The sequence below is a fragment of the Hesperophylax consimilis genome, chromosome 14, assembly GCF_061612785.1.
Source record: "Hesperophylax consimilis isolate HC1 chromosome 14, BYU_Hcon_1.0, whole genome shotgun sequence".
Taxonomy (NCBI): Eukaryota; Metazoa; Arthropoda; class Insecta; order Trichoptera; family Limnephilidae; genus Hesperophylax; species Hesperophylax consimilis.
This window is the reverse complement of record NC_142849.1, coordinates 14,284,744-14,428,922: the sequence shown is the minus strand read 5'-3', so window position 1 is coordinate 14,428,922 and position 144,179 is coordinate 14,284,744. Positions and strand designations below refer to the sequence as shown.

Sequence of the window (144,179 nt, the reverse complement as noted above, 5' to 3'; positions counted from 1 at the left end):
GTTTTGTAGTAAAGCTAGTTAGATAAATTTAATAATATAGCTCTCTAGGTAGGTAGGTACTTATCAAAGTTGTTTTTAACATTAACAACACCATCTACCGATAGGTACCTAATTAAACACGACATATTTACCCATCCTCGCCAAATGGAAAAGCCCATCAGGCCTTCTTCCCAGCTATTGTTTTGACAGATGACATGACGATGCTCATGTCGATTTGCGCATGCGCCGACAGTTCTGTCAGTTTGTTAGTTTTGACGTGATGACCACGTGACGATGATGCCGGCTAATCGGGTTTTTGCCCTTTCAACGTCAAAATTTGTTACAAATCAATTGGACTAATTTTGCCGTTTTTTGCAGACGCGAAACCGTAACATAAATGTTTCCAAAAAGATGTAGAAAGTTCTCTCGCATATTGAGATAGGGCTTTTATGTAGACTTTTTTGGGATTAAATTTTTTTCGTTAGACCCAATATTTTAGGGTATGTACAATTTTAGGGGTACCTGTACGAAACTTGTTGCTTTCTTGGTGTATCTATCAAATGGAAAAAAATCCCCATCAAGTCTAAAAAATATAAGCTAATAAGAATTTTTGGTATATATTCGGAATCGCTGGACAGGGATAATACGAAAAATATTTTTAAATGAAACCTTTTGATTCACCTTAATTACTATAAAAGGGACTGCATTTGGGAAATTTTTGATTTTATCATTTTAATTTTTAATTACGTAAAATGAAAATTCGCTTTCGTTGTATGGGATGACAGATTGAATAATTTTTGTTGATGTCATTTTCTTTTTTTGGTATTCCTGATACGAGTGGATAGAATTTTTACCATTTACTCTATGCAAATACTAGGTAGGTACTTTTTTGACCGAGGTCGAAAAATAAAATAAAGGTATTAATGACAATTGTTTAACTAAATTATAAACAGTACTGCCGAAAAGTGCCGAGCATTAATTATTTATTAAGGTATTATTATTATTTTATTTTATCTAATCTATAATAACTTAACCTTACCTATCATAACCCAACCTAACCTAACATATCATAACCCGATCTAACCTATCTTAACCTAACCTATATCCTAACCTAACCTATAATAACCCAAACTAACCCAACCTAACCTAACCTGACATATCCTAACCTAGCCTATCCTAAACAATAATAATCCAACCTAACCTAACCTATATACTAACCTAACCTTTAATAACCCAACGTAACCCAACCTATCATAACCTAACCTAACCTATAATAACCCATTTATTTATTTATAAAACAAACCTAAATACCTTTATTTTATTTTTCGAGCTCGGCCAAAATAGTAGGTACCTACATAGTATTTGCATAGAGTAAATGGTAACAATTCCAGCCACTGATATCAGGAATACCAACAAAAAAATGTCATCAACAGAAATTAATCCGGCTGTCACCCCATACAACTATCTAACCATCACGTCCTTTCTCCGCAGGGGTAGGCAGAGAGGACGGACCGCCAAACAACTCGGTCTTGGCACACACTCCTTGCCTCATTCACATTCATACATCGTCTCATACATACTCTTCTATTGTTCTGAATCTTGACATTGCCCGACTCAAGTATCTGATTCACTTGGTCATTCCATGTCTTCCTCGGGCGTCCCCGACTTCTGCTACCATTCACATTTGCATCGTATATTCTCCTTACACTCCTGTCTTCGCTCATTCGCTCTACATGCCCAAACCATCTAAGCGTCCCTTTCTTGATCTTACTCATTACGCTTACATCATACAACGAAACCCCATACCAAAATTAAAAATTTCCCAAATACAGTCAGATTCCTTTTATAGTAATTAAGGTAAATCAGAAGGTTTTATTTAAAAATATTTCGTGTAATTTTTATGACAGTGTAACCAAGTTTTACTCACAGAAATAAGTAGGTATACGGCTGTTGAAAATTGGGTTCATTTCTCCGAGCTTGAAAAAGTTTGATAGTTCTTATCACAAACCCCCGAAGTTTGTAACATGATGATAACGCATTATGTGATCTTTTTTTTTTTTTTAAGTTTTTGGTCTCTTGTGAATTTCACCGAAGATAATACTTAGCTTACAATCGAATTTGATTGGGTTTTTTATTGCGTATATGGTATAGTGACAGATTTCTTGTATTAATTTTTTTGAAACCCATATATATTGTGTCCAAGTCATGTTGGATTTTAATAGTATGATCAACTCGGACAGATTGGGATCATCGGCAAAAGGCAATTCAGCAGAATTTTGATTAACGGATTCTTGAATATCATCAATCGATGTAAAAAAAATTGCGGAAGACTCAAGTTAGACCCCTGTGGTATTCTTGAAAAAAAAATGGCACTTATCACCATTACTGATTCTTCTGTAATACTCCCGTGTTAACATACGTATCAAAGGGTTTTTAATACAGTTTTTAAATATTACCACCATAACACGGGCATGTGCCTAGCAAGGTGGTCGAAAAATCCTCAATGCATGTAACAAACAATTCAATGAATAAAGAAACTTAAAAAAAATAATAAAAAAATCTGTATACCTAGGACGCATCTAATGGTTTGGGAGTTAGAAGACGTGAATTCAGTAAGTCACTTGTCTCGTTTTTTTCGCATTTTGAGTCATATGGTGTCGGTTGAAACTAATCATTTCTTATCACTGAGTCCATTATAATATTACCCATGATAGCAGACCTCTAAGGGGTGCAATATACATACGTATTTCGTTATGGGAAGCGGGTGGTTTGATGGGCTTGAATACAATAAGTCACCTGACTTAACCATTTAGTCTGTATCGCGTGCCTGGGCTTGGGGGCTTGTGGTATCGGGTATCGGTCGTATTGGTTGTATCCCACGTGTATTACGCAGGAGAAATTATTATTATTGTTACTCTCGATTCTTCAATAAAAGTTTAACAGTATTGCCTTTGTGGGGACTACAATGGCAACAAAACTCCATGCAACTTCTTAACAACGGAACAACAGAAAGCATCACAATGCGGAATGTACGCAAGATACTGGGTGTTTACAACATGTACGTAACTGTATTGAAAGCTTTTGGCCGTCATATTAAAATAAAATAATCGTTTTGGATTATATTTTTCTACTAAAGCAATCTCAGTCTGATCTCAAAATAATCTGCCTTGATGAAGGTATAAGCAAAACCGGAAGGCGACTTATCATTAATCAAATAAATAAAAGTTATAAATAGTAAATTAAAGTAGTTAATATTTTAAATATAACGTCGCTCGAATTTTAAAACGTTTTTAACTTATTGAACGATGATATTATAAATAATTGTAAAACAAACGATGTAATACGGCGTATTGTACTAATTTTTTTGGTCAAATTGGTATGAAAAAGCTCCATAGTTTACGCTCGAAGTGTCGTTGATGGTTAAACATAGCCATGTTATGTTAAACATAACGTAACTACGTTGACTTTTTTTCATTCCACAAAAGTTTTACAATCTGTAATGATATCAAAATTGGATGAATTTAGGCTGCTTTATAAATTAACTGATTCTCTGCCTGTTTCTTTTCACGGCCATCCGAATTTTGTTAGGTATTTTTTATGAATTATATGATTCAATTAAACAAATCTACACATTCATCTCAAATAATAACATTAATATAGCCATGCTTTCTGCAAACTCTATTTTATATTAGCAAAATAACTTAGATTGAAAAATTCATTTCCATCAATATTAAGATTTCATAAACAATAAGATTTTAATCAATATTAAGTCTATCATCAACATTAAGACTTTCATCAAGATGACGACTTTCATCAACATTAATACTTTCATCGACATTAAGACATTGATTAAAATTAAGACATTCATCCACATTATTACTTTCATCGACATTGAGACTTTCATTAAAATTAAGACTTTCATCAACATTAAGAATTTCAACAAAGTTAAGACTTTCATAATATTAACACTTTCAGCAACATTAATAATTTATCAGTCTGTATAGTAAGATTGAGTATGCTGAAGTAGATATTTTCGTCGATAATCTATACAGATTTAAAAAGTTCTTCTGATGCTATGTTTAGATAATTATATTATGTATCACTATAACTCTCGTGTCTCTTGTCTCTCCTAGTATTATTTGTCATTTTAATGAAATTATGCATAATTTTATATTATCATTTGTTTGATTTTTTAATTGTACGTAACCTTTATTTAATTGCATTTTTACCTGTATGTATGAAATTTGTAGTTTTTTGCCTGTAACTTAACTGAGTTTTTGTAACTGGATAGTTCTCACGTAAGTGAGAACATCTGTAAAAACGCAGTATTAATAAATAAATCAATATTAAGACTTTTATCAACATTAAGACTTCTTTCAACACAAATACTTTCATCAACATTAAGACTTCTTTCAACACAAAGACTTTCATCAACATTAAGTCCTTCATCAACATTAAGATTCATCAACAGAAAGATCAACTTTCCAACCGACGTATTATAACATACTTACTTCCCTTGAATAATTTAAGATTTCGGAAACTTAAAAAAACGCATGTAGTTTTGAAAATAATCATCTGCAGATATGAGTTTAAAAAGTCATCACACTCACCTGGTTATATTTTTTAACATGTCAGATTTTTGTTATATAAGTCGCATTTGAGTAAATATTTTCACAACAGTTGCTAATGTCTATTAATTATAATGTGTTAAATAACAGTCTTCTGTAATCTTCTGCTTCTTTGTGAACGGAGCTTTAAGATGATCATTGTTTTTTTTTAATGTTAACTGCGTTTATAAGTGTAGATGATTTCTGAACTACCCTGTACTACCACTAAACCCCTTTAAACTTCACCGCAAAATTCTGTATGATATGTAATTTAGGGAATTATGTTCCGTTTAATAAAGAGTGAGTTATATTATATCTCCGGGTTCGTCGTCACGCCATCTCCTACCATAGGTATTAAGGTATTAACAAAGTACTGTAATTGCTGTACCGCAGGAACTTTCTGATGTTACATAACGCCTAGAATTCAAAAGATATCTGAAGCTTTTGAAAAGTAACTTCTTTTTTTTTATTCTTCTCGAATTTAATTGTTTTTTTTTTCAACTATATCATAATTTCATTATTGCATAATATTTGCACAGAGAGTTTGTTCGGAATAAAATGAATTTTGTATAAACTGATGGCAGAGCATTTCAAAACGAAAATGAAATTGAAAAGACTTTTTTGTTTCAAAAGTTCAAAAAGCAGTATAACCAAACGGTTTTGAATACCCTGTTTCGCCAGAGATTCATCTTACATTACACTTTTTGTTTTTTTTTATACAATAGAAAAAAGTGCAACAATTAATTTGATGTCTTGTCTTATTTTTAGTGGGTATGGATATTTCAAAACTCTGTAACTAATTACAAAAAATCCTTTAAAAAACTTTGGTAAAACTCTACGTTCATTCGAGAGTTTTTATTGCTTCATCACAAAATTTTTGACAGAATATAAGTTTTTTGTATTTCTCTCAATCTAACTAAAACACGAATAAAATTAAGTTTTTCACACAATATGTTCTGTGATTCTTTTGTTTTTATTCCATGTCATGAACAATTATGAAGTTCTTATCAATCCCATCGATTTATTGCCATGTTAATCCTTTTTGACTGGATTCGGTAGAGTTGTGTCTCGCAGGGATGCTGCGTAACCGAGGTAAGTACCTTATTCCGATTTCTCCGGTGCCAGGTCCAAGCCGTGGAATGGGTCGTTATGCCCGAGACTCTCAACAGATCCGGGAGGAAGAAACGAGAGAAAAAACAGAAGAAGGAACGCAATCCAGGGAATCCATGTGAATTTAATTTTATTGTGTATGTAATGTAAAATATTAAAATATTGCTTTGTAGATAGGGTACCTCTAATTTAAGTAGGAGAGGATATAGATAATAATAGAGGTGACTCTGGCAATACTGACAGTACAAAATGTAGTAGGTTGTGCCGTTCTTTCTCTCTTACCTACTAACTATTAACTAGTAAAGATGTTCCGTGATCCTTGTATTAACTATAGTAAATATATAATTTCAGAGTTTATGATTGAAACTACCAGATCATCCACACAAAAAATATTCTTAACAGCAATTTATACACGTTTTTTTGAGTTGTGCAAGATTAGATCCCGCAACCTCCAACTCAAAATCAAATACCTAGAGCACTGCGCCATGAAGGACATTGATTTGATTGACTTTAATAAAGACATAGATACACGCACTATCATCCCTTGAATAATAATTTAACGGTACCCCCCGTAAAATAACAGGTCCAACAACAAAAAAATCGGTAGGGTTCCTCTTTAATCCCTACTTCCACTATTCGCTTCATAGATCAAAGAAGTAAATAACGGAAGATTTTTTTCTGTAATTTGGGACCCATATTAAGTCAAAAACAATTTAGTGTTCCGCTCATAACGGATCAATGGATATTGGATGTATTGGTAAATATATTATTTATTATTTTTCCTTCCGTAGGAGAATTTTAGGCGCCAGGGTTGAAACTCGAAACGGGTTGCTACGATCTAGGAACTAAGGGATGGGGTTGAATGGTTTATGGAGAAACAGGTACTTTTTAATTTGTTTTTTCTTAAAGTATTATCTTATTAAACTACAAATAAGCAGTTTATCAACAGGTGTACATCTTCAATTACAATGTAAATACATATTTTTTTATCAATTAAACTTTTGAACATAATATTACAATTCACGTTTTACATAGCATCTGTTTTCTATTTATACTACTCTTCCATTAAAAGCATTTGCTTGTGGATGGAAGAGGAGTCGACATTTGCGAAAAAATAATGGTATAGTAATATAATGCATCATTTGGTGAAATAATTAACATATTTTAAATTTAAGTTTTATGTTACATTGAGGTTATAGTAACAAAGTAAAAACTAATTAAGAAATTAAAATCATTGCAAATTGTTCTATTTAGAAAGTAGAAAAAAATATTATGGAAGATAAATACAAGAGCATTGTAGGATAATTTGTGAGATTTCCAAGTGAAACTAGGGGAAGCAACTTTTTTTGTTAATGATTTCCCCAAAATATTTTTTTACAGAGTTAAATATTTGTTTTTTATAATTAATGCTTCTGATTTCTTCTGGTTATTTATTATAGAAACATTTTCCTTGGTGGGTATAATGGTGCTAGAAGTGTGTAGTTTAGGGCATGCAAATATATATTTAAGTCTGATTCGATTTTCAGTTATGAAAGAGTATTTATTATTATTATTATTAAACATAACATTTTGTTTATTTATGAGTAAATATAATATTACTACTAATTATAAATATATAGATTTTTATTATCGACACACGTAATCTAAAATAGAGTAAATTTACATGCTAATAAATAACAACTATTGATTGATAGTGATGATTAGTTTTATTTTATATTTTATGAGAGTATAACCTAATAGGCCAGTGCAATTAGCCATTCGCGATCGAAGTAATTCCGGTAGTCCCAATTTTTTTTATATGTTATATAAACTGATCTCCTGATGTAAAATCTGAGTTTCCGACCCTGGCGCACCTGTGCTCGCGCCGCCATTTTGAAAAAACTGGCCGAAATCGGGCCAAAATCTAAATTTTCCCAAATATCTCATTTCCAATGCAAATTTCGGCTAAAGTATCTTTACAAGTATAATAGAACATAAAATATCCTACAACTTTTGTGAAAACAAATTTCTTCTATCTCTAATAGGTACCGAGGTAGAAAGTCGTAATAAATATAGTAGATAGACTATTTCAGCATATCGGTCGCCATACATTCCCAATGGGAAGACCACTAAAATTGGCCAAGCCACTACATTTGTCGTCGCAGCTTGGTCTGACATGCCTATCAACGTAATCACAACATACATTTAAGATTATAAGGTACATAAAAAAGATAAAAAATTGGTATTTTCGTAAAATTAACATTTATTGACATTCTTTTCTTTATTAGTTAAGTTGTCAGCATAACAAAAAATAAAATTAATGGTAGATCAGTTTAGACAGAAGTACGAGCCCTTGACTATAGTTTCTTACTTCTGGCCCTGAATAGCTTCTTCATCTGTCTCATCACCCAAATTTGTGGCGACTGGGTCATCATATTCATCGTCATCGTCATCAACAAAGGCTTCTACAGCATTCTCGCAGGAGTTGCCATTGCAATGAATGCAGAGTAGGGAACATTTCAAACCCGACTTTCTGCAGGTGCACTTTCCAGCGCAATTTTTTTTGCATTGACATGATATGAAGTTCAGCAAGGCCTGAGGTGCAGCTTCCTTTAACATTGTTACTGGAGTAAGTAACCCAACAGCATCCTTTTTCCACCCCCATTCAGTCGGATCTTTATCGTGACCAAGCCAAGTCTGCACTTGTAAGTATGTTCTTGAAGCGTCTTGCTGGATTGCATCTTTGGTGGGTGGTAGCCTGGATAAATTGAATTTGTTCTTTTTTACTCCTTTGACAAAAATGATGTACCTTAAATTTTCCAAATTTGATTTCTCGTTGCCGCCATACAAAAGTGCAAATAGTTGTTCGGCAGCCAAAGTGATTGTTTCTGTCTTTGCTTTTGGGTCTTGAAATACACGAACAAGTTCATTCACTGAGTGGTTCTTGAGAAGAATATTACAAAATTTGTGTTTGCCTTGACCGAACGGAGCTCCAGTTGTATCGCAACCTTATGGCATGAAGGAATAAAATGTTTTCAACTATTTCAATGTGTTTAAAACATTTGTTCGAGTACAACGCGTTAGGTGATTTACCTTTTCCAAATTTTTGGTAATATACGTTGGGAGGTGAGAGAGCTGTGAGGAGTACCAGCAGATCAATATCCTGACCAACGATTATGACTACATCATGTTGAGATGACAATGAATTTGCTGTGTCCACTATGAGAACGTCAGCATCCTCTTCAGCTTGTACTGTCGTTATGTGGGATCGTGCAAATGAGGTTCTGAGTAGGGAAATAAAACGAGACTTGTTCTTCTCATTTCCCAGAAACTTTTCCTGTGGCACTTGTGGGTGCATGCTTTCAAAAAACAAAACTTCAGCAGAAGTTGTAACTCTGGCACGCCGTGCTCTTTCCACCCCTTTAGTGCTTTTCTTTTCCATAGAATCTGGGTATCCATCGAATACCACTACTGCATTGGATCCATAATGATTTTGTACATACCTGACATATTGCTGGAAAATTACTGAAAAAGGTTGAGCACGACCCCATACCACTTTGGGCAGTAAATATCCTCCATCAATTACGTGTATTTTACTGCTTCCCAGTTCTGTATTATTTGGTAGAGGGTTGAATGATGAATAAAATATAGACTTCGTTCCTTTGCGCATGCCTTCCTCTGAGAAAAGAGACAATGGCTCAGGAGAGAGTTCATATTTAATAGGATTAATGGATCTATTGCCATAGTCACACCCTGATTTTTGACACTGCTGGTCACCGCCGCAAGAGAAACTATCGCATCATTACGTTTTAAGTGTAGGTTTCCAAAGTTCTGGTTGATAACTTTAGACATAGCTAATTTCCCCATCTTTTCAGCCACGTGACAAGTGACTTTGCGATCCCCGATTGTGCCACTGCTAATAGACATAATCACGTTTGTTTTAGGAAATGGTTCATGACAAGCAAACCAATCAATGAGAGTTTGAACGTCTCGATCATCCCTCTTAATTCTTGTAGGCCTCATCTCTACATGTTGCTCTGACGTTTCTGATTCAATCCCACAGAATGACTCGATACCCTCACAAATGTTATGCAGATAAACGAATCCAGCAGTCCAACGAAGGATGGAACTGTCTCGAAGGGAACCGGAAGGGAGGAGTAGAAGGGTGGGGGGGGTAGCCCCCCCCATACCGAAGTGCCCTCTAGTAAATTTATAGATGTATGTATTTAAAAATGCAAACAAAAATCTAATAACGTGATAATAAACCGTGATAGATTTTCTGTGCGTACCTACCTAAATTTGTTTATTCTTTATATCGGTAAAAAAAACTATTTTAACATAAAAATTGCAAAGCTTTTTTTGAAATTTTATGTTCTACAAAATTGGTATCAATAAAATTTTCATGAAATTCCACTGGAAACGAGGTATTTATAAAAAACCAAACCTAGTCGCGCAAAAAACTTGTTTTTTCAAAAATATACGCACCTTTACGACTTTCTACCTCGGTACCTATTAGAGATAGAAGAAATTTGTTTTAACAAAAGTTGTAGGTTATTTTATGTTCTATTATACTTGTTAAAATACTTTAGCCAAAATTTACATCGGAAATGAGATATTTGGGAAAAACTAGATTTTGGCCCGATTTCGGCCAGTTTTTTCGAAATGGCGGCGCGAGCACAGGTGCGCCAAGGTCGGAAACTCAGATTTTACATCAGGAGATCAGTTTATATAACATATAAAAAAATTGGGACTACCGGAATTACTTCGATCGCGACCCCCTTTTTGGCGCTAATTGCACTGGCCTATAACCTAACTTAACCGTCGCGCGTCGGAGCCAGAGAGACATTTGAGAATGAGACAATGAGAGTATTGGGGAATTTTGTGATGCTGAAGGTACCGGGGAGGCGAAGAAGATGACGAAAGGGAAGGTGGAAAATTATTAATATTTATTTTTATGTTTACTTGCAAGTTGTAGTAAAAAATTATATGCATGTCAATGGTTCATTATTTGTTTCAACTAGTAAATTCGGTGTCTCAGAAACAGACAACCTCCGTGGTCGAGGGATTAGGCTTTCGGCTATCAATTCGGAGATCGCGGGTTCAAATCCCAGCGTGCGCAAGTAAATTATATTTATGGAATTTGTGTTATTTCACAATGTATTCATTAAAGAATAATACATGGTATACTTGCGGCACGTACCAGAGTGGAAGATACTCTCAGTAGCGCCCTGGTGTAATATCATCATTCACATTTGAAACTTTGTTGAAATGGCTTTAGCCGTGTTCGGTGAATATCTGAAAAGCTGGGTACTCCCCCACCTTTCGCCATTTCCTTCCTATCGTAACTACCTTTAACCTCACAACATACCCCAATTGGGGATGATATTGTCTAACTGGCTCTAAAAGTTTGGAAGCAGTTGGGGTATTCACATAAAAATAAAAATAAACACCATGGCATGTCACATTTGACAATTTTTACAGGTAAAGATTTTTTTCACATAATTACAATGGAACGCAACTTACCACTAAGTTAATGCTAACTTTTTAAAAATGCTTACAAGTTTATCGTGTAGAGGCTACCTACCTTTAAAAACTTCACTTTTTCTAAAAAGTTTAACATCATAAAAAAACAAATGTTTTCGCTTTTAGTGGTAGGTACTCTCAGTATCTCCCTGGTGAAAGGCTACCATTCAGAATCAAAACTTGAAATGGCTTCAGCCGTGTTTGGCAACTAGATATGATTATGCTAGTTACCAAACACTGCTAAAGCCATTTCGGGCAACGTTACGATTCGATATTGTGGTTTTTGACAGGGCGATTCTGGAATCATCCCTAATACTCTGCTTGTATATTATCAGATGTTTTCATTGCAATTATCATATACCGTTGAAACTTTGAAAAAAAAAAGTTATGTTTAGTCCACTTGTCCACATCTGTCTACTTTGCATTTCGTCTGTCTATAAATTTGCTGTGTGTTTCGTGTCCTGTCAATCCTGTAAAAATGGTAGCTGTGTTTGATAGTACAATTCTTTTCCATCAGAGCGCATGAGCGTCAAGTTGGAGTAATCAACAGTTAAGTAGGCGAAGTCTACTGTTCACAGAACTACTAGTCAATAAACGTTTGATTTGTGTAAAAGCCGATAAGTAAACTCAGTGTTCAATTTTTGTAATTATTACCTATAAAAACTAACGAATAAAGAACCTATTTGTAGTTTTTTCTACGTATTATTAATATATCTACAAAAAACATCGATTGTACTTACTTTAATAATGACCGGTTCGACGGCAAATGAACATAGTACGAAAGAACGATGTCTGCCGTTCGGCAATATGTTTTTTTCTGTATTCTGTCCTTGGATATATATTGAAAGAGAAGTATTGAGATGCCGGGAGAAGTAAGAAGGTATACGAGGAAGAAAGAAGGGAAAGTGTAAGGTTAATTGACCGCTCGAATAAGGCAGTCATTAACTAGTACTCCGGGATCACTTCCACAACGATACTTATGACTTGGCGTCTCAATAACATCAATAGGAAGTGAGTCCGTTTACTTTCAGAAATATCTACTACTATACACTATATCCATATCTAGATAAGTACAAAATTTATTGGTATATTAATACATTGTACAATTAATGAAATGTGCGAAATTGAAAAGAGCAATATTTTGAAAAGTTTTACTGAGAATAAATAATTCAAAATCGTTGAGAATTATTAATCTGAAAAGATGTTCATATACCCTAACACAAAAATTTGTTTAAAAAGCTAAAATAATAAATAAATTTTTATTTTTATTTGTGTGAGAACAATCCAATTATACAGGTGTTAAGGGACATACTTACGCTAACCAGTTATTAATGACATTATTTGTAGTAAAAAATATTGGTTTCTAGTGATATTTTTCTTTTTTAATTAATACATAAAAAATAATTCCATTTTTGCAGTAACGGTCGCGGTGAGTAGTTGAGTGGTTACTTGGCTGAGTGACCAGTGACGACATTTTGAAGAAAAAAAAATTGTTCGATTTTGGAAAGAACACATCAAAAAAGTTGTAGGATTACAAAATTTCATTTGCATATTTTACTCCAAATAATGTCAGGAATCACTGGTTAGCGTAAGTCAACTACTTCCCTTAACACCCTGTATAGTGGCTTAGTATAACTGTTTTGTCGTAGTATACTTTAACTGGGTAAGTAAGAAGAAAATACAGTAGAAAGGATAAAAATATTGGCATATTTAAATATATTTATGTAAGATGTTTAGATTAAGGACGGATTGCTTCATAGAATTTGAACAATTCATCAAATTTCAATTTTGATTTTCATGTTTTGTGAGGGATCAATTCAATTTCTGTTAATATATCATTACTGGTCAGTCGTTTAAAAAAACTGAAACAATAACAGAACTTAAGTAGAACCTTCAAATAATTTGATAATCATCTTTGAAATTCGATGATTTGTTCATATTTCATAGTTGATTTTCAAGTTCTGTGGAGGTTCTATTCAAGCTCTGTAATTATTTCAGTTTTCATAAACAACTGGCCAATAATGATAAAATAACAGCACTTGAATAGAACCTTCACAGAACTTGAAAATCAACTTTAAAATTTGATGAATTGTTCAAATTCTGTTAAAATAACCCGTCCTTAGTGTTCTACAATAGTGTGCAATCGTGGTACTATTCACATTAACTATCAATAAATTTAACAATCTTATATTTTTTACAAAAAATATTATTTACATACATATTTAAGGCTTTATAAGTGCATTTAATAAAAAAATGTAAACACACTTAATTCAAAATGTTAGATACTTTCAGTATCGCACTGGTGAAAGACCGCCATTAAGAATCGAAACTATTCTTGAAGTGGATTTAGCCATGTTTGGTGACCAAATTTGAATAGTCAGTTACTACTTCCCTATTTTTTACCTCCCCACTACCTTCAACCTCACAACATACTCCAATCGGTGATGTCTTAGTCCCACTCGCTCCAGACGGTTGGTCGAATTTGCAATATATACAGAATTCACATAAAAAGAGAGTCACAGATAGATTAAACTTGAGTAGGCACATTTAAGTATGTACAATAGATTTCAATATCCACTTCTTTAAACTTTTTTAATTTTACTCAATAATTTTTTAATTTTTGTCAATAATGTTTTTTTAATTGCAAAATGAAGATTCCTTAATTTAAATTTTGATTTAAAGTCGGGTCTCCAGCGGTCAAATATTTTCAAAACATCAGACAAAAACAAAAACATTGGCCGGGGCCACAACGTTTTTTGTTCTACATCGGCCACGGATAACAAAACCGTTGTGGTCCTGCCCCAATGTTTCATATTTTCACGAGCATTTGGTTCAATGTTTGTATTAATATTGTGGCTGCATAAAAAAATAGAATATATATACATAAAATTGATATAACAGGAATTGAATTGGTAGATTCCATAATACACAACCTAGATGCATTATCTAAGTCACAAAATGTAATCATTAAAATTATACTCGTAGTCCTTAAAATAACAAGCACTGAACTAATTTTAAGTACTGGATGTTCAATAAATTTACACAAAAATTAACTCATCTTTAAAAAGAAAAGAAAAGTAGATTGTACTTAAATACACAAAGCACAATGCTTAAGATTTTAACTAGCTCTTACAAATTTAACATTTTGACAGAGAAATTTCAACCACATTTATAGTAAATTATTCAATAATCTAAAAGAAAAAAGAAAAAATAATATCTAAACAAATTTAAAATTTTGGCTAAACACTGGATCATTAACGAAAGTCAGGAGATAATTAGTCATTTTACCCAAATGTATATAAATTTAAAGTTTTCTAATTATAATCCCATTATGATAGCTTTATACGTACCTATAAAAATCGACCTAAAATGCTTATATTGTTAAAGTAAAATAATTGAGAACTAGCCTAACACAGGATATCCATAGTGGGACAGGCGCAGTTAAAAAAATGCGTAAACCTTAGCTGTATGGCTGCCTAATAAATAAAAAATAATAAATATTTAAAAAATTACATGGTCAGTGCAATGTCAAAGTCAGCCGTTCATTTTAAATCCCGTTCCAACATTGCGTTGTGGATTTGTGAACATCTGCATAGTTCCCCTCTAGAATACAAGCTTCTCCTACAACTCCCTCCATTTGTCTTAACCTTCCGCCACAGCCACAAGGAGCTTTAAATGCTTAATTCGATTAGCATCAGGCCGAAACAAAAGTCTTGCGATAAATGATAACTCGGCCGCAGAAGCACGAAACCTTTTTTAACGGAGTCAAGCTATTTTTATGTATTTATTAACTTTTACAATAAAAAAATCATTTAAAAAAGGTTTTAAAAATAAAGCATGAAAATCAATTATCACGCTATCTGAAGAACCCTTGAAAAATATATAAATATTTATTTTAAATACTATTAATTCATTGCCTAGTCTATGAATTCTCCATGACAGAATTAAAAAGGTAGTTATTGTTGTAAATAAATATATTCCATCTAGTGTACTTCGGAGATACATTTAATGACAGTAAATGTATAGCGTCAGAACAGTAAAATCTTTAATTATCAATTTTACACACTGAATACTTTTCATCTTCCAGATAATTTAAAAAAAAATCAGTTTACTTCGTAAATTCACATAACTGATTTAATTTATTGGAATACCACTAATTAATTAACAATGTTCTTTGTTTTTAAGGTATTTTAAATCGTCTATTGATAAAAGTATTGGATGAACTCGGATTCAAAAAGTATATTTACAAAAATATAAAATTTCCTCTGAAATCATAAAATTTTTAGGTAAGTACTTAAATACCGGCCTATTTAATTTTAAACCATATTTTATTTTATGTAACTTTTATATTTATTTCAAATACAGAATTATAAAATTTGTCAAACAAAACGTTCTCAATGACAATTCTTTTTCAAACTTTCTTGACTTAAGGTCGGTAGGTACCAAAGTGCTTATAATTAAATCCAAACAAAAAAACCGATTTCACATTTGAAAAAAAAGAATCTTTGTAGCATTAAAACGACCACCATCTTGAAACGGATACAGAACGAATAGACATTTGAAAGGCAAAACTGTCAAGTTAAACAGGGCTTCATTACGACATGTCAATAAGTATAGGTATATAATTTAGAAAATTTCTTAGCAGACTAAACTTATACAAATAAAACACGATGATTTCACGTTTGAAAAAATCACCGAACCATTAAAACAGCCACCATCTTGAAACCGAAACGGAACGAACATAAACATTTACAGACAGACGAAATTTGCTAGATTCTGTCAATAAGTACAGGTAATTTAGATTATGACTCATAGGTATTTATTTTTGGTCAATAAAGTTATATGAATATTTTAAAAGCTCGCAATGGAAATGATATAAGCTAAAAATAGTTGGCACAAACTAGAAACTTAAGACGGAAAAATTGGTGCGGGTATCATGACGCTAAAACTCAGTTTCAGAGTTTTAGCCTATTCAGTCAAGTGGATATTCAGCTTCTCTGAATTATTTTAAACCATCGAATGGTGAGCAATGGCGTCATGCAATGTGATAAGCTTTTCTGTCAATTATTTTTATAGAAAAACATACGCAGATTACACGAGAAATCCGTCAATCTTTGAATACATCCTACTACCGTCAAAGACGCGGAAAATATTGCTTGTGCAATGTTGGAGGATTTGTGGTGATTGACCACTGAATATATAACTGATCCAATATAATATCATCATATGTGTTATTAATCCCTATAATGATTCCAAAACCAAAAGTTGTACATCTCTGACCACGATTATGTCATGAATTACATTGAGTCACAAAAAACAGATGGAGAGAGACAGCGCGCGCGTGGCTTTTAATTACGCCACTCGAGCGAGGGAGACGAACGATAACACACTCAGTAATTAACGATTACACCTGTAGGCTGTACCTACCTATTACCTGTAGCAACGGCTCACACCTCGTATTACACAAACATTATTCAACGGACGTTTAGGACACGCACAAATATGAGTTTAGTTTTCTGCACACTGGATTTTGAAGAAAAAAAATAGAAAAATGAAAAAAATGTACGTAAAAAGTATCCGGCGTTGTCAGGGCTTTATTCTGCTTTAAGAGGTGGAAAAAGGGGATTGGTTTTGCGTACATCTTGTATAAACAGTGACCTTACCCTTACTTTGAAGACCAAGTATGGAAAATTTCTTAATCTTCGGAATAAAACTGTAGATTTGTATAAAAAACAGACCAACAGACACCGTTCTTTTTATTTATACAAAAACAGGTCTTTTGTACGACTCAATAATTCCACAGCTCCACTGTCGAAAGATTTACAGGCCTCTGTGTTTTCTCCCTCCTACAAAAAGGTTCACTCCTTCTTTTTCACAAAATAACCCTCCGCACAGCATTCCCAAAATAGACGGAGAATTTTTTTTCCTTATGGCTAATCCATATTTTCACTTTTGTTAAAACAATGTCACTAATTCCATTTTTCCAGAAAAAGAAGCAGCATAACTATGTACTACATGAATGTACATTTGACTAAAGTAATCTCTATTTTAAAAGATTTAAGATTTATTAAGACAGATGTTAAAGAAGCTAAAAGCCTCGCTGCTTCTCGTTGGTTATGCCTAAATACTATAAAGATTAAGTTTTAGATGTATAGTAAAGTGTCCTTAATGTAATAGAAATATGTCGTTAAAAGGTTAATACTAGATATAAAAATGTGACTTTTGTATAACTAAATAAAAATAGATAAAAGTAATATCCTCTGCTTGTTTCTTATCATTTATCACAATGCCTCTCTGTCAAAACTGAAATTAAATTACTTTATTAATAAAAGTTATTCTCGGTTCGTGTTAATCTTCTACATTCATAACTTAATCGTATAATTAAAAAAAATACTAATTTTGTTGCTAGGTTTTTGTTTACATTTTCATAATAAAATTTAAACAAAAACCTAGCAACAACCACTCGTTTACAAAGACGTTTATTAAAATAATTAAATAAATTAGTGAAAATAATTATTTTGCGCTTGAAGCTGCAAAGTACATACATAAAAGAGCATAGACAAAACTGAATTACAACAAAGTATTTGGAATATTACCTACGTACCTTCATTGTGTACTTACCTGTATATTATTAGACACCCACGAGAATCTAAATCAGGTGTCGGATAACAAACTTAAAGTAAACAATAAAAAATAACAATTAGAGGGCAACACTTGGTATCTACATAATATAAGGCTTATATTACTAAATTCAACTTAAATGATTCAACATAAAGCTAGGCTACAATAGAACTCTCAGCGGCAGGACTAAACATCAAATTTCGTAATTTGGGTCTTTAGCGTGGAATGCGCTCGTGCTTCAAAAAACCAAGCAGGTAGAATTTGATTCTGTCGTAGAAAAAACCATCAATACTAGATGATCTCAATTATTCACGATACAAACATAGCCATACGAAAAACTTACGTGAATCCGCCGTCTTGATGAGAAAAAATAATTGAAATAGAATAATATATTTATTTGATTGCGTTCTTTATTCAGAATTCTTATTTATGGCAATTATATGTGCGCGCGCATGACGTCCATTGTGTTTTGAATTTCGAATTATTTTAGATTCAAAAAGGGCCGAGTCGCGCCGTGGGATTCCACTTTTGAAAGAAAGCGGAAGAATCACTTCAAACATGTCCGATTGAGTGGCGGGAATTTGACGTTCAACTTTGCGTTTCTATACAAATTATGCGTTTTGGGTGGTTTTTTGATATTCGCTATTATGTTTTTTAATGTGATTATTTATAAAACATTGTCGACGGACGGACCTCCCTCAGAGATGGCAAATCACCTGAGATTAAGGTCCGTAATTATTTAGCAAAACGACCGCATGTCTAACTCGTCTCTCCGTTTTTCATTCGATTATGTCTTATGATATAATGTTTGAATCGTGTAATTCATTGTGTTTTTACTAACTTCTGTATTATTATTGCTACTTTTTAGTAGAAAACCGATGCAGAGTGGTGAACTTCTTGCCTCTGAATTACGAGTTCAAGAGATAAAAATAATTTTTATCGAGTTTATTTTTAATTTGATTTTTGCTCGTTGAAAATACATTTAATAATAAAATAAAGGATATATATTTGCACCTCGTTTGGATAATACTCTCAAAGACCGCCATACCTAGGTAGGTAGCTACTGCACTGCATGAAATTATTTTAGCTATACACAGTACATCAAATTTAATAATGTTATAATAATTATTAAGTTCTGCAAGTATTTCTGTTATTTTTACAGTTTTTAATGTGACAGCTGTTTCGGCTTTTGAGGCCATTGTCAAACTGGCCTCAAAAGCCGAAACAGCTGTCACATTAAAAACTGTAAAAATAACAGAAATACTTGCAGAACTTAATAATTATTATAACATTATTAAATTTGATTTATTTTAAATTTATAAAAAATTAATGGAGTTCTACGAATTAAACACCAAAACAATAAATATACACAGTACATTGCTTGGTAATGAATAAATCCTCATAAAATATTCGCTTTTAACTGATACTTTCTTAAGTGTCAGCTACACTACTCGCTTCGATGCTTCGACGAAGTCCTCGACGAAGTTAGCCGAAGTTCGAAGTGCGTGCCCACACACTCGTGCAACTTCGCGAGTAACGCTTCGAGTCCTTTGACTCGGGCGCATTTACCGACAACAATCGGAAGTCGGGCGAAGCGAAGCGAAGTTGCCCGAAGCGAAGCGAAGTTCGTGCCCACACTATCGTATTCGGTCAACTTCGATCAACTTCGCGAGTAGTGTAGCTGGGCTTTTAGGAACTCTGTCAATTCATTCGTCAAATTCTCGCAGTCCCGTTTTTAACAGGAAAACGAATAATTTACCTGATTTTTAATAAATTTAAAATTCTCCGTGTATTTTGTAATTTAAATCTTTTTTGTTTTTTTTTGCCGTTTCGTTTTGAACCTTTTTTCTTGCAATTTGTTGATGACAGCCAAAGATTGATTTCCAATTTACCCTTTTTTCCAGAATTTTGAAGGGATCGAAATATTGAAGTAAAAAACCAAGATCTTGAGATATTTAGGGAAACATATTTTAGACAATGGCAGGAGATAAGTATCATGTGACACCAGCATAAAAAGATTCATCGATAGCTATGGCTCCCGTTTGGATATGTGTTATTAATATAAATTTTCAGCTAAATATATTTAAAAAAATATTCCATCAAAATCATTTATTCTGTTTCAACCATTAATTAATTTATAAAAACAAACGTTGTTTCTATTTTATTCTGTCCATCAAATATCAATAAAACAACAACAACAAAACAGGATTGCTGGTACCTACCCTGATATATGGAAGTGAGGCATGGAACTGGCAGAGAAAGGATGAAAGCAAACTGATGCTGTTGAAATGAGATCCCTGAGACGTATGTGTGGTAAAACCATGTATGATCGTGTGAGAAATGAGAAGTAAGATTAAGAAAGGGACGCTTAGATGGTTTGGGCATGTAGAGCAAATGAGCAAAGAAAGGAGTCTAAGGTGGATATATGATGCAAATGCGAATGGTAGCAGAAGTCGGGTACGCCTGAGAAAGACATGGCATGATCAAGTGAATCAGATAGTCGCGCCATGTCAAGAGTCCGAAAAATATACGAGTATGTATGAGACGAAGTATGAATGTGAATGAGGCAAAAAGTGTGTGGCAAGACCGAGTTGTTTGGCGGTCTGTCCTCTCTGCCTACGGAAACAAAAAAAGCGTGATGTTTAGTTAGTTAGTTAGTTTAAAAAAAACGTAATGTTATGTTTGCCATGAAACATTATCGAGTAAAAAAACTGCATTAGACTTTTGTCGATTTTATATACTAGTTATCGAAGCACTATTTAATTCACATTTCATTTCATTTTGTTCACAGAATTTAAACATTTTTTGAAATTTCAACATTTTTTGAAATTTCAACATTTTTTAAATTTTCAACATTTTTTGAAATTTCAACATTTTTTGAAATTTCAACATTTTTTGAAATTTCAACATTTTTTGAAATTTCAACGTTCTTTTTCAAGTTTTAATTGAAAGATAACAGGATATAACAGGATTATAACAGGACTTTTACAGAACTATTAGAAAATTAACGTTCAAATTTGATGAATTAGTCAAATTCTGTGAAACAACCCGTCTTTATAGTAGTAAATTTTTAATTTAAGCTGAAGTTCACGATTATTTTCTATTGTTTTCTAGATATAAATAATTTTGTTGAAGTAAATTTTTCCTACACAGAGATTATTTAAACGTATTTCTTTAAAAATTGTATAATTAAATATTTGTTATAAATTTTGTATATCGTAGTAATTACTTTGAATATTGTAAAAAGTGTTTCAACAGAAAATATTGATGGGTTTTTAAAATTACTCTAATCTATTATTATCAATCTTTGAATTATTTTGGGTGGATTTAAAATATTATCATTAGCTTAATTAACATTAATTAAGATTTTAACAATATTAACATGTATTGCTTCCATTGATCATACGATTATGGGTGGAGATAGTTGATTACGTGATAAAATAGTTGTTGAAAAATAATCATTAGACGATGTATAGATAAGTCAGTGATATCACGTTCCAAGTACAACCAATTCAACCGTTTAGCACTTATTGCAACAATCTTTAAGCTCTTAAATTCTACCTCATTTCGCTTCACGCCATTAAAAACAGATTGCTTAATTCAACTGAACACTGACATCCGCGTGACTCGATCATTTTAGTCTACACGAGACGTTGTGTTCACAATAGCGATGAGTCGTACATGAGCGACTTGCACAATTGAGGTAGCTCTTTTTGAAGATCCGTATTCATACGGCTCGCGGTAAAGTTTTCCACGGCTCAATTAAACGATTACTTTTTTTATCAGGAGATATTTTCGAAAAAATAGCGCTATTAAATTATGAATTGTGATTACATGCTCAGAAACGTGAACGGCATCCGACAGTCCGACATCTAGTCTTGGACATATGTAACTACCCAGCTTCTTGTCATCTCATCAGATACCAAAAGTGGTGCCATTCATACTGTAGAAGTACGTAGCTCATGTAGAAGGACTGTTTTAATTTGCAGTACAAATATTTGTCCTTGAAAATATTTTATACCACTGGTATCACTTCTAGAGCAGTAGCTGCTAACCGTGACTGGCATAATACATTCTGTATCTAGCGTCCTAACCCCGCGATTGACTACTCCCCACCGTCGTTACACCGCGAGTTCCGTGTGAATTTCCTCTGTAAAAATAATTTTCGCAATAAATTTATAGTAAGTAAATTCGAGAATTTTAATCGACATTTCCACAACAACAAATGATCTCCGATTTACAGATTAGGAAGTTCTGTAAATCGTGAGGTTATTTTCGAACCTCTCTAATGACAATAAACCTTTCTACAATAAACTTACGCTGGGAGCTGGGAGCCATACTGGTTGAAGCTGTTCTGGAAGAGCCGTAGTTGAGCGACTCTTTAGGTCTTACATGGAAAATATTGTGCTGGTACCGTGGCTGTAGCTCTTAATAAAATGAGTCATGACCCATCACTTCCAGGGACGCCTCTTCTCGCACCGACTCCAACAAGCCAACCAGCTTTTATTATAATTATATCTGCAGTATCTTCTCTTTTTAAAGTAAGTGTTTGTCAGCGAGAGAAGCAATCATTTTTTAATATTGAAAATAAATAAATTCCGTCAAGCTTTCGACAGCAAAGTGTCATTTTCCCACGTCTGACATGCAATGCCACCTAACTACCACTTACCAGATGCTGATGTCAAGAAGAAGCCAAATAGAGCAAATATTTTTGTAACATTCGCTGAATGTTATTTACGAATTATTTGTTTGAAATGGATAACTGTGCTGTAGAAGCAAAATTTCTCGAACTTAATATTTGCACAACTTTTTTTCGTGTATTTTCTAGGACATTTGAAATACTTTCCACACATACAGTCGTATGAATCTTTAAGCGTTTTTACTTTCAAAATATATTAGTAAGTGACCAAAACGTATTATTGAATGAAACGTTTTTCAATAGCACAAAATTTTCTACGGGTTTTAAAATTTGATGAAAAAAAAATAATAATAATTTAGAGGGTGAATTGAAGTACTAGTACATTTTGAATTATTTGGCGGGTTGGAAACGTGGACGTGAAAAGTGGAAAGGTCCAGAGCGTCCATTTATTTTTATTCAGAAGATATGTTCAATTTGTATTGATATTACAGGCGACTAATTATTGCTTATAATAATTTATTATCCTTTGTGCTATGCATAAAAATGTCATATAAACATTAGTTTATAATTAAAAAAATTTAAAAAATAGCTGCTTTCCGTGGTTTAAAACCAATGAATCCACCTAGATTTTTCCGTTTATCCCATATTTTAGGTTCGATCGCCCAAAACGTTAATGCAAACTTGGCATAATATGCCTGTATAATTTTTAGAGTAATTATGTACCACTAGTGACACCTATGAAGGTTACGTAATAGTATTTATGAAAGGTTCTCGCCTCTGCTATTTGTTTGTAATTAAGTCGCGTCGGCAAGGCCGATTCCTGTTTTGCGGCTTTTTGAATTTGAAGTATGTCAACAGTCTTTTCATATAAAATGTTGGGTTTCCTTAAAAACTCTCTCTTGCTCAAAAACAACCAAAGGTTTCACCTTTTCTAAAGAACCACAGGAACTAGCTTGTATCTGAGTATTTACTGTAAAAAGTTCCTAGTCATATCATGTGATAGTGTATATTTATTGTTAAATAAAATTATTCAGTTTGCTCTCAATCACGGAGTTTAATTAAATGGACCATAATTTATAACAATGCCAGAAATCGCTCGACATTTGAGTAGACATTCTAACGTCTACGCTTGTAAAATGACGACCATAAATTAACCACTCACATGACGACAAAAAGGTACCAAGAGTTAAGAATAAAACGATATAAGAATGCTGCTAATTCGCGTATTGCGTGCTACTTGCTATGTTCAAGTGCCACTCATCTCCCATCACTTTATTAAAGCAAACACTTCATGCTAAATGTGTTTGTTTGTACTCCTTTTTTTCGAAATTGACATTTAATTTGACGTAGATTCGACGCGTTCGTGATTATAAATAATGGCTACATATATATCACCTTTTTTGGCGGTGTAAATCACTAAATTGCAAACGCCATTCGTTTTGTATAATGTGATATGAATCGTTGAGAGTGACGAATGCAAATAATGGGTTGTTTAAGAAAACGGTTAAAATACAGTGTGTGCCAAGTACGAATAAACTTTATAGGTACAGGCAAATCATTACACACATGTACATTCAAACGAATTTGTCATTTGCGGACACCGATAAAATCGTAGTAAAGTAGATTTGTAGTGGTACGCCACTACTCCATTCGAACGAAATTCTAGAAGTCTCGATTTTTCCAAACAAGCTTCTTGGATGTTCTTTTATTTTTTTTGTTTGGAAAATTCTACATAGCAACCAAATTGTTCCAGAAGCTTCTTCACCTTTTAAAATCGACAGCATGAAGAAGTCGGTCAGTCATCAATTTGCCATCAGTTAACAAGGTGCTCAACAAGTGATAATCCGCGCACCTCACTTGCGCGATGGACATTCTTCCCGGCTCTGCTCATGGACTCCATCGGGACATCATCATAGCGCTTTGGCCCAGATCGCCGTTCCTGGCCAACGCTACATGGATTACAGCGCCCTGGTTCCAGCGTCTCTGACCAGCGCTTCATCCATGCACCATGACCACCACGAGGACACGCAGCATCCTCACTGGTCTGCTCAACTCCCGCTCAACCGCCTACACAAGGTCCACCGCACCTTCGGCATTTTCGTCAGCACTGGAGTACTGATTGCCAAGATCGCCAGTGCCTGACAGACAACGAGTCCGGTCACCAGCGCCCGGCGTCGACTCACAGACCCGCGCTTGACCAGCCATCACAGCCAGCATCCGGAGAATACAACATCAGTCCTACGCCCATTCTCATCACGGCCCTGACTCACAAAATAAACACTCTGACCTTCACAACAACATCTTTCATTCTGTGCCTCCTCACCAGATCTCCAAAGTGGTGACCCCGACGTGATTGTGTTACCCCGACTCACCGGTAACCCCGTCTCAAAATGGGTGATCGGTTGAGGCACCATGGAGCTGCGTGCACCAGACCATCTCCGCACCAGCGCGGATAATAGTGCCCACCATGGTTACCTTGAGTGTATCCTCAGATTGTGTTGTGAACAGTGTTTGTAATTTATAATAATTTTGTTTTTCTAACCATTTTAATTTTTTTTTAACGTGAGATAATATACAACAACTGTACAGTGGCCCTGAACCCAAGATAAATGCAACGATACCAGCACCAACCCTTCCTACTCCCATCAACAAGCAAGATCTGACTCAACTTTTCTTTCTATCGCGGCCCTCAACCATGCCGCTGGAAGGGGAGTACTGTAGTGGTACGCCACTACTCCATTCGAACGAAATTCTAGAAGTCTCGATTTTTCCAAACAAGCTTCTTGGATGTTCTTTTATTTATTTGTTTGGAAAATTCTACATAGCAACCAAATTGTTCCAGAAGCTTCTTCACCTTTTAAAATCGACAGCATGAAGAAGTCAGTCAGTCATCAATCTGCCATCAGTTAACAAGGTGCTCAACGAGTGATAATCCGCGCACCTCACTTGCGCGAAGGACATTCTTCCCGGCTCTCATCATGGACTCCATCGGAACATCATCATAGCGCTTTGGCCCAGATCGCCGTTCCTGGCCAACGCTACGTGGATTACAGCGCCTTGGTTCCAGCGTCTCTGACCAGCGCTTCATCCACTCACCATGACCACCACGAGGACACGCAGCATCCTCACTGGTCTACCAGCTCCCGCTCAACCGCATACAAGGTCCACCGCACCTTCGGCATTCTCGTCAGCACTGGAGTACTGATTGCCAAGATCGCCAGTGCCTGACAGTCAACGAGTCCGGTCACCAGCGCCCGGCGTCGACTCACAGACCCGCGCTTGACCTGCCATCACAGCCAGCATCCGGAGAATACTACATCTGTCCTACGCCCACTCTCATCACGGCCCTGACTCACAAAATAAACACTCTGACCTTCACAACAACATCTTTCATTCCGTGCCTCCTCACCAGATCACTAAAGATTTTTATAAAATGCTACGTAATTTTTTATAAATAGATGTATTTAAAAATATATATAAATATTCACATATTTATTGGTTTTACTGAGGATTTAACCTTCCTCCCTAGCTAATGGTTCTTAACTGCTGTGAACTTTTAAAATGTCTTTAAATCTTACCAAAAAAAAAGTTTTTATTTAGGATTGAAACTTCCTCCCCGGGCGCTAAAAAATGAGCCAAAACCCAATTGGGTATGACCAACATTTACTTCGTATGCTGTAATATCATCAGCAAGTTACGATGTACGTTGCTTTTGAATGCTCCATAATGACGTGCATCCGAGCTCTACCTGGGAATACTTTATCAAAAGCTTCAAAAAAGTTTATCGAACTAGTTAGTCAACTCTAACCCAGCAAATATCCAAAGACACTGGGTGCGTAGCAAAATTTATCAAATCCGTTTAAATTTAGAATCACCATTGAATTCGATAATATTATGTTTATGCAATGACATTACAATAAACAATAGTGGTACCTACCTCCCTTGCATAGACGGGCGGTGTGTGGAAACCGTCTATGGCCTGCATTGTTGATTCTAGTATTGTACTCTCGAAGATTAAATCCAATTCACTGGCTGTTGTAATGTTAAATAGTGCTTAATTCTTCCTTCAAACCCAACCCTTTAAAATTACACAGATATTTCATAATATATAAAGACCCGCTGTAGATATCTCAAGGTGTCAAGTAAAATGTACGTCATTTCGTAGTTTTAGCGTCGCGTAAGGTAGTGCGCTATCTCTTAGTAAAATGCATTAAAAAGTGCCGATGATTAAGATGAGGGGTTGGTTGAGCAACTACTCGGCTGAGCGATCGTTGAGTACACGTGAAAGAAAGAAATGTACGTCATTTCGTAGTTTTAGCATCGCGTAAGATAGTGTGCTATCTCTAAGTAAAATGCATTAAAAAGTTCTGATAATTAAGATGAGGGGTTGGTTGAGCAACTACTCGGCTGAGCGATCGTTGAGTACACGTGAAAGAAAGAAAAAATTTTGTTGGATATGATTTGAGATTGTCACGGCTAAAAGTATTATAATGGTGTATTTTTGGGGTATTATGTCGTATTGCGCTTCCTTCTTCTTTAGCCAACGTTTCGAACAGAATTGTAGTGTCCATCATCAGAGCATCACACATCTGCCCTGATGATGGACACCGTCAAGCAATTGCACTGTAATTCACTTAAAAACAAACACTATAAAAATATTATTTTTTGTTCAAATGTTAAAGTGAATCAGGTATGTCTCATTAACAACTTGTGTGGTTATGGATTAACATAAATATTATGAATTTATTTTTTATTTTGAATATATCTAATTGTGGAAAAGGATTCCAAAGTTCTGTTAAAGACTTTTAGCAACCCCCTTCCAAACGATAAAGTTGCACCCCTGTGTGGTCTCGAAACCCGCAGTTTTTAAAGGGTATTAAATAAATGACCCACTGAGTCGATTAATCATTCGTCTAAAAAAATGGGCGAATTTAGTTCGATTTTTTTAATTCCCCGCCACGTTCCTTTACAACCTACGGCGTTATATTTTGACAAATTCTTAAAATATACAAGTCATCCATCTTCATTAATCTTATTTTTTATTACTAATAAGAATGTGTCTCAATTATTTATTCATATTGAGGAATAACATCTCAATAAAGCCACCATCAGCTTCATAGATTTTTCTATTTTGGAAATGTACGTACAGTAATGTTCATCGATATTTCTCCCAAATTTTTATTATTAGATTATATGTGACAGTTTCACTTGATTAACTTTTTTGCAATCTTATAAAATTATTTACAAAATAAATAAAAACCACTTTTGTGCTTGATGTCGAACGTTTCTAGACTCTGTTTGTCAAGCGATTTTAATGTCTATTACCTACAATATAAGGTATACCAAGAATACACATATTTTTGGCTTGTAGCTTCCTCTTAAGTAAATGCCTGTTTTTACTGCCATGTTAATCCTACAATTAAAGTAACTTGATGAGTAGTTACTAGTAGTAGATGGTGAAATACCCTTTAGTATTTTTCCTAAGCAATCATTCAAAATTGAAACGTTACTTGAAATGGCTTTAGCCAGATTCTTCTCCACCTTCCTCTCCCACATCTCCTTCCCCTCCCCACTACCTTTATCATCACAACATACTCCAATTAGGGATGCCATAGTCTCACTGGCTCTAGACGGTTGAGAGCAGTTGGGACTCTTGTGCATTATTTTTAAATTAAAAAAACCCCTCAATTCGAATTAACTGAAAAAACATAGGCACATTTCACATTCCTCTTACTGCCATAATTATAAGTTTATAAGAGTAAAATATTTATTTTGAAATGATGTAATAATTTAAATTGCAACGCCTAGGTAGTAACCCGATGCATTTGTCTACTCAGCTACTAACCGGGTCTCTGATAATATTTTACTCCTCGATGATTGGCAAAATGTTTTGTTGTGTTATTTCCCATTGTGTGATAGTTTTGTTGTGGTGTTTCCCACTAAAGTCTTGTTGAGTTGAAGAGTGTTTATCAAATCTCTATTAAGGTGAGTTTATTTAAAAGGTATTTGCTGGAAACTTCTGCAGAAAGTCTCACAGATTCTGCTATTAACAAACTGTTATATAATAAGGAACATAATGAGCCACTCGCATGCTGTTTATATTGTTTTGGTTCTTGGAGTATTTCTGGGCATTTAGCTTTTTTAACTTTTCAAAACTGCAAAACATTAAGCATTTAAATAAACAGAGTAGTGATTTTTAATAATGTTTGAACAGCTAAAATTAATTTTAAAAGGCACACTTGTCTTACAGTAGTTTTCAAAAGACATGAATGAAGTAAAATAATTTAAACGTATGATTTAACATCTTTAATAAGGTTCTAGATTATATTAAAAATCGAATAAATAAAACATAATAAACGAATACTTATATTTTTATGTAAAAGAATAAATTTAAAAAGATTTAAAATGTGCCATTTTCAACTGCCACCAAAACGATACATTCATTTCACGCCGGGCTACATTAGTGACAGCCGACTTACATTTTCTACATCATAATGACGTTACAGCCTGTTGGAACCGTTTCGAAATGAGCGGTTTTAGATCGTTTTTTAAATCAATCATTGTGAATGAGAATATAAAATAAAAAAAAATTTAGTACATTAATCACAATCAGAAAAATAAACTTTATTTTAAAAGTTGGCAATAATTAGTGAAACATTGGTCAACAACAGAAACTAACTTGTACTTTTTTTCAATCTTTTTACCAGTTTTTTCGCCATTTTCAATCACTGAAACCAACGATATGAAATGAATTTCGACAATATTATATGTATAAAAGGTATCTAAAGTTCTTCCCACAAAACCGTTCACTTCTGAAATTTTAATCGTTGGGTTTTCTTTGCGTTATATGCCAAAATAGTTGAATCGAATCGTTGGCGTACGCGTCATTCTTTAAAAAATTATTATATCGCTAACCGGCTGATTTCAGGTGATCACATTTTCTTGATTTTTTCGTTGACTGTTCTCTTGACGGACGATGAAACAACCCAATTTATAGAAAACTGAGTCGATGGACGATGTAATAACTTTGTCACACTTTTTTCCGAAACAACTCGCCCTAAATCTTCCACAATTTTTTAACGGTTTTTATAGTTTGTCAATATACTCTGTAAGGATTTCGTTAAAACTACGTGGGGAAGTAAAATTCAAATTTACTGACAGTTTTAAAATTTGAAAGGCCGACCCATTTTCGATTAATGGGTAGATTTTTAGAAAAATCATTCGTTAAATTTTACTAGGTACAGGCAAATATTTTAACGAGCGAAGGTTTGAATGTACCCACCTATTTTTACACAACAATATTGATTCAAACTTGTTTTAAATATGTTGGAACACTCGCCCGCTGTCCCCTATTACCCCACACTAGTCCTACGTAAGCAAGAACCTCTTTAAAATGATTCTACTGTATGTATTCATTTATTTATTGGACAATTTGTATAGCGCCGCTTTTGTGAGATATCACCTCAGGGGCGCTTTACAGGTGAATATTACAAAAATAAAGTGAAGTTAAGTTAAGTAAAATGAAGTACAGGAACAGGTGACACGAAGATATGTAATCCATTTTGGAAAAATGTGTTCATTATTTTTTAAAAGCTTATTAAAAATGTGTGCAAGTTGCTCATTGCTTGGCACAGTTAGCAACGGAATGCACAAATTTTTTTAATATAACTAGTCAACCAGTTCCATTCCCACGAGAGATGAATTTAAAAACAAACACGTTTCAATTGCCCAAAAAGGTTATAATTATTTTAACTTTTTTGTACCAACTAACATAATGCTAGTTAGCGATTTTTAATATAAATTGGTGGAATTATTGTTTATGGCAAAAATGTATGTGTATGCCGTGAATTTTCTATGAAAAAAAATAGCACCGTCATCTTCCTTATAAAAAATCTCACACTCTTGGAGAAATAAAAGTTTACTAGCATAAACGATGTATTTATTATGTGTGTATGTGTACAATATCATCTTTCGATCGCAACCATTCTTGGTATTTTGATAAAAATGGTTTGTTTTATTATATCTCCAAATATAAAGAACATCGGTTATCGTAACTCAATTGACGAACTATGGTGTATTGTGTGTAGAACGCCAACCAAATGCATAAATTAATTTCGTACATGCAATTGATAAATATTTTCGCAAAAAAAATATGGATTTGATCATTAACAGGTAATTAGAAGGCTTGCTTTTATTTTTTTATTGGGTCCCAGACGCGATGCCAACTCAGCCACTGACTGGTTTGCTTACGTAACTCTCAAATGTTTGATAAAATATTGAAAAAAAATTGTTCGATGAATCGTCACACGAGATGAAAAATGGCGTTAGAATGCATCTTACAAATATGGTGGTATATAGTGGAGAATTTAATAGGACGACCTAAAAGCTGTTAAGTGGGAATTGAAAATTATGCATGGCGAAAACTTACTGATATAAAATATTGAATATTTATAAAAAATCTGGTCAAAAATCGTTTTCTCTTTAAAAACAGAACTGCAGGACTTTAATTAATGAATCGACAGATTTTCTAAACAAACTATCATAAAACACGAATGTGTTATGAGGATGTCCAAACACTTTTCAGAAAAATTCAAATATTGTCGCATTTTGTCATAATATTTATCAGGAAAAGCGCAGCTGCATGAACATGTATTTCGATATATTCTGAATGGACTAATATATTATTATGAAAAGACTTGCCATCGCGTTTTTAACAGAATTTTAACAAATCAGTCATAATCATTTTGCTCCGTGTGGTTTTAAAATCACACAAAATTTGTGTAATATTACCGGTGTATGGATTATATTGTGTGGTATTCGGTATGTGATACGGTTATCTCTTCTAAAAGACGCGTTGATTTATGATCACATATATATTTGTCTGTTCACCAATCACCATTACAAGTAGGAATATCTAATGGCCACAACACGGCCTTGCAAGAATTCGTCTGGGCGGCGCTGCTGCGGCCGGTTTAACTAACTGAGCTCTGAGCCTATCTCTCGGCCCTACTCGGAAGTATTCGGGAAACCCGAATACATATACCTGGCGACAAACACTAGATTATCGAAATTTGTTATTATTGGTAATACGCAACTGGACTTTGGGTGCAATATTTTCAGAGATGTGCAAAATGGATACCCAAAACCATTTGAAATGCAAAATAGAAATGGGTCAAAACTTTTCCATTTGAAAATGCAAAATGCAAAATGGTTTTTAGAAAAGCATTTCAAATGCAAAATGCAAAATACCTATTTTCAAAATGCATTGAAAATGCAAAATGGTTTCTCAGGTCAAACAATTAAAATAATTATACAATTTTTCATTTAATAATGGACATCAATGTAGAAAAAACATATTACATGATGGTAAATCCAAAAACACCACGACTACAGATTAAGAAACCACAAAAAATTTGCGCGGGACTAATGTTGCCAACGTAAAAACATAGAAACTGCTATCTAACATTTAATATTACAGCGTCATAGCTCCATGTTCAGTATTTGAATCAGTATTTTTTGTAATGGTATCACTCAATTGCCAGGGCTTCTGCCAGGGAGCAACTTGACAAATGTAAATTATCTAGCGAGGTTGAGGACCGACTGATATTTGGGGCTTATGAAAAAAAAGATGAGTAGAGATAGTAGGAAGAATGTTGCAAAAAAGCATTTAAAATGGAAAATGCATTGAGAAAAGCATTTAAAATGTAAAATGGTTATTAGAAAAGCATTTAAAATGCAAAATGGAAAATACCCATTTTGCATTTTGCATTTCCATTTGAAATGGATTTATTTGAAATAAAGCACATCTCTGAATATTTTAGAAAACATATAAATACAGTTTATGCACACCTGTTGGGGCTTAACATAATTGAGTGTTATTATATTCTATAAAAAAACTAATCGCCAGAATGTTTCGCTATTTCTACTGTCTTTCTCGGGCCCCTCCGATTTCTTCAACCATTCACTACTGTAAACTACAATGTAACTCTTAAAAAACTACATTACATCGACTTTCATTCTACTACGTATCTCATTACGGGGCAAAGATATTGCGCTAAGCATTCCTCAGGCGTCCTCGACTTCTTATACCATTAAAACATATCTAAACACTACTTTCACTAATAACAACAAACTTTGAAATTTGTAGCGATATCGGTTAACTACTTTTCTAGTTTTGAGAGAATTTTTATATATTCATATTAGAAACCTGTAAGAATTTAACTCAAACATTGGGAATGCGATAATATAAGACGTTGTTCTGCCACAGACCGCCTTCTATGTAGGGAATTTTTAAATTTGTGGTTGTATGTATTTTTGGATGAGAAATCTGAAAAAAAGAAACGTAATTTTTTTTTAGATCTCGACGACCGCGCCACCTATAGAGTCCTAAACTATCCTATATTTCAAGCTGGAACCAACCATATATATTCACAAAATTTAATTGAAGTTGGTTGGGCTGTTTTGGAGATTATCATATACGAACATAGTGATACGTGATTTTTATACATTAAGATATCAAGTAGAGATAAAATTCAAAATAAACATTACAGTAATTATTTTGACCGTATCTAAGATAAAACCTGTAACCCCAAGAGAATAAACCCTACCCGCTGTAAGTACATAAAATGACCATATGCACAAGTAGATCACCTTCAAAGTACAACAATATATTGCTTCATACGAAACAACCAATTCAGCACGATTTTCACGCATTCATTAAAAACCTGAGAGTGAATTTTTATAAGCATTTCTAGAAATTTACATAGTGATACATGATTTTTATACATTAAGATAACAAGTAGAGATAAAATGCAAAATAAACATTACAGTAATTATTTTGACCGTATCTAAGATAAAACCTGTAACCCCAAGAGAATAAACCCTACCCGCTGTAAGTACATAAAATGACCATATGCACAAGTAGATCACCTTCAAAGTACAACAATATATTGCTTCATACGAAACAACCAATTCAGCACGATTTTCACGCATTCATTAAAAACCTGAGAGTGAATTTTTATAAGCATTTCTAGAAATTTACATAGTGATACATGATTTTTATACATTAAGATAACAAGTAGAGATAAAATGCAAAATAAACATTACAGTAATTATTTTGACCGTATCTAAGATAAAACCTGTAACCCCAAGATAATAAACCCTACCCGCTGTAAGTACATAAAATGACCATATGCACAAGTAGATCACCTTCAAAGTACAACAATATATTGCTTCATACGAAACAACCAATTCAGCACGATTTTCACGCATTCATTAAAAACCTGAGAGTGATTTTTTATAAGCATTTCTAGAAATTATTAAAAAAAAATGATTGTGGCTATTGTATCAACAGCAACATACATTGTCATTATATCATCAAATGTTACATACACAGCCCGTGTTTATGGTGTTTTTTTTAAATAAAGGGTACAGTTTAAAGGAATAAAAGAAATCTCCTGAAACCAACGCCTTTAAACGATGGGTGGGGAACGTGTCAAGTGGTTATAGGGCCGGAGCGGAAAGGAGAATCGTGAACGATTAGACTAAATTTACTTTAAAAATGTCCAACTAGAATTAAACGAACATTTAATGTATTACGGATTATTTATTTATCTCTAAATAGTATAAAATAAAGTCGCTTTTTGTGTCTGTCTGTTCGTGCGTTTAGTTCTCCTAAACTATGCAACAGATTTCAATATGGTTTTCACTATCGTTTGCAGAATTTCTGCGTAAAGGTTTATGTATATAATACATGCATATTATATACCAATGCCAACAAATTTAACAAACTCAGATTTTACCAGTGTCGAATACACAAGAGAAACGTCCTATGGTCAATCGAAACAGTTATAAGTTGTAGCTCAAGATGAACATCGACCATAAAAGTACACCATGCGTTATTAACTCTTAAATCCTACCTGGGGTACTGAAGTACCCCCCTGGTGTTTAAAATATCAACAATTTTAACAATATTGCAAAATCAGTCTAGCTAATCTACTCTCGATAATTGGCGCGTAAGTACGTCAGGAAGCCGTCACCACCCGGCAAGTGCATTCGCGTCCACAGGTGTTCCGGGGTACCCCAGTACCCCGTGGTAGGAATACTGTTAGTTCTTCCTTCCAGTTATACTTGAATTACTGAAGGTATTTTTCGACATCTCTCTGGTAAGTTTACACATTATTTATGATTTACTTTACTTTGTGATAATGGTTATGGAGTACAGTGTTGATAGGGAAGGCCTGCGCCCAATAACGAGACATTCATGGACTAATAATGTGTTATGAATGTAATGACAGTGTATGCAGTGTAATGAGGTCTTGGGGGGAGGGTTAAATTGCAGCTGCTTTGTTGGTATCTGATGACGAAGAGCTCAACCTTGTGATGAAAGGCTTTAAATCACAGTGAAAGAAAAAACAGATAAACCATAGCTGCAAGAAAATATGCAAATTATTTATGAAAACGGACATGCTAACGACATCTGGCGGAGAAAGAATTGATCCAGCTTGCTTGCAGTAGACTCCTGTAATAGTTGAAATTATATCGAGGTTCTAAGACGAAAGCAGAGAGGTCGTAAAATCGTCTAGGACGACTGGTACTTCCCCTTTTCCTAGGCCTATAAATAAATATTGAATTTTGTCAACCAATAGATCTGAACAAAGAGCTATAAAATTTTGAGTAACCAATCAGTGAGCGGAGGGAGGTGTGTCTACGACGGACAAAGGAATAAACTTTGGATCGGGCAATAAAAAAAGATAATTAATGGCTTCTTCTTTCCCACAGAAATTAGAGGTGAACGCACTTTAGGGTCAACGTCGACTTTCAAGGTGACAAACTCCTGGAAATGTTTACAATAACTGAGGCATTTAGGTGATGGCGAACCATTGAAATCGAGTGCTTTGAAGATTTTACAAGTTGAAAAACACACACACGAAAATGCAATGGAAAAACTATAAACGTGATAGTATAAAAAAGGACGGGAAAAGCGAAGGAAAATCACTGGCAGAATTTTCAACTGTAGTACAATTATTTATGATAGAAGGAGGGTGTCATGTTCGATAAAAATCGTACTAAAGAGAGGTGAGAGTTTTGGAAACAATGGAAATTAATCGTTATCAATTTAAGATGAAACGGACATATTGGTAAATCAATCTTGGATGAAAATCTCGCAAAAAAAATACACATTTTAGAAAAGTGCGGCGATCGAATGGAAGGTTAATACAGATATTTTGGACTGCTACGAAGGTTCTAGGAAAATGAAAATTGAGTATTAGAAGAAGACAGTAAAATTAAACATATATCGATAGATTAGATTCAGGAAAAGTAGACATTTTCATGATTATTAGGTTAGATATATATTAGAGTTACCCAATATTACGAAGGGATCGAAACAAGATAAAAGGTTGGCGGTCTCATGTATATTTTGAAGGGTAAACAATCGAAATCCGAACATGATTTTTATTTACGTTAAGGTAATAAACGATTAGAAAAGCGATTAACTTTAACGTGGACCTTATGGAAGTATTTAGATTAGTCAAAAGAAATTAAAATTAATAGGTTTGAAATTAAACTAAATTTACGAGTCTAGTACCAAAATTTTAAACATAAACAGATGTCAATGCATATGTTTTATGTGAATCCTGGTATGAGAAAGATAGAAAATTGGGCGGAGATTGGGTCAGGCAATAAAAATGACAGATATCCCAGAGTCTAATTAGGTATATCTCCCATGGAAGTGTGGAAAACTATATATTAATTAATAATAGATGAAGTATGAAATTTTCCTGGAGACCACACACGTCGGGAAAAGTGGAGAAAAGATAAAAGAAAGGGTAAAGAATGAAGATAAAGAATAATCCAAGTGGAGAAAAGTGATACAATTCAAATTTATCCGTGAAATAAATAAATACGACTTGGAAAATAATTAATTATAGAGTTATGAGAAATAACATAAGAAAAAAAGAAGAAATTGTGCAAGAAAACGTCGCGGATAAAAGAAAATCCAAGATAAGGAAAAATTCAAATCTGCGGCATTAAGAGAGAAAGTACTGGTGAAAATGGAAAAGCCCATATAAGGGACAATAAAATTGAGTAGAATTTAGACGAATCGAAATTCAAAAATGCGTAGTAAAGATTTCAGCATGGATTTAAACAATTTCGCACGAGATGCATAAAATTGAGATTTATATATATGTTATTGAGGATGGACCTATCGCGAATTGAGAAAAAAAAGGAACACAAAATCATGAGATCTTAACTACATTTTTGTATGAACAGAGGACAAAGGGAGCTTGGGCGATTAACGCAGACTTACCCGATTCGGACCCTATCGACTTAGATTTGTGAGATAAAAACTAACTACCGCCCAGAGCCGGAAAGCAGAACATCTTATGGAAGCAGAATCGATATTGATGAGAGGGATGTTCGGATTTACGAGTTGATAGGAGATAGAATTAAGCATCAAGAGAAATTCAGATACGTCTTTTGGAACCTGAGAGGGGTATAAAAGATGGAACTCATCAGTCAGGAGGCAGTCGCGCCGAGGGTTTGAAAAGTTGTTACATGGCAGTACTACGTCTATTGGTAAAATTCTAGTGAAATAATCTAAGTGTTAAATTCTGAACAAGTCCCTGGACTTAGCAAGTTTTGTAATAAGTCTTAAATTCAGTTTCTAAATTCTGAAAACCCCACCAGTGAAGTTTTGTTAAATCAGTTTAATTTGGTTAAACAGTGAAAATAAATATAATTTAAACTCAGTGCTTAAAAGTGTTAAGTGAAGTGCAAAAAGTGAATTGTGAATTAATTAAAAATTTAAAAATAATTATTTCATTCAAAGTGAAAACATTCAAATTAAATTTAAGAGTTTGTTATCGTTAATCTAAAGTGAACGTGATCGCGTATTGATATTTAAAAATAGATTATAATTTTGTGTAAAAATAATAATAGTAATAAATATTTACGTCTTAGTTTAAAATAAACACAATCTAGACAGTTCGAAAAGAAATAATAACAAATGCTCAAACCTTTGTTCTAAAATTAACAGTTCGGAAAAGAAATTAATTTTAAGAATCGAGATAATTAAAAGTCTGCGCAATTCGAAAAAATTTTCTTTTAAAAATATATAAAAAGAAATTTAGAATTAATAAATTGTTCAATTAAAATCCATCGTGCGTATAGCGACAGTGTTAAAAGTGTTTGTCGTTTTAACCGGAATTTTAATCATCAGTCTATCATTTCGAAAAAGAATTTGAAACAGCTATCATTCAAAAGCCTAAACTAGAAAGGTGTTATTAAATCAACGGGTTTTCTGAATTAGGATTTCGTTCGGAAGAAAAATTAAATATCAGCTAATTTATACGATTCAAGCGAGAATAAAATATTAAATAGGAATAAATAGTCGAAAGGATTTATTTTGAAATTAGTTGAAAAATACAATTAATTAGGTAGGATTTCTTCATCAAGGTTGTTGTGTACTACCCGACCGGAAATACCTTGACGTGGGTGAGTTTTCCTTTTATAAATAATTTTCAGGTCCCAGGAGACACAGAAGGGCTGTGAAGTGGAAGTATATCAATTGAATATTAAATTAAAACAACAAAACAAAGAATTACACTTTAATATATGTATATTGTATATTTGTATATATATTTATCTATATAGAAGTAAAGTAAAATATTGTATATAAAGTATATATATATGAGTAATGTAATTATATATATGTATCTTATTTATTAATCGAAGCATCGAAATGGTAGCGATTTTTAATACCTACCCGAGGACATATCTATATTATTGAAAAAAAAAAGTATTTACTAATATTCCAGACTATGTAGAATCATATATTTTATATTTATTTATTAATATATGTACTCTTATTTAACTTATTTTGACAATAGAGATATGTGTACTTATATATGTATATTTATTCTTCAATTAAACCTAGTAAATTTACTAAATTCGGGAAATGACAAAAAAATAGTTTAACTTCAATAAAGGATTTAAAAATATTTTAATAAATAGTGCGCAATAAAAGTAAAGAGGCACAAATGACTTCTAAGGAATTTAAAAATAAACAAATCTCACATTTAGGTTAGTGTGTCAGGAGATGTTTATTATTTGTTTACAAAACAAAGGATCACTGGAGAATTGGGTCAACCGCATAGTTTGAAAACGACCTTGGCCATAATTAGTTAGTCACAAAGGATTTTATTAATTACCCGAAACAGCTGGAAGATGCGTGTTCTCAAATACTTATCAATCACAAACGACAATTGAAAAATCACGGGTTAGCCAGATTTATATCGAAATATTACATGAAACATTTAAATATCATTGATTAGATAGTCGCATAGATTTTTATTAGTTATCTGAACCAGCTGGAAGCTGCGTGCGCTCAAATACCTATCAATCACAAACGACAATTGAAAAATCACGGGTTAGGAAGATTTATATCGAATAATTATACGAAACATTTGAATTTTATTGATTGGGTGCTCATACAAAACCCCATCAGTTGCCTGAGATATTTGAGGGTCGAGTACTCTCTAATGTGGCAATCAACCACTTGAAACAATTGGAAAATCACGGGATAGGATGAACAAAAATTAATGTTGAACCCTGGAGGTAAAATTTAAAACAAATACAGTTCATCAATAGGAGGCAGTGGTCGCTCCTACAACAAGACCATTAACCAAACCAAATAGAGATGACGATTCTCTTAAATAAAAACGTCAAAACCAAACAAACAAAAGCTTGGAGTTCGATAGCTCTCCAAAACAAACTATCAAATATGACCTTATTCTACTAGTATTTATTAGTATCACCTTATTAGTACGTATATATTCGGTTACCAGACCTAGAGCTTCGCAGAGTTCTTGGCGCGAGATCCGAGCTCGGGATGCGAGGTAGATAGCCTCGTATTGCGAGTTATAAACCTTTCCCAAACTGTATGTATACATATATTTATTCGTATGTACTGTTTACTGGAGAATGCGGACCTGCATACAGCTTGCATTTTAGGTCTTATAGACCACCCTCGCATTTTCTCTTAAACGTGGAATGAGGATTCACGACCCGTAAGTCCACACCAACCGTGAGTATATGATTGTATATAGGACGAAACCGGTTCGCCCTAAGTAAATTGTAGTCCAAGGAGGGGTCGGAATTTGGGGGTATCGGGACCCGGGGGGAAACTTGAATGCAGTACATGATGACGTGGAAGGCTTCTTGGGACACGATAACTTAGGTATCAATCAAGGAGCCGTGTCAAAGGATTGTGCAAATTTCTAGTCCACTCCCGATCATCTCGTTTACTTGATGGAGGATTGGAGCCAAATTATGCCAGCAAATGGGCTATTCCGAGTTCGTCAAATATGCAATTAACTAATTACATTAACCTACTAAATCAATCTTTACATGTACCTTATAGCAGCAGAATCATAAAGGAGTGGTGCCACACAGACACAAAAGTTCACCAAAATCAAATTTACTAACAATTAACCATTTGAGTTATATTAAATTACCTGTCCAAATAAACATGTATAATATCTTTTATCAGCGTTTAACTACGATTTTGTTAGGGTGCAGGGAATCAGAATAATTACAATAGGAAAGTTAGCTCATTCAGAAAATTCATTTAAGTCTAGGTTTGCAATAGAAAGACTAATTCAACTTTGAACTCAACACCTCGATCAGAACCAAGAGGGTTACCACAAAAATGAAAGTAATTAAAATCCTATATCATAAATCAAAAAAAATTACACAACGTTTGATGGAATTTAATTACAATATAAATACGGGTATATTTGCGTTCAAGATCGTAAATAACGTATTAATTAGTTAAGTACATATGTCTATAAAGATATATAGTACAAGAGAGCTTTAAGTAGCTTTCTGTAGATATCAAAGAAGAGGGTCCAATTTTCATGGAGGCTTATGTGTTGTAGGGGAGGAATTTTCCATCCCTGCGAACACATATGCAAAGCCTTAGAAAAAAAAAAATTAAACATCGGTCATAGCCAAGAGAGAAGAAAATTCTATATTGTTTGAAACAAAATAAAAGAATGGCGAAAAGGCGAGAACATTACAACTGAATAGCCGTGTCCAGGAGGTTCAGGTTTTATAAGTCTTTGAGAGAAAAAAAAAACAAAGTTATTGGTCAACCTATTGCAAAAACGGAGAAAATAATAATAATAAATAGGACGAAATTAATTAAAGAGTTAACAAAAAGAAAAAAATTTTATCAGAAAAGTGCGACATTACATAAATATACAGTAAAATTTAAAAATAAAAATAGATTAACGTAAACAAACAATAATCCAAAAAGAAAGTGTTAACGAATAAATCTTATAATACAAAAAGTGTCCTTATAAATAAAAATGTGTTAATTCAAATGACCGTGAACTTTAGAGTCAATAAAAATACCTTTCATACGATAATATAAACAATATGAAAGAAGTAGGTTAATGATGTCATTCACTCGAGAGGAATGCGTTCCGTAAACAAAAACATTGTTTATGTTTTGGGTTCATCGAACAAATCGGAATGTTGATATAAAGCAAGTTTAATAAACAGACCAACCCGAAAAACATCGAACTTATTGGGACAACAAAGAACATCTAAAAATTGATAAGATAAACATCGAGATTTTAAAAGTCGGAAACATCGTTGAATAATACGTATCACTCCGAGGAACAAAAAATTAAATAACAAACGTCGAGATTAAATAAACAATGACACAAAACGAGATAGCTGGAACAAATATAACATAAACATTGCGTTCGGATATCGTGGAGTATTGACGTAAACAATTATTGTTTATCTTATATCCGAAAATACAGACCAGCGGCGGTCTGTGGTAACTTAACAAATTATTCACAAAGTCAGGAAAAGAAATTATTATTTTTATCGCTAGACATTCGACAGAATTATTAGAAGATGAGAAAGGTTTAGAGAAATTAAATTGATTAATGTTTTGCAACACCCAATGTACCTTACTAGATATCATTGGTTTTGCAAAAATGGTAATTGCGAAGAGTATAAAATTGATTAATATCAATTGATTAACAAAAAAAAAAAAATATATATTTTTTTTTTTGATTTACATTAATATCATTATAAAACAAAAGAAAAACAATTATTTTGAGATGTTGGGGTGTAATCTATTATGATCATGTTATAACATAATAAATAGCGGAAATATTACACCCATATCATGTGATAGATAGATCTATAATAACAATAATATCAAAATAGAAAAGTGTAATTGTATTACATCATAGTTACTCATTAGGACCACGTGTTAGATTCAAATGGTCGCGCTACGTGCCGCCAATGTAGATACTTGTTGTCAGGATCACAAATCTCGATAATCGGCAGAGACATTAATGAGGGTGAAACATTTGATGTTTTGTTTTGTGAGGTAAGATTAATCTTACATAATATAATTTACCATATAAACGGGTAAGTTGAAATAACGTAAGATTTACTCATGATAATTTTGTTGACATTCGGATCAGGTTGTTGACTAATAAAACATATTTTAAGACACAGAGAACCCAGTCAATGGATTCGATAAAGAATTCAAGTATAGGCCAAACAAATAAACGTTGTTTTGAAAAGACAAAGTGTTAGTTGAGAATTCGAGTTTCAATTTCAAAGAAAAAAAAAACAATTCAGAGTTGGCTCGAGATTTTGATGTCGTTGACGAATGTTTATGATGGGATATATATATATGTGTATATATATACCTATTGAAAAGAAATTCATGTTAGGTATTGAAAAAAATCATGTTAGGTATTTCAAAAAAAATCATAATAGAGTTTGCAAATTTTGCAAATTGAATATAGATTTGAACTCAACAATAAACCAATATGGCGGAGAAAAGAAAAATCGATGACGCGAAGGTAAGCACCGAGACAGTTCCTATAGTTGATGAACTAAGAGAAATATTCAAACGATCGCGAAAAAGTTCGTTACAAGTCGAGAATTTGAAGGCACCTGAAAATATGGGTCAGTCAGAGGGGGAGGCTAGAACATATTCGGATATCAAACAAGACGAGGGTATACAAGAGAGTGATGTGAAAATCATAAACGAACTTGAAATTTTACAGGAACAGTCAGGTGATGAAATACAAGAAAAATCTAGAAAAACAAAAAAAAAATAAGAAAAACGAGAAAATTTGAAAAAAAATATAGAATAAGAAAGGCAACATATATATAAATAATTAAGAAAATTAAAATAGGAATATTAAGGTTGTCGCTTAGTAAGAAAAAAATATAGATACATAAGCCGGTAACACTCGGAAGAGCTAAGAAAATGGTGGGAAAACGTGGAATGGGGAGGCAAACAGAAGCTTTAGTGACGGCAATCGAGGAAAATGCTACAGCTGGGACGTCAGCAGTGAACATCGGAGATATTACTACAATAATTCAAGCAGCTTTAGCACCGCTTGTTGATAAAATGCAGGAACTTGAGAAACAATTAGGAAGACCAACAACAGTGGCGGTGACAGGAGAGGATAGTGCGCCGAAAAACGTTCTCCAAGTAGTGGAAATGCTACCGCAGCAAGAACGACCTTCATTTTCCGGTGGAAATCAAAACCCCATAAGTTTCTTAGAAGATATAAAAGAATACACTAGAAAAGTGAAACGTACAGATCCATTAATTGTCGTGCGGGAGAATTTGAAAGGGGAAGCAAAAACGTGGGCCAAACTATACAACAAGCGATGGGAAACAATGTTGGATTTCGAAAGAGATTTTTTAGCTACCTATTGGGGAGACATAAAGAAGAATGAGGTTCGCCGTCGTCTTGCAGAAGGGGTATATGATGCCAAGAGGGATATATCCATGCTCACTCATTTCGCGAATTATTGGGATTTAGCGAAAGCATTAAAAATCACAGAAGCACCGTTAGGCGTAGTTGACGAAATTATGAGACATTACCCTAAAGAAGTTCAATCGCTATGGTTTTCAGGGCAGTCAGGAGATGAGATTGTCGCTGCTGAGTTTCTTCGAAAACTAGATACAATGGTTTGCACACCGGAAGAACGGAATACAAAGAAAAGGAGTGGGGAGGAGTTCGCCAAGAAGGACAAATACCGTGACCGTTACCACGCTATAAAGAAGAGAATTCACGCAATAGAGAGTGTGGAAGGAGGCGCTAGCTGCAGCAAGTGTGCCGAAACTACGACATCTTCAAAGGGAGGTTCTACAATAACTACAAGCGGCAAGGAGCTAGTCATCGCGAACAATTCGGGAAACGGCCGAGGGTTGATTCATTAGCCCTCATGAATACGACTCACACAGGGAGAGGGACGCCGGCACCAAAACACAACACTGCATTGAAGATTATGATGAAATGGGGGTGGAATCCAATGAAAGGACTGGGAAAAAATGAACAAGGTATGATTGCCCCAATAAAAGCAGAAAGGAATGTGAGAAGACGAAAGGATGGAGCGGAAGAAACGAGAACGGAAGCGGAAATAGATGTGGAAGTATGTGTCAATTCTTTACAACAAATAACGGATGAATGGAATCAATTGAAAGTGAACGAAGAGAAAACAAGCAGGGAAATTAGTGGGTTCAACAACATTTTCGAAGACAGAGATTATGAGGAAGTAGAAAAGGGTAGCACTTTACCGTTATTACCGGAAGCCAAAGCACAGATAGATAACACGGAAGTTCACTGTTTAATAGATACCGGAAGTCAAATCACGTGCGTTTCTCAAGAGTTTTATGAAAATTATTTAAATGATCAAACAATTTATCCTATTATGCCTGTAACGACTATACAGATTAAAGTAGCGATAGGACACAAAAGTCAGAGAATATCTAGGTTGGTTCTAGTACCATTGCGATTTGGAGATGTTATAATAAATACGCCGTGTTTAATAATACCAAAGTTAATTAGGCCAATTATATTGGGTATCAACTGGTTAGACGAATATACAGCTGAATTTAAATGTGGAGAAAACAGAAAGTTAAAAATAAAAACAGGAAATGGGAAGAAGGAAATAGAGTTCCAGGAAATAGAGTTAGTAAATTCATCCGTAATTCATAGGAAACCTAAACAGGAGGTTAGAAATCAAAATTTCACAAGTGGAAAAATAATTAGTATTGAAGTAAACCCTGAAATAAATAATACGGCGTGCCTCGAGCGTAGAATAACGACCTTTGTGTCCGAGTTAAATTTAGATTCAAAAGGAAAAGAAGGGTTAGAAAAGATTTTAATTAAACATAAGAATGTATTTATAGACAAACCGGGTCTAACTACTTTGTACACTCACGAAATAAGAATGACGGACGAGACGCCTTTCGTTAAGCGATCCTACCCAGTACCATTTGCTTACAGAGATAAGATTGATGAAAAAATTAGAGAATTGGAGTCATTAGGAATCATCAGTAGAGAGGCCACGCAGTTTTCTAGTCCTCTAACATTTACCTTGAAAAAAGATGGGACGGTTAGGATACTCTTAGATGCTAGATTCTTAAACACCAGAATGCAGGCGGAAGTAGAAAAACCACCATTAACTTCAGAAATTATACAGCGTTTTCATGGTGTAAAATTCATAACCACAATAGATCTAAATTCAGCTTACTTTCAAATACCTATCAGTCCAGAAAGTCGCAAGTATACTGGGTTTGTATACAATGGAAAATCTTACGTATACAAGGTATTACCGCAGGGGTTAAAAACATCAGTAGGGAGTTTTTCAAGAGGAATGGACAAAATTCTAGGACCAGGGGTGAGGGAATTCTGCGCTAATTACTTAGATGATTTAATAATATATACGTGTGGTAGTCAAGAAGATCATTTTGAACATGTAAACGCAGTGCTTGAGAGGTTAAAGGAAGCAAACATGACTTGTAAACTCGAAAAATGTCAATTTTTATTCACAGAAGTACGTATGTTAGGACATATTATAACGCCTTTGGGAGTTCAAATGGATCCGGAAAAGATTGACGCCATAAAAAATTTTCCGGTACCCAAGAAAATAAAACAAGTTAGAGCCTTTCTTGGACTTTGTAATTATTACCGTAGATTCGCGAATAAATATGGGGAAACAACACGGGTTTTGTGCGATTTACTTCAGAAAAATAGAACCTGGCGATGGGGTGACTCAGAACAGCGCGCATTTGAGAGAGTGAAAACATTATTTTTAGAGACAGTTATTTTACATCATCATGACCCAAATAGTACTTATTATTTACAGACAGATAGTTCGGGGTTCGCCATAGGAGGAGAATTATATCAGTTGGATGAGGAAGGGAATCACCACGTTATTGGATTTATTAGCAAAGCTTTAAGAGGACCGGAGTTGAAATGGACCACGTCAGAACAAGAGTTATGGGCGATAATATATGCTTTACATAAATTTGAGACATATTTAAGAGGAGTACACTTAATAATTAGGACGGATCATCAAGCATTGACATTTTTAAAGAGCTGGAAGATGTACAGTGGCCGACTAACACGGTGGATTTTGTATTTAAATCAATTTAACTTCACTGTAGAGTACGTCAAAGGGAAAGAAAATATAGGGCCTGATATTTTATCTCGTTATTCTTGTGATGCAAAAAATGTACAGGAGGAGAAAAACACGTGCCCAGAGATAGCAGCTTTTGCAGTGAAAGGTAGACAACAGATTCGAAAACACTTAGAAAATATAACTGAACTACAAAAACAAGACACATTTTTGGGAGAAATTTCCGGATATTTGCGCAAGGGAAAATTTGGGCCGCCGACAAAAGATGTTAATAGGTATTTGAAAAATTACAAAAAAATAGGCAAGACTTTATATTACACAACAGGACTAAACAAAACGGTGTTAGCAGTACCACAAGAGTTGACTGAAGAACTAATAAAAATGATACATTTAGAAATTGGACACGGAGGAGTTTTTAAAACAGGGACAGCTTTGGGAGATAGGTATTATTGGCCAGGCATGCACCGAGATATAAAACGCATAGTGAGAGGGTGTCACCTATGTCAGCTGGCGAAGCGCGAAATTCGACCAACTGTAGGGCCGAGTAGATCCATAATTACCAAAGAAGTAGGACAATTAGCTATGGCAGATTTATACGGACCTTTACCGAGAGGAATAGGGGGGGTTAAATTCATTTTCGTGATCCAAGATTCATTCAGTAGATTTGTAAAATTATATAAATTGAGGATAGCAAGTACTAAGACCGTGTTAAATTGTGTAGAGGATTTTAATAAAACAATACAAATAGAGGCTTTGTTAACTGACAACGGATCTCAATTTACATCGAAGAAATGGGAAAACAACTTAAATAGGATGGGCATACGAATCGTACATACTTCAATACGAAATCCCGGACCGAACATAACAGAGCGCGTGAATAAAGAATTAGGTAGAATTTTCCGTATTTATTGTCACGAAAAACATACCAAGTGGGCGGCTTTCCTTAAAGAAATAGAACAAACCTACAATAATTCGATACACTGTTCAACAGGATTCTCACCTAATGAAATAGCTTTTGGGAAATCACCAACTTATAGTTTAGACAGGTATACTCAAGGCTGCGGAAAATCTACGAAAACAATAAATGAAATAAGATTAGCAGCACGGAAAAATTTAGAGAAAAGCGCTGCAAATCGACAGAAATACTATAATCTCAACAAAAGATTAATAACTTATGAGATTGGGACCCTGGTCAAGTTGAAAAAATTTACACAATCAAACCTACTCAAAAAAGAAATAAAAAAATTCAATCTGCTTTACGATGGACCTTATGTAATTGGGTCAGAAGTTTATAGTAACACGTATACGCTAATTGATCCGGTAACTCGGGAAATAAAAGGAGATTATAGCGCAATTCATTTAGCGAAATATTATACATGTAATAAGGAACGAAAACCGAGTTTAGAGATAGTGGAAATCAACGAATAAAATGCGAAATTTACAAATATTTGAAACTTTAAATAAACAAACGATTGAGAAATACAAATAAAAATATGTTAGGATACGATATAATTTAAGGAGGGAGGGAGAAAGAAAATTACTAAAATATTAGACTATCAGTTTGTTTGCGAGGGGCGGGTCGTCCTTAAGTCTTTAAGGTTGAGTGAACAAATTTCTTAATAAGCGACAATCATATTCTAATTTACTAATAGAGTAAGAGAAAAATTTTTCGATAATATTGATTTTCTAGTTTAGAAAAAAATTTGTGTGTTAGTGTGTAGGAAAATTTTGTTAGATAAGTAAGAACACAGAAGGAAAACGTATAGGAGCTATATACCCACAAAAGGAACTTTAAAAAATATATATATTATAAATAGGATAGGGTACGTTTTATAAAACAAGATTTTAAATTGACAATGCATAGAGTTAGAATTTTTTTTGAAAACTTGAAATAAGGTTGTCTATAGATTTAGAGTAGACATTAGGTAAAGATAAAAAGGGAACATTAGAAATTACGATATGGTTAGGTTAAATTTTCAAAAAAAAAAAAAATTTAAAAGGAAACAGGAACGATGAGAAAATTGGAGGTTAGTTAAGAACATTTATGAAAAAAAAAATTTAGGATGGACAACACCTAGGCTAGAACAACTTGTTTGAATGATCTATGAAAAGACAATTAGAAATTACACAAAAAAAAATTTTAGCGAATAAGAGAAAAAAAAAAAAACAAAATGCTGGAAAAGTTTAAATGAAACATGTATACCACTGATTGTCGGATTGGGTGAGGTCGTGCAAAGATATACATTTCACAAAAATATAATACTTACAAAACCAAAACAAACAATTATTTGCACACCAAGAGACCACCCGCCCTTCAGTTGGTCAATAGACCGCGAGATTGCAAACAATCTTTACCTGAATCATTGTAAGGGAGGTCTTAGTCCAACCAGGTTGAGGACCACCTAAACACGCGAGTCGAGGGGCGTGTTTTTTTTCCCAGAAAAAAAAAAGAGATTAATTTTGAGTTTATCAAAATTAGAGAAAATTCCATAAAATAAAATCTACGCGAAAAGAAAATAGAAAATACAATGTGATTCAGAGTCAAGGTTGCTAACAATCCAAACAGAATGAGGGGGGGGGAGATAGGAAATAACAGAATGGAAAGAGAGATAGGAAATAACAGGATGGAAAGAGAGATAGGGAATAGCAGAATGAGGGGGGGGGAGAAAGGAAATAACAGGATGGAAAGAGAGATAGGGAATAGCAGAATGAGGGGGGGGGAGAAAGGAAATAACAGAATGGAGAGAGAGATAGGGAATGATAGAGTGAGGTAGAGAAAGGAAATAACAGGAAGTGATGTAGGAAAAGGAATAACAGAACGAAGGGGGGAGAAAAGCTAGACTACATTTTGAACACAATTTCGATGTCTAAAGTAGTATACAACGTTAGCCACAGCAAATTGAGTTCAGAGGGGGGAACTGTGATGAAAGGCTTTAAATCACAGTGAAAGAAAAAACAGATAAACCATAGCTGCAAGAAAATATGCAAATTATTTATGAAAACGGACATGCTAACGACATCTGGCGGAGAAAGAATTGATCCAGCTTGCTTGCAGTAGACTCCTGTAATAGTTGAAATTATATCGAGGTTCTAAGACGAAAGCAGAGAGGTCGTAAAATCGTCTAGGACGACTGGTACTTCCCCTTTTCCTAGGCCTATAAATAAATATTGAATTTTGTCAACCAATAGATCTGAACAAAGAGCTATAAAATTTTGAGTAACCAATCAGTGAGCGGAGGGAGGTGTGTCTACGACGGACAAAGGAATAAACTTTGGATCGGGCAATAAAAAAAGATAATTAATGGCTTCTTCTTTCCCACAGAAATTAGAGGTGAACGCACTTTAGGGTCAACGTCGACTTTCAAGGTGACAAACTCCTGGAAATGTTTACAATAACTGAGGCATTTAGGTGATGGCGAACCATTGAAATCGAGTGCTTTGAAGATTTTACAAGTTGAAAAACACACACACGAAAATGCAATGGAAAAACTATAAACGTGATAGTATAAAAAAGGACGGGAAAAGCGAAGGAAAATCACTGGCAGAATTTTCAACTGTAGTACAATTATTTATGATAGAAGGAGGGTGTCATGTTCGATAAAAATCGTACTAAAGAGAGGTGAGAGTTTTGGAAACAATGGAAATTAATCGTTATCAATTTAAGATGAAACGGACATATTGGTAAATCAATCTTGGATGAAAATCTCGCAAAAAAAATACACATTTTAGAAAAGTGCGGCGATCGAATGGAAGGTTAATACAGATATTTTGGACTGCTACGAAGGTTCTAGGAAAATGAAAATTGAGTATTAGAAGAAGACAGTAAAATTAAACATATATCGATAGATTAGATTCAGGAAAAGTAGACATTTTCATGATTATTAGGTTAGATATATATTAGAGTTACCCAATATTACGAAGGGATCGAAACAAGATAAAAGGTTGGCGGTCTCATGTATATTTTGAAGGGTAAACAATCGAAATCCGAACATGATTTTTATTTACGTTAAGGTAATAAACGATTAGAAAAGCGATTAACTTTAACGTGGACCTTATGGAAGTATTTAGATTAGTCAAAAGAAATTAAAATTAATAGGTTTGAAATTAAACTAAATTTACGAGTCTAGTACCAAAATTTTAAACATAAACAGATGTCAATGCATATGTTTTATGTGAATCCTGGTATGAGAAAGATAGAAAATTGGGCGGAGATTGGGTCAGGCAATAAAAATGACAGATATCCCAGAGTCTAATTAGGTATATCTCCCATGGAAGTGTGGAAAACTATATATTAATTAATAATAGATGAAGTATGAAATTTTCCTGGAGACCACACACGTCGGGAAAAGTGGAGAAAAGATAAAAGAAAGGGTAAAGAATGAAGATAAAGAATAATCCAAGTGGAGAAAAGTGATACAATTCAAATTTATCCGTGAAATAAATAAATACGACTTGGAAAATAATTAATTATAGAGTTATGAGAAATAACATAAGAAAAAAAGAAGAAATTGTGCAAGAAAACGTCGCGGATAAAAGAAAATCCAAGATAAGGAAAAATTCAAATCTGCGGCATTAAGAGAGAAAGTACTGGTGAAAATGGAAAAGCCCATATAAGGGACAATAAAATTGAGTAGAATTTAGACGAATCGAAATTCAAAAATGCGTAGTAAAGATTTCAGCATGGATTTAAACAATTTCGCACGAGATGCATAAAATTGAGATTTATATATATGTTATTGAGGATGGACCTATCGCGAATTGAGAAAAAAAAGGAACACAAAATCATGAGATCTTAACTACATTTTTGTATGAACAGAGGACAAAGGGAGCTTGGGCGATTAACGCAGACTTACCCGATTCGGACCCTATCGACTTAGATTTGTGAGATAAAAACTAACTACCGCCCAGAGCCGGAAAGCAGAACATCTTATGGAAGCAGAATCGATATTGATGAGAGGGATGTTCGGATTTACGAGTTGATAGGAGATAGAATTAAGCATCAAGAGAAATTCAGATACGTCTTTTGGAACCTGAGAGGGGTATAAAAGATGGAACTCATCAGTCAGGAGGCAGTCGCGCCGAGGGTTTGAAAAGTTGTTACATGGCAGTACTACGTCTATTGGTAAAATTCTAGTGAAATAATCTAAGTGTTAAATTCTGAACAAGTCCCTGGACTTAGCAAGTTTTGTAATAAGTCTTAAATTCAGTTTCTAAATTCTGAAAACCCCACCAGTGAAGTTTTGTTAAATCAGTTTAATTTGGTTAAACAGTGAAAATAAATATAATTTAAACTCAGTGCTTAAAAGTGTTAAGTGAAGTGCAAAAAGTGAATTGTGAATTAATTAAAAATTTAAAAATAATTATTTCATTCAAAGTGAAAACATTCAAATTAAATTTAAGAGTTTGTTATCGTTAATCTAAAGTGAACGTGATCGCGTATTGATATTTAAAAATAGATTATAATTTTGTGTAAAAATAATAATAGTAATAAATATTTACGTCTTAGTTTAAAATAAACACAATCTAGACAGTTCGAAAAGAAATAATAACAAATGCTCAAACCTTTGTTCTAAAATTAACAGTTCGGAAAAGAAATTAATTTTAAGAATCGAGATAATTAAAAGTCTGCGCAATTCGAAAAAATTTTCTTTTAAAAATATATAAAAAGAAATTTAGAATTAATAAATTGTTCAATTAAAATCCATCGTGCGTATAGCGACAGTGTTAAAAGTGTTTGTCGTTTTAACCGGAATTTTAATCATCAGTCTATCATTTCGAAAAAGAATTTGAAACAGCTATCATTCAAAAGCCTAAACTAGAAAGGTGTTATTAAATCAACGGGTTTTCTGAATTAGGATTTCGTTCGGAAGAAAAATTAAATATCAGCTAATTTATACGATTCAAGCGAGAATAAAATATTAAATAGGAATAAATAGTCGAAAGGATTTATTTTGAAATTAGTTGAAAAATACAATTAATTAGGTAGGATTTCTTCATCAAGGTTGTTGTGTACTACCCGACCGGAAATACCTTGACGTGGGTGAGTTTTCCTTTTATAAATAATTTTCAGGTCCCAGGAGACACAGAAGGGCTGTGAAGTGGAAGTATATCAATTGAATATTAAATTAAAACAACAAAACAAAGAATTACACTTTAATATATGTATATTGTATATTTGTATATATATTTATCTATATAGAAGTAAAGTAAAATATTGTATATAAAGTATATATATATGAGTAATGTAATTATATATATGTATCTTATTTATTAATCGAAGCATCGAAATGGTAGCGATTTTTAATACCTACCCGAGGACATATCTATATTATTGAAAAAAAAAAGTATTTACTAATATTCCAGACTATGTAGAATCATATATTTTATATTTATTTATTAATATATGTACTCTTATTTAACTTATTTTGACAATAGAGATATGTGTACTTATATATGTATATTTATTCTTCAATTAAACCTAGTAAATTTACTAAATTCGGGAAATGACAAAAAAATAGTTTAACTTCAATAAAGGATTTAAAAATATTTTAATAAATAGTGCGCAATAAAAGTAAAGAGGCACAAATGACTTCTAAGGAATTTAAAAATAAACAAATCTCACATTTAGGTTAGTGTGTCAGGAGATGTTTATTATTTGTTTACAAAACAAAGGATCACTGGAGAATTGGGTCAACCGCATAGTTTGAAAACGACCTTGGCCATAATTAGTTAGTCACAAAGGATTTTATTAATTACCCGAAACAGCTGGAAGATGCGTGTTCTCAAATACTTATCAATCACAAACGACAATTGAAAAATCACGGGTTAGCCAGATTTATATCGAAATATTACATGAAACATTTAAATATCATTGATTAGATAGTCGCATAGATTTTTATTAGTTATCTGAACCAGCTGGAAGCTGCGTGCGCTCAAATACCTATCAATCACAAACGACAATTGAAAAATCACGGGTTAGGAAGATTTATATCGAATAATTATACGAAACATTTGAATTTTATTGATTGGGTGCTCATACAAAACCCCATCAGTTGCCTGAGATATTTGAGGGTCGAGTACTCTCTAATGTGGCAATCAACCACTTGAAACAATTGGAAAATCACGGGATAGGATGAACAAAAATTAATGTTGAACCCTGGAGGTAAAATTTAAAACAAATACAGTTCATCAATAGGAGGCAGTGGTCGCTCCTACAACAAGACCATTAACCAAACCAAATAGAGATGACGATTCTCTTAAATAAAAACGTCAAAACCAAACAAACAAAAGCTTGGAGTTCGATAGCTCTCCAAAACAAACTATCAAATATGACCTTATTCTACTAGTATTTATTAGTATCACCTTATTAGTACGTATATATTCGGTTACCAGACCTAGAGCTTCGCAGAGTTCTTGGCGCGAGATCCGAGCTCGGGATGCGAGGTAGATAGCCTCGTATTGCGAGTTATAAACCTTTCCCAAACTGTATGTATACATATATTTATTCGTATGTACTGTTTACTGGAGAATGCGGACCTGCATACAGCTTGCATTTTAGGTCTTATAGACCACCCTCGCATTTTCTCTTAAACGTGGAATGAGGATTCACGACCCGTAAGTCCACACCAACCGTGAGTATATGATTGTATATAGGACGAAACCGGTTCGCCCTAAGTAAATTGTAGTCCAAGGAGGGGTCGGAATTTGGGGGTATCGGGACCCGGGGGGAAACTTGAATGCAGTACATGATGACGTGGAAGGCTTCTTGGGACACGATAACTTAGGTATCAATCAAGGAGCCGTGTCAAAGGATTGTGCAAATTTCTAGTCCACTCCCGATCATCTCGTTTACTTGATGGAGGATTGGAGCCAAATTATGCCAGCAAATGGGCTATTCCGAGTTCGTCAAATATGCAATTAACTAATTACATTAACCTACTAAATCAATCTTTACATGTACCTTATAGCAGCAGAATCATAAAGGAGTGGTGCCACACAGACACAAAAGTTCACCAAAATCAAATTTACTAACAATTAACCATTTGAGTTATATTAAATTACCTGTCCAAATAAACATGTATAATATCTTTTATCAGCGTTTAACTACGATTTTGTTAGGGTGCAGGGAATCAGAATAATTACAATAGGAAAGTTAGCTCATTCAGAAAATTCATTTAAGTCTAGGTTTGCAATAGAAAGACTAATTCAACTTTGAACTCAACACCTCGATCAGAACCAAGAGGGTTACCACAAAAATGAAAGTAATTAAAATCCTATATCATAAATCAAAAAAAATTACACAACGTTTGATGGAATTTAATTACAATATAAATACGGGTATATTTGCGTTCAAGATCGTAAATAACGTATTAATTAGTTAAGTACATATGTCTATAAAGATATATAGTACAAGAGAGCTTTAAGTAGCTTTCTGTAGATATCAAAGAAGAGGGTCCAATTTTCATGGAGGCTTATGTGTTGTAGGGGAGGAATTTTCCATCCCTGCGAACACATATGCAAAGCCTTAGAAAAAAAAAAATTAAACATCGGTCATAGCCAAGAGAGAAGAAAATTCTATATTGTTTGAAACAAAATAAAAGAATGGCGAAAAGGCGAGAACATTACAACCTAGGAGAAGATGAGCCCGACGGTGTTATCGAGGATTTCCGGGACCATTCTGAAGTCGCACCTCGTGAAGACGGTGATCAAGATAGTGTGGAAAGAGATGAAGAGTATTTAGTGCCTGACAATGACTGGGCTGGTATAAATGAAGACGGTAGGCGCTTGGTTGATTCTCCATTAGTTATGTATAGAAAAGGTTATAATAAGCGACAAAAGTGGACTGGTGTTAAGCCTTCTCGCTCAAGAATGCGTCGCCGCAATATTTTGTTGCACCCACCTGGTAACGTCTTAACAGAAACCTGACATGTGACAATTGGTTGACGTCTATACCCACAGCCACATTAAACATTAGTTCCAACATTAGTTGGAACTGTAAAGAAGAATAAACGAGAAATTCCTCCTGTTTTCTTGGACACTAAAAATCGAGAGAGATGCACATCAATGTTTGCCTACGACGGACCTCTCACACTTTTGTCATATTGTCCTCTGAAGTCAGCTAAGAAGAAAGTTGTAATCATGCTGTCCACCATGCATGACAGCCCTGAAAAGGATAATGAAGTGTACCTTCCAGAAATAATACATTTCTATAGTAAAACCAAATGCGGGGTGGATGTGTTCGACCAACTTTGTAAGAAATACTCGACGTCCAGGAACATCAAAAGGTGGCCCATGTGTCTCTTCTACGGGTTGCTAAATGCCGTTATTGTCAACTCTTGGGTCTTATTCAAGCTGTTAACTAACATTGATGAAGAGAAAATAACCAAGCGGCGTGAATTTCTTAAGAGTTTGTCAATGGCACTCATAAAGCCTCATATGAGAGCAAAATTACAATAGCAAAGTTTACCCCGGGATATCAGAGAAACTATACGTGCAGTCTTAAATATTCATAGTGAAGATCATAGGCCGGTCCCTAATAATCTCAAACCTGGTCGCTGCTGTTTTTGTCCTCGCACAAAGGACAAAAAATCTCGATCTGTCTGTAACACTTGTCGCCGCCATATTTGTGTTGACTATCAATACAAAATCTGTCCTTCATGTAACGACAAAAATGTCTATTAGTTTTTATTAATAAATTTTATTGTCTTTTCTTATTACTTTGCCATAATAAAAATAATATTTAAAAAAATATCAAAGACTTTTATTTTATTCATTTTTTTTGCGCGGGGTACTGCAGTACCACGTGTTAGGAATAATTACATTCCCAGAGTGGTAGGGTTTAAGAGTTAACATCGATTGATGGGAACCAAGAAAAAATATTTTTCTTTGATGCTGCACGAGATACGGGAAACAAAATTTTCTCTTAGTCAAAGTCAGATCTACTGGTAAAATTGCATTAGTCATCGCATCATCCGGCATTTACACTTTTGAAAGGAGGCCGAACTGCACACGCGACGCTCAAACCCTCGCTGAAAATCACTACTGATGATACTGACAGTAAATAATTATAAGCAATAATTAGTCGCCTGAAATATCAATACAAATTGAAAATATCTCCCGAGTAAAAATAAATGCCGCTAGTGGGAATTGCACCCGTACCTTCTGATGTCCGGTCAGGTGCTCTGAACCACTGAGCTATGTCGGCTTATTTCCAACCCGCCAAATAATTCAATATGTACTAGTACCTCAATCAACTAAAATATTATATTATACTATTAAAAATTAAAAATGTTTATACATATTATTTGTAGAACCTACAGACAAGCCGTCATGTGTGACAGCTTTGTGGGACTGCATATACCTGTATCTTTAAAAATTTATAATAAATAAAAAAAAAAAATAAAAAAAAACAATTACTTCTTATTATATTTTTTCATCTGTAAACAATTAATTTTATTTTTGTGGGAAAGGCTTTGTTAGTGCTAAATTTCCCACTAGATGGCGTCGAGACATATTATATTTACATTTGTTGGTTAAATATTTTGACTTGTCAAATATTATTATTTTTTCAATGATAAACTTCCATACTTCCTTATATTACTATATAGTCATTTACATTATTTTATGTTCTTAAATATTATTTAATAATATGTTATTTTATATTCTCTCACATTCTTTATGTTAATGTATAGAAAATCGACCACCATAACACGGGCATGTGCCTAGCATGGTGGTCGAAAAATCCTCAATACATGTAACAAACAATTCAATGAATAAAGAAACTTTAAAAAAATAATGTTTATAAGACAAGGTTTTATGCATAGGTAGTATAAAGGAAAACAAATAATTATAAGTTATAATTAGTGGCCAAAATATCAATACAAATTGAAAATATCTCCCTCAATCAACAATTACAGCTTATCATATATACTCGGGAGATATTTTAAATTTGTATTGGTATTTCAGGCGACTTATTTGTGAATTGCTTATAATTATTTGTGATCCTTTATCTTATAAACATTAGTTTATCATGAAAAAAAAAAAATAATAATACTGACAGCGTTTGTAGTATTTCAAAATAGAGCAATACTGGAAAACTGATGTGCGACATTAATAGTTTGGGACGAAGCTATCATGTCAAACAAGAATTCCGTGGAAATATTAAAATTGCAATCCAAAAGCATTGGAATTCGATATATCCAGCAATAAGATAGTTGTGTTGGGTCCCGGTTAGCGGCCTCACTCCCTCATGTGGAAAACCTTCAAAATAGTCAGTCCACATTTTATCAAATTACTCCCATAGTCTAGATGTCAAATACCTTTCAACTTGCGCCGGCCCTGTTCGTTTCGTATTTCCAGTCTAAAATATTTACACGGCGGCTTTCCGGCCGTATAATTATTTGTCAAAATATTTATAACGCGGCGCACCAGAACTCGACCGTGTATCAAATTGATGAATTTAAATCAATTTAATGACTTTATTTGAAAGGTTTCATATTATTGTATTGATTGAATACGATCAGACTGGTATTCAATTTGATAATCTATATTGGACCGCGAAAATTTAAACGCCGTGAAATTTTATAAGATGATCGTTATGTTTTAAAATGCGCTTTATTTAATTTATTATTTTTATCCTGGGTTTGACAGAAAGTTTGGCAGAACAATACCCACTTGTAATCACTATCATATGTGCGCAGTAGCTACAAAAACTAGTATTTTAGTTTATAGTTGTATACAAGATGTTGATCATTATTTCTTTTGATTAATCACTTTGTTTACTTCTATATTTGAGATTATATAATTAATTTGTTTGTGAAACCCTAATGTACCTACTGTATCTTTATCCTGGTCCATACGTAATCACATTCCTACACCCTGTACCCTGTGACGTAATATTCCTTATCTATTAATATATATACAATACTAACCACTCCTCTTTGCTCTTTTTCCTAGTTAGTTTTTAGACGGTACAGACGTACCTATCACTATTTGTACACCTGTTTTTAGCGTGTGTTAATAAATAGGTAATTGTATACTATCTGTATAATGTCATTTTATTTGACACTCTTAAATCCGAATACAATGGACGGTAATCCGCAAACAGAATACGAGAAAACACGCGTGCAGAGAGAAGGCAATTTAAATAAGTTATCTTAAGGGTGAATCACCAAACGTTTGCCCCCTTGATTGGCGTAACTATTGGTGGCCACCATAAAAAAACCCAGGAACCACCGGAATCATGCACCTGACAATCGGCATATTAGATGGAATCTTGGACCAGCTTCCAAAGTCCCAGTGGCCCCCTAACAGTACCATTAAAAAATCACTTCCTAAGTATCTGATTTTTTTTTATTTCTATGCAATACGCAATGTATAGGGGGTTCTCACAGTGCTATTAATTGAGTTGGTTAGGAGTAGGCTTGAGAGTGGGTCGGTGGTTTGGAGCCCACATCAGTTGAAGTATTCCCTCATGTTGGAGAGAGTGCAGAAGAAATTTCTGAGATTCCTCTACCTGAGGGAGTATGGCTACTACCCTTGGCTCTATCCTACTGACTTTCTCTTGGGCATGCTCGGTATGAACCATCTACTGGACAGAACTTCTTCAAATTGATTCGTGGATGGTTTGAAAATCCGACTATCATGTAGAGTATTAGTCTCTATGTTCCTGATGGTTATCTCCGTCACCGACAGCATAGACTGTTTTATCTCCCGGCCTGCAGGACTAACTTGCCTGCAGGTCATGCCGGTGGGGAGAGCAGTCTTGCTGTTGAACAGAATCAATCCTGATTTCGACATATTCAGCATCGGTGAAGCTTCCTTTAAAAGGCAAGCTCTATTTATGCTGGTATAGTTGATACACCGCTTATTTTTTATGTAATACCATTTTACTAATGTACTGAAAAACGAATTAAGATGTAATTTTGTAATGTTTTTAAAGGAATAAACGAATAGAATTGAATTCCATTCTTATGAGCTGTATTGGTATTTGTTCAAGAAAGAATATCGATATTTTTATATATCAATGAAGTGAAATCAAACACTGCAATATTAAGCAATCCGAATTGCAAGCGCAACATATTATAAACTAAAAATCAACATGTTATACGAGCTAATTTTTATGACAGTGAAGCAAACTATGTATTTGAATGCGTTTATTTTGGTACATGAAATTAACATAGGGATTATGGGTAAGCAACTGAAGAGAAAAATAAATTACAATCACTTGATACGCGGACACGAGACGAGAAACGCAAAGCAAATTAGTTTGCCACCAAGGAAGAAATCAAGCACCAAGATTTTTTTTGTGTACCAGACCGTCCATCTATATACCTAATAAAATCCAAAAAATACTGCTTTTGAAAAAAGCTTACTTTTAAAAAGGAAATAAAAGATTATGTCTATATTAATTATTATCTACTTAATTTATGCACATATTATTATTTACTTGTAATTAGTTTCTTATTATTATCTGTTTATTTTTCCACACAGCATCCCCAGAGATGACAAGTGATATTATTTTCATTATGGTCTGATGTGTGGAGTTGATTAATTTATTAATTATTTGCTTATTAATACTTACCTTTAATTATTTGCTTATTAATACTTACCTGATATTATTTACTTATCAATACTTACCTGTTATTATTTACTTATTAATACTTACCTGTTACTTTTTTTATTTTTTTATTGTTGATTATTATTCATAATATCCCTCTTTCCATTGTCAATATGGCTATCCTATGATTGTAGCTGATAAGCCAACATAGGTACTTTGTAATACTCATTTAAACAGTAGAATGTTATTGTTGCCAACTTTAAACGTACTGCCCAGCTTTAATTTTAGTTTGAATAATAACTGTAGTTTTTACTTTTGTAGTTTATATTTTCAATATTATATTGAGTTTACGTGTATTATTTTATTATTTACTGTAATTCTAAAGCTGCCCATTTCGACACAGAAATTCCTTAGTGAGATGAGGGGCCAATAAATAAATGTCTACCACAATCATTGATATTGAGTATTGTGAATGAATACAATTCTTAAAACATTTGAGGACGTGTTTGCCAAATAATGTCAATTGTTGTACAGGGTTTTAAGGGAAGTACTTGACCTACTTTAACCAAACATTCCTGACATTTGGAGTAAAAAAAATAATGATTTTGGAATCCAGTGATATATTTTTTTAAATTTCATTTCAACTTAGAACATAAAAAAACAGTAGGTTTTGGATATAATATAATCATAAAAAAAGACCAAATTTCATTTTACATTTTTTTACTTCAAATGCCAGGAATAGCTGGTTAAAATAAGTCAAGTCCGTCCCTTAACACCCAGTATATTTATCTTTGTAAAATTATTGGAACACACGATGATAACATAATTCAGGGTTTTCCAATAAGAGGTGTTATTTTGATATTCAATCGTAAAAGATCAATGGTTTTGTTGCTTGTGTGGCACGTAACGCTGTCTCGTTGAAAGTAAACGTTGTCCAGATCAATACCATCTAATTCCGGCCATAAAAAATCATTAATCATCTCTTGATAGCGCAATCCATTCACCGTAACTGTTGCTCCAGCCTCATTTTCGAAAAAGTAAGGTCCAATGACTCCGCCGGACCATAAACCGCACCAAACAGTCACACGTTAAGAATACAGAGGCTTTTTAACAATAACTTTTGGGTTTTCCAAGCCCCAGATGCAACAATTTTGCTTGTTGACGAAGCCACCGAGGTGGAAATGGGCCTCATCACTCAAGATGATTTGCATTTGATTCAATCAAGTGAATTTTAATAATTTGAATGCGTTGTTGAAGCATGTATCGTTCCATTTTTATTGATGGCGTAGTTTCTACTTTGTTCAAATGTCAAAAAATGATAGCTTCAAAAGTAACATCTACCGAAATAGCGGGATATTCAAAATAACACCTCTTATTGGAAAACCCTGTACTAATAAATGAATAAATAAAAAATAGTCCTTTTTTAATATTTGTTCCACTTCATCGGGAGTAAGATCAAATTGACATTACATCGTGCGCACTGACACCCACATTATACTTCTGCCTGTTAATCATTTCAGTGTTTACTTTAGATGCTAGATGGTACGCATCTACATAGAAAAAAAAAATAAACAAAAAAATTTAACTCTGATGTTTTTGAAATTTCATTTAACTCTGATATTATGATTACAAATGTAAAGAACAATTTGTAAGCAAATATTATTTTAGGAAAAGAATATAATATTAAGACATTATCAATTTAAGAACCATTATTAAAACATTAGGAAGCAATGGACGACTTAATTTGTGACCGTTTAGGTGCCTTTTATGATAGGGCAATGTTAACCCTTTTGCTGTTTGTTATTTTGTTAAGAATCTAAACGTGTAACGTATAACTGGTTAGAATTTATTTGGAAAATAATTTATAAAGTTGATGGGTATAGTACCTGCCAAAACAAGTCGAAAAAAAATAAATGTGATTTTTAATATAGATAATATATTTCATACAAATCTATAATCTGTAGTTATTTATTGTTATCTAGTTTAATTTGTAGAACTCAATTTTAATTTTTTCCTTTTTTCATTCAATGATATTATTATTAAATTTATAAAAAAACGTTTTTTTAAAGAAAGACAAACATTCCCGGGTTACAAATAACCTGACAATATTTTAAAATCTCTTACTACCACCACACAGTAAGCGGAAAATGTTGCTTGTGTTGTGATGGAGGACTTAGTCAGCCGAGGAATTGAACACACTATGCCTGGGTGGGACTTAAACGCGATGTCGACTGTACAACGAAACAGCTGTCAACGCATGACAGCTGTTTCGCCTTCTGAAGGCATTATCAAAGTGTGTTGAAGTCGCATATAGAAGATATATTTATATTATTTCCATATTATTCCTTATAATGGATTTTATTTTAACTCCCTGTGTATGCCATTATTGATTTACAAGAAAAAAAATTATATAATTAATGGTTATTAATTACTCTAGAGTCCCTATTATTGTGTTGTTTAAATTTACCTACTTTAACGGCCTTTTGTCAAATTTAATAATATAATAAATAAACTTTTTTTGTTAATAAAAATTAAAAAAAAAAAAAAAAAAAAAAGAATAAAAGAAAACTTTTTACAATATGTTGAACCTGAAATAAAAATCGCACATTGTTACACGGAGAATATGAGTACGCCTTTTTTTATGAAGATTCTGTTAAAAAGGTGACTGCATGACCATTTCCTAATAAAATATTAGTCATCAGAATATATCTGAATACGTGTTCACGCAGGTGACCTTGCTCGAATAGATTTAATGAACGAAATGCGAAAATATTATTATTTTGAAGATCACGTGTTCTGATTTCCTCATATCATATTCATGCTATACTGATAGTTTGTTGTGAAATTATTTGTCAATTAATTCGTTATAGGGCTGCATTCCCCATTTTTAACAGGAAAACTAATAATTTGACCAGATTTTTAATAAATTAACAATATATCATATCATTAAGTTTTCTCCATGTATTCTGTTTTTTTTAGCCCAATGCATAAGTTCATATTTTATGTAGTTATTGCAAAACGGCAACGTGCCAGATATCGAAATTATTGACGCCCAGAAATCACCGGAACACGAAAAAACCGCGCATAGTTTTAACAAAGAATCTACCAGTTAGATGGCGTGCACTTACGTCAACAATTGACACGACTAGAGGATGCACTTTAATAAATGAATTTCAGTTAGTGGATAAGTATTTAAACAGTTAATTATTAAAATGATTGGGTAATAACAGGCGTGTGCAATCCGCGGCCATGAACAGCTGATAAAATCCTAGAAAAAATCAAAATCACGCTTTATTCGTGTTAATTTACCCTTTGGAAGGCGTTGGTAGAATAGCCACCACATAACATTTGTCGCTTAATTCATGTTAATTAACACTTTGGAAGACTTTAGTAGAACATTCACCACATAACATTTGCCGCTTTATTCATGTTAATTAACACTTTGGAAGACTTTGGTAGAAAAGCCACCACATAACATTTGCCGCTTAATTCATGTTAATTAACACTTTGGAAGACTTTGGTAGAAAATTCACCACATAACATTTGCCGCTTTATTCATTTTAATTAACACTTTAGAAGACTTTGGTAGAAAAGCCACCACATAACATTTGCCGCTTAATTCATGTTAATTAACACTTTGGAAGACTTTGGTAGAAAAGCCACCACATAAAATTTGCCGCTTTATTCATGTTAATTGACACTTTGGTAAAATAGCCACCACATAACATTTCTTTCATTGTGCTGAAATAGTTTCCTTACCACAAATGTCACAATTTACAGCTTTAGATCACAGTTATTATCAACGGTTCCATGATAACTCAATACAACGGCAATTCGACATATCTTTATAAAGTGATATGAAATCATTAAAAGCTACCATAAAAAACTAACCTATAAACTCTAACCTTCGTGACCTATTTAACCTAGTTTCTATTTCATAACTTTTCATGACTTTATATCACTTTTCAAGGTTTGTTGAGTTGTTCGGTTACCATTAATAACGTTCACAAAGTGCAGGTAATTTAAAAAAAAATTAGAGTGACGTTTTTTAGCATAATTTAGTCGAAACAGTAAATTATTCCTCTTCATAAATTTTGGCGTTCTCTTTTTCTTGTGCCGTCTTCTAGTAGGATTGCATCCTGCAGTCTGCAAACCAGAACAAAGTGGAACTGCAGTCGTACCGATGACGTAGATTTCCTGCCACCGTTTGCTACTTTCTCGTATCTCCTTCAATGTTCTGTTCAACATTTTAAACAATTTTTAATACAATACGTATGTTAATGGGTATTTAAAGTTATGACGATCTTAAATCGATTAAAACCACTTAACATTTGTGTCCAATGAACAGTAATAATTGGTAAGACCTGATAATTACGCGTTATTTGTTGTCGAAATTTACGATACTTTTGGCAAAATTCGCGTTATTTGGGTACAATATATTTTTTTATTATTTTAAACACTAGAAAATAATATGAAAACACACAAAAACTTGCGTTAAAAAAAATTTCGCTTCTGAACATGGGCGCCCGCAAGGGGGGCAAGGGGGCACTCCCCCCCCTGGATTGATTGAAAATAGTCAAATAATGTTATTTTAATTTTAAATCAAATCAAAAAAATGTTGCTACAGTATGCCCTTCATTACTACAGTGTCCTGTCCGTTCGTTCATCATACAAATACGCTACAGTAAATTAAAACTACATTAAAATATTTTGTCCTACATTAAATTTAACTACATTAAATTTAACTACACTAAATTTAACTACATTAAATTTAACTACATTAAATTTAACTACATTAAATTTAACTACATTAAATTTTCTGCGGGTGCCCATTGACGCTTCATATATATTATTTCACTATCGCAAATGCGTATTTTTCAGGTCAAAAAGTTGTGCATCTCTGGTACATAATAAAGTTTTCTCGATATCCTCTTGTTTAGCGTGCGGAGGGTCCAAATAAAATCAACCTACTGCCCTAATAACAAATGAGGGATTAGCTAAATGAGGCAAACATCAGGAATTATTTAAACTGTCCTCATTAGCCGTGCAGTTTTAACTGGATGATTGGTCAATTGAAAAAATATGTAAAATAACCATTCTAGGAGGGCATAATAATTATTATTACCCTTATTAAAGGAATAATGCCCAGGCCTTGTTATAACTCTTTCATGCATCTGTTTTATTTTAATTTTTAAGGTAATTTTCATGTTTTTGTATTTTGGATGGAATTCATTAAAATGGTATCCCGAAAAAATGGAACCCAGATGACAGGTGTGGATGCTGTGTTTGTTTAACTGGAATTTCATTGGTAGGTGCTCCGATGAACTGTTGTCATTGATTGTTTCCCATGATAAACGCTTACGCAGCTTTCGTATTCGGTACATTTTCCACCATAATTATAATTAATATAATTATGAATTATTATTAATTATTTTTATTTTTTTTTTCTTTAAACTTCCGATTTAGTTGTCCGGGTTAAGTCTTCCCCAAAGGAAAAACTTAACCCTTCCACTCACTTTTCCACAAATGATCAGCTAGTCAATCAACACTATGTAAGTGCATTATATAAGTAAAATAAATACAAAACAATACAAGAACAACAACACGTCAAATCACCAGATATCAAATGGGAAAAAAAATTCACCGTCTCCAGATATTTTCATATCAGAGGGTTCGGCTCGGTAGAACTTCTAACAGGGCCTATAAATCCTACTGATCCCTCAACATAAATATTTAAAAAATCTTTTGTTATCCTACATGTATTCAAAATGACCGACTTTTGCATCTTTATATATAAATTTTTTGATAGATCTAATACGCCTAAATTTTTAATTAGAGAGCTAGGTATAATGCCAGTAGCCGAAATAACGAATGGTAATATTTTTATAGTCCGAGAATGCCAAATTTAATTATTTAAACAAAATAATAATTAATTTATACAAATTTAATTTAATTATTATTATTATTATAATTAATTAATTATTATTATTATTATAATTAATTATTATTATTATTATAATTAATTATTAATTATAATCAACTTTTCCACCATAATTATAATTAACACATGTGGTGGATATAAAATATTTCAGTGTTTTTGTATTATTTTTCACAAAAATTTTTTTTTTAGGATTTTTAGCCAAAATACCAAATCAAACTCATTTTTTTATCAGTAATATAGCAAATACCTAGTGATACGGATATTTCATATGTTTTTATTTTTTTATTATAAAATAAAGGTCATCAATTTTTCATGGTTTTAGAGATACATAAATTGAGACTTCATAACAGATATTTAAAAAAATATTTTTTCACTATTTACTGTATAAATATGATGTAATATATGATTAAAAATGAATATTTAAAAAAAGTTTTTTTTTTAAATTGCGAATGACCAATTTACGTAAAATAAAATTTCTCCCACAAAAAACGAACCTTAGCGATGTTATATTTTTCATTGTATTGAAACAGTAAGTAGGGCAAAATTATTTTTTTAATTATTACAATTAACTCACAAGTAAATTCTATGGCCTATGTGTCACAATTTAAAACACAAATAAATAAAATGACACACATCCGAGTAGATACTTTCTATACGGTTTGATAAAAAAATAATTATTGAGTATGGTTGGGTTTTTTGGCCCCAAATCCAAATTGATGTTTTGGATGCTGTTCGTCGAGGAAACTACAAGCCAAAAATGTTCATATTCTTGGCATACCTTATATGGTAGGTAATAAGCATTAAAATCGCTTGACAGACGGAGTCTAGAAACGTTCGATTTCAAGCACCAAACTGGTTTTTATTAATTTTATAAATAATTTTATAAGAAACCAAAAAATTTAATCAAGTGAAACTGTCACAAATAATCTTAGCTATAATACTGTATTTTTTTAAGTTGTTTCCTTTACGCGTTGATACATTTCTATTGAAAAAATATATTTTATTAGTCTACATTTATATGTTTTATTGAATAATTATTTTTTTTATTTGTATTCTACTCAAGCAAAAGGATAGGAAAACCTTCAATGTATCTAAAGCTTATTTTTGATATTCATACGGCCGCTGTTCCCAACTTTTTAATCGTTATCTAAGTTCAAATCTTTGTTTTTGCTCAGCCAAGCGATTTTTAAGCATTTTGTAGGGAACGTTCGATTTGCGTTGTTCCCAATCATTTTATCTTTGAAAATCTTAAGTAGCCCCACACACTACCGCACATTACCATAGACAATAAAATGACATCAAATTAAAAACTTTCTATGTTAAGTTAATATGAAAGAGTTAATTATTGTAGCTCTTATTAATACACATTACTTCTTTTAAATACCGTTATTCATAAACTGGTATTTCATATTTTTTAAACTAACGTATATAATATATTAAAAATAAAGTGACAACTTGAACGTGATGCCACAATCGGGACTTCCCATTTGATTTGGCAGATCGACGTAAGTTTTTTCTCCGTGCGACAGCAAAACAAACCCAAACAAACCTTAAAATGGAGATCAAAGCAAAGCGTGCGAAGAATAACATTAAATTGATAGAATAGAAAGGTTTTCAGATCTGACATGAGGTAAGGGCAAAATATTTCGCACATTCATCGCAAAAATGACACTTGCGTAAATAAAATTAAATTCTCCTCAATTAGGTTCAAAATATACAAAAAACACGTTTTCGTCATACGAAAACGGTTAAAAAATTCTTTGTCATTTAATTCATTTGTAGTTATTTTCTATATGTACTTTTTCTATTTTACATTGTCTTTGCCCTTCACATACATGTACTCTCCATTCACTGTCATCTATGTTTTCTTATTCGTGTCAATATTATGGTTTTAATGGACATATTGTCCGTAAATTAATAAATAAATAAATAGTTCGATGTAATTGACATCCACACTCTGTCGCCGCCTGTATAACCCGATGTTTTCATCAATTACTTCGGCCCATTCCGCAATATCTAGTATATCTAAAATGTCTAAAACTTCTCTATCCATTTTAAAACGATAATGACAAATGCAACACAAAAAACTGAAAGGAGCGCGACTGTCGATTGTCAGAGTGACATTTGATCATTGATTCGCGGTATTTTTTCACTCTGTCGACACTTTTTGTAACTAGCTTTTTCCTTACATATTGCTTAAATAGCTAATCCAGCTGTCCGGCTGGCTTAGACTGAGCGGCTTGCTTAAGCAATTATTGTGTGTTGGAATTACGTAGTGCAGTGGTGATTCGCTTAGAATTTGATTATTAGGATTGGGAACAGCGGCCGATAATGTACACCAATTCGTTATAGAGATTAATCAAAAAAGAGAATTAGTATTAAGCTTTGCCTTAAGTGACTTTACACATTTATATGGAAGTTTGAAAGAAATCTTAAATCACGACCCGGCTTTGCAAGAGATTTCAACTTTTAAAAATGAAGAATTTTGGAACAAACAATATAGTCCAATAGAATATTCAAAACTCAATACCACATTGTGAAATTTGTTTTACAAAAAAGCGAAGACCTTTTTTTGACCTAGAAATAATTGTGAAGAGAAATTGCAGTGCTAATTTCATGTCCATAGGCTTATCCTTCGATAAATGTTGCTTCTTCTGAATTCTTTTTTTTGCTTTATAGTTTGGATTCATGTGGAAATTAAAACAAAAATATTCATATTTTTATGATAAATTTAATAACATTCATAAATTAATATCTCTTATAATACCTTACACAAATTTTAAAATATTATAAGTTTTTAGCGACACATTAATAATAACAAAATATTTATTATCTATACCTCCTAGTTACATAGTAAATGCGTTTTATCTCTTCTATAATTATTATTTTAAAGCGTTGAAAAAGAAATTAATTACTTACATATATTTTTAAATAGTTGTATTTGAAAAATATCTTCATACTTCCCTTGTATGTTTATATAAGCAAAAAAACTAGTAAAAAATCTATTAGGCGTTCATTAAAAAACTAGGTTTGAATCTATTTAACACTACTTTTTAAATATAATTGCTGTATTTCTTAGGACCTAATTGAATCATTAATCTGGCTACCTATCATTCCTTTGTCGGCGTTTGTTAATGGTTCATTAATTCTTTACTAAACCAATAGTCCACACAGATGAGACGAATTTTTAATTGACAAATGATTATTTGCATGTCCGAAACTAAATTGATTATAAGGAGAGTTTCTTCATTATGAAAAATCTTTTTCTCTGTCTGAAGTGGCCATGGATAATCACATAAAATTAAGGACGGGTTGTTTCACAGTAATTCAAATGTAACAAATTACCATTCAGCGCCATTAAGAGGACATCCATCCATCATATTGTTAAGCTTGTCAACTTATTACAATTTTATAAAAAGCTAAAACGCACGTAGAATTGGCGTTTAACGTGAACCTTTTAAATATTAAAAATGGCGATGAATGTCTATTTGGCGACTTTGTCACATGCGAATTTTTTCGAAACAACTGGACCTAAGAATGGGACATTTCAAATATGTTTAAATGTAATCGATTATCGAGAGTAAAATGTTTAAAAATAGAACTCAAATAAATGAACAACGAATTGAGTATGACAACATTAAAAGATTCTGTAGGTTCCAAAGGCTCAAATCGGTGGCTTAAATCGGGTCTCCACTTACCAAATGTTTTGAAAATATCGGACAAAACAAAAACATTGTGTCGGGGCCACAACGTTTTTTTGTTTTCCATCGGCCATGGAAAACAAAAAAATAGTGGCCTTGCCCCTATGTTTCATGTTTGCACAAACATTTGGTTTATTGTTTATGGTAATACTGTCGCTGGAGACGCGGTTGAAGAGTTAACATATTTTATCTCCAGTTTTGGCAGAAAAATGAGTTAACTACTGAAATGCACCAAAGATAACCTACATTTTTTTGCGTTAAAATATTGCATCTCCAAAACCTACTGTCCCAAAGATAAATATATATTAAAAGATATTGTAAATCCTCCAGGAAATATTTTTATGCCAAAATATTCTATTTACACCAGATGCAATGTTTTTGACGAAAAATTTATTTTACACTCGGATATTTCTGTAGATAATTATATGCCATTTGGCATCAGTCGCTGTCTTGAATTGAAAGCTTGTTTGACGTTTTGTTTGCAATGGAATATTATTAAGCTATTAAATTATTATTCATATTGCCATATTAACCAAATTAGAAGTACAATAATTATACTAAAGTTCTATTTTGTGATTATATACCATAAAGTTGCAAATGTATTTTGGTATTCAATTATATGCCAAAATAATGTAACTTATTTCTATGTTAAAAAATGTATTTTTCCGAGGTTTGCAAACTTTCATTTGCAGTTTTGTCAACATTGTGATTCATGGAGATATAATATTTTGACTCGAGGTTATCGAAATTATCGTCTCTCGTTACGTTGTAGGAATGCCAGATGATAGGAGACCAAATGATCTAGTGCAGTCACTTTCCACTAGGGGGGGGGGCGTTGTTAAAACCAGGGGGCGATGGTGGCCTCGAGGGCAAATGGAGGCGGTGAAATGAGGCTACAAGGGGGCGGTGAAAGGTAAAATGGCGGTCAGAGATTCGGCGTGTGAAAATTTATTGTAAAGAATTTGGGATCTCTACTTACCACAATTTATTATTATCACATTGATAAAAAAGATGGCGCAAATAATATTATTGTATTTTCCAAGAATGTAATCTACGATAACTATTCTCTTTTTTTTCCTACGCAATTCTGCCAATGGGGAGCCTTATATACGCTCTTAGAGAAAGTTAAGAAGATTTAAGTACAGGATTACGTTTGCTTTGCATAGCAACTGGTGTAGAGAACTTGAGGAATTGTATGAATCTTTCCAAATAACGTGATGCCGTGATTAATATTATGAGTAAAAATATATCAGAATTTTCACAACACACGTCGTAAAGATTCGAAGCCATTGTTGCCAATATATTCCAGTTTTCTTATCGAAATTGTGTTTTAAGCATATTATATTGTATAAATAATATGTTATTGAAATTCGATTTTAAAATTACTTTTTAATCGAAGTAGTTAACTCTTTATTTGCCCGTCATGAATCATAAGACCCGGGTCAAATTCAGTAGTGGATTCCCGTCAAATTAGGCCCACAAAATATCGAAAGACAACTATTTTTTTCTCTTCGATATATTAAAATACATATGTTCAGTTTATGTGAATAAATTGGATAGTAAAAATTTAATGTATATAATGTAACTGCTTTCTGTATATTTTCATAATAATCGACTATAGACATCTGCTTCTGACCAAGGAATCAAACTCATGTCCGAACTAGTGACCGGATAACTCATCAAAATGACAATTCAACACACCTATAAAAAGTGTTATAAAGTCATTAAAAGTGATTAAACAAAAACTAGGTTAAATAGTTACATATGTAACCTATTTAATCTAGTTTTTGTTTCATCACTTTTTATAGGTGTCTTTATGGTTATACCTATAAAAAGTGTTATAAAGTTATGAAAAGTGATGAAACAAAAAGTAGGTTAAATAGGTTACATATGTAACTATTTAACCTAGTTTTTGTTTCATAACTTTTCATAACTTTATAACACTTTTTATATGTAGGTACCTATGTTGAATTGTCATTTTGATGAGAGCTATCCGGTCACCTTTTTGGTGGGTTAAAAAACTGTAATGTTCATTAGATTAACTGGCAAATAATAATAAATGAATAATGTTTATGGTCTCCAAAAATCTTGGCTAAATAAATAATCCATATAGCCGGATCATTTCTTGTAGTCTGAGACCCCAGCCCGTCCCTGTTAAAATGGCACCATACGCCTTCCGTAACCCAAGTCGGATAAAATATAATATTCACGCAAATTAAACTCGAGATTTTTATAATTATTTGAATTGAAGATACCTCTACTTGCGGTGAATTTGAGAGAAAAAAAACATAGAACATCAGAAGACAGATGTTTAACACGCAAAATGTTATTGCCTTTGTTGGTACTGTAGTATGAACTCAAATGGACTTCAAATTTAATTGACACAAAACTATAAAGTTGATCGGGAAATCTTTTGTCAAGCTTTTAACTTTTTTTAAAAATAACCATCCTTTTTAAGTAAATCGCATAATCACCGTAGGTACCCGACATCAAAGTAGCTAGCTTTTAAAAGGTAATGATGAATTATTTTATATAAGTAAATGGTAAAGGTTTTGAGGTGTGCATAAGTTGATGAATATGCAAATAGAGTCACAAAATATGACCTGGAAAAACTTTGTAAGTCCTCCGATCGCAGGAAAGTAATTTTTTAGCACAAACAGCTTAGGTAAGGCCAGTTTTTTCAATTACCAGATAGGTACTCACGCAAAAGCTTGTCAAAATTCTACAGGAATAACAGATTTTATTCCAGGTTTACATGAAACGTTACAGAAAATCAAACTTTAAAATTGCGACTATACCTACCTACTACAATGTTTTATGATCTTTTGGCATTAGCCGCATTAACCCTACGATATTTCTTCGTTTGAAGCGAAAACCGTTTATTACGATAACGTTGCTTGAATTCGCATTCGAAATCAAAATGATTTCAACTGTAATTATTCTTTGCAAACGGTTATGCATTATAAAACGTTTCTGATTGTTTTCATACCACAATAAGAATTATTGTATTCACGAAGGGGCATCTTGGTTACTACTACTACTGCCATCTGGTAACGACGAGCTGCGACAAACTCCTTTATCAACTGCTGTGAAGAAACCTACATTACCGACCGCCACCGCGCCCCCTGTCCTACCGGCCGACACTATCGACATGTTCGTTTGCGAACCGCCATTATCTCCCGATGTTTGAATACTAGCGGGGCTTGGTTCCGGATTCGGATTACTGTGCAAATTAACTAACAAACTTTGCCTACAGAGTCTTGTAATTGTATTCAACTTCTCCATTTCTTCATTCTTTTCAACGTTTTTGTTATGCTTCCCTTTACGCATGCGAACTTTTCTAAATTTTGAAGCAATATTAGATAAACCAAATTTGCTGCTTTTTGATGCGTGGTCTTTAGTATTTTGTATGGATTGGTTGCGGGGTAAAGACTCATATCCCTTCTCTCTGTTGAACTTGTCGTAAGCTTCTCGTTCTAAATTAATCATGCCGACCGATGCAGATTTCATCAGAAGTCCATCTTGATCCCTTGCATTTTGATTTTCAGACAATGTATTTTCTTCGTAGCTTGTTTCGCTGCCACAACTGATTTGACTGAGCCTGAAATAAAATACATCAAAATCGAATTAAAAACTAAACTCACGCAAACATTTTGGTAAGTATAAAAGTTTGTGACTTGGCACTAAACAGAAAAATGATTCCTACCTGTTTTCTAATAAGTCAACGTTACTAGAAGTGGATCGATCTCTTCGTATCGGGTTTCCTTCTCCGTCCTTCGTATCTGAAGCCAAAAATTGATCCCTGGCTTTCTTCAATCTCATGGCTCGACTTCCACTGCGGTTTATGGAAACCTTTTCGACTTCCATCAATTGCATCGGAGCGCAGGGAGTGGACATGGCCCTTTTTAAAAGTTCTGTATCAATCTTCCTCTTATAATACAACTCTTTCTTATGGTCGAAATTCGCCCGCTCATCTCTATGCCTTTCTTCGTTGATATTTTTAATATCTTCTCGATTCTTACCATTATTCGGAGCCTTATTAAATATTCCTTCTTCCCTTTTTCGCATTTCGTTTTCGTTCGACTTGCTTGCATTCGAATTTGCTTCATTAACTGTGGTTGGTATTGTACCGCTTTCATCGTAATCTTGTTTTATGGATTTTTCATCAGCAGCAGAAATAGCTCTTATTGTATTGATGTGTTTAGTGAAATCTTTTCGTGGACAAATTGGTGATGTGGTTTTCAAAGATCCCGCACTAGAACTTTTCAAAATCCCTCTCAGTAGTTTCTTTGGCATTGGTGGAGTCATTTCTGAACTGTCACTTATATTGTCTTTAGATAACCCTTGACTTCCTTTTCTCGCAGGTTTTTGTTCACTTTCGGAATGCGTAGGTTTTTTCATTATTTGTGACGCGCTTGCTGATTTCTGAACTTCGCGACTGAAGAATGGATTATTTCTGGAAACAAAAACATTGGAACACAAAATGCAATTGCTTTCAACTAGGAATTTAATAATTAAAGGTATGTTATATTTTATTTTTACTCAACCAACCTGACAGTGGAAGAGTGAAGTACTCTTTGGACATCGTGTGGGAATCGTTCTTGAGAGCGAGGTGATCGCCAAGGTGGCGTATTAGAACCTCCTTGCGTTGGAGGTTTAGCATCACCAGCTAGAAAAAAATCATAAGAAAGTTAATTTTAAGTTTTGCCAACTAAGAAATATATATAATTATAAACCATGAAAGAAAGTCTACCTTCTTCGTTTAGTCTCATATTGTACTTTTGTATCATAATCCGAATAGATGGGGACGTATCCTTAGCTTTGTCTCTTCGAACAGAGGGTGGTGATGCTGGTAAAGGGGGCAAAGATGAAGATGCACAGTTTCCTGAAGTGCTGGACCTGGACAGAATGGGACTTCCCTTGCAGCCTGTAAATCTCTCGCCAGAACCACGTCTGATTGGAAACACGTCTTTCGATTGATATATTGACTCCTCTGATGCATTTCTGCTACTCAATAAAGTCTTTGAAGAGCTGTTTTGCGTAGGAAACTTCCTACTAACCAGTGGAGATGGCGTGTGAGATCTGATGCTACTCAAAGATTCGCTGTTTGTTATAGAAAACTGTCTTCTATTTTCATCAAATCTATTAAACCCATTCGATTCCAATACTGTGGGTAGATCACTGAGGGACGTTTTGCCCGAAATTTCTTCAGCCGCTTCGATGTCAGCTTTTTTAACCTCACTGTTGAAAATTATATCGGGAAGATTTTCTTCATTGTGATCATCACCGCAGTTCGTCATATCTGCTCTTCTTTTTTCTATCGAGTGGGCAATTTCTTCCAAATCGAATCCAATAACAGCTTTTGGTTTTCCTTTACTATCCCTACTCACCGGTGAAAATATCTTTCTTGTAGTTTTAACAAAAATGTCTGGTACTGTGTTTGTAGTTTGAACCTCAATTCCATCTACAGGAATTTCGATTGAGAATTGTTCTGGAGATATAAGGATTTGAACAGATTCATCTATATCTAAACTCTTGTTTAATTTGGACAATGAGCTGTCGAGTGATCTCTTTTTCACAGCTTTTTTAATATCTTTCTCCACCATCGCATATTCTTTTTCATTTCCAGAATGGTCTATCTGAGGATTTGATTTCAACTTCAAGACGAATATATTGTTTTCTCCAGAGTCGGTATTAGATTGTTTATCAAAACTGTTCTGTCTAGGATAAGCCACGTGAGTATCAGACGTTCTTCTAGTTCTTACGAGTTTTCTTCGTCTTGGAAACTCAATTGTAACGGTGCTTACTTCTTCTCCAGAGTCACTTTCAGATTGAAGGGATTTTTCTTTTTCCAGCCTTTGTCGCGCTTTAGCTTTTCGCTTTGCACTATTTGTAGCTCCTTTTTCAACAACTTCTTTCGTTTTCTTTTTAGCGCCTTTTGATGTCCCATCTGACTCTTCGTCTGATTTTTTGCTTTCAACGTTTATAATTTTTTCAGGTTTTTCATCTTTTGCATTTTCACTAGGAACATGAATACTTACGTCACAAGGTATACTTGAAATAGCGGAAGGTGCATTCAGGAGTAGTATTTCTTCCGGCGCAGTAGTTTTCACTACAATCTCAATTTTATTCTTCTCTGAGGGTTCTTTAGCTTTGGGTTTTTTAACCTTGTACGACACACAAATATTACTATCTCTTCTTTTAACGTTACATTTTTCGCATTCAGCTTGAAGACTTTCAATACTTCTCTGAATATTTCTCAAGTCATTTGAAAAATCATCGCAGTCAGTTTTCCCAGCACTGATTTTGTTTACTCTGCCGTTGCTTTGCTTACCGAATTCATCAAACTGTAAATAAAAGAAACACACAATTACTTTTCGAATTTCACTTCGGAAAAGACACAAACTTTTTATAAAACTACAAAGATGTGTCAATATTGTTGAATAAATTAGACATACCTTTTCGATCAAATCGACTGCAATAGCGAGTAATGCATCCGATGATTCTTCACATCTAGCTTTGAAAATATCGATGTTTCGTCTCATTGCAATTACAGCGTTGTTGAAGGAACTGGCTCGTTCTCTGACTGAATTCTAGAAATAATAATCAAATTCTGAAATCACCTGATTCGTTATTTAAACCAATAGAAATTTTTAAAAAAATTCTTAAAATACCTGAATTATTCCCTTTTCTTTAGCCAGACGCGATACCCTTCTTTCCAGTTCGCACAATCTGGCCACTGATCTGTTTGGAGAATCTGTAGAAATTTGAAAAATTATGTAGGTATTTGGAGTGAATCAACCAAACGAAATAGCTAATTTTGTTAAAATTTCGGGATTTTTAGCGTTGAAACATTTTACGCTTCCACGTCTTTCTTGAACCAACGTTTCAGAAAGCCTTACGGTATCCTATACCAGTGCAGGGTAGATGTTAAAGAAATGTAGAATAAATGAAATAAGAATGAGGAGAAAATGCTAAATTACTAGTTTGCCTAAAAATTAAACAATTTATACTATTGATCAGGGAGATCCAAAATACATTGCCTACAGCCTATATAACAACCATCTTAAAATCTTAAAATTCGTTTAGTAGCAAAGACTGTGATGTGATGGTCAAGTAAAACGAATTCCAGATGACGGGACACCGAAAATCATAATTTTATATGTGCCTTAGTAGAAACAATTCAGAGGCAGCCCGGGGAAGAGGTGAACTGAACACGGAGCAGGGTAGGGAGTATTCAGGACTGGAGGCAAATGCCAATAGATCGCAGCCAGTGGAAAACATTTGATAAATGTAGAACCGTGGTACAATATATATTACGTGCATGATGTGTATTTACTTTTTAGTTCGTGGATCTGTCGCGTGACATCTTCGCACCTCTCGGATATGTTTCTGTGTCCCTGAACAAGCTTTTGAAGAGCCTCTTCCTCTTCCAGGAGAGTGGATGCGGCACCCACCATCACAACGATCTGATCGGTTCCGGGGTGTGGAGGAACTGGCACGGCATGGGCTATGGGGGATAGTTTCCCGTCGTTGTTTTCACTGGAAATGAAATAAAATAAATAAATCCAATTGGGAGCGAGTATTTTGGAAATAAACAGACATCGGATTATAAGAATTGGCAAATTTGCATGAGCATAATACCTTAGACTTTCTCCGTCAATTTAGTCATAAAATTTTTCAAAATATGAACTGTTCAATTTAGAAATGATTGGTAGTCTTGTACTTTGTTGGAACTGATTTTTTGGCACCGGAATTGTTAAACTTTGATAAAAGTGCAACTACATATATTTGAGAAATCTCTTATTTTTCTTGTGTTAGTGTGGACTCATTTTATATATAGAATGTAGATGGCCTCCGTGGACCAGGGGCGAGGCTCTCGACTAGCAAACTGGAGGTCACGGGTTCAAACAGCAAATAATTTAAAATTTCATTTGATTAATTTGTGTTTTTTCACTAATTTAACAAATTATTCATAGTATATTTGCGGCACGCTCCAGAGTGGAAGATATTCACAGTTTCGTCCTGGTGTAAGAACACCATTCAGAATTGAAACTTTGCTTGAAATAGCTTTCGCCGTATTTGGTAACCAGATCTGAAATTCCAGGTACTTCCCCACCTACCTCTTTTCCCTCTCTACTACGTTCAGCCTCACAACATACCCTAATTGGGGATGCCATAGTTTCACTGGCTCCAGACAGTTGGGAGCAGTTAGTACTCTTGTGTGGTTATACATTAAAAAAATATTCAAACAGCAGAAGAACGTCCCCAATAACCTTTTGAGGTGACTCCAGATACCATCGACTGGCTGTGTAATTGATTGATTATGTTTATTACAACATTCTTACTTCTATGGTACTCACCAAGCTCTGTGCCTCTCCTGCGCCTGTCCATAGCGGTAAACCGGGGTCTGTGGAGCCGGACGAGGGATGCACGCCACCAGGGGGGATGCGGTCTCTTCTTCTTCGTCTTCCACCTCAACCAGCAGAGCTGCAGGGCCCCCGTCCGAATCGGACTCCGTACCGCCGCGGGGGCACGACTGCTCCCCGTCTGATACCTGCAAATTACAAAAAAAATTAACTTTATTGGGTATTTACCATTGATGGATGTATTATACTGGATTAGCCCTGTCTAGTTAAATTCATTTAAAAAATAACGCCACGTAGCGTACGTCACAAATATGGAGATGTACTTAACAACCCAACTCTGTTTAAACTCCTTGTACAAGCGTTCAAACTCGTAAGCGAAACCATGGAGAATTTGTTGTCAGAGGTGTTGTAATATGGACATAATTCAAATTTAAATATTTGGAACTGGGTTATTTTTGTGATTGAAAAAATGAACCTGCCCAACCATAGCTGGGAAGCAAAATAAGTAAACTCAAGACCAACAAAAGGTAAAACGCAATGCACAGTGCCCATTTCGCATTGCGACACAGTGCGTGGGCCTTTTCATAAATGTGCACGTGAACCAAACCAAAATTGTGTTGGGGTTATTTTTAAATGAATATGCCGTGTCTAGTCTAATTTAGTCTATGGTATTTACTGTACACCAAAATACAGAAATTTTACCAAAAGCTGACTACATGGTGATGATCGTTGATTTAATGATCTACAATGTTATTGAGTTTGAATGACCACAAACATGGTAGAGTCGGAATAAAAACAACAAAGTAATTAACAAATTATTATAAGCAATAATTATTAACCTAAAACACAAATATAAATTGAAAAAAATCTTCTAGACCTTTATTAAAAAAGAAAACAAATATATTATAATTGTCTGTTCGTTCCTTTTGTTCTTAAACCTTGTTATTAAATCAAGCCTTACTTTGACTAGATGGCTAACTTTGACTGGGCTTTTCAATATTAAGGTACCTGCCTGAAGAATGATTGAAAAAATAATTGTCATCGGGATAATGATGTTTCTTTAGACAAATTGTAAAATTCCATGGTTGAAATTTAAAAAAATGATACATTTGGATTATAATTAAGTAGGTGAGTATTTAAGTATCTACCTGCTTACTAATCTTATTTAAGGAAATTTTGGTATTGATTTATTAAATTAGTGTAAATTAAAAGCATTATTTTTTGTATGCGAGGTCTACATACTGTTCAGTTATACCTGCTTCACTTAAAAATAAAATCACGACTCATCAATCATTATAAAATTGATGACCAATAAAACCTCTGACCAAGAGCAGCATTGGATTTCTTCGATTACATCTTATGTCCAATCTTGAAAGATTACAGATTCGTTGTAACTTGTATCTAGCCTGGTCATTCTTGCACTCATCTAGTCGATTAAAGTGACAAACAATCACTATACGAATGATGACAAATAAAACCTCTGACCCAGAGCAGCAATGGAGTTCTTCGATTATATCTTATGTCCGATCTTGAAAGATTGCAGATTCCTCGTAACTTGTATCTAACCTGGTCATCCTTGCATTCATCCAGTCGATTGAGTGACAGACTGGAGGATAAAATCATGACTCATCAATCATTATACGAATGATGATAAATAAAACCTCTGACCCAGAGCAGCAATGGAGTTCTTCGACTATAACTTATGTCCAATCTTGAAATTCTAACCTGGTCATCCTTGCACTTATCCAGTCGATTAAGTGACGAACAATCACTATACGAATGATGACAAATAAAACCTCTGACCCAGAGCAGCAATGGAGTTCTTCGATTATATCTTATGTCCGATCTTGAAAGATTGCAGATTCCTCGTAACTTGTATCTAACCTGGTCATCCTTGCATTCATCCAGTCGATTGAGTGACAGACTGGAGGATAAAATCATGACTCATCAATCATTATACGAATGATGATAAATAAAACCTCTGACCCAGAGCAGCAATGGAGTTCTTCGACTATATCTAATGTCCAATCTTAAAAGATTAGAGATTCGTTGTAACTTGTATCTCTAACCTGGTCATCCTTGCACTCATCTAGTCGATTAAGTGACAAACTGGAGGCCTGTGCGGGGGCCAGCTGGTCGGCGGGCGGAGCACTCTCCTCCCGCACACTCCCCACGGACTGAGACCTCTGAAGTCTGCCTAGGCCAAGTCCCAGGGCTGCTCTGTCGGGCCTGTCGAGCCCTGTTGAGAGAGGGGCGAAGCCTGGAAATAAATAGTTGGTGAGAATATTTATGAAATATACCTACATACAGTGTGTGAGAAAACTTGGTGTGACCGTATTAAATTGAATTAAAGGCTGACGTGAGTAATAATTTTTACATGCCATGTAGTTTGGATGAGAAGCTAATTAGCAAAAACCTGAAAATCTCGTCTCTGCGATGACACGAATTTATACACTTTTACGCAAAAAACGCGAATCCATTTTCACGAGAATAATGCGAATTTCGCAATTTTCGTCCAAATAACGCGAATAATCGTATTGTTCACGCGATTTTCTTATATTTTAAAATAATAAAGTAATTTTATAGGTACATTCTAAATGTCTCTCTCTCTCTCAAAATATATATTTTTATTAATTTGATTTTAGCCATTTGTATAAAGATAACAAATGTCTAATATATTATTATCTATATTCATACATTTCAATTATTTAATGCATTTCGTTTTATTAATATGGCTCCTACAATCCAACTTGAATCACAATTAGAACAGGCTATTATATAAATAACTATTTTTTTACAGGCTTTGTCCTTTTTGTAGCTTAATTTGGCCAATAGACATAAAATGGGATGCAGCCACTTTGAGATACCGAAAAAAATATTGTAATAGAAAATAGCATTTCTTTTCCCTTAAAATCCACAAAAATAACTCGACTGTCGATATAAATAACGCTAATTCCAAGTCCCCAGTAGTTAGGCAATTTGAATAGAGGGTATCTTACCAGTTGCTCTGAGGCCCGGCAGTGGTGGTCTGGCGAGGGATTCCCTCAACAGAGCGGAAGTTGAGGCTTCCGGCGCGATGCCACGCGACTTCTCCCACTCGTGAAGCTTCCGAGTAAAGGAACGGGAAATGCCTGGAAATAGACCAAATGGTAGTCACTTGTTAACTATGCACCGTGCATGAGTCGCAATTGCTCTCTGCACAGAAAAAACTTACTGACATAAAATAATGTAAATTTATTAAAAATCCAATCAGATTATTAATTTTCCTGTTAAAAACGGGGCTGCAGGCCTTTAACGAATAAATTGACAGAGTTTCTCACAAATAATGAGGACGGCTGCAGTGGCGGATCCTGACTTTTGTGTGTACTAGTGTGCTAAAATTACACAAAATGGCATTATTGTTGTTGTAGCTGAAAAGGATTATAATTTTTTTCGATTATTCGATATTTTGCACGAATATTTTCAGGAAATCCGTGCGGCGCACGGCCAAACTGAAATTCGTGAGAATCTCATACAAAAAATAAAAATCTTTTTCAGCTACAACAACATCAATAATGCAGTGTTTTGTAATATTAGCACTTAGTACACCCAAAAAACACGAGCCGCCACTGGACGGTAGTATGTGTTATACAAATATTGATATTGATAATGACATATTGATTTTATCGCATTCTGTCATGATATTTACTAAGAAAAGAAAACGTGCTCTCAATATATTCTGAATGACTAAATTTTATCAGGAAATTTACATTTTTTAACAGGATCATTTTTCTTAGTGTGCTAACAGAAGCCAGTGGGTTGTTTTGTGAGGCTGAAGGTGTTGGGAGGTGGAAGGAGATAGGAAAAGTATATGGCCATTTAAATCTTGTCATGGCAATGATCCTGAGGCAAATATTGTTTTTATAAATACTTTCAACCTTACAAATAGTGCAGATTACCCGTGATTTTTCCGAATATATAATATTATAATTTTTCTCACCTTCAAATCTGAAGAAACCCGCTCCCGTTTGAACTAGAACTTCCTTCTTGGGGGTTGCCACCTTTTTAAATTTCGTGTGCCTGAAATGAAAACAAAAATGAAATATTGGATTATGTATACGTAACAATCTAAAATAGGTAATTTATATTACAATTATATTTTCAATATGTATTAGTCCCCACAATAAAAAATTATGTTAGTTAACCATTACTGTGGGGTAAATGCTTGTTTATCAGTTGTGTTAAATTTATAACATGTTTATAACAAAGGCTCTAACATGGAATGAAGAATAACACAAAAATGCCTTGTGCGTGTTTCGTCATCCAAATATTTGCCCAATTGAGGCTAAAATTTCCAATAAAAAACTGTATTCACAAAATTCAAATGTGGGCAAATATCTAATTTGTAAAGAAAGTACTTCTAGATTTCTTCTTTGTTCTATGGACCCTAGGTATGTTGAATTTATGTTGCTGTTCTTAAAATAGTTGCTTTTCAAGAAATTGATCGGGATCACATCTGGCCTGATGATGGACACTGCAACGTTGTCCGAAACGTTGGCTAAAGAAGGAGTTAGCGCAACACGGCATAACACCCCAAAAACAAATAGCAAAAAAAAATGATCGGGGTTCGATTCTCAGCCGTCGCAATATTATTTTTAATTAAAGAAAACAAATTACCTGCTTTTATTTGTAAATTTTTTTTTATTTAATTTTCCTTTGATTTTAGTCTGATTTGGGTATGCACTAATAATTTTAGAAAAAAATAATTAAATCAAATGGCTCTCTGGGATAGCAATTTTAAGATAACTTCTAAGTAATTTTTATTTTTCTTCTTCCCTCTTACAAAATTCACATTAATAACATTGAGCGAATACAAAAAATATTTCTACGTTTTGTAATTTTTAAATTAAATATCCCACTAGAAGACTTACAATATCATTTTTTATCAAATACCTACTTTAAAAATACACACATTGGAAGACAGGCGTAAAATAAACGACTTAACTTTTTTATTCAAGATTCTAAACTCTAAATTCGACTGTTGCGAACTTCTGCAACTCATAAACTTACGAATACCTACAATAACAACACGACAAAATACACTATTCCAATGCAACACACATAAGTGCAATTACATTGCGAACTCCCCAATACAACGGTTTCGCACTATGGGAAACCAATACTTAGGCGATGTGGATAAATTTAATATTAACTTTGCGAACTCTGTGGATTACGTAAATGACTTATTTAAACACTATTCCTTAATGGAAGTTAGATTTTTTTAAGCCATTCAAATCGCTGTATTTTTATAATTTATGTTCTTTTATTTTTAATATTTCTTTCTCATTTTTCAAAACTGTTATTAAAATTGTACCACCTACATGTAAAAGCCCTCTGGGCGTTAAATAACCTCTAAGCTATATCTACACTAGAGCCATCTACACTTTGTAGCTCGAACTATCACAACAGGCTTCCGCGGCTCTCCGTGCATCGAAGCACATCAGAAGAAAAGATAAACTAATGGGGGTTACGATTTTAGCAAAGACATTCTCAGTATCGCTTTGCTAAAAGACCATTATTCTGAATTGAAACGGTACTTATGAAGACTTTAGCCATGTTCGGAATAGCCAGGTATTTTCCTAGCTACCTCTTCCCCAACTCCTTCCCCTCCCCACTAAATTCAGCTTAACAATATATCCCAATTGAGGATGCCATAGTTTCACGGGTTGTAGGTGGTTGGGTGCAGTTGGGAAAATCAAAGTACCTACCCACCTACCTTGTAGAAGACCACCGTTAAGAATCAATCGTTGCTCGAAATGGCTTTAGTCGTGTTTCGTGACCAAATCTGCAAAAACAGATAATTCTCAACCTGCCTTTTCAGCCTCACAATATACTAAAATGGGGTACTTTCACAAATATTTTTTTATAGATCACCATTCTAGCACATCATTCTAAATGTACTATATTTAATATTTTCACTAACAATTTTTTATTAGTTTTAAAAACGACCTAAAACCGCACATTCCTAAACGGTTATAACTGGCTACAAGTCATTATGACGTAGAAAACGCTTCCGACCAATTAGATGACTGTCACCGACGTTGGCCGACGTGACGTCAACAACGCCACATTTACGAACATTAACGAATATGTCGCCTTGGCAATAGGCCTCTTGCATCCCATTTTTTTATTTTATTTTCCGGTTTAGGCAAATATTCTAAGACATTCTGTATTTTTTTTTTTTTTTTAATCGTATTTTTGAAACCATGGCGATTTTTTGAAAATTTTAATCCGAAAAATCGGACCATTTTTTCATAAACCGGAAAGACGGAACATAATTTATGGGTGCGAAAACAAAATAATTACATAGCCCAAAAACATTTAAAAAAAAAACGACGCATTTCACACGAATGGCAGAGGAGAATAACGAGGCATACCAAAAATATTACATCTCATAAATATTTTTTTCCTTGAACCTTCTTATTGATCATTAATCCTTATTAATTTATTTAAAGTTTTATTCCAGCAGTACTGGGAGGATATTGCAATCTCAGTCTGCCATATTAAATGAGATGACATATAATATAAATATACTTATACACAATATTATAGGATTGATGAATATATACGATTATAATGTTCAGTCACTTAATCCAAATATTTTACAATAAAACCTAATGTACATAAAATTAAATGAATTAAAGGGGAAGGTTTATCAACAATATGAAATATATAAACAAGTATAAAGAAGGTTCTCATAAAATATATTTAGTTGGTCGAAGTACCTATATATTCTATATGTACCAAGGTTGGTTTTTGTTTTTGCAATGAGACTATTTTTAACAGCTGCACATTCTAGTTATATAACATATAACTTGATATTGTACCTCTTGTTTGATACTATCCAAATGTTGCGATTTAAATTATTCTTGTACTCATAAACTCATAATAATATATTATTAAATTTGATTTTGTTAAAATCAGGACCATCACCATTATACTTCTAAGACAGCCGCCACGGAAGGATAATCTGTACGATTTTCACATCATAACATCTGTCACTTCTGAATAATATCTGTCATGTCAAAACGAAGTACTTCCAATTCTAACGCTGCGTTTTGTTACTGTTTTGTTATTTAATTAAACATGGATTCGTGTAGTAACCGTAGGATCCGAGATCGTAAAAATAATTATAAATATTGTATGGTTCCTTTGTGCCCAAATACTTCGGCGACTACTAAGGAAAAAAGATTTTTCGTTGTACCGCGAATTTCAGCAATTAGAAAACAATGGTGTATTGCAATTCATAGGTCCAGTCAATTGGGTGAACTGTCAAATAAAACCGTACGATATGTCTGTGAAGATCATTTTAATGTAAGTATATTTTTTACAATATTATTGTTTGAACACAATATTTAAAAAATACATATTTTTCTTTGTTGCATGCTTCACGAATAGTTTGCTGTACAGTACAGTAGGTTGAGTAGGTGGGTCTATTACCTAGTGACAACAAGCCTACACACATTACAATATTGTTACACTTTTGCAGGCTATTCTCAAATGAAGATACTTATTATATTTGCATTGTTAAGTTTGTATTGAATAAATACAATGTCTCTTGATAAGTTGTATTTTTATTTTCAGTTAAGCGTGGATGCTCGGAAATGGCCCCAACATCTAAGTAAAAGGGTGCTTTTAAAAAAAGGAACCATTCCTCATAAATTTGAATGTCAAATTGGAGCTGATGGGCGAGATCTACTCAATGTGGTGGATCAGCATCCAAGCTCATCTAAAGGCGGTGAAGTGTTTGTTGCAAGTCTCGAGCCAATGTCTCCTTGCCTGTCTGATGTGGATGAGTCTGTGCCACAACAGATCATCAATCAACCTCAAGACTACGTTGAACTGGAAGTGTCGTTTCCTCTCGAGAAGCCTCAATGCTCTGGACTCCAAATACTTCAACAACATGTGGATGGACCACAAGATACATCAAGCTCCGAAGAAAACTTTCACATGTTGATAGTTGAGAACGCAACTGATTCGAAAGCCATTCAATGCAATTTGAAAAAGAAATTCAAAAGTAAATTGACAAATACAGGAAAAGAACACAGTAGGGGTCCAATCGAGTGTTTAACTACTCGTGACGTAAGTACTTCTCCTGTGAAGCATAATAAAAATACCAAGAATGTACAACTAAAGCATGTCACTCTTCAGCCAGACAGTTCTGCCTCGGAATCGGCATCTGGTTCAGAATACTCCCAACAAGCTACGTCAGATTCGTACGTTGATAGTAGTTCAAATAGTGATTTCAAAAGTCTGTCATTGAAATTAACTCTGCAGCATATTGAAAACAAACCAAAGCTGTATTTAGGAATCCTTAAAGATTTTTATTGGATTGTTAAAACCCTAGCACTCCTTGAAAATATAAACATTTTAAATGTTTTAATCGTTTTAAAAAAAATTAAATTAAACTCTAGTTTCAGCATTTTAGGTGATGAATTTGGCCTTTCTGAGGCTCAAGCTTCAAGAATCTTTAAGCAAAGTTTACCGAAGTTATCTCGTCATCTTGCAGAACTGGTATTTTGGCCTAAGTCAGAAGCAATAGAAGCCTTACTACCAATTCCATTCAGAGCAAGATACAAACATGTCGTATCAATCATAGACTGTTTTGAAATTCAGATAGAGAAGCCATCAAATCCACTGCAGCAGGCACTAACTTGGTCAGAATATAAAAAATGCAATACACTCAAGTACCTAATATCAATCACTCCTGATGGCTTTATTAACTTCATTTCAAAGGGCTTTGGTGGACGTACTACAGATATGATGATTGTGGAAAAGTGCGGCTTCTTGGACAACTTGTCTGAAGGCATGTCGGTAATGGCAGATAGAGGTTTTAAGCAACTAGCTACTATTTTAGAAGGCAAACATTGTCAACTTGTGCGTCCACCAAGTGTTGTTACAGGTGTAAATAGCACTAAAAGAGAGGTGAAGTTATCCAAGCAAATAGCAGCCCTGCGTATACACGTTGAACGTGTAATAAGCCGGCTCAGAGAGTATAATATTCTAAAGCCACATTCTTGTATAGACTTCCATTTGACTCAACAAGTTGACCATATTGTTATGATTGCATGTGGACTCATAAATCTACAAAAACCAATAATTTGATCATATTAGTCTTATTAATATTATTAGTCTTTTAGTGTTTTGTGCTCTACGCTAATGTTTAGTTTAAAATGTTATGTGCGCTTCATTATCATATAAACTTTAACTTGAATATAAATATTCATAATATGTACCAGTGTAATTTTGTTTATCCTTCATGTAATGTATATAGAATAAGTCTAAAGTGTATAATATTATGTAATTATAGCGCCAGTATGTGTTTTTTATAAAAACATATGTTGGAGCTTTTACTTAGAGTTTATAGGCAATGAAGCCACCAAAAGGGATAATATCAAATACTGTAGAATAATTTATGTATAACACCTTCAACTTCTTACATTTACCATACATTCTGATTATGCTATACTAGCGCCTCCTAGCCCCGTGACTTCTGTGGGTTGGTTTTTTTTAATGCATGTTATTTGAAATGTTTTCTTTATTTTACGTTAATAAATTATATTAGTCGAAAATAAAATATTTAGTAACCTACATACGACCTTACTGTTCTTATGCTCACACGTAAAAAGAATATTAAAGCCCGCCATTAGGTTTGTATTGTCCCGAAGAAATGCAACATGCTACACTAGCGCCATCTAGCGGCCAGCGTTACCAGTCAGTGCAAGTACTGACTATAATAATGCTTCCAATATTTTACTGAGAGTGGATTGATTGCTATTCATTCATTACGCCTTACTTTTACATCAAGTTTATATAAATACAGTTGTGTTGTAGCAAAGTGATCATGTTCCACTTTTTAATACATTTCTATTTGTGTTAGAATTTCCACTTTGTAATCATTTTCTTACTTCCAATAATAAATACAAAAAAAATCTATGCGATAATACAATAACATGTGTACGTATTATCAAATAAATACTAGGTATAAATGTAAAAATATGTCTTATGTAAACTTTTTGTTTTTGTTTTTCTGTCACTTTATACAAATACATATTATACTATGGTGGATGGGATGAAAATAATATGATGCTATTGTACATAATCAATATAATCATGTATTATTATGAATAAAGAAGCGAGTGTAGTGCAGTAAATACGTGATTTATTTCAAATAATGTATACCTATACATTTTTTTTAAGTACAGGAAATATAGCTCTGGACCAAAACAGCATGGCTTTATTAATAGCTTCGACACAGAATTCTTCATCGTAATCGATGTGGAAAACATTTATTTTGCCAGATGATTCAAAGTTGGGTTCAGCAACACAAAACACTCCCTTGAATTTGTTCAGTACAAACATTTGTATTTGCATTTGTGCATAATACTTTCTGGCAACAACACCCTCAAAAAAGTAATTTTTCATTGTACTATGTTTGACTGGACACTTGACCTCAACAATATAATCATCAGTGACTGCATCCGGGGAGCCACCGATAATTGGTAATTTGCAACTGATTTTGAAACCACATTCTTTATATTTGTGTCCCAGTTGGTTTGCTAGTACCTTTAACACCAAAGGTTCTAAAAGCCGACCTCGTTGCATAGCCTTTGTGTCTGGAATCTTGGCTGCCCCTAAGATGACTTCAGTCAATGTTCCATCCAATGTTTTGCAGTTAGCTGCCTCGTATAGTTTGGATGCAGTAATTCTGCCATATCGCATTTCGTACCATAACGGGCAGTTAGCCTGCTTTCTTGTTAATGAAAAAACTTCCTCGAAGATATTTGGAGGAATATTTAGATCACATGTAATAAAATTGATGAAATCTGTAGCACTTGTATTGTGCAGGTTTCGTGTTTTCTTAAAAGCAGAAATCATCCTGTGCATGGACAAACAGTCAGTGGGCTTCGGATCCATGTAAAGTTGAGTCAGTTGGCATCGAAGCCCCTCCTTAAGACTCCTTTGGAGTACTGCTGCCAGGAAATCTCCATTACCTTTTTCCACGCTTTTTACTGCGTTCTTGCCAACTTGGGATGCCAGAATGAACTTTTGGGAGGTTCCGACACACGATAACTTTGATTTTCTCCAATAACAGTCGACAGATGTCGACGCTGGTTCTTCACTTCTCCTATGGAGCCATGTTAGAAATGCCAGTGCATGTTTACAGCCACCTGAAAGCAAAATGTTCCAAATATAAATTATTTGTCAACAGGTAGCTGGCAGAGACCCTCGCAATGATTCTGTGTTTGTTACATCACACAAGAGTTTGCTCTTCCCCACATCTCCATAGGGTAGAAGAGTGTAGAGGTTAGAGGAGAGAAACATATTTTACAATATAGCGACATACAGTTCAACTAACCTCTAGAAGCTGCACAGTCTTGACATTCTAAGACTTGTATTTCATCTTCCATCTCATCACACAAAAGTACAACAGAGTATGCTTTTTGGCGGACACGGTGCTCGGGGGTTATTTTTGCTTTCACTGTGCAGATAGGACCTTCTCTTTTTACCTGCACATACCCGATAGCATTATCACCATAACTTTCACGTGCAGACCTTTAAAATATATAATAATAACACGTTGAAAACAAAAGACAGTTGCATATAACTGAATGTTAACAATTGTCTTAATAATAATAATTGATGGAAACATAATATATAAGTACATATTAAATGTTGTCAAAATATATAACATAATATTCGTATATTAGAAGATACAGAAAAAATACTAACCTTTTTGTTTTGACATTTCTAATTTCGCTTCCAATGAAATTCATATTATTACTTAGAAAAGTAGCCATCATAAATGAATCTATGTTCGGCAAATTGTCAGACTGACCCTGAACAAAACCTACTTCAATCATTTCCAAATAATATATGCTTAATTTCTCAACAAAGTTAGCGGACTACAATACAAACAGCCAAACCCCAAACAAGTGTCAATATTCAAATTCACAAGTCGCCGGAAATCAAGGTGTTGCCATATAAAAAAAATAATCAGTGTGGAATTTTACAAAAATTAATTCAATAATATTGGAGACGGAACATTTTCAAGTGGTGACGTCACAAGCCAAAAATAACAGATTTATTTATTTTATTTAAAAAAAACTATACATTTCAAAATTTTTTGAGTAACATTTTCGTAATCTTAGTAGAGAAATCTATCCACTCATTTTTTTCCAAGTCATTAGAAAATCCTTGCAAGTGGCCTATTGTAAAAAAAAATACTAGGCGACCACAAAATAAAATAAAATTTATTTGTTATTGTTGAGATTGAGATCAAACATCGATATCGAATTCCTTCAGTTTCTGATTTGAGAGAGTATTATTATTTCTCTAGAAGACAGTTCGTAGAACGAAATGTGTGATGTTTTACGGGAAAAATAAAACATCAATTTTCACTTTATTGAAATTATAATTTCCAAGAACAACGAAGTCGAAATGAAATGCATTGAGAACAGAACAAACAAAGGGGTATTTTGACTCTTTGTTTTCCTACTGCATTTCAACAAGTGCAATCGTTCTTTACGAAGTGCAACAGTGCACATTCTTCGAATCTAAATACCGAACTAAATCAGCTACGGACTCTGAAACTAATTATATTCTAAATTAAACTTTAATTTCATTCACAACATACTCAGTTTACTACTAGTCATTATAACAATCCTATAAAGCTCAGCAAATTTCATTTCATAAAAGTTTTACTGATTTTAGCCTAGCCACTGAACAGAGTGAATAAACAGCATCCCAAAAATGACAAACTCTGAGGCGTTGTTTAACGTATGGTTTTGCGTGCGATTTTAAAAAATAAACAGAAAGGCAAATCCCAGCCTTGTTCGAGTCCCTACAACCTTTAGTTACTTTTGAATATTATATTGAATTAATCACATAATTCCTTGTAGCGCATATTGTAAGGTTCATACCTTAATACCTAAACGACTTTTTGAAACGCATCTTTGCCAACACTTCATCGTGCTTTGATCTTCTTTAAGGTGCGGGAAAGGATGATGGGGTGATTTTTCGAAATCTTATGTAAGCAACGACCTTCCTCTTATTTTGATTATCCTTGCATTTTCCCATCCCATTTTTACCTACGAGTACCTATCATTATCTGAATATACCCACTTGTTTGTGTGACATTTTACAACAATAAAAGTGACTGTCAAAGCAGTTTATTGATGGAGCCTGTTTGATGAACATCTATTTGTGATCGGTGCTGTTATTGATATCAACTCAGGGTAGAAGGCCTGTGCAGTGAACATATTCGGTTCCCTCAGTGTGTTTCTTATCCAACCTGAATGTTATGGAAGCTTGTGCGTGAAATAAATCATATCTCCTGTGAGTGAAACCAACATAATCATCTTGAAGAACATCAAAAGGGTAAGTCGGATTCCTTCCTAACTCCATGTTCACCATCTCCAACCATAGTTGTGTCAACTTCCAAGTTCACAATCAATAAACAATAAACTCACTACTGACTATTATCATAGACACCTCATACCTCGATTTATGTCTGGTCTTATACAAACCTAGTATTCATTCAACTATTACTACACTAGTAGATATTTCTTTTAATTATGTATTGTTTAGCTGCACTTCTATTAACAACTGTATCACTTGCAACAATATTTTTGTGTACACATTACTTATTCTGTAATCACTCTATTGTAAAAGCCATTTTATGGCGTTTAAATAAATAAATATTTTACAATCCATTCTTGATTCGCCTCTCTGATTATCTCGGAATAAAACTGCAGATTTGAATTGTAAAAATGGTAAAACGTGAATCCATTTAATTATTATCATAAAAAATTACTGTTTAGTGACAGTTTTATATATATATATTTTAATTTTCCTGTAATTTTTCACGGGTCTGCTCTAGAATGATTAATATAAATATTTTTTTAAATATGTTGGAGTGATAGATATTAACGATGGCAATTAAAATGATTTAAGAAACCAACGTAACGCTTTCGGTAGCACAATTTTTTTTTGGCAGATGCGTTACTTCCAGATAGAGAAGAGGTTTTGAGTTTGAGCCTCAGATTCTGTGATTTTCTTTTTTTGTTTTCTGTGTCTTCTTTCATTTTCAAAATTACTAAAAATTATTTATATTGTAACCTGTAAGTTATTTCTAATATTAATATTTATTCTTGAAAAAAGGAAATGATGATCCGGCCCTGCTAGGTCTATTTGGGTCTCAATTTGTGGGTCTCTAGAACAACAGCCAACACGCTGCGTTGTGCAAATATTTCATTGGGAAATATGACGCTATCAAAATAATACAGGAAGCCAATGGGACCGCCAGCAGCGATGTCCATTACCCTCCAAATTATTTCCAGTTCTCTGATTTGACAATCCCATATTCTGCGAGTAGGAAGCCAACTTCGACATGTTGTAACTCTTTAAATAAATACTCCAGGGTCTACAAAACACTTCTGATCGTATTTGTAATAGATAACAATGAGCTCTGATGGCTTATTTAGCAGGCGATACGAATTATTCTGGGCCCCGACCTTGAAGTTGCAATCGTATTTATTATGGTCTCAATCTCTGCATTACCGACAGCTACATTCCATCTGTGGTATCTTCTTAAACTACTATCTAGTTCATCTATGGGTAACTTCTTAACCTACTATCTGGTGCCATCTATGAGTAAATTCTTAAAATACTTTTTATTCTATCACAGCCATGATGAAAGTTTTTATCAAATGTAAAATAGGATAAAAAATGGAACGGTAAAAATCAAAACATAAATTATATTGAAGGAATAGAAAAATCTTAATTTTGAAATGGAACAGAAGAAAAAAGAGATGATCAAATCTAATATGAGTAACAACAATAAAACTGTCCTACACTACCTGCTGTTGAAGAGAATCCGTGGCTTATACTTTAGCCGGGTCATCTAAAGAATCTAAATAACGGAGCAGTATGTAGGTATGTGAATGAAGCAAAAAGTGTGTTGCCAAGATACAGTTATGTGGCGGTCGTTCCTCCCTACCTACCTAGCAGTAAAACGACATGATCGTTCCCTGAGCAGAGCCCTGTTTTAACTTGACCGTTTTGCATTTTGTTTTTTTTTACATGGACGCCACACAGGAGGCCCTATCATCTTTGGGAATTCTGTGTGGAGGGTCTTTCTGAGGAGAGGAAAGAGTGAACATGGGTATTGAAGAGACCCATGTTGTAGGAGGGAGGAAACACAGAGGCCGGAAAATCGTTCGATAGCCGAGTTGTTGAACTCAAGAACGAGTAGTAGAAGCGACCCGTTCTCATGTAACAAGTGTCAACAGTGTAGATATTTTGGGCGTGTTTGTTTCGTCTGTCTTTGTTTGTACGTTTCGTTCCCGATAAAAGATGGTGGCCGTTTTAATTATTCAGTACAGATTATCATTTAAAATGAGAAATCTTCGGGATAATTTTAATTTTCTTATTCGCATTTTTTTACTCCTTGAAAATAGTTGTGATTGTGAAAAAAGAATTGCAATTGAGTTAGTGGCGATGATTTGAACAAATTTTTTAAATCCTTATCTTAAATTTGGAAATGTTCCTTAAAATATATGGTTTATGTTTTGTTAGGTATGTATTTACGTAGGTACCTACTTACAAGTCTTAAGATTTCACAGGAAATTTTTTTATTGATTTATTAAATGAGAGAAAAAATATAGCATGCGAAGTCTACTCTTCACAGAACTACTAGTTATTTAGTTTCACAATTTCATTTTCCAAAAAATTAATGAAATATTCGAGAAGGTTTTGAAGTTTCAAAAAAGGGAGATAATAAATTTTCCATCGAAATCATAATATAAATATAAAGTAGAAAAAAAACGTTTAAAAGTTTTAAAATGGCAACACCAATAAAGCTCATAGAAAAAATAATGTAAGTTTAAAACTCCATGTTTTTTACTTTAACCATTGCTCAGAAAATAGTGTTGCTGTTCTCTGTCAAATTGCCAAACAAATTTTATAGTCAAATTGAGTAGCTTGGTGATGCCGTAGTAATGAAAAAAATTGATTATTGTAACTGGGTTAATTATGAATTATAATTGAAAAGTTGCCAGGAAGTTGTTTGGGATTTATTTCGATATATTCTAACTAGTTAGTACACATTACAAGTATTACTATGGACGTATACAAGGGGAGGCTTAGGGGGTTCCAACTCCCCCCCTCCCCACCGGCCTCAGTATTACGAAGGGAAAAAGTATAATTATACTCATAGATTGCATTCCTGGAAAATACAACAATATTATTTACACTCTTTTATCAATGTGATGTAAATAATAACTTGTTGTAAGTAGAGGTACCGAAAACTTTTTAATAAATTACCTCCCACTTTCTCCGTTGCCCCCCTCCTCCCAAGAGAATGCTATAGTTACAACGGTGAATATCACCATGTAAAGGTTTTATTTACTCGACACATTTAGTGTGTTCTTGGGGTAAATATCTAAAGGGAACAGGTTCCTACTTATTTCAGTAAAGACAGGAATTTAGCAAGGCGACAAATTTTCTTTATTTTTGGTAAATTATAGTTTTTCATTCAATATTTCGCTTATCATTGTCTTGTCCTTGAATGGATGTCTTCATAGAAATCTTGTGCATCTCATTGTCTTGTCCTTGTATAGTTGTCTTCATAGAAATCTTGCGCATCTCATTGTCTTGTCCTTGCATAGATGTCTTCATAGAAATAGATTCTTTATTATTACCATTATACCTATTCATTTAAAAGCGTCCTTGAAGTGGTACTCCATTAAAATTGCTGTAAAAATGGTAGGATTATCGGTATATTATTTTCAAATTATTGTACTGAATGAATTTGCGAGTAAGCAAGCGCAAATAATGCCGATGTAAGCGGTATAATTTTGTTTTGGCGCCGAGTCGTACGTAACTCCGGTCTGTTTATTAATGTATTTATACATCCCGGTTATATTTGAGGTCGACTTAACATCTTTTTAACGCAATATTATTTAAAACAAGATGGCCAACATTTACATTGGGGATATTTCCCGCGCTGGAACATCTGCTCGGCGGCCGAACTTGAAATGGATCCATAAATCAGACTGTCTTAAAAATCTAAAATTACGATTATGCGGGCAATTACTATTAAAAAAATAGCAATATAAAATCGAAAATTTATAGAATAACACACGTTTTTCTAAATTACATAATTCACCCAAAATGCGACAGTGGCCGAGTGTGTAATTTCATTTAGGACGGGCTATTTCATAGAATTTGAACAATTCATCAAATTTCAACGTTAATTTTCAATTTATGTTATTGTTTAAGTTGTGTGAAGCAACACGCTCTAAATGATGTACTTGAATAGGACTTTAACAGAACTTAAAATTTAGGAAGTGTTGTTTCACCGAATTTGAACAGTTCATAAGAGTTCAAAGATATATTTTTTTAAGTTTTGTGTAGGTTATATACAAGTTCTGTTATTACTTCAGTTTTGTAAAGCCCCTGGCCAATAACGACATAATAATGGAACTTGAATAGACCCTTCACAAAACCTGGAAAACAATAGAAATTTGATAAATTGTTCAAATTCCATAAAACAATCCGTTTTAAGTCTAGTAATTGGAAATATTTGCTTTAATGGCGTAAATATTCGAGTGCGATAACGCGAATTTTCACGCCAAATTCGTTATTTTTATGTGAAATTTACAGTTTTCGGGCAAATAGAACGATTTTTCCAGAGATATTCTGGTTTTAAATATATCTATTTTTGATACTAACTATTCGTGGTGGAATTCCATTATCATGATTTACTGAAACAATTTAAAACTTATTTCCACTTATTTTATTGTTTAACTCGCCGTACTCTTGAATACATAATTCCAGTGAATTTCAATAAAATCAATAAAAATTTGTAATTTGAAAAATGAGAGACTATGCCTTAAAATGGTAAAGCTGTGGTAAATAATGAAAATATATTGTTATTAGTAGAATGTTTAATTGATAGAACCTACACACAAGCTGCCATATGACAGTTTGTGGGACTACCCTAAATTTGTACAAATTGTTTTTATTTACTTAATAAATATTTTTTCAGCTTACTATAGCCATCTTCAGAGTGGTGCAATTACTCCTCAAAATAATTGTTTATATTACATAGTATAATTATATAACATTTGGGAGAGGGGGTGGGTGTTAACAGGAATGGCATACAATGATTTTTTATAACAAAAATTCCACAAAAAATATAGCGAAATCCGCAAAAATAAGGTGATATTTTCAGGTACTTATTGCTACACCTAGCGCATGCGTACTGGGCAACAGCCACTTTGCCTCTTTGTTCTGTATCTTCATAGTTAACTGTATATGTATTGTTATATTATTAAATGTGTATTGGGTAAGGCACACTGTAGGAATAATTTTAAGAACATGACCACTAATACTAAATTACCATTTGTTATAAATGCTATGTTAATATTATTATTGGACATCGTGTATGCTATATTTACATTTAATTGGCTGTAGGTATTTACACAAAACAACATGAGTCATTTTATATAATATAAAATTATAAAACTGTAAACCCACAATTTGACTTTTGACACGGGGTAAACAATAAAACACGTTTTACTATTGTTAAAAAAAATATCAGTACAAATTTTAAAAAAACTTACTTTTCATCTCGCTCGTGGTCCCTCGGAGGTCTCTCGGATTCGTCTCCCGTGTAGTGCGGCACTGTGTTGGTGGCCTTCAACCTTTTCCACTCCTCTGCAAACCAAACATCGCGTATTAGTCATATAAACTCATTAACTATCCCGCAGCCAAGTGGTACGCAAAATTATTATCCTCCTTATATTAGCTTAAATACTTGACATATCAATATTAAACTTTGGAAGTCCGTCGGGAAAGAAATGACCTCATTTGCTTCTTCAAAATTATAAATGGTATTATTGATTCACCTACTCTACTGCAACTCATTCCCTTCAATATCCCCTCGCACAGACTCAGAAATAATGAACTGCTCTTCCTCGATTATCATTCGACAAATTATGGATATTATTCACCATTGTCCAGAATGTCAACTCAAGTCAAAACCTAACTTTTTGTGATAAGTCTGAATGATTTTTGCCGGTCGCTAAACAAGTGACGGAATATTATAAGTGTCCCGAGATCCTGACCCACGGCGTAGTCTTGACTTAATTCGACTTGTCACTTTATTTTCTTATATTATATCTGCCTTATGTCTTTGCTTTCATGTACTTTTGTCCACTCCTGTATTTTTCATTTTACTGTATTCTTGTTATTATTTTGTAATTTGGACGATGTTCGTTAATAAATAAATATCATTTTAGTAATTTACGTATTCCTGCACAGGTTAAGTTAACATTAATAATTGACTGAATAATTGGAATTTCTATAGTTTAAAAGCCCATAAGACAGAAAAAAAATGTATGAGGTCGTCGGAAGACCCCGATGTTTTGTTTGTCATCTTGGTCTCAGTTAATACAAATTCACTGTTGAATTTAGCCTTCACCTCCAGTCTGGAGTGCCTAAATATCTGAATGCCCTGAAACACGGAAGGTAGGTCTGTTTACTAGATTCTCCTGTCTTAAAAAACGGATTATCTTTGGAGCTCAGGCGTCAGATGGAAATGGTTTTCTTGTTCTATTCGATTACAATAAATGATGTTCCAAGTTTCATTGATTCCTTGAAAAACAAATGAAAACAACACACCGCCCTACGTTTGTAAACGGTTAACATTATTTGTCACATGAGAAAATGTCGTTCTCATGTGGAGCAAGTTCTTCAAGGAACTACTTTCATTGATTATTTGAAAAACAAATTAAAACAACACACCGCCCTACGTTTGTACACGGTTAACATTATTTGTCACAAGAATGACATGTTCTCATGTGACAAACAATGTTAACCGTGTATAAGGAACTAGTTTCATTGATTCCTTGAAAAACAAATGAAAACAACACACCGCCCTACGTTTGTAAACGGTTAACATTATTTGTCACATGAGAAAATGTCGTTCTCATGTGGAGCAAGTTCTTCAAGGAACTAGTTTCATTGATTATTTGAAAAACAAATTAAAACAACACACCGCCCTACGTTTCTACACGGTTAACATTATTTGTCACAATAATGACATGTTCTCATGTGACAAACAATGTTAACCGTGTATAAGGAACTAGTTTCATTGATTCCTTGAAAAACAAATGAAAACAACACATTGCCCTACCTTTGTACACGGTTAACATTATTTGTCACATGAGAACGTGTCATTCTTGTCTTCAATAGCTTGGCTGTGGAAATTTTGTATTTACATATTGTTATTTAAGTTAAGTTTAATTTGTAGAACTCCATTTAAATTTTAAGTTTTTCTTTTATGAATTTAATAATATTAGTATCCAATTTCTAAAAAACAGTTTATTTACAAACAAGTTCTGCTATGTAATTATTATTACGTGACTTGTTTCGTGGCAGCTCTTTCGTCTTCTGAAAGCATTACCAAACTGTGGTGAGGTCACTCACAGGCTATATATTGATATTATTGAACATATTAAAAAAACGTACATTCACAGTAGTTCTAACAAATAATAAACATGCATTAAATATAGTTTAGTTAAATATTTCAACGTACAACAGACGCGAGAAGTTATTTAATAGAAGAATCATTTTTCCGAGCGGCTTTACCAATTAAATAGTTGTGCATCTCGGAACAACTAAAGTGTTGGATGTTCAGGCATAAATATTGAATTTTTTTTCGATCATTTTATAAGTAACTTAATTTGCCACATTATACAATAAAATCATAACCGAAAATGGGTTCATAAGTAGGAGATTTTGAACTTTTAAGCAGTTTTCATAGGCCTTATACATTATTTTTTTCTGGGCTTATAAAAATATTTATCTAAAAAATACTCGATTATTTTAAAGGCCAAGATGTATTCTACTTGCAGTATTTAATTAAAGCATCTGAAACATTTCTAGGTGACCAAATTTTCAAACCAAAAACACATGATTTTGCATTACTACGTATGGCATCGCCTTAAAACGGATATGGCCGTTCAGAAGGTTATGATCTGTTATCAGCAACGCAGTTTTACTTGAGTGAGTCTGTGAGTCTATTAATATCCGGCATACCAAATAGAAAGGCTGATGGATACCTGAATAATACCTGAAGTCTCTAAGATATAAATATCTCATAAATTCTTTTGTATTTTCTCGACCTGTGTATTGCCACTTGCCAGTCAGTGTGTATTGCATTCTCCTACAGCAAGGGTATCTTCAAGACCCAGGTTCACACCTTTATTTTCTTAAAAAGACCCACACAGCATCCCCAAAGATAACATAGGACCTGAGTAAAATAATCTCCCTTGGGGCCTATACCATATCGATTGTTGTTTTGTAGACCTTACCAAAATGAATCTATAAAATTTTATGAATTTGGCCCCAGGAATTTCATTTCTACGGCACTCATTCTATCTCCGTTGACCTTTCCAAATTTCCAATCGATCTAAAAAAATATATGATGGTCATCATCTCAATGAAAATTCTTTCTTTATGCCAGCAGGTACAATAATATGAATTTTTCAGATTCGATAGCTCATTGTAGGAACGACTATTATGTGATTATTCTCTGGCGGGATAAAAATCAACCGACAGTAGCATCCAACACGTCAACCATCTTGAACCGGAACCGGAACCCCGTAGTCAGGCCCCGTAGTAAGCATTCAAAGATGGTTTGAAAGGGAGATATATAAATTCGAAAATTAGAGGGAGCGCGCTAATATTAAAAAAAACGATAACAATTGAGCGAAAATGGTATAATATTTAATAAAACACGACTCGTTTGATAAAGAGCAACAATCTCTCCACAAATGCGCTAGTTGCATTTAAAGATACACTGTGAATTTTTTCATGCCTATAACATATTAAATAACCGAACAAAACGTATTTTCAATAATTTTCGGAGCTTACTTAACTAAAAAACTTTTATTTGGGTTAAAGGGAAACTTTTTATAAATCGATGTAAATTGAGAATGCAGGGCTTAATGTCAAAGTCTTGAAAATAGTGTTTCGTGCATGTTTTCGTATCGTTTTACATCATATAAAAACACTTGTATAAAACTTTGAAGAAATCACATCGAACGTATTTTGACAGCCGAATAACAACAACAAAATAGCGTTCATGGTTCATCTCTTGGCCATGTGCAACGTTAACTATGTTATTACAAAATTCAAAAAAATCAACCTCTTAAAACACACACTTTCTAACCATAATATATCTATTTTTAATTTTCGACTTATTTTCGCCATCTCCTGGGATGGCTAGTGGCTAATTTCAAAGTTTTTTTTTAGGTTAACTGAAGGTTGAAACTGAACCAAATCCCAATCGGGTATCAACTGCGATATTATCATCTCATTAAAGAGAAATGCGTATATTATTATAGATGTCGTGAATCGTGTTAATTTCCACTTAATGATTTCATTTCATTCATACATTCATACAAGAAAAGATTTTTATTAGAATAGCGGATCATTTTGAATGTTTCAAACCTAAAAATTAAAAACGCAAAATACGTTAATCTCTCTGAAAGAATAATCTTAAGAAGTGTGTATATCGATTTGACAGAAAACTAATGTCGCCAATAGTTAGCATAATCCTTTTCGGCTCCTGAGACGAAATATAGGCCAGTGAAATCGAGTATCTGCTCCAGAAGGAAATTCTGCATATATTTGAGAAGTAAGGTAAATTTTCCCTCACTCTCCGGTCACACAAACACGCCCACAACACACTCTTATCAGTTTATCTCTTCATTGGTAAACAACCTTGTTATTCATCCAGTACGATACGAAAAAATCTTAAAATACGCCAGTAATCCATGAAGAAGTGATACGAAAACAGGAAAAGCATTTTTATATGTTTATAAAACTTTTCCAGACCTGACCCGTTTCGGTTTACGGCCAAATGTTGGGAATGTGAATCTTTTGACGGTCTGTTGGTTTATTTGAGTATTTTTGGGCGATTATTTACGTTATACGGTGGTTGTTTGAGAGATTTTCGTTTAAATGTAAAATAAAAGTAAACAGTCTATCGTCGCCATTGAGGTATATAGATAGTCTATATTCCTTGCGAAATCAGTTTAAAATATTGTTCACTTGCGGGAACTTACTATTTCCCGGAAGGTGTGGCGACTGTTAATGTCACCCGAATCCTTTCAACCGCGATCTAACTCAACGAACGGAGTCGTCTGTGCCACTGACGGAACATTTTGGTTACCGGTGCGCCAATTTAAAGCACTCCTTGAGTTTTTAGGTTACCGACGCGCCAACTTAAAGCATTCCTTGAGTTTTTAGGTTAGCGGCGCGCCAACTTAAAGCACTCCTTGAGTTTTTAGGTTACCGGCGCGCCAACTTAAAGCACTCCTTGAGTTTTTAGGTTACCGGCGCGCCAACTTAAAGCATTCCTTGAGTTTTTAGGTTACCGGCGCGCCAACTTAAAGCACTCCCTTTGTTTTTAACATTAAAATGCCTATTTTCACGACTACTGATTGTGGTAAAACTTTATTTGCTGATGAAAGGTTATACTATTTCTAAGCGTGCTTTTCGGCATTTCGAAGTTATAATCCTGTGCCCGGCGAGCGCTTGTAACTGACTGAAACCTATGGTATCCCACAGCGGACAATGAACCGATGTAAGTGGGCCACACTTCGAACGCCAACGTTGACTCTATCTATATGCCTCAATATCATTTCTTGTAACACCGCGGATCTCAAAAAATACGAAAGAATTTTTCGACTTTCTTTTAAAATATAGGTATGCCATGGTTTGAATCGCAATACAAATGTTTTGACAAATCACCGCTACTTTTCTAGTTTGGTTTCAACTGGTGGTGGCTCATGTTGGATGTAATTGATAATGCCATAGTCTCACTGGCTCCAGACTGTTGGGAGTAGTTGGGACATAAAAACAAACAAAAACATTAAAAAGTGAGAAGCAGTTTACTTTAGGCATAAAAAGCCCTGTATTTTACTAAGAGAAAGCATTTTTGCTAAGATTTTTTTAACTGCCTAATCAAACTTTACGTTGAATACACAAACATATTAACACGTTGAAAAAAAATGCTCCAGCGAATAGCGTGTTTTGAAAAAACCTTGAGTTTATTTGTTTATTGAAGAAATTGATGCATCTAAAAAGCAGCAAATATAATTTAATAATTCTTACATTAATGACAGTCCTCATTTATTAAAATCCCTCAACATTATTTAATGTAATCTCACCAAGTTTCTTTCTGAAATCCTCCGAAAGCTGCGCATGCGATAGTACTGGGGCGGCGGAGCCCCGGGGCCTCTGGTTGTCCTGCAGCCTCCGTCTGAAGTCTGCCTCCAGGCGCTCCTGGGTCTGCGGGGCGGAGCCTGACGGTGGCGCTCCTGGGGTCGGGGGGCCAGAGGCGAGGGATGGCTGGCGGAGCCCTGAGAATAATTAAAACTGTATTATTAGTGCTGTATCTCAGTGTTTCTTTATTATTCCCAACCAATAAATGCATGCCTGAATGATTACATAATATAATGAAATTACACAAGCGGAAATTTCACGTACCAAAATTACACTTCACACATCGTGTCATAAAGGAAGCGTCGCACAGTGGGCTGAAAATCGCCTTTCATAGACATAGAGACTTGAATTTTCAAGGGTATTTTTTTTTGGCTAGAAATGGATTCTATATTACTATGCTATTTCGTATGAAGCAATTGCGTGTACAAATGAAGGAGTCATCATTTTTTTAAGAAAAATTTGTATGGCACTGACATTAAAAATGAGGCTATCTCTGGAATCATAAGATTGACCATTATATCCTTACACACAGATATACTAATATTTATTTGTATTTTTTTAACATACTTCGTATTGTGGCGCAACTTGAGTTTTTTTTTTAAATCCTCAAAGTTGAAAAAAAAACTTTTTTATGTTGATGATTCATTTTAATGCTTAAATGCTTTACATATGAGTATGCTTTGTCTAGTTTACAATATTTTATTTTTACTGCAAGCCTACTCATATGTAAAGCATTTAAGCATTAAAATAAATCATCAATATTAAAAAGTGTTTTTTTCAACTTTAAGGATTTAAAAAAAAATATCGCAAGTTGCACCCCTTGAAAATTCAAGTCTCTATGTCTATGAAAGGCGATTTTCAGCCCACTGTGCGTCGCCACTGTAGATATATTATTGTGGAAAATACGAATACAAATACGTTGTTATTTCTTTCGATCTTTTCTTTTGACCGATTACAAAGATGAGTTATTCAATATTTACAACTCAAACTTTTCAGAAACTTAGGCCAACTTAGAAATTACCTACTTAATTACTATTACCAAATTATTTGCTTAGAAATTACCTTACCCAATTGAAATTATTTAAGTAAAATTTATTGTAAATTTTAATCATTGTATCTTATCAAAATTTATCACGCTATGCCTGAAATTAATCACATTATTTCTGAATGCGACAAAACTTGTTTGTAATATTATTGCCGTTAAATAAAAAAAATCATTTGACGCGATGTATGAATGTAAATTAGGCAAGGAGTGTGTGTTAAGACTTATTTGTTTGGCGGTTCTTCCTCTCTGCCTACCCCTGCTAAAACGACGTGGTAGTTAGTTAGTTAATTAAAATTAGACTTGAAGATTACAAATGGAAGTATTTTCACGCTGTAGGAATTTTCAGGAAATAAATTACAAAAAATTGTTTAAATTTTGTTCATAATTGGTTTCGTATTCGAAAACACACAATTTCGTTGTGATCTTTGTACAAGAGAGTATATCACCTTTTTTTACGAATTGAAAATTTCAGGTAGTTTAAAAGTTGTCTCTATAGACCTACATTTACCAGACAAAATTAAACCAATTGAAAAATATTTACATCTCCCACAAGAGGCTGATGATTCCTTCACAATTTTGAATTTAATCATTGAAAACAATATTAGCGACTGGGTTCATTTCCTAGATGTGACCGAATCTCTTACTGATTTTTCTGTTTCAAATTTTCGTTTGAGAGTCGCTAATATTGTCGTCAAGGATAAATTTTTACAATTTGAGGTTGAATCATCTTAGACTTGTAAAAAATTCGATAGATGTCGCACATTAAAATAAAAATGGATATGTTTATCGAAGACACTATTTAGATTGCATTTCGTTTGACATGAATCTTGCAATCATACCTAAAGATAGCAGCCAATAAAAACATGCGTTAAGAAAATTAAGATAATATTGATGGCTGTTAAAGATGAGCGAATGGGTAGGGTCGAATTAGCTCAGTGACAGAGCAAAGCCTCGGCACGGCTGAGGTCCTGGGATCATTTCCTAGATTCAACCAAATCTTTTTCTGATGTTTTTTTTCAAATTTTCGCCAATATTGTCTTCAATATGTTGGTTTAAATAATGTCAGATATCTTTTCGGCTGTCGTGTTTGGGACTTGAATCCATCATTATTTCATTTTAATTTTTTATATTATCTTTATATATATCCATGGTACACTTTTTAATTAAAAAATTATTTTTGTGATAGGTTTTTTTTCTTACTGATAAAAAAAATATATATCAAATTAGAAAAAAATATAAATTAGTATGCAAAAAAGGTATTGTATAAAATAGCATTGTTGGTTACGGGAGAATTACTACATTCTCAGGTTTTTGTTGTGAAAGTGACAAAATTTAACAAAAGACCAATTGTTTAAATTTTTATCATTAATTTCGATATCCAAAGCAGGTAACCAACTTACTTACTTTTTTTTCAACTTAAGTTTTTCTGTAGGTATGTAGATACCATAAATCTTAAGATAAATCTTCGCTATAAGCCAAAAATGTGTATATTCTTGATATACCTTATACTGTAGGTAATACGCATTACAATCTAGAAACGTTCGATTTCAAGCACAAAACTGGTTTTTATTTATTTTGTAAATAATTAAGATAATAATTAAGAAAGCAAAAAAGTTAATCAAGTGAACCTGTCACAGATAATCTTAGCTATAATACTGTATTTCTTAAAAGTTGTTTCCTTTACGCGTTCATACATTTCTATTGAAAAAAAATATTTTTTAGTAGTTTACATTTTAATTTTTATTGAGTAATTTATTATTTTATTTGTATTCTACTCAAGCGAAACGATAGTATAACCTTCAATTTATCTAAAGCATATTTTTTGGTAATCATAATGTACACCAATTCGTTTTAAAAAATAATCAAAATAGTGATTTAGCATTGAGCTTCGCCTTAAAACGTATAGCTTAATTTTATTGAAAATAATTATAACCAGTAGTTCGTAGTTTTTTGAACAGTAGACCTTGCCTCCAAAAAATCATGTTACTAATTTTCTCTTAGGTAATAATTACCTAAATCAAAACCAAAATTTCCTCTGAAATCGTAAGATTTCTATGCAGGTACTTAAATACATACCTACTGTTATACACCAAATATATTATCTAACTTTTTTTTATAAAATAAACTATAGTTAAATTTTTCCAAAAAACTAACTATCTCAATGAAATTTTTTTTTCAAACTTTTTGAGGAAGATACGAACGGTAGTATTGAAAAAATGTGAAGGAAATTCCAAACAAACATGACTATTTCATATTAAAAAAAATAATCTTTACCGAACCAGTGAAAAGTTCATAAACTTGAAACTGAAACGGAATATACAAACAAATTTACAGACAGGTGAAATGCAAAACGATCGAGTTAAAGAAGGACTTCAATATTTTCAGTCAAAAAATGTATATTACCTCCTTGATTTCTACCTTTATCCCATTCGTGGCTTCTCCCATCCCCTCTGGTGGGACTGGCCTGGTTATTGTTGGCCCAGCTCAATGCCCTGTCACTGAACTCCCTGCTCAGTCTGTTCTGCAACGCTTCGTAGTCCCTCCTGATCTCCTCTTCTATTGTGTTCTTTGGTCCGTCCGCCGGTCTTCTAGTGGTATTCTCTGATATGCCGCTGAGACCGAAAGGTCTCCCGCCATACGCTGGGGTTACTGCTTGGCTATAATCTCCACTGCTAAGTTCGTCACCATCTAAAAGCAGAAAAACATTATCAGATCTATAAACAGTAGACCTCGCGTCCAAAAAAGGTAACTAGGCTGCGCAGGAGATTGGCAATTCAACATACTGCAACACACCTTTGAAAACATATATAAAGTCATGAAAAGTGCACGGAGAAAAATTATTATCACTACTTTATTAAGAATCAATTAATTTTTGGTAAACTAATGTTTAAGACAAGATTTTTTATGCATAGCACAAAGGGTAACAATTATTTTACAAGCAATAATTATTCGCCTGAAACACTCATCCGCATTGAAAAATCTCCTGATAAAAGATACATGCAACAAGCAGTAATTGTTGAATGAAGCACTAGTATAAATATTTAATCATTTCGCGGATAAGAGATAAACCGCCATAGCTCAGTGGTCAGAGCTGTCGACCGGAAATCGAAGGGACACGGGTTCGAGTCCCGTTAGCGTCATGTATCTTTTATCGGGAGATTTTTCAATGTGGATGAGTGTTTCAGGCCAATAATTATTGCTTGTAAAATATTTTTTATTAAGAATCTGTTAAAATTATTGGTAATCTGGCTAAATACGGGAAAGCAGGTCTTAACGAATGAATTAACAGGTTTTCTTAAAAACTTTTTTAGTAGTTTTTTTTATTTCATTATGATGTATTATCAAGGCAATGCACGTTGGTGTTCAAGAAAATGATTTTCATGAACACGTGTTCCGAAATAGTGAGAATATATACGCGATTTACAAAAAAAATATCAGGAAACGAGTTAATTCATTCGTTAAGGCCTACAATCCTGTTTTTAACCAGTATACTAATAATTTGAAGAGATTCCAAATGAATTAGGAATACCTACTCATTTTTAGTGTGATGAAAAAAAACTAGGTCAAATAGGTTTATATGCCTTTTTTCATCACTTTTCAAAATGTGTTGATTTGCCACTGTCTTAAGCAGCTATGTAACCCAAAAAATTGCGTTCCAATTTTCTCCTATTTAATAAATCAAATCCAAAATTTCAAGAAATAAATAAAATATTGGTAGGAATATACCTAGAAATTAGCTACACCTGAATAAAGCAATGACAAATTGCATAAAAATTTCCATCCGTGATATTATGATTACTGAACATTGTTCAATATAATTATTATAATGAATATGTATACGACTTCAGGTTTTTCTTCTACATCGAACGAATTATATTCCCGGGAAAACATGTACTTAAAATACTAATTTATACTAGAGATGATTATTTGAATTGAAAACTCGCTCCCACACCGGATGCAGATATCATCAAAACTAAGACTTCAGACAACTGACTGGATTCGTAAATACATCTATTGACTCATACAACAACTCTCCTACTCTATTGTACTCATACATCGTACCTTAGTGAAAATGCACACGGGAATTACCCATTTTGATACATCTTAGATCAAGTGAGAACTAGGAATCTATTTTATTTTATCATTGAGTAATATAATAATAATAACATTATATTAATAGAACTATAGAACGAATTAATTTACCAAGAAATTTAGGAGGTAGAGGTATAGTCAAAATAACTTCTTTGAAACATAATCAGGTAGAAATGCAAAGAACTTTTTTTCCATAGGAAAGCTCATAGCTCAGAAATGCACAAAATAATATTCAAGGCAGATAGTAACATTACACCTTTAAATTTATACGACGAGAATGCCAACATTTTTATAAATCCCAACCAGAAATTATTAGATTCCTGGTCAAATAAAATTTTACCCGCAAAACACTTCAATTATCTCAACCAAGTATGTTGACAAATTTTCGTCAAACAAGTTATTGAGTATTGGAGATTTGAGCGCAGAAATAGAAGGATTTATGCTTGCCATTCAGGATAGATTCATTAATACTAAAAATTATAGGAAGCATATAAACAAAGATACAAATCAAATTGATGATTTATGTAGAAAATGTGTGGCGTATCCGGAAACTATAGAACATATTATATCGGGATGTTCTATATTAGCACCGTCCGAGTGTACATTAGGGTGTATCGATTTTTAACTTTTTTTTTGTTTTCAAATTCCAAGTTGAAAAAAAGTTGCTACTAGGTACCACAACTTACCACAAAAAGTTTTGGATTTTTTAAAAAATATTTAGGTCTCCCGCACAAGGCCTAAAGTTTTAACTTTTTTCAAAAAATATCAAATTTTTTTTAATTTAAAAAAATAAAATCGTAACTTTTGTGTTTATTCCAATTTAAAAAAACAGTAATATTAGGGCATAAAAATAAGTAAAAACGATTTTTTTTATAAAAAATGGATTTTAGGTCTCCCGCACAAGCCCTAAAGTTTGTTAATTTTGATGAAATTTTGTAATTTTTTAATTATATGTGTACATATAAAAACCATGTTTTTTAAAGTTTAAACTACCTATTTATTTTTATTCCCTTATATTACTGTTTTTTAACTTGGAATAAACACAAAAGTTACGATTTTATTTTTTTAAATTTTAAAAAAATTTGAAATTTTTTTGAAAAAAATTAAAACTTTGGGCCTTGTGCGGGAGACCTAAACATTTTTTTAAAAATCCAAATTTTTTTGTGGTAAGTTGTGGTACCTAGTAGCAACTTTTTTTCAACTTGGAATTTGAAAACAAAAAAAAGTTGAAAATCGATACACCCTAGTGTACATTTAGGCATAACCAAGTTTTAAAATAATTAACCAAAGTTTGGTAATTAAAAAAACTTGATTGACTGCCGTAATATATACCTTATTATGAATACTAATCAAATTCATCTTTAGAAAATGAATTTTATAAAATATATTATGATAAAACTATACTAACAGACCGAACGATTAGTCATAATAGACCCGATATGGTTTTACATGACAAATTTAAAAAAAATAACTTATATCGTTGATGTTGCTATTCCAAATTCCTGTTACATTCAAAAACTGAAAAATACGAAAATACACAGATTTAGAAAACGATATTTAAATAATTTGGTATTCCCAGACTATAAAAATATTACCATTTGTTATTTCGGCTACTGGCATTATACCTAACTCAATCATTCAAAATTTGGGCGTATTAGATCTGTCAAAGAATTTATATGTAAAAATGCAAAAATCAGTCATTTTAGGATTACGAAAGATTTTTTAATATTTATATTGAGGGATCAGTAGGATTTATAGGCAATTAGAAGTTCTACCGAGCCCAACCCTCTGATATAAAAATATCTGGAGTCGGTAAATTATTTTCCTATATGATCTCTGGTGAATTGACATGTTGATCTTGTATTGTTTTGTATTTATTATGCTTATATAGTGCACTTGCATAATGTGGATTGACTAGATGATCATTTGTGGAAAAGTGTGTGGAAGGGTTTAGTTTTTCCTGTGGGGAAGATTTAATTATACAAATAGCCCAATAATTAGAGGTTCACAATTTAAAAAAATCTTGTTTGGTAAAATATTTTGCGAGTAACTTATTTTTATATCCGGTTTAAAATTTCCACTGATAATGTCAAATTTTATGTTATGTTTGTTTTCATTTCATCCATTGTTTCTCTTTTTATAACTTTTTAAAATATTATTTATTATCAAAGAACACCTAATTTTATATTTTATTCTTACCATAGAATTGTGATAATTCATTTATAAATAATCCTACAATAAAATAGGTAGATACATACTTAAGTATCGCTTGTCTGAATTCTTCAAACAAACCATCTTATTTTGAAAATTACACTTAAATTCAAAGAAAATCCGAGTTCTAGAGTTCATTGAGCCAGAGTCAACCGACAGTAGCATTTTGATATGTCGCCTAGTAATTATATTTGCCCCAATAAGCACAAGCTTAGAATAATGTGTGCTTAGAATATATATGCACCTACCTATACACCTACACTTCACAATTAGTGTTCAACCATTTTTTTTTTTTTTTATATATATATATATATATATATATATATATATATATATATATTAACTCCACACAGGAGGCCTTGAAGAAAATAATTTCCCTCAGGGCCTATGTCATCTTTGGAGATGCTGTGCTGTTGAACCTAAGAACGAATCGTAGAAGCGACCCGTTCTCATGTGACAAATGTCAACCGTGTACAAATGTTAGGCGCGCGTTTGGCGTGTATCCCGATTACGCACCGGTGCCGAAGGGATCAATGACGCTAGTTCCTCAGAGCATCTTCCATTGTAATACCGATAGAAAAAGGACAGCATACCTACCTGACGCCTGTGCTCTAAAGATTGCAGTCCGTTTGTTAAGATTGGGGATCTATCAAACGGAACGCCCGTTTCTGCACAGATTCAAGGGTTTTGTTCAGGTATTTAGGGGCTCCGGACCAGAGATGGCTGCCAAATTCGACAGTAGGGCGCACTTGCGATTTGTACAGGGTGAGCAGTTGTGTACTATTAAAGTATCTGCGGGCCCTGTACAGTACGCCCAGCTTCTGAGAGGCCAACTTTACTCTGGCTTCGATGGAGCCCCCGTACCTGAGCTGGTCACTTATAGTTACACCAAGCATATCAATGGAAGGCCTGTTCGGAAGATTGCTTCCGTTGAAGGAGACTAGATTATCATTTGGATCCCTTTTAGACGTAATCAGACAGGATTGGGTCTTTGAAACATTAAATTCGACGAGATTATTCTTACCCCAGGAGGAAATACTCTCGAGATAACCGTCCATTCTCTGCTTCAAAGCCCTCCGAGCTGTTGGAGTTTGTGTGCCCTTTGGGGGCTTGTCAAACAAAACCATAAGTCAGTCGTTTGTAATTTAAATTAATTAATATTTAATTTTGTTTTATTTAATATTAAATCATATTTATATAGTAGGTAGGGCACGATTACACATTCAAACAAACATAAATAATATTATTATATATGTGGGTACAAATGGAATGAAGATTTTTGCGATTTCCGTGCGCAGCGGGAGTAACACATATTGCAGACTCATTGAGTCATTGATGACTATGTCCTAAGACTCGGAATGCTATTGACTACAGTCGGTAACCTGATATTCTGCACATGCGGTTAAAAATAAATACTGTGCAATCTTTTCTGTCTAGCCGAAAATAGGACTATAACTTTGTCATCAGTCTCCAACAGCCCAAATTATGTTTATTTATTGTATATATTACGGTGAGTGCAATTTTCTGTCTGCCATCAAGATATTGAATACAGAACATAAAATGCATATAAATTATAACATATTTAACATTTGTATTACGGTTACTTGAGGGAAATTCTCCATCTATGGTGTAGGGGCGCACCCTGCCACTGGGCGACGGCCTGGACGAGAGTGTTTTCCGATTTCGGGTAGCCTTGTTAACTGAAGCCACCCCGTCGAAAGGCTCGGCCGTCCACTGGACAGTCCTTTCCTTATGTAAGTCAAGCCCGTTGTTTGATCCTATTCCACATTTTAAAAACCGTGGACTTCAGTGTTATTACTTATAACCTATTACGAACTTATATGTTTATATTAAATGGTCTCAGTGTAGCAAGTTAAGATCCAATTTGGATCAATTTCTGGATTCATTCATTGGATAACTAATACCTTTGCCATATGTCACTCCATGTGGTTCTTCGCTACGTTTGGTGATTTAACAGGGGCGCCCGGGCTTAAACCTTTCCGGGCCTTGGAAGCGGATGCGTTTGCCCACCAACTGCGTGGCAGGCCGGATCGGGAGAGACCCATTGAGGTAGACCCTTTGATCTCTATAGCCAGACTCTCTCAACCCATTGCCTTGCATCTACCTACACTTGCGGGAGACCTTTTGACCTCTCCAGCCGGACTCTCACGACTCATCGTCTTGCACCGCAGTGGGAACAGATTCCTACCCACCCCTGATACCCTTTTTCTTCGCAGAACTTCCTCTTCTTCCTTCCCCTAAAAAGACCCTCCACACAGCATCCCCAAAAATGACATAGGCCCTAAGGGATTTTTTTCCTCTGGGCCTCCTATGTGGAGCTAATGTAAAAAAAAAAATTCCAAGAGCCAGTTCGACTCTTGCATATTGCGAAATTTTGTGAGGCTGAAATATGTGATGGGAAGAATGGAAGAAGGAATAATGAAAATTAAATAGCTCTACCAATCTTCTCACTACAAATAACTAAAGCAACTTTCTTGCAACTTTTCCTGGAGGCCTCTTCTCCTTTCGGACCTTTGAGTTTTTCCTTGTCCTTCCAGGACAAGGAAAAACTCAAACGGCTCCATATCATTAATAAGAGTGCACATCATTTATCAGCTCCATTTCATTAACACATGGTGCTCTATCAACAAACTTGCATTGAACATAAAGAAATGTCAGTTCATTAATTTTTACAGAATAAATAATCCAATTTTTTTTCAATATACATTAAATGATAAAAACTTAAATTGCGTCAGTGAAATTATTGACCTAGGTATATTGTTCGATAGCAAACTAACTTTTGTGTATCATATTAATAACATTATCAATAAGGCTCTTAAGACTCTTGGATTTGTTTTGAGAATTTCAAAAGACTTCAATAATTTAGGCACATTTATCATGTTGTACAAAACCCTTGTTAGATGCCAACTAGAGTATAACTCTACATTATGGTCTCCCTTTTACAATATTCATTCCGATAACATTGAAAAGATTCAACATAAGTTCCTGAAGTATATAAACTATAAATTGCATATTCCTGTAGAAAACATTGATTATACCTACTTACTAGATAAATTGTTCCTATTAAAACTTTCAGAAAGAAGAACAAACACAGATTTTATAGTACTACATAAAATACTTCATTACAAAATTGACTGTCCTGAGTTACTCCAATTAATCAGCATCCACATACCCAAAAGATCTTTCCGAAATTTACTGACACTGTCTTATCAAAATTCCCCGATTCCACGACTTCACAGTCTCGGAAATAAATATTCTGATCTGGGAGATATATTTCATCTTAAAAATAATCAATATAAATATTGTTTATTTCAATTCTTTTACATATCGAGACACAAATAGACATCTATAATTTCCGCAATATATTTATTTTTATTTTTATTTTGAATATCTATTTATGTGAGACTTCTTATCATTTTTACTAATTTATCTTATTTTATTATATGTTTTTGTTGTAAAATTTAATAAACATTTAATTTTTTTCTTTTTTCGTTGTATTATGTTTCCTTTATTGTTTTTATTTTGTAGAATTTATATTAACTGTGATACTCTACTATTAAACTTAGTAGTGTGTAAAAGCCCATTAGGGCGTGTAATGATAATAAATAAATAAATAAGATGAAAACCAAAGTATCAAGAATAATATTCAAGTTGCTTACCGTAGTCTGCGAAGAAGGCTGAATGTCTGGAAGGGCTTGAAGGAGTGGACATCGAGGCTGATGTTAGGAATGCCTTCTTGACTTTCTTCCACTTGGAATCTCTTCTTTGTGCAACCGGAGAACCTGTATCTGCATCACTGGAGTCTTGCACCATGCCTGGTTGTTGCCTTGAAGGAGTAGCTTTTTTAACCATATCTAAGCTTTTCTGCTTCCTTAAAGCCAAATGTTGAGTCTGAGTCCGGGTCCTAACATAAGACTGGCTTGTGCTCTTGGCCAAGTCCTGACTAACTTTTGGCTTTGTTTCCACGGGTTTGTTCGCTTTTGCAAGTTCTTCTGAAGATGGCATAGTAACTGTCAATGTTGGAGTGGTCCGTTTCAACATCTCTAAGGATTCTTGTCGCAGCATCGCTTCAGTTTTCTCCTGGCTGGATGTCTTCCGTTTGGGAGGTTTTGTGGTGAGATCCTGGATGACTTCCGCCGACTCGGAATGGGACACGCAGCCCCCATCGGAAAGGGAGTGATTTTCGCTGGTTTTGCCATCAGAATTGGATTTGACGCTGTTTCTGTTATGTTTATTCTTCACTGACTCTTTTCTGGTTTGGATGATGTCTTTCATTTTGCCCCAAGGCGTTTTGTGCATCTTACTGCTGGAGGGACTGGACACTTCCTCATCCTGTTGAAAAACATAAGATTACTCCGAAATACTAATAAATATTCAGTAATATTTTTAAAAGCTCGTTTTACAACTTCTATGGAAATAGCTTACGAGGTAAGGGGTTATGCTATCATATTATAAGCAATCTATGAGTTCAGCTGCATAGATGTATAAAAGCTAAAAACCGAGAATGGTATTCTAAGAACTTGTGAAAAAGGAAAAAGTTATTTGAGTTAAAACGTTGTGCGATTAAGACAAATTTACATCTCCCTCTTCCTCTTGCCTTGGGTACTTTAATGTTAAATAAATTAAATGGAACGAAATCTGTTTATATTGAGGTACTCTCTTCTAGAATCGTGGCGAACTCAATGGCGGACTTCGGATGTGAAAAACAAACACCTTGTTGTGGATCCAACTATTAAACTACCGGAGTTCTCTCTCCCTCGCAAGATATGAACCTCATTAAACCACACCGGGTGCAGTCACAGCCATATGCGCCATTGTGCTTATATGATGCCCAAATGGCGCCCAAAGAATTCTGAACTGGCTGATTGCGGCATGTTCAAATAACAGAACACATTGTATAAGAATGTCCCTTTTATCAGTTTCCCAGAGACACCACGTCTGTGCTGAACCAAGTGGCTCCCTATGCCGTCAACTGGTTGAATAACCAACCACCTGATGATGGATACTGTAATGCTGTCCGAAACGTTGGCCAAAGAAGGAGGTAGCGCAACACGGCATAATACCCCAAAAATAAATCACTGTAAAAAAATAACAAACATCGTTTACGCCACTATTTTTTAAAGAAATTATCAACATATTTCCAAATAGAAGATTGATGAAGGAACCTATAGTTTTGAAACATCTTTTGATTTTTTTTAAATAGCGGTGTAAACAAAGTAGGTCATTTTCATTTAATTTAAAATAATACCATAAAGAAAGTTTACATGTATTGAAGAAGAGATCATAACAATTGTAATTATTTTCGTCTGGTTTTGAACCATTGACACCGCACCCTGATGATCGAATCTTGCCGCTCAGTCGAGCCGGTCCACAAAAGTTTCATTTAGGCATATCGTTAAAAGTTATTAATACCACCAATGTTCGGCGGTTTTTTTAAGTTCTTTCGCACATTTTTTCATAAAAATATTCCGAAAAATTTCAACCACTTCACATAAATTATAATAAATCCTTAGGAAATGTTATCCAACGAATCGCGTAATATAATTTACGACTTGAGGATTAACGAATAGTGTTTATTCATAACGCAATTGCAACAGATATTATTTTGTCAGCGTAATAAATGCTTTCCATACGCAGATCAAACGCCAGCATTATATCTCCGACTGCACTTATGACGATGTATTTTTCGAAACTGAACATTTTGATTTACAAAAGGAATAGGCTGAAGAGAAACACAATAGATAGAGAGAGATTGGAAGTCAGAAAATAGCATTGAATACACTTACATTAGGCAGGTGTCCAGTGAAGGGGTCTAAAATCACAGAACTATCCAGGGAACGACTTCTCCGAGCGCTTTCATCTGCGAAAAAACAAAGTTTAAGTATTAATTTTTGTAATCGATGCCATCGTATTCCTGGAATATATGGAAATCTCTTAGAAGATATTTCAGTGTAATATTTTGCAAATCGTTCAGACAAATTCAAGAGGCAAGAAGTGGAAATTACGGACAAACGGACTATTTAAAAAAAAAAACTGATGTATGAAAATTTTTTCGGGACAGATAAAGCTGTATATATTTCAAGACTATTTTCGAATCTTTGCAACGAATTGGTTTACATTATGAATACAAAAATATGCTTTAGATAAATTAAAGGTTTTCCTATCGTTTCCGTTTAAAAACAATATAAATGTACACTTAAAAAAAAAAGAACTGTGTTATAACATAAAAAAAAACTTTAAAAAATAAAACATTTTAGCTTAAATAATCTGTGGCAGTTTCTTTTAAAAATATAGATATAAAATTGTTTACAATATAAATAAGATTATAAGGTCATACAATAAGATTCTAACCCCGATCAAAGGGGTCCAGAAGCTAATCCTTAAAGTAATCCTCAAGAAACCCTTCACGTATCCAACAGAAACGCTATTTACAGATTTCGGGGGGCCCCGAGTAGAGGATATATTCAAGAAAAATGCAATCATCCAAATTTATAAAGATAATATAATAAAAAAATTTGAAACCCACCTATCTAAAAGATATCAATACACTATCAAAATTCCAAAATGTAATATCAAACAAATGCAAAATAACTATACCTATTTAGGAATAAAGTATTTCAACAACCTTCAGATTGAAATAAAGAAATTAAAGGATATTAACATACTTAAACTAAAACTGAAGTTACACTTTCAGAAATAATTGCCTGTTTTTCCCTTTATTGATATTTATTATCATTCTGTACTCATGTAGACTGTATTTAGATGTTGTCTCTTTATATATTATTCCTATTGTATATATACTTACCTATAGCGTAATGGTATTGTATTTTTCTTATAATTAGTGTAACTCTCTCACCAAACACAAGAACCAGTTTCTTAATCGGTGAGATTGCGAAAATAAATATATTTTGTAACCATATGTACTCATATAACATCCTGTACCCACTTATATATATATTAAATAAAATAAAAATTAAAAAATAACTATAAATAAAAACCACTTTTGTGCTTGAAATCGAGCGTTTGTCAAGCGATTTTAATGCCTATTACCTATATTCGTGACGATATCAAGAATACACACATTTTTGGCTTGTAGCTTCCTCTTAAGATTGGTTATGCAGTTTAAATACTTTCTGTTATTTATTAGGTTTATATCAGTGATCATTGGGAGACCAAATTTAAACTATTAAAACCCAACCTGGTCTAGTCTAGTCTAGTTCTATTATACTGTTTTTTTTTTAATTTAATTGTTATCTCGATTTATATTTATGTTTATATAATATAAATATATAATCATAAATAAATAAAATAAAATAAACCGGAGAATCAATCGGTCCATGAACCTTTATCAGTAAGAAACCGTGCGCTTAATAGTGTCGCCAGCATCGTTCACTCATACCACTACAATTGTATCTATGCACAGCGGCGCCCCGCCTTTGTTTCTACCTACACGCTAATCGCATAGCTTTCATTGGCTCCACCCTTGTAGTAATAGATGTTATTCCTCCAAGGCACCATCGCTATGATATCTAACATTTTCATGCCATATCTTCTCATGAACCTAATAAGCCCTGGACGAAGCTATTTGAGAATAATTGAAGCCGCAGGGTGAGGGATAAGATCTAAGAAAAATGCCAAAACCTACATAAATTTTTTAATGAAAATCAAATACACAAAAAAAACATAAGCCGTTATAATTGCATTAACAATATGACAATACAATTAAAATAGCTCCAATAATACCATTTTGTAAACAATCGAATTATTTCAAAGTTTGTCATACAAGATGGCTGCTAGGAAATTTCCCCTCGCCCTAGATTTGGCTTCAATATCATTCTTACAAAATCCCATTAATCCTCTGTCCAGGGTTTTTTGTTCGTGTATCTTCCTTTGTTTATTTTATCTGTGGTATTCGCAGATTCCATTCATCATATACATATTCCATTATTCAAATACATCTCTTAAACATTGTAGAAAGATGTATTTATTTCCATTCTTTTTTATACACAGTTTACAGAGGTTTTGTGAACACCTCACCGGAAGAACCTATACTGAGGTGTTCGCATGTATTGAGAAAGTGTTAGTATGGCGTCATAAATAAAAAAAATCATCTTCCTTGAGATATCGATACTCAAGGACATAAATAAACCAATCACCTCAAGGAGGATATTGTGGTTCCACCCATATAGGCAGTATTGTATACATGATAGGTTAATAGTTGTTACATCATAATATTACATATTTAGTGAAAAGAAAAGCATACTAGGTACATGAAGTTTACTTAAAGATACAGTTAAGTAGAAAGAGAATAATACAAAACAGAATTAGATGACAATTTTTCTTACAATTTTTTATTTCCAAATAATTATTCAATAATAATCTATTTAGTAGTAGTAGTAGAACTAAAAACATTAAATTCATTCTAATTAATTTCTGTTATGTCTGGTTTGGGGTAAGAATGTATTGGGAAATTTGTAAACCTTTAGTTTTTATCCATTCTTTGATCTGTTTTTTTAGTTTGTGTATTGGTGAATTTTTTTTTTTAATCGATTCTCTGACATAAAGTTGTCTTGATGATTATTCAATATGTACTAGTACCTCAATCAACAATTACTGTTTATTATATTTTTTCCACCTGTAAACAACCAACTTTATTTTTGGTAAACTAAAGGCTTTGTTAGTGCTAAATTTCTCACTAGCGTCGAGACAAATAATATCTTCATTTATTGGTGAAAGATTTTTGACTTGTAAAATATTATTATTTTTTAATGATAAACTAAGGTTTATAAGACAAGGTTTTATGCATAGCATAAAGAATAATAAATAATTATAAGCAATAATTAGTCGCCTGATATACGAGTATCAATACAAATTGAAAATATCTCCCGAGTAAAAATAAATGCCGCCAAAATGACATTTATTTTTACTCGGCTTATAATTATTTGTTATCCTTTATTGCTATTATTATAAAACCTTGTCTTATAAACATTAGTTTATCATTAAAAAATAAGTATACAATGTTAGTAAATGAATAACGCGCACTTGGAAATTGAGTAAGCGCAAGCCCTTTGTTTGACTGGTGAAGAAACCTTAAGATATTTAAACAAAAAAATCATCTTTCTTTAAATTAGCATGTTTGATGTTATACATGTGCCGGGTTCATAAAACATGAAAAATATATGGATTTTTTGGATTATTGATGAACAATAATTATTTGCTTAAGAATTTTCATCATTTGAATGAACATCAATCATGAGCAAAAATAATAACGGATTATTTCAAAAGGCGTCAACAAAGTAAGATACCATTTTTCTGGTTTTTTAATTAAGTACATATTAGTAATAACGTTTTTTTAATTACACATTGATTAAAAACAATGCAAAATTTAATAAAAAAATGTATTTAATTCTCTGCGAAATATCTTCTGGCAACATCGCAATTTGACAGACTCTAAACTCTAAATTCAAAAATCTAAAAGGAAATTTTATCTAGTTTGTAAAATACGACAACTTCTAAATGAAAAAATATTAATTTTAAAATTCTGTAACATATTTAAAACACCTTGGAAATATTTCAAATTCGATGAAAATTTTTAAGTTTATACATTAGATAAACAACCCTTTTCGGTTGTACAGCCTGGCTATTATATATCTTTCGATGAACTATTTTAGGGGCGTTAAATGACAGTTTCTATTAGTACCTAAGGTTTTTACACGTTTTATTTCTAGTTTTAGTAAGTTACGGTAGTTTATAAATTGTGTGAAATATTAACCACGTATTTTCTGACTATGCTCTTTAAACTACTACTGTCAACAAAAGATGCTATCATGTTTTTTCGTTGTTTTTATTCCATTTCCTGGAACAGCCCGGTATTGAAGTTTTCCAGTTTTCATTCATTGGCACCACGTAATTCTATAGAATAATAGTATTATGTGTATCAATATTCTGTAGGCGTAGGTACCTATCTTACCTACTGTAAGTTTGTACTTGGTTTGTACCTATTATCGGATGAAGAAAAAAATTATAACATAATAATAAGTGTGTAGATGGTGTGTAATGCGCTCAGCTGCCGCCAGGCGGTGGCAGTGGTCGAAAATAGCGCGCTTATTTCGGGCGCGCTTTAAAATAAACAAGCCAAGATGGCCGCCGCTGTCACACAGCGAAGTGCCCGCCTAGCCAATATGGTATTCGTAATAATCATAATACTCTCTCCGACCGATCTCCCGCCAGACACCCGGGCTCTCGGTGACAGGTCAACTCTCCCCGATCATGTAGAGTGGAGATTAAAGAGTAGGGCGGTGCGGGGAAATGGAGCAAGCGGAAGTTGAGATTGGCGCCACTGGTCACGATGCGTGACAGCTGTCATATGTCTTCCTTGCAGTAGGCGGAAAAACAATGAATTGTTTCCTTTGTGTGCTGTTTCGTACATACATATAAACAGACTATCGGCTTATTTCAATCAACTTATAAGCAATACGGTTACCCTTTCCTCGGAGAAAATACCTTTTTTGGTAAACTTGTCTAATTTTAAACTCTTTAAATAAAATCACTTGGTTTTAACTCAAATACTTAATAAAGACAACTATTTAAGTCGCACATGCACAAAATAGGGTTTTAGAGTTTAGTTTGGGTTATTTTAATAATTTAGCGCATTTCCTAACCTTCAAACTTAATTTTTAATGAGAAAAATTGGAACTTTATGCATCTTTTACCATCTCCCACCACATAAAATTAGTTATTTATTGTAGAAATTAACTTGTAACCAAGAAAATATTTATACATACATATTAATAATATTATTAAACGAGCAGCGGTATTCGACAAGTTTAATCATTTTTTTACTAAAGAAAAATTGTCTTCACTTCACATTTAATGATTTATAAAATCCAATACGGCCTAGGTAGGTACTTAACGAAATTCATATTTATTTAAACAATGTTCATTTATTTTCGGCACAAGGACACACACAAAAAAAGATTACAAAACAATTATAAAGTGAAAATATACTAATACGATGTCTAAAATTAACTATTAGGCTATAGGAAACAAAATGTTAAAAATACAGGGTTTTCCAATAAGAGCTGTTATTTTGATATTCAATCGTAAAATATCAATGGTTTCGTTGCTTGTGTAGCACGTAGCGCCGTCTTGTTGAAATTAAACGTTGTCCAGATCAATACCATCTAATTCCGGCCATAAAAAATCATTAATCATCTCTCGATAGCGCAATCCATTCACCGTAACTGTTGCTCCAGCCTCATTTTCGAAAAAGTAAGGTCCAATCTTCTGTCGGACAACTTTATTAATTTTAAACTTTTCATTAGACAGTTTAGTTTAAATAAATAAAGATTCGAAATTTTAAAATTGGAAATTCATATGTCATGCAGCATATATTCTGGTCTAGTGATGTGTAAATTCTATCACCTTAGAAATTCTAAAAATGTAGTACTATAGGATTCATATATCTTATACTGATTTATAAATGTGGAAATTCTAACTATACAATTGTAAATGTTCTCCAAAATGCCCTGGAAAGAATCTCAGACTTGTGATGTCCCGAAAGAAACCATTCATCTGTTCTGAATGCAATTACTAATGTTATCCAAATTGACCCTGGTAATAAATTACATCTTTGCGATTCTTTCGAGGATAAAGAAACCATCCTGTCACTTCGAATGTAATCAACAATGTTCTCAAAATTTGTTTTGACAGCATCGCCATTCCATTGTAAGAACATTATGTACTAAATACACAATTTGACTATCCTGAAACGGGAATCCTTCCCAGTTGGACAGACAAAGGTTCATTTTGTTTTGTATTGTTTATAATTTATTTATATAAAAAAAAAATCATATTCAATGGGAGTACAGTGTATAACTTACGTCTTAAAAATCCAGGTGGATTCATTAGCTTTAAACTGCGGCAACAGTTCATATGTTTCGATATTAATATTTTGAGGAATGACGAATGAGGAATATATATAAAATATATATTTTTTTTATTTTTTTTTAATAATATGTTTACATGGTACATAATTCATTTTACATCTTGGGCTTTTTGCTACTCTTCCATTGAAAGCATTTGCTTGTGTATGGAAGGGGAGTGTACATAAATGTTGTTGTTAGTTAGTACTTAAAATAATTCATTGTACATAAATGTATGTTTGCTGTAGTATTTTTTTTTTGGTAGTAGTGAAGGATAATATATTAATATAATAAATTTTTAAAAAGAAAGGAAGTTATGGAAAACTAAGGATATTTGTGAGATTAATTAAGTGATAGTAGTTTTTTTTTCAGAATATTTTTAAAGTGTCTCTTGACAGAGAGCAGTATTCGGGTTTTATCATTAATGCTTCTGATTTCTTCTGGTAGACGATTTAAAAAAGTTCTTCCCTGGTAAGTATAATGATGTTGTGCAAAAGACGTATTTAGTTTTGGGCCTAGAAAAACATGTCTAAGTCGCGTTCTGTTTTCATTTAAAAATTGATATTTATCTGTTTCTTTTATAATTTGGATTAATGAGTTTTTAATATAAGGATCTTTAAATGTAGGTACATGAAATTCTTCAAACAGGCGTTCTGTTGGGTAGTCAAAGGATTTTTTTAATATAATTTTAATAATTGTTCTTTGTATAATTTCAATTGGAAGAAGGTTACATTTATACGCGGATCCCAACTAATAATAGCGTATTGTAAAGTGGATTGAACTAAGGCATAGTAAATTAAATATAAATTTTTTATCGACAGAAAGTTTTTAATTCTTAAAAATATATATATATTAATTTTCTAATTTTGTTTACTACTTGACATATTTGTTCCTTCCATTTCAGATTTTTATCAATAATTACTCCTAGATATTTAATTTTATTTGTTGTTTTTAGTACTGTACAGTTTGATTTGCAATAGTTTTGGCTGTGAATTTTTGTATTATTATGTATGACAATGTTAAAATCTTTAGGAGTATCATTTGTATGGATTGCAAATGGAATTACAAATGTCTTTTCATTATTAAGTGACAGTAAATTAGTGTCGAAAAAATTCTTGAGCGTGTTGATGTCTTCTGTGGCCTTTAATTCTACTTTTTCCCAAGTCTTATCACTTATTATTAATACTGTATCATCGGCGTATGACGTAATTTGACCATGTAAAGGTTGAAAAAAAATATCGTTTACATATATAGTAAATAGAATTGGTCCAAACACTGTACCTTGGGGGATTCCAAAGCTTGTAATCTCTTGATCACTACACGATTGATTTTTACTACTTGAGGATGGTTTTTTAAGTAGTCGGTGATCCATTTAATCGCGTTGCCTTTTATGCCGATATTATTCAATTTTTTTAATAGCATCTCATGGGATATGCTATCGAATGCCTTTCTAAGGTCAATAAATATACCCGCACATTTTTTACCTTTATCTAATGATTCGTAAATGTATGAAGTTACGTTAGCAATAGCATCTTGTGTGCTGAGTGATTTTATAAAGCCAAACTGGTTTTTATGTAATATTTTATTATTATCTAGAAAATTTACCAATGGTTTTTTTACTATTTTTTCAAAGATCTTTCCTATATTAGAAATTAGACATATTGGGCGATAATTCGTTGCTTGATGTGGATCTTCAGATTTGTAAATAGGCGAGATTATTGTGGTTTTGTAGTTCATTGGAAAAATTCCATTTGTTAAACTTAAGTTTATTAAATGAGTAATAGGTTTTATTAAGTGAGGTTTCATAGTTTTTAACATGTGTGTCGTAAAAACCGGGAGACGAACCTCCTTTCATATTTTCTATTATTTTCGAGATTTCACATTCTGTTGTTGTTTCAAACATTGAAAGTATATTACGTTTCTGTATATTTTTATTTTTATGGTTTTCTTGGTTTGAAGACTTATGAATATTTTTCGCAAGATTTTTCCCAACATTTGCAAAGAAGGAATTAAATATGTTTGCACATTGTTTAGGCTGTATATTGGCATCTATAATTTTTTTATCATGTTCAATGTACTTAATGTTTTGTGTTTTTCTATGGCGAAATTAACAGTTTTCCACATTAATTTGTTTATGGTTATTTTCTGAAGATAATATTTTATTTTTAAAATACTCTTCTTTCCTTTTTTTAATATAAGATGTTAATTTATTTTTATATTTTTTATAGAAAATGTATGCTTTTTCATCATGGGGATTTTTTAAAGTTATTTTGTAAAGTTTTTCTTCATTTCTGATAGATATAATAAGTCCTTTGGTAATCCAAGGCTTTAAACATCTTAATTTTGATTTCATGTGTGTTGTTATCTCAGTTGTCGAATTTTTAATGTGTTGTGACATAATATTTTCGAAGTTAGTCGAACAAATAAAATATATATACCGAACAAAGTCTAGAGCCAGTGAGACAATGGCATCCCCAATAGGGGTATGTTGTAAGGCTGATGGTAGTGAGAAGGGAAAAGAGATGGGGAAGAGTAATGTGGGAAAGTACCTGGCTATTCAGATCTGGTCACCAAAAACGGCTAAAGCCATTTCAAGCAGCGTTTAAATTCTGATAGTATCTTCTACTCTAGAACTTGCCACAAGCCTCAAGTACCTATACTATGTATACGAGGGTGGTCTGAAAAGTTTCCGACCTAAAACAAGGTTTTTTTTACTAAGTTTTTTATTTATTTTTCTACATAGTCTCCTTGTAACTCTACACACTTCTCCCAGCGATGCTTCCATCTCTCTAACACATCCAAATAGTACCTACTCGGCGTTTTTCTCTGCAAAATAATTATTCACAATGGTGATTGCCTCCTCATTTGACGAAAATCTCTGTCCTCCGAGCGCAGTTTTGAGATTAGGAAACAAAAAGGAGTCGCTTGGAGCTAGATCTGGTGAGTAAGGCGGATGGTCAAGCAGTTCGAACCGTATTTCGTGGGTTTTTGCCATGGCAACCGCTGACGTGTGAGAAGGCACGTTGTCTTGGTGAAACAGGATTTTCTTTTTCTGCAAATGTGGCCGTTTTTCCGCAATTTCTGATTTCAGCTTGTCAAGTTATGATGCGTAGTATGCTCCTGTTATAGTTCTTCCTTTTTAAAGATAATTAATTAAGATAACTCCGTGAATATCCCAAAAAACAATCGCCATCACATTCCCAGGCGAGAAAACAGTTTATCCTTTTTTTGGAGCCGGTTCTCTTTTTTTGGTTCTTTGCAGTCCACTGTTTTGACTGTATTTTTGTTTCGGGCGTATAATGGTGTATCCAAGTTTAATCTACAGTAATTAATCGGAGCCAAAACTGAGATTTATTGCGCCTAAACTGCACCGACAGAGTGTTGAAAATGTTCATTCGAACATGTTTTTGGTCTAACGCGAGCAAACGCGGCACCCAATGCGCGGACAGCTTTCTCATGTCTAAATCTTGATTTAATATGTGATAGATACGTTTTTTTGACATTTTAATAACCTTTGCTATCTCTCTCATTTTAATTCGGCGGTCGTCTAACACTATTTGGTGAAGTTTAGCAATGTTATCGTCAGTAGTTGCAGTTTTTAGACGTCTCGAACGTTCATCGTCTCCCAAACTCTTACGGCCACGTTTAAATTCAGCTGCCCAAAATTTCACTGTGGTAAATGATGGTGCAGAGTCCCCATACACAGAATCCAACTCATCTTTGTTTTGCGAACAAAAATTTAATAACAGCTCGATCCAACTCATCTTTGATTTGCGAAAAAACAAAAAAAATCCAGAATCCAACTCATCTTTGATTTGCGAAAAAACAAAAATTTAATAACAGCTCGATACGTACTCAATTTTTCCATTTTCACAAAAACACACACATCGACTCACTCAAACCATTGTGATCTAAAAACTGCACTTCCAAAATGGGCGAAACTTTGGTGAGTAACTTTCAAAATATGCACAACTATATTCACTAGCTTTTATTGACGAGTACCGCCATCTTTGCGTTGAGGTCGGAAACTTTTGTATATACCAGTCCAAAATTACGTTGTAGATCAAAAATGATTACAAAATGTTTGAATCTCCGCCTTCGTGGCGTAGTGCACCTCATATTTAACTATATGATGAGTCAGAATCAATAAAGTTGGGTAAACTCATTTTAATGTTAGGTTTGGTTAGGTTAGTAACAAAAATGTAGATATTATTGTAAAAACCATTTTTTCTTGATAAATATTTTCAAACGGTTACACGGCATCCGGTCAATAGAGGCAGGATAAGGAATCTGGTTAATTTACATCAAGAGTTGATTTTTAGGACATTTTTATTAGAGTAAAATGACTCTAAAGTTGAAATTTTGAGGCATCAGCTGTTTACTGTCTTTTAAAATGCGTCGAAGTGAGACCCGGCTCCAAAAGTTTTTCTAACCCTTTTGTTGCCGGAAAAAACTTTAAAAAAAATCGAAATTTTTCTTTTTTTGGTTTCTTTTTGTGATGTCGCTTCTCTAGTTTCCGGACACCGTGTATATTGTATATGTATCTGTGACTGATGCAGCAAACATTCAAGGATAACCAAAACATTAAATAATTTAATGTGATTTTTTGCCTCGAATTTATGTTTTGTGTTATTCGGTCATTAAATATCGTAGTAAAATGCTAAAAAATGTTCCGTTTGATGGTGAGACTCGATTAAATAATTTATCGATTACATTTTTGCCTGTTGGCAGACGACGTGATTGTAGAGGGGGTCGTTTAAAAATGCCAAATAAATAAAATTATCTGAGGCCTCGATTTGGCACATAAATATTACGCGCACGTGGAATTGTGGAGACGCCATCTAAACATAACTATACTAGCCCCAGCGAGCGATCGTATGTGACGTTTACCATTTTAGTATCTTCTGTCTTTTATTTTCAAACAAAACGCGTGAGAAGGAAGAGGACGAACGTCGATGACTTACATACGAGCTTTCGCTGGGATTAGTTTATCTAGTAGTTCTGTGAGCAGTTCTCCTTTTTCAAGGGTGTTTTAAATTGCCACTGTCCTCAATTTCCCGGTTACCAATAAATCAAAACCAAAATTTCCTCTGAAATGAAACCATTTATTTATTTTAAAAAAAACCAATACATCGCAAAAGCGATTAAAAATTACAAAAACACATATATATATATATATATATATTCAATATAGTTGCATATAATTGAAATTAAAAAGACAATTTGTGCTAAAAGTTGTTGAAGGACACGTGAAAAATATCCACATTTCCTTCAAGGCAGATAATTAACCTAGTAAGTCTTCACAGGGGCATCAGCGTCAGTAAGTTAGTTCTGCACCTGGGAAGAATTATAGAAGTCTGTGTTGGCGACCCCGCGTGAAATTTTCTGGGACATGGCTATATTATATAATGATGTATTAGCTAGAATGTCTGGTATTGATAATAAACTTTTCAGAAGCTTATAAGTCATCTGCAGTAACTAAGACTGCAGATATCCAGCATTCCATTTGTAAGTACTCCCCACCTCCCTCTTTCCCATTTCATACCCTTATATTTTTCCGACTTAAATCTTCCCAATAGGAAAAACTAAACCCTTCCACACACTTTTCCACAAATGATCATCTAGTCAATCAACATTATGCAAGTGCATTATATAAGCAAAATAAATTCAAAACAATACAAGAAGAATACGTCAACTCACCAGAGATCAAATGGGAAAATAATTCACCGACTCCAGATATTTTCATATCAGAGGGTTCGGCTCGGTAGAACTCCTAACAGGGCCTATAAATCCTACTGATCCCTCAATATAAATATTTAAAAAATCTTTTGTTATCCTACATGTATTTAAAATGACTGATTTTTGCATTTTTACATATAAATTTTTTGATAGATCTAATATGCCTAATTTTTTAATGAGAGAGCCAGGTATAATTATTATTATTATTTATAGGATTATTTGTATAGCGCCGCTTTTGTGAGATATCACCTCAAGGGCGCTTTACAGTTGATGCAGATATTACAAAAAATATAAATATTATAAAAATAAAGTGAAGTTAAGGTAAGTAAAATGAAGTATAGGAAGAGGTGACACGAAGATAGAAGATGGAGACTCTGCAGCAAGAATCCTAGGTGGTGAAGAAACTGGACCAGTTGCTGCAGCGAGAGAGTCCACCGCGTCCACCAACAGTGCCAGCACGAGGTTCGTCATCCGTGCAGGTATGTGTCTGCTGGTAATAAAGCGCTGACACCTCACATAGATAAGAGACCCTGGCAGCACAGCTGTGACGTTCGGCAAGTCCATCATCCATCTCCATGTAATCCTGTTTCTGGTGATTGTTGAAGTGGTGCATTCTGCCCGCAATAAAAAGCGACGGCCGGGATAATAAATTACCCTAGACTTAGCAAAAAAAAAAAAAAAAAAACTTGCCAGGGCCTTCAGAGTTTCCGAGAATTTCGTTGAAAACATTTGGGGTGCATTTACCGATCGACGTTCGTTTCGAATGTCCAATATTTTTGAGCAAAATTTCCGAATATTCACTTTTAAAACACTGCACTCAAATCGCATATTATAAAGTTCTAATAACTGGTTATTAAGTTTATTTTTATTTAAGTTAAAATGATGATTGATTGATTTAAAAAATAATTTCAAAGGGATGTTGTCTCACTTCTCTTGAAAATACTAAAAAAAACACAAAGCGGTTGGAGGACGCATTAGGACGCGTCCGGCTGCCACGAAGGGCGCTATAAACCCATTACATTCCCCTATTTTGGGAAGACATAGTCTCACTGGCTTCAGACGGTTGGGAGAAGTTGGAACTCTTGTGCGGTTTATAATCAAAAATTAAAAATAAATTATTTTTCAAAATAAATGTTTTACGTAAGAAATTATACAATTTGTAAATAGAATTAGAAGTCCAAATAAAATGGTCACCAATTGAAACGGAACGAGTAAACAAATTTAAAGACAGTCGAAATGTAAAATTGTCGAGTTAAAACAGGTATTCGCTAGCTCAGTCAACTAATCATCGCACCGTTTACCCGCAGGGGTAGTCAACAAGTATAGACTGCCGCAAACTCCTTGCTTCGTACGCATTCATTTGATTCACTTGATCATGTCATGTCTTCCTCGGGTGTCACAGTGTTCTTCTACAGTAATCCCCGCGTTATACATTCTCATTACACTCATTTCTTTGTTTTGATTTGAAGAAGAATAATACATATACGAGTATATAACCAAGCATTATCATCATAAACATTAAAAAAAGTCAAAATAGACAAAAATTTCATTTGCATTTCTTACTCCAAATAATGTCAGGAATTACTGGTTAAAATAAGTGAAGTACGTCTCTTAACACCCTGTATAAAGTCTAATTTAGCTGGCAAATAACATATTCTGCTGGCAGATTGATTTAGAGATTGCAATTCGGATATTTCGGATCCGAAAATCTGGCTTTTTCGCAATGTTATATGAGAAATGAACGCGTCCAATAGGTTAATACTAAAAATGTAGGTATTATATTAACAAAATATCATTTAGTTTGACACCGATGATGATAGATTGCATTGTAACGTCATGTTATGCCATCATACACTTGTAATTGTCTCACAAAATTAAGACAAAATATGGCAAATAAGAAAAAAAAACACTGATGTTTCCAGAAAATTCTTAATTCAAACTTTTTTATGTATGACAATTATATACATTCAAAGAATATGTAGGTGTGTGGACGAAATAAACGTTAGGGCCGGACGGCCTTTTTTTACTTAAAAGATGCATCGAACATTTTACATTATGGATGTGACTGGTTTGACAAAAGACGGTTACTTGTTTACACTATGACGAATACGGAATACTGTATGAGACGACGCTGGTAGGTTCATAGATAAACCATTCACTAGATCGATAACTTCGGGTTTTTGTATGAAATAAATTGATCCAAAAAAACCATAGATATGCCAATATATAGACAGTAAAATTCTCATTCCAAGCCTACTATTATACTATACACCAATGAAAAACTCTGAAAGTTTATTCCATAGACTTTCAGAGTTTTTCATTGGTGGATATAATTAGGGAATCATATGATGACACAATATTTTAGTTCCAATTTTCGATCGGAGTTATTCCGCCCCTGGGTTGGTTTTCCTCATTCTGATGTGATGCTACGTTCGCTGTTTCATTTTCTCAAAGCCGACTAGAGTACAAGCCTGGGCGTTTGAAGGGTTTTGAGGTGTCATGTGATCAAGTCAGTGCCGAGCCATAATAGAGCAATACCATTTAGCAAATGGTGGCAACTTGTTGAAACTCGTTGTTACTGCTGATTTGTATGTTGTTTTAAATAAAGCATATTGTTGGATATAGTAACACTGCCTACATATTATCTTTGTCTATTATCTATGCCCAGATTGTCTTTGCTTCTGAACTTGTTCCTGTCAGTAATAATAATAATAATATTGGACACTTTTTATAGCGCCGCTTTTGTGAGTTATCACCTCAGGCGCTTGTTAAACGATTGTCAATAAGAATTGTTTATTTATTAAACTCAATACAATTATAATCGTAATCTTATTTCACCACAATATTACACATATAAATAAATGGACCGATCAGACTATTTTAAACATTGATTTCGTAATTCGGCTGTTGCACGCCCAGGCCTTATACTCTAGTCATCCTTGCATTTTCCATAATGACACAAAATCTTCAGGCGATAATAATAAATATTTTGTCTATACTTATATAATCCTACTAATTAAATGTTATTCGTTGACTTTTACTGGTGTGTGTCGAGGAATGCAAACATTATCTCATCACACACGAGGGCATATTGGTGCTTTTAATACAATTTACTTATAGGTAGCACACGACCTTACGCGACGCTTGACAGATTAGTACTAAAACTACAAAAAACTATCGAAAGCATGACAATTGACGTTTCTTTTTCTTGACATGTTGAAAGCTCTACAACGCGTCTTCATGTATTATAACGTGATTATTTGACACTAAATAATATACCTAATTTATAATACTATTATGTTTACGAATGTGATAATGCACCCTTTTCATAGTGAAATATACTGTCGGTATCGCTTTGGTGAGAGAACACCATTTAGAATTGAAATTTTGCTTGAATTGGGTTAGCCGTGTTGGTGACCAGATTTTAATAGCCAGTTACCTACTCCCGCACCTTCCTCTTCCTTATTTCCTTCCCCTCCTCACGAGCTTTGAAGTTTTTTAAGATTTTTTTTTAAACCCGGACTTTTACGTAACCGAAAATCCGGATTTTCCGTAACGGCAACGGATTTGTAATCCGTCGGTTAATTGATGAGGTTGCTATTTATCTTATTGATTGAGTTGTGTGATTAATCAGAATAATCAGATGATTAATTAGAGAAACTAATTTAGAGACGCTGCCAAAAGTTATGCAAAAGAAGAACGAAGTAATTAGGACATATACATGGTGTCCAGAAACTAGTGGTAGCTGGAAAATGGTGACTCTATGTCATATTTGGAGTCAGACCAACAAAAAAGTATCTTTAAATACATTTATTAATAAAAACAGATATGTTTTAGTAAAAAAACTGTGTTTTTACTTGTTGATTTTTATTATTTATTTATTTATTGGTGATATTATCTTACATTCAATACAATAAATATTTTCGCGTGTGTTTTTTCAGTGTATATGTGGAATGGCTCTACGAGTGACGCCAAACTATTTGACGTGACGTCGCATAATTGTCAATCCCGTCAATGTAACAATGACGTCACGAGATTAATTAATTTTTAATCATTTGTAAAGATCGAATCATTATTTGTAACTAACCATATACAATCAAATTTATTTAAATAATATATATGTATTCGAAATCGATGAGTGTCGTTCTACATAAACATGTTTTAAATCTGTATTTCAGAGCCAATAATATTTGATCCAAGATTGGGCCAAACTTGGTACTACTTTGGCCCATGTCTAAAAATGAATCCCAAACAAATGCCAGGTTAAATTTGTTTTCAAAGACGTAGCGAATTCCGTGTGGATATTACGATTTCCCTCGCAATGGTATAATAAAAGATTAAACCTTTCATTTTCCGGTGAAAATTATTCAAATAAACAAGGTAATAAAATAGAATCATAAATCATTATAATATTATGACAGCAAATTTTATCACCTAAATTATTACCAGATACTATAATAAATAATAATAAAATATGAATAATATCACTGAATAACTTCCTATCGAGCCACTAAACCAGTCGATAGTTAAAATGTCAAAGAATATATTCTAAAAATATATATTATTTTTAAATTTTCTGTAGCATTGTCAACTTTCAAGTGGTTCTTTTAAAATGTGAGTAGCCACTTGCATCAAAATTCTCCCATTTTACTCAACTAACCAGGATAGCTGAGGTCACCTCCATGAACTTTTCCATGGCCTTCAGGAAATCAAAAGGGAGTGAAGAGGAGAGATGAGGCTCTCTTCCATCGTAAGGCTTTCAGGGCACCAAGGAGTAGTGGACTCTTCCCCCCATTGGAGCCTTCGGGGAACCATGGAGGAGTGGAGAGGAGATATGAGACCCTCTACCCTCGTGGGACCTTTAGGGAGTGAAGAGGAGAGATGAAGCCACCTCCATGAACTCTCTTCCCTTGTGGGGCCTTCAGGGAACCAAGGGGGTAAATTATAACACATTTGTAAAAGTGTCCAAACTAAATAGTGAATAAAATATTAAATTTCGGAAACAATACAGAAATTTTGTTTACTCGATTTTGGGTCTGCAGTTAAGTTTTTAACCCAGCCAGCAATTTGCGCGCCATTGTAAAAAGAACTAATAATTCATAATCAGATTTTATTTTTGAGGACTGAATTGTGATTTGCCTGTATACTCTCAGATTCATTTATTGACCAATCACAGAAAGGAGGACGGTCACGAGACCTCGCGCGTGCCTCGCAACTTGGTTTGTTCCCCTTTCCCTAATTTTCTTAAAATTATTAATAATTTGAATGTCTATGTCAACTGGGAACCATTTGAAATAATAATCCTATTCCTGAAATTAATCGTATTTCTGAGAAAAAATTAAGGTACAACCACAAATATCTACAATAAAACTTTTCTATTCAAATAGCCCGTTTGTTATTATATATTAGCATTGTTTCTCTAGATTTCATCATCTGTCTATGCACCGTCGATACCACAAGTGCAAACTATTGAAACGACGCCGACGGTTAATATAAACCAAGAATTACACAATTCCTAGAAAACGCTTCGAAAATCGGAGAATAACGACATAAGATAAAACGGGGTTTATCGCACAACCACAATAGTAAAACTCAAGTAAACATTACAATTGCAAATTCTCCAACAACCTGACATTAAACTATTGACATTGTATTGCAAATGGAGGAACCAACAAACATTCCGTGGAATTCTTGGCCTTCAGCCATTGGCAAATTTGTATTTATCGAGCAACTAAACGGCGGCGAACTGCGTTTGTTTTATATATCGCAGAGTTCCCATTTAAATCGATTTCATCAAATTGGATTTCTTTGATCTATGATTTAATGCAATGGAAATGCTTAAATAAATAATTAGATTTGATTGGTGGCATCGCGTAGTACCACTCTATTTCTCAAAAGGTACCCATTAATCGCAAGTCACTTGTAATAATATTTGATTTAGAATCTTATATATAAAGCAGATTTTTCTTAACTGTTCCAAACCGTCCGGGGATCGATGTTATCATGGCATCTCCAATAATTAGGGTTGTTTGAGGTGGAAGGGGGAAGGGGGTGGTAAATGGGAGGAGATGCGGAAGAAGAAGTTTGGGAACTCAGCTAATGCCATTTTCGATTCTGAATGTCTTATAAGTCTATAAGACCACTATATGTCTTACACCGTTTGAAATTTAAAGTTTAACGCAACAGAGGAAGTCACAAGCTAAGATAATTATAAATATTTTCAAAACTAAAATAAAATACCTACACAATGCATTAAATATGAAAATATTCGTTTATGTTTTTTTATTAAAAAAATGGTTAAATTCAAATGTTGAAATGTATTTAATCTATATTGATTATTTACACGTTTTACTAAATTGTAAACCCATTGTATTTGCATCAAATATTACTAATATTTTTTTTTCAAAATCCATCTCTTACATTTATTTTCACGTGAATAACTACGTATTAAATTGATTTTTTTATATCTCAGTTACCCTTGATTCTGTTGTATTGATTTATAAAAAAATTCGTATATACATAAATATTTTATGATGATTCTATTTATTTTTATAAAAATAACAAATTAATCATCGTTCATTATTATATTTGTTTATAGGTAGGTACTTATTTGTCTATTCCTACATTTATTTTTTATTATACGTTTATCCTGAGGAAGAAACAAACAAGGTATCGAAACAAGCCGATTGTTTTAATTAAGTAGTGGTTTATACAAAGTTATTAATTTTCATTAAATTAAAATGATGCCACAAAATGGATTTGCCAATTTTGAAGTATTCTGTATAGTATCTGTATGCAGCTGGTCTTCACACGCAAAATACAAACAAACCTATTGTAAGTTGTATGGCACAACTGTATAGTATCTATATGCAGTTGGCCTTCACACGCATAACACAAACCAACTTATTGTAAGTTGTATGGCACAACTGTATAGTATCTGTATGCAGTTGGTCTTCACACGCATAATACAAACAAACCTATTGTAAGTTGTATGGCACAACTGCATAGTATCTGTATGCAGTTGGTCTTCACACGTATAATACAAACCAACTTATGGTAAGTTGTATGACACAACTGTATAGTATCTGTATGCAGTTGGTATACGCATTACGCATAATACAAACCAACTTATTGTAAGTTGTATGGCACAACTCTATAGTATATGTATGCAGTTGGTCTTCACATGCATAATACAAACAAACCTATTGTAAGTTGTATGGCACAACTGTATAGTATCTGTATGCAGTTGGTCTTCACACGCATAATACAAACAAACCTATTGTAAGTTGTATGGCACAAATGGATAGTATCTGTATGCAGCTGGTCTTCACACGCATAATACAAACTAACCTAATGTAAGTTGTATGGCACAACTTTTAATACAAAACCTGAGTTACATTATACGTTGATACATTTTTTTGCAATGTTGACTTCTGTAGTTCTAAATGAAATCCGGCCCTGACACTAATAACGATTATTAAAACATTATATTAAAATCATTATCGTATGCGTTTGTGTTCGTGTTGATGTAGTATTAATAGTATCCGTAATAACTTCGATGAGAATCGTTTGGCAGCATCTTCGTATTTTTATATGCTTCATATCGTGGGTGTCCAATTTACGCTTACATCCAGGCGCAAATATTTCAGGCATTTGACATAATGTATTATAATGCTTTTACGCGCTTCAGATAGCTAAATATTAAAGAGGAAAAATCATACATCACTTCCTGTGATGTTAAGAAATGTTAAGAGGAACGGCTTCTCGGCATTTTTCAAACAAAACTTAAGGCTGCGTGGTAAATTTTCAAAAAGAAGAAAAATATGGTTTTAAAGAGAGATAATATGTAAATAACAATGTCAGAAAGATGCGATAATATTTTAAAAATATATAATTACTAGGCGTAAGTGAAAATATTTAATAAAGCTTCATTTATTTAAAATAAAGAACACATTTTTTGATAACTGTCTAATAAAGTATCATTTAATGAAACACGGTGAAATTTTTAATAACTTGTTAAATAACAGAACCAAATGTGTTTTTCATATTTGTTGAAGCACACTTTGTGATTTTTTTCTGTCGAGGTAAATTCTTATAATTACTTTTTCAACACCATTTTTTAAAAGCTTAAAACTAGTGTTCAAGATAAATAAATCTGCAGAAATTCGAAAAGCGAGTTCCGCATTTGGATTTGAAGCCAAAATACCTAACCAAACTGAATAACTATTTTTTTTAATCAAATGTATAGCAAATATCTAATTTTGATATCAAATATTTAGTGCAATTTTATTTATTTGTGTTTTAAAGTTACAGGCCATTAAAGTGTTATATATAGGCCATTAAAGAATTCCATTTCCATGACTTTTGAAGCAAATTTAGGATTTTTTTTTTGTTTATTCTAGCGGAATTTACAATCAGATACGGAATAACGTCCTGGGTAAACTCCTGCAAGACAAATATAGGTTACATCCAATCAATTCAAAACTCCATGACTAAGCTTTTTGTAAACAAACGTATTTATGCACAAAGAAGAGATATAAAATTATTATATGAGTCAGTTAACGTATTATCTGTTCGAGGAATATTATGGTTTAAAATTATATGTCAAAACATAACGTCAGATTCAATATACAAAGAAAAAGTAGATCATGCATATGACACAAAATTCAATAGAAATGAAGGTAAGTCCATTCCGAAAATTATAAATAAATACGGACAACAGACTTTCTATTATCTTGTGCCTACCATATTTAATAAGATTCCAATGGACACAAAAATTCAATCAATTTGCACAACCGAATTAAAAAATGGTTAATAAATCAAGCTTTTTTATACTGATATTGTTTATAATCTTATGCATATGTATATATATGAATATGAGTAATTTGCCTGTGTTACAACTGACTGTCTTTGTATTTTATTCTTTTGTATTGTAGTAAGTTAAAAGTTGTTCTATTGTTACTTTTTTATATATGGCTCTGTTTTGTAGTTATTAAAGTTCTTATTTAAATTCTTCTGTATCTGTTTTAAATATTGTGATTTCTCGTTATTTGTATGCTTTAGTAATATATTAATATTGTTTAACTGACCTGCTGACAAATTGCTTTGGCAGTTTAGCGGGTATAAATAATAAGATTTGTAGAGGGTATAAATAATAAGATTTGTAGCGGGTATAAATAATAAGATTTGTATGAAAAGGGTGGCGAAGCCGTTCCTCTTAACGTGAAAGAATATGCGAACCTATAGAACCTATTAGAAGATTTGACAGCGTTTTCCATGCGAAACGTCACAGTATTTCGTCTTACCTACGGTTTCTTTATATTTTTAGCGAAAATATACATTAAATTACTTCCGTCCTGTATGTCCTCATCGGTAAAGTAAGTAAGCAGAGACAATATACGGCCGTCTAACAAAATTCCGTATACTTCTATCTGAAGGCGTCTTGAGTGGAAATATTTTTGATAATAATATTGACGTGTCCCTGGAGCACACAATGAAGATATACGGCCTAATAACGAAATGCGTCATACTTAGATATGTTATGAAAAATACCAAATCCACATTGGAATTATAGGTGAAATGTTAAAAATGCGTTTTCAGGCTTTCAAACCACACCCTATTACCGACATTTCAGTACATACTACCACAGACCTGTGAAATATCACGGGATATTATAATTGTGTAATTTTTAATGTAACTAATTACAAAAAATTTGCTATTAAGTCTGAGTTATGAAATTTCCATGGTTCTCAGGTGAAAAATATTCAATATATTATAATATTCCTTCAAAATCGCTTGGTAAACAATCAATCGATTGGAAGATTAGAAACAGTTCTGCCAAAAAGTGAATTTCCGGAGATATTTGAGTACTTTACAATCAATAGACTATGGGCCAGTTGTTTAAAAAAAATGTGAACAATTTAATTTTCAAAATCTGTGAAAGTTCTATTTACGTTCTGTTATTGTATCAGTTCTGGCCCATAATTATGCAATAACAAACTTGAACAGAGCTTTTACAGGACTTAAATATTAACTTTGGTACTGCAAATTTGGCAACCGAATTCAGGACATCGAAAATTTATTATTTCAATCTAAGTAAATACTAAGAAGCGCATGACATTAACCAATCTTGGACAAAATCCTTCATATCTCTTACAGGAGGATGCTTGATCATCTAACCAACTAAATTCAGTAAAAATCACAACATCTTTCAAAAATTTAAACAAAAGAAATACACATTTCAAATATAAAATTATTAAACTAATAAATTTATTTTCTGATTACAGGCAGGTTCTTACTTTATCACTTGTCAGAACAATAAGTTCAAATTTTAAAAATGGAACTTAAATTCAAAGCTAAAGTTCTAGAGTTCATTGAACCGGAGGTACACACACACAACCGAAATTAGTTTTTTATAAAGTCAAAGAATGTAATGGATTGCATTTTAAGATTGAAATAGTGTTAATTTTTATTAGATATTTACCTAACTACGCAACTACCCTTCTGTAATTACAGATAAATCATATGTAAGTATAGTATTGCTTGTAGCTTGTATTACAAATTTACAAACAGATTTAATTAATTATTTTACTGTCTCAGAAATTTACCTAACCGTAACTCCCCTTCAGTAATAACAGATAAATCAAATAAATGTAAGTCGTATTGCTTGTATCTTGTATTACAAATTTACAAAGAGGCGTTTAGCACAATTGTTTAGTGCAGTCCCTTATCTTCCGTCTTTACAGTTTGTCAACCGCGTCACATTATTTATGTTCTTTCACTGTGACTTCTATTAAGTGCCAAAGATTAGTGTTAACATAAACATCCAGAAGCGTGATATTTGTCATATTTAATGGCATTTTTTACAAAAAAACACATCGGAAAACCTTACATGATAAATTAGAGTTCATAAGAGCCCCATCAAAACAAATATATCACCAATGAATGTCACATTTATAGAAATACCTATTTACCTACCTTAGATGAATAATTAATAGCGAAGATACGTTACTAAGACAACGCGCGTGGTATCACTAAACTAGGTCCAGCGGACATACTTTAGCCGGTCGTTCGTATAACTGTTTCAATTGTACGCACATATTCTTAACCCTTCGGAGCCGAAACTCTGCAATTGCAGTGTTGAAGAATTGTGCCCACGCCCGTCACGAAGCACTGCAACTGCAGTATCAACCTTATATAATTCATTTTGCCTTTGAATATTAATTCTACTGGGTTTGTTAAACACAAAAATCAAAATGTCAATCAAATGTGGTATTGTCTCCATTTTGGCCTTAAGGCGATGCACTACGTTGTGTAATATTTTAAATCGAGCCGCTATCAATAACACCCCCTTTACGTAGATGGCGATAAGGTTTAAATTCCCGTTTAACACCATCCGCCTGTTTTGATTTATGCTAGAAAAAAACATGGCCAAAAAGAGCCTTTTATTTTATTTCGTGGATTTTCAAGCATAAATATTTTTTTTTTTCCGATCATTTTATAAATAACTTAATTTGCCACATAATACAATACAATCATAACCGAAAATGGGTTCGGAGTAGGAGATTTTGAACTTTAAAGCAGTTTTCATAGGCATTATACATTATTTTATTCTGGGCTTATAAAAAGATTTATCTAAAAAATACTCGATTATTTCAAAGGCCAAGATGTATTCTACTCGCAGTATTTAATTAAAGCATCTGAAACATTTCTAGGCGACCAAATTTTCAAACCAAAAACACATGATTTTGCATTACTACGTAGTGCATCGCCTTAACAAAAATGTATTTTTATTTATTAAATGTTCTTGCCAGCTCCTATTATCTTTATCATTTTTTGTTAGATTAGTATGAATATGACGTGTATTTTTAGAGTGTCATTCTTACCTATCCACATAACATTAATAATACTAGTTAACTTAACCTCTGTGTGCAAAAGCAGCAAAAAACAAGTTTAAGTGTTCTAGCTGAATTCTGCACGCCTTTTATGCCTGGAATGTATATGTCAACAAACTGATTATATATGGTAAATGATGAATAATAAACTATGTCGCTTTTAAATATCCGTGTGACCGTCAAAGTGGATGATAAAAATCCATATTGTTTGATTCATGTTTTTCATTTTGTTCGATAAGATTTAAGATTTTGAAATGAGAGCATAGAAATATTTCTTGTGGCTCTATTTGCTCGTTTCTTACGAACAGTTTTCAATGAAATATTAGAATTTCCACTGAATCATTAAATTTTATGCATGCAGATTGCAGTTCAATTAATACTTGCAGACAAAGATTGAGAGAAAAGGTACCAGATAAAAGGAAAGGTACTTACGTCGTGCGCAATGTCGATCGATCGATCTATCGTTCTGTTGGTCAGTCAATTCCTCCACCGAAGAAGCCGACGAGATGGAACCCGGAGTAGGAGACAGAGGCGTCACAGATTGAGAGGGAGAGATCGGGGAGGGGGCGGACAGGCTTTGGTGGACGCTGGTCACCAGGGGGTGGAGTGCTTCTGGCACCACCCCCGTGTGAGCTTTCTCCCACTTGAACGCAGCCTTTACCCTTGTCCACTTCGATATCTTAGACTTCTCATCGCCGCTTTTCATGTCTGATGCCCGCCTTCCCCTCCCTCTGTAAGGAACCTCCAAATGACTGTTGTATTCTGCGTCCCCGTAGCTACATCCCTCCAATTCTTCTCCTCCCATGGATCTGCTTCTCTGCTTTCCAACTAAAGACTGCCTGATCTTAGACCTTGAAGGACTTTTCCACTTTGCTCTTTTTAAACTCGCGTTTCTACCCGCAGCCAACATGCTGTCAAGTAACGCCTCTGTGTACCCGTATTCTTCCTCTAAATCCATGCAAGTGGCTTCATTGCCGAATAAAATGCTTATGTCAGTGGTCTTGGCTCTCTGAATCTCTTTTTCAATCTGCTTGTGCATGTCTTGCAAATTTTTCAAGTATTCCAGATCTCTGACGCGTCTTTGCAGCTTAGAATTTTGATCTTTGAGGGTCAAAAGTTGATCCATGAGTTTGTAAAGCTTGTCGAGGTGGTCAAACGCTTCTTCTGTAGCCACGATGGCTGTTGCGGTTGAAGCTGATCTTTCAGAAAGGGGACGAAGTTCTGGTAAGGATGGACCTTCGAGCCTAAGTCTTTCCACGAGGTCTTCACAGAACCGTCTCGGGTCATCTGGTTTCTTTATGGTTAGGTTTGCTTGAGGTAAGGTAGTTAAACCACGAGGTAGCTCTTTGTGTTTAGCATCAAATCTCCTTTGGTGCAATGGAATTACTTCCGCATTACTTTCCGGGGCTATCTCTCCCGTCACATCCGAAGATTTCTTTCTGCTTTTCCCGTGCTCTTGGTGCTCGCTTTTTGACGTTGATGGTTTCTCCATTTTGGAAACCTTCAAATCTTTTTAATAAATAATATTCTAGCAGGTACTGATAAACGTCGTCGGTTTCTGTCATTTATTTAGAAACCATGCAGCAAAAACTGAATTCAGAGAGAAAATAAAAATTAGTATATTCGTGTGTATATCTTATAATATTTATGTTATTTTCTGAGAACTTTAAACATCAGGTGTAAGATAAATAAACAAGTGCATATTTTGGCACAAGCTGCGATCCTTTTCATTTTTCTGGAAATATCTCCAAGTACAACAAAATACTTTTCACAGTGATGAATCTACAGCTTATTCTGATATCACAATTAGTCACTGCCGATGTGTTTCAACATAAACAAACCATTCTCACAAAGTCGTTTGGCAGGCACTTCAACAAGCCGAGAAGAATTAAACTGGAATACTCTGATTAGTACCTTCTATAATAATGTTCAGCGGGTTTCTGCTGGGAGCACGTGTATACAATACAACGGAGTGAGACTAAAATACTGACATCATTTTAAGCTATTATTAATTTTATGTGGTGAAACTTCTTGTATGCAGCTCGCCATACTGGAAACTGTGAAATTATAATCACCGAATCACGCCGAAACTTCGCCAATTCATTTCATAAATTATTTAATACTGTAACCATCATAAACCACTTTGAACTAGCACTGTTTATTATCGATTCACTTTGAAATTATAACATTACACTTGAAGGCAAAAGTGTTGTAAGTTTGTGATAGTTTTTGTAGCGATGAACTAGAAAGAAGTTCGCTCTTGTTTGACTGTGGGATAACGTAACACAGAACAGAGCAAGTAGAGAATATACGTCTGCAGTGTATTTAGCGTCTCCGTCGCGACGCCTGCCGACGCACTGAGCTATCCCCTTCAGAGCTTTACACAACGCTCAATGGAAGTGTTCATTTAGCCAGTTTTTATTTTGGGAGCGGAGTGCGGCGCGTTGAACCGTTGATTACCGACTATTTTTCTTATTTAACTCGACAAAACATATCCATTCGGATATAGGTATATCAGTTCTGCTTTATCCTTCTAGGTATTACTTCCTGTTACTACTTTCTACTATTTAGATACTTCTTCCAGACCGTAAAAATTGCAATTATATAGGTTAATTATATGGTTCCTTAGAACAGGCAATCTGCCTAGCTAGGAACTAAATTCGACCTAACAAAACGTAAAAACACTTGTACCTACCTACTCATTTTAAATATATGCTCTCATTATGCCATATTATTACTGTTATGTCTGCTTTAAATGTATCTAATGTAAAAAATAAATAAATAAATATGTCTCAATCAAACTTTAAAACAATATACATAGGTAGGTAGGTATCCATTTACAAGAATAGTAATTATAAACTACCAGATTATAATTACGCTTATAACAGTGAGATAAATAAGTAGTCATAATATGTGATTCGAATGTTATTGAAAAAAAAATGCCGGGAGACTCGCTGAAGACGTGGCGTAATCAATCTACAATACCGCCGCCCCGTAAACCATTTATTGAACAACGAACACCTTTGCCACAGGTCCCTAAGTTTAAGCAGGGGTGCCGGCTACATCGAGTCAGATTTGTCTAGTTCTTGGCGGGGGATGCGTCGGCTCACTACAGGCCAGATCGGGAAAGGCTGGTTGAGGGAGACTTTTTAACCTCCCCAGCCAGACTCTTATACAATCGCCTTGCACCGCATCTGGAGGGATGAATTCATTCGTCCGTCAGTCCTTGACTCACTGACTCCCAGATTCCTTCCCACCTCTCATACCTTTATACTTCTCAGAACTTCTTCTCAATCTTTTCCTTACAAATATCATCGACAAAGCATCTGGAAGATGACATTAGCCTTGAAGGAAATTATTTTCCTTGGGGGCCCTGAGGATGTAAAAAAAACAGTTGATAATCGATCATGTTTACGAATCGGTATAACAGAAGACGGAATGAAACAAAGTTGACGCATGACCGAGTTTTCTAAGTGATACCTTACAAGAGTTCTAAGATATTGTCAAAATGACGAAAGTGGGTAAGGGAAAAGTGACTAGAATGGTTTAAAATATCCGTCGAACCAGATCTGGCAACTAAACATTGCTAAAGTCCTTTAAAGGCGATGCACTACGTCGTGTAATATTTTAAATTGAGCCGCTATCAATAACAACCCTTACGTAGATGGCGATAAGGTTTAAATTCCCGCTTAACACCATCCACCTGTTTTGATGTATGCAAGAAAAAAACATGGCCAAAAAGTGCCTTTTATTTTATTTTGTGGATGTTCAGGCATAAATATTTAATTTTTTTTCGATCATTTTATAAATAACTTAATTTTCCACATTATACAATAAAATCATAACCGAAAATGGGATCGTAAGTAGGAGATTTTGAGCTTTAAAGCAGTTTTCATAGGCCTTATACGAGGCATATCCAGAAAGTAAGTGTACTGAGGCTCTCACGACCGAATGAATTTTATCTTCGATATGTTGGCTACACTTACGTGTAGCCTGACTCTTCTCCTCCGCAACGAGACCTGTTCAAGGTCAGTACGTTGAGAAGTGTCAACGCGACAACACGTTTCGTGAAAAATGTCAATCCAATCTCCCGCCAAATGCGAAATACGCGGCGTCATCCGTTATCTCGTTTGGACGGAAAAACCTCCGTTTGAGGTTTATAATGAGGTTAAAACTGCATATGGTGATAAAGCTATGAATTGTACGAGTGTGTACAAGTGGTATCGCGAGTTTAAAAACGGTTCTCACCTCTTCACCCTCCACCAAAAAGTTCAAAACCACAATTTCAGCCAAGAAAATCGTGGCATCCGTGTTTTGGGACTGTCAAGGCATAATTTTGATTGAATATCTGCCTCAAGTGGAGACCATCAACTCTGCAAGATACTGTGAGACCCTAAAAAAATTGCGGAAGGCGATTCATAACAAGAGGAGAGGCATGCTGACAAAGGTAGTCAGCCTGCTGCACGACAATGCCAGACCACACACGGCCAACGCCACGAAGGAACTGCTTGCTTCGTTTAAATGGGATATCCTGAACCACCCCGCGCATTCCCTTAACCTAGCACCTTCAGATTATTATCTCTTTACCTCCCTGAAGCTGTACATGGGTGGAAAAAGGTTTTCAACCGACGAGGAGGTAAAGGAGGAGGTGGAGAAGTGGACGAAGGGGTTGGCGGGAAACTTCTTCGAGGAAGGCATCAAAAATTGATACCCCGCTTCACCACCTGCATTGAGAGGAATGGCGACTATGTCTAAAAATAGCTTACATATGTACTACGGTAATCATGTAATTTTTTTGTTTCAATAAAAGATTTGTAACCTACAAAAATTCAGTACACTTACTTTCTGGATACGCCTCGTACATTATTTTTTCTGGGCTTATAAAAAGACTTATCTAAAAAATACTCGATTATTTTAAAGGCCAAGATGTATTCTACTCGCAGTATTTAATTAAAGCATCTGAAACATTTCTAGGCGACCAAATTTTCAAACCAAAAACACATGATTTTGCATTACTACGTAGTGCATCGCTTTAATACAAATTTCTGGAAAGTATTATAGTACCTTTGTCTGGTTAGTAGCTGATTGCGCAAATGTGTCGAGTTAGTTAGTTTCAATTTATCTGTTATCTAAATCCTCCATCGTTACACAAGCATTATTGTAATAAGAGAAAATCAATATTTTTACGTTATTCGTACTCCAGGAATATGTTCCTTACTTTCAAAATTAAATAATATATATATACTATGGAACAATGGTAAAATAAAGTTGTTTGTACTTTTTGAAAAACCCATGCTTAAGGCTCCGTTATAAACGTTCAAAAAGAAGAAGAAAAATACTGAATTTGTTTTGAAAGGAATGGAGAGAGAGCGCTAATATTAAAAAAAAACATACATACAA

General features: G+C 33.6%; 1 protein-coding gene across 1 annotated transcript; it reads right to left on the bottom strand.

Annotated features, from left to right (window-relative positions):
* Positions 1–72,121: 72,121 nt before the first annotated feature.
* LOC149417949 (uncharacterized) lies at positions 72,122–141,090 on the bottom strand. Its single transcript, XM_089639251.1, has 17 exons — positions 139,212–141,090; positions 115,009–115,082; positions 112,882–113,554; positions 105,302–105,586; positions 101,799–101,990; positions 96,180–96,273; positions 81,491–81,570; positions 80,511–80,642; positions 79,581–79,771; positions 77,506–77,699; positions 76,482–76,684; positions 75,817–75,899; positions 75,601–75,735; positions 73,896–75,489; positions 73,694–73,811; positions 72,849–73,598; positions 72,122–72,743 (listed from the first exon to the last, which is right to left on the bottom strand). The coding sequence occupies exons 1-17, from the start codon at positions 140,269–140,271 to the stop codon at positions 72,152–72,154; spliced, it is 6,450 nt and encodes a 2,149-aa protein (XP_089495377.1). The 5' UTR covers positions 140,272–141,090; the 3' UTR covers positions 72,122–72,151.
* Positions 141,091–144,179: the final 3,089 nt, after the last annotated feature.

Bases quoted from the DNA above. Each gene is read 5' to 3' on its own strand.
- LOC149417949 (XM_089639251.1), bottom strand. From the start codon at position 140,271: ATGGAGAAACCATCAACGTCAAAAAGCGAGCACCAAGAGCACGGGAAA. The intron at 115,083-139,211 runs GTAAGTACCTTT...GTTTTTTCGCAG, and splicing joins CGATCGACATTGCGCACGAC to ATGAAAGCGCTCGGAGAAGT. The intron at 80,643-81,490 runs GTGAGAAAAATT...GTCTATTTCCAG, and splicing joins GGGTTTCTTCAGATTTGAAG to GCATTTCCCGTTCCTTTACT.